Source organism: Amborella trichopoda, chromosome 1 (genome assembly GCF_054954075.1).
Source record: "Amborella trichopoda isolate Santa Cruz 75 chromosome 1, AtrichopodaSantaCruz75HAP2 v2.0, whole genome shotgun sequence".
Classification (NCBI taxonomy): domain Eukaryota; kingdom Viridiplantae; phylum Streptophyta; class Magnoliopsida; order Amborellales; family Amborellaceae; genus Amborella; species Amborella trichopoda.
Window position 1 is genome coordinate 23289218 of NC_142336.1, and position 144179 is coordinate 23433396.

At 35.1% G+C, this 144179-nt stretch overlaps 3 protein-coding genes and 2 long non-coding RNA genes across 26 annotated transcripts; 3 read left to right on the top strand and 2 right to left on the bottom strand.

The window, feature by feature from the left end:
* Positions 1-19891: 19891 nt before the first annotated feature.
* On the top strand, positions 19892-23368 carry LOC148783750 (uncharacterized). Its single transcript, XR_016045794.1, has 3 exons — positions 19892-20476; positions 20631-20725; positions 22932-23368. It is a non-coding gene; the product is annotated as an uncharacterized LOC148783750 (long non-coding RNA).
* Positions 23369-23905: 537 nt separating this feature from the next.
* LOC18432733 (S-type anion channel SLAH3) lies at positions 23906-25502 on the top strand (the record flags this gene model as incomplete). Its single annotated transcript, XM_088872035.1, has 3 exons — positions 23906-24537; positions 24738-24770; positions 24916-25502. Coding segments are annotated over 3 exons (1029 nt in total), but the record flags the coding sequence as incomplete, so codon positions are not given.
* A 2578-nt stretch (positions 25503-28080) lies between these two features.
* Positions 28081-30050, bottom strand: LOC148783751 (uncharacterized). 2 transcript variants are annotated; one of them, XR_016045795.1, is made up of 2 exons: positions 29726-30050; positions 28081-28763 (listed from the first exon to the last, which is right to left on the bottom strand). It is a non-coding gene; the product is annotated as an uncharacterized LOC148783751 (long non-coding RNA). The 2 variants fall into 2 exon arrangements; XR_016045796.1 differs by having other exon boundaries at positions 28081-29582.
* A 22352-nt stretch (positions 30051-52402) lies between these two features.
* LOC18432735 (uncharacterized) lies at positions 52403-62707 on the bottom strand. Of its 2 annotated transcripts, XM_011624518.3 has the most exons (3): positions 62268-62707; positions 53529-53963; positions 52403-52864 (listed from the first exon to the last, which is right to left on the bottom strand). In XM_011624518.3, the coding sequence occupies exons 1-3, from the start codon at positions 62672-62674 to the stop codon at positions 52825-52827; spliced, it is 882 nt and encodes a 293-aa protein (XP_011622820.3). In that variant the 5' UTR covers positions 62675-62707; the 3' UTR covers positions 52403-52824. The 2 variants fall into 2 exon arrangements, with proteins under 2 accessions (XP_011622820.3, XP_011622819.3); XM_011624517.3 differs by lacking the exon at positions 52403-52864 and having other exon boundaries at positions 53181-53963.
* A 31910-nt stretch (positions 62708-94617) lies between these two features.
* Positions 94618-113332, top strand: LOC18432736 (uncharacterized). Of its 20 annotated transcripts, XM_088853746.1 has the most exons (17): positions 94708-94827; positions 99987-100639; positions 101734-102130; positions 102248-102369; positions 102976-103118; positions 103345-103652; positions 105053-105111; positions 105270-105364; positions 105527-105629; positions 105785-105879; positions 105970-106032; positions 108578-108650; positions 108753-108861; positions 109664-109776; positions 110050-110108; positions 110255-110363; positions 112999-113332. In XM_088853746.1, the coding sequence occupies exons 3-17, from the start codon at positions 101740-101742 to the stop codon at positions 113131-113133; spliced, it is 1977 nt and encodes a 658-aa protein (XP_088709872.1). In that variant the 5' UTR covers positions 94708-94827; positions 99987-100639; positions 101734-101739; the 3' UTR covers positions 113134-113332. The 20 variants fall into 20 exon arrangements, 7 of the variants coding, with proteins under 7 accessions (XP_088709866.1, XP_088709874.1, XP_088709876.1 ...); XR_016045818.1 differs by lacking the exon at positions 99987-100639 and having other exon boundaries at positions 94618-94827; positions 109922-110108; XR_016045821.1 differs by lacking the exon at positions 99987-100639 and having other exon boundaries at positions 94618-94827; positions 108757-108861; positions 109922-110108.
* The last annotated feature ends 30847 nt before the right edge of the window (positions 113333-144179 follow it).

Consider the following 144179-nt stretch of genomic DNA (forward strand, 5'->3'; position numbering starts at 1 on the left):
ATGCACAACATCTCTTCTCTCTCTTTCTCCTTCTTCCTTCTCCCCTTATCTCTCTCACCCCTCGTCTCTCTTCTCTTCTCTCTTCTCTTTTCTGATTCTTTTCGTCTCTTATCCCTTTTGGATAGTTTAGCGAGCGAAGCTAACCTTCACCCTCTTTCTCATTCATTTTCTTCTTCTTCTTTCTAAAGAGCTAGGTGAAAGCCAAACTAGCCTTCGTTTCCCTTTTTTCCCTCTACAAAATATTTCCTTTCTCTATCTTTGAAGGATCTGGGTGAAAAACAATCCAGTCTTCGTCTCTCTTTTCTCTTTTTTTTCAAAAAAGTATTTTATCTCTAAAGGATCTGGGTGAAAAACAAACCAGCATTCGTCTCTCTTTTATCTCTCCTTTTTTTTTTTTTTTTCTTCTTTATTTCTGAAGAGCTAGGTGAAAGTCAAGCCAGCCTTCGTCCCTTTTCTCTCTCTATCCCCTTCTCTTTCTTTTTCTTCTCTTTAAAAAATCCCTTCCCTCTAAACTCCCTTCTTCTTCTCACCCCATTTTACCTCATTCTTCCACCTAGGAAATGATGTTGTAGGTCCCCTGTTAAGAAGACGCCAGAAGCTGTCCAAGCGGCACGGACCCAATGGCATCATTCCCTCATTTTCCCCTTGAATGTACACACTCATGTACATTCATTCAAAGACAAGGTGGGTCTTCTAACCCACTTGTCTGTATTCTAATGTGCGTGTGTGATTGCAGGAAAGAAGAAACAGGTCAAGAGAGGCGATTCCGAACCGGCCATAGGCTAGGGGGCATTCCACATGATCTAAGAGGGCGCCCACGCAAGCAACCCGAGTGTATCACAGACCAACCAGAGGTGAGTCTTGCCTCGCGACCCAAATTCCTCTCTCACTGGTTGGTATTCCTGCCCACATCTCTTTTACGCGGTTCCCGAGAGAGAGGTCTCATGTCCTTGGTCTATCTCAAATCCAGAGCCACACCACCAGGTCATCTCGACCCCAAGGGCGATATCGGGGCACCTTACCAGTGTGATCTAGCTGGAGTATATAATATTTTTTTCTCTTTTTCAATTCTTCTCTTTTCTTCACAGTCTAAATCACTTACAAGAAGTTTTTTTACAATATAATACCTTCAAATAAAATAAAATAAAATAAAACAATAGGATCTCAAGAACTTGAAGCCATTCAAGCCATACTTTTCAGTAACAAAAAAAAAGACACAACCTATGCTTGGGAATAAATGATATAATATATAAATATAGAAAAAACAAATAGAGGGTGTTCGAGATTACCTCAACTAGGATTCTTACACCCACACCGAGTTACCATCTTCCGATGGCGTGGGATCTAATGGTCAACCTTCAATCTCAACCGGGAAAGCAAGTTTGGACAAGCTACACCAATGGAACGTAAACCCCTTTGATCACAAACTCAAACCCTAGGTGAATTCTCTTAGCAACCTAGTTTGAGAAAGATGGATTCTCGTTTTCTTACACCCTAAAACCCTTAGTCATAAATTAATAATTGAGAGTTGGGAGAGAGAAGAACTCCATAGCCTAAACCCTTAGCCCAGTTTCACAATGTGGGAGAGAGAGATCCAAGAGGTGGAGAGAGTAGGGCATGCCCCTTTAGGCTTTCTTGAGAGAGAGATATTTCCAACATGAAAGAGAGAGACTTTCTAGAGTGGGGCGTGCCCCTTAGATGGATGCAAGAGAGAGAGAGATAGAAAGTTTTTGGTGTAGGGAATTATGGGCAAGGGGTCCTTATTTTATAGTGTAAAAATCAGATTTAGAGTTTCGTTAGGATTTCTATGGCTTGCCTCTTCTCGTGGATTGAATATGAACCATTGATCATGGGTGACTGGTGGGGTGAGAGATTTGAGCCCTCCAATCCATAAATTGGCCAACAACATGCTATGGAAGATGCTAGAACTTTTATTCCTCTTTCCTTTGACTATTATCTCATCAATATAAATGAAATAAAATACTATTAATCATAATGTTGTGCTTTATCAAAAAATGTATACAAGCCTTATTAAGCTTTCTAAAATATTCATTCAAATCATTTTCAAGATAAATCACCTTTCCAAATCTCATAATAACTTGGCCTCCAAGCCAAAGTTATTATTCTTATCAACTTCAACCCCTATAAATTAGGAAAGACTCCTAAAAGTGGGGTGTGCCACCTAAAGGTGGCTACGTAAGCCCCACCAAATGGTGAGCCAATGTCCACAATGGGCACCCAATTTAAATATTTTCTAAAAATTAATAAAATATTTTAGAATTAATTTGAATATTTTTAACATTAAAAAAAAATATCTCAATTTTTATAAATCCAAATTTTATAAATAAATATATAGAAAATTTCAAATAATAATTTTAAAATCATATTGTCATAAATTAAACACAATTAAATTCATTAGAAGGGATAAATATCCATATGGTCTAGGAATAAATATGTAGGGCACTTCACCTTTAACTGTGAACTACAGTCCGCACTTGCTTTATCAACCGACACAGTATTTTTCATAACTCACAATCCATGCAGGGGCTCATTAATAGGACACCAAAGTCTGGCCGATGAACCAAAATGTCGTAATCCCAGTTTTGTGGATTTCAGGTTCTCCCTTAAAGATGTGCCAAGGTCACCTAGACCTAATACGACCACAACTCCTATGGCGTATAGAGGTATCTTTCGCACATACATAAGCTTCACCCTAAAAGGTGGTTCTCTTTTTTTAAACGGTTATCATTATACATGTCGTGTGATGGTACATGAATGAGTCTTTGACCCGTCTTTGATGGGTACCATCACACACAAAGGTCACATAGTCCCTTGGCTCACTCATCCGGGCATACTCTGACCTCATCAAGGGATGATCTATTAAAACCCTTATCGGATAGTTTTCTATGCCTAGACAACATAGGTTTTTTCCATCCAGACTAACCTAGCACGTCAAGCACAGTCTAGTATCAGCAAACATTGTTTGCTTAGTATGGTCTATAAAGAACCACACTCCCACTAAATTCATGTTCCACTATATCATTTCATTTTACAAGAACCCATAAGGCCTTTAATGGTCACACTCACCCAACGTCTCCTATTTGGCCTTTGAAGGTTTTACATTCTTTCATCCCCATCTCTCTCTCCCAATTACAATCTGTCTCTCAAGTACTTTTCACTTATTCTCTTTCTCAAGCATTGTTCTCTTGTTCTTTCTCAATACATTAATCATGGCTTTCGTTATCAATCCTTTCACAAAATGACTTATAGAGACAACTCATTTTTCTCTTTGCTGCTCAGTTCTCATCCCAAAAGTAGTTGTCGTCTATCTTTCATATTGCATTACGAATCATGTACAAGTTGTCGCAAAAGATCATCATATATCATCATCGCATAGGGTCGTATGTTCATTGCCTCAAAGGAATTCTTCAAACAAGTTGCTCCCTGTAGTCATACAAATAATGCCACACATCCAGATTCCATGGGTGAACAACATTATAGTTTATTGTTCCAACTAACCTGTCAAATACTAGCAGGTACTCCCATATGAATATTTAATTTATCTGGATCTTTTATGATAGAGTACCTATTTATCTGAATATCCAAGCAACTAAAAAGAATCGTGGGACTGTAGCAGCTCCCACTCAATTATTGTACACACACACACACACACATACACACACACACACACAGATATATATATATATATATATATATATATATATATATATATATTCTCAACATTCTTATGCTTATAACATGAGGAAGCATAGCAAGTCACATACAATATGTAATTCAATGCTCGTTGGTTTCACAATATGAAAAACTTTCATGAACCACAAAGGTTCAACCACACTAGTCTTCTTGGCAATAAATCTATACATACCAAGTTATCTAATGAACACAACATGTGTCAAGGAAGCCTAGCAAGACGTCCTTCCTACAACATTCTATATGGTTCAAGGTCTTAGGTAATTGAGGATTCAAAATAGATTACATAACCAGTACTATGAAAACATGAGCGAAGGCATGTAGGTATTTAAAAACAATGCATGCATAAAAGACAGTTTCCTCCCAAGTTTATAAATGTCTTCAAGACTCATTGTTTTATCTCTTTAATAAATAAATAAATTATTAACTTGGTATATATATGCATTCACAAGCAATAGTTAGATAATAGCATAACGATTTAAAATGATTTTTCATAAAGACTTAATAGACTAAGTAAGACTATGGGTTTCTTAAAACCATATTCATAGACTTAGGTAATTTTCAAAACATCCAATTTAATATTAAAATACATGCTTAGTCTTCAAAAATCATTGTATCACATTCACCTACCAAGTCATGTTTACATATACAAAAAAAAAAATCCATATTACAATTTTATTCAAAATAAAGCATGACTAAAGAATGGATATCAAAGCCATGACAAAATACTTCATTTTTGCAATTACAGAGGCTTTATCAATAGATCATCATCACATTAATTGCATCATATGAGTGGACATTATTGGGAGGATGGTCACTAAAATCGAATTCTATCAAAACACTCCATTTGTGCTTACATATTTGAATGAGCCGCACTCATCTCTCGTATTTCTAACTTAGGCTCAAAGCCCTCGATCAAACCACATCTCCATGTGTATCACTACCTTAAGTAGTTCATATTCAAGCATAAGGAGGCAAAAAAATCTAGGGTATTCAAAACTGGCTCTTTCAAATTTGTTAGCACCTATCACCTAATGTCCATACACTCCATACATATTCATAAAACAAATAGCCAAAAACCAAAGAAGTATTAAAATATTTGATTCTCTCAATTCACAAAAGATTTCTTCCTTAAATCTTTTACGTTGAAAACTAGACTCAAACCCAAATCATAAAATCATGGTGTAAATCCCAAATAATATTTTTTCTTCAGAAAAATAAATAAGTGACAATCGCATCACAAAATAAATCATACTGCAGAATTCCATGAAGAACACCTATCAAGTAAATTCTATTTTCTCTCTATCCTCATTGAGTTTCTCTTTCAAACCAATTTTGTTTGAAAGTAGACACATAATGGTAACACATATGTATCCACATGGCTCATATCACTCTATTAATTAGGCTTCATAAATGTAGTTATTCATGTCTCAATGAAGAACATATCAAATTGCAGAAAATTCAGGATGACCTCTTTTCAATCCAAAATTTTTATTTTTCTATTTTTATAGATATTTATCTCTTCAATAAATTTCATTAGAAACTAGACCTAAGATGAAAGTTTAAAAACTAGGTGTGGGCCATAAAACATTACATTAAGAATAGAAATAAAATCATGACTTCTAAGTCATTAAAATAATTTTTCGTTGCAGAAAATATTACTTGCATACATTTCAATAAATTGACCATATCTTTCAAATTACAACGAATTTCTTGATGAAACTATTTTTTTTTTTAAAGTAAAGTCAATTTGAGGAGTTACAGTAAAATTTCAACTAAAATAAAGGTCATATGATTGGTGTACAAAACACAAAACTCAATAGACAGTTCCTAGATTTTGCAGAGTCAGAACTAACACCCTTTATTGATGAGTCCACAACTTTCAATCCTTAGGATCACCCTTTGAAATTTTGCAGGTAGATCCTACTTTCAAATACACACATTATCACTAAGTATGAAATAGAAAAATACATCATTATCTTCTTCATATCACTGCTCTAAAATAGCCTAGAATGCCCATTATGTAGAGTGCATTTTCGGTGTTTGAATATTCCAATAATTCTCAACCGGAGGTGTATTAGTTTACCACAAAGGTCATTAGTTTTCTTAAATCTCATTCTCAAGCTAGAGACAGACTTAAATAAAGAGAAAAAACTACTAATGGTATCTAGTGTCAATAGCTCTGATACCATTGAAAGGACAAGTGTGATCTAGCCGGAATATATAATATTTTTTTCTTTTTTCAATTATTTTCTTTTCTTCATGGTCTAGATCACTCACAAGAATTCGTTTTAAAAAGGAAGTTATTTATCCCCCTCTTTCCTTTGACCATGATCCCATCAACATAAATGAAATAAAATAATATTAATCATAATGTTGTGCTTTATCAAAAAATATGCACAAAATCTTATCATGCTTTTTAAAATATTCATTCAAATCTTTCTCAAGATAAATCACATTTCCAAATTTCATAATAACTTCGCCTCCAAGTCAAAGTTATTACTCTTATCAACTTCAACCCCTATAAAACAAGAAAGACTCCTAAAAGTGGCGTACCACCCAAAAGGGGGCTATGTGAGCCCCACCAACTGAGGGCATGGTGGGCCCACATGCACAATGGGCTCCCAATGCTTTTTAAATATTTTCTAAAAATTAATAAAATATTTTAAAATTAATTTGAATACTTAAAACATTAAAAAAACTCAATATCTCTACTTTGATAAATCCAAATTTTATAAATAAAATATCAATAGATCTAGAAAAATTCAAATAATAATTTTAAAATCATAATATCATCAAATAAACACAGTTAAATTCACTAGATAGGATAAGGATCGATATGGTCTAGGAATAAACATTTGGGATATTCCCCCTTCAACTGTGGACTACGATCCACACTTACTTGCTTTATCAACCGACCAAGTATTTCTTATGACCCACAGTCCATGCAGGGCCTCATTAGTGGTATGTCAAAGCCTGGCCGATGAGCCAATGGGTCGTAATCCCAGTTTTATGGATTTCAGGTTCTCTCCTAGAGACATGTCATGGTCACCTAGATCTGATGCGACCATACCTCCTATGACTCATAGGGGTATCTCTCACACATGCATAAGCTTCATCCTAAAAGGTAGTTTGCTTTCTCCAAAACAGCTGTCATTATGCACGTCGTGTGATGGTCTATGGATGGAGCTTTGGCCCCCGTCTCTGAAAGCCACCATCACACACAAAGGTCACATAGTCTATCAACTCACTCTTTCGGGCATACTCCAACATCATTAAGGATAGTTTTTTATGCTCAGGTAATATAGGTTTTTTCCAACCAGACTGACCTATCACGTCAAATACAATCTAATATCAGCGAACATTGTTTGCTTAGTATAGTTCACAAGAGACAACACTCCTACTGAGTTCATGTTCCACTATATCAATTCATTTTACAAACACTCATAAGGCCTTTAATGGCCACACTCACCAACGTTTCTAAAGGTGTTTGAGTTTCTCATAGATAAAATCCCCTTGTGATAATTAAATCACTCTTGCACTAATCCTTAGGATAAAATTAAGTCCTTAAGAGGCCCGATTGAGACTCGGGCATAAAGGGTTCGACCATGGCTTCTCTTATGTTTGCATACTCATTTACTATATTTATGTGTTATGCAAGTTGGTGTTGTCATTGGCTAATCATGACCATGTTTATTATGTGTATATGGTGCATGGAATATATCATGGCATTTGTTGAGGATGAACATTGAAGAAGAAGTCACAATGTAATTGTGAAAGAATGAGAATTTTTGTGTATATGTCATGTAATGTATATTAGAAACAAGCTTTTGTGTATTTGGATATTATATTGAATTTATTTGTATTTTGAAAAAAAGAACCTAGTGGAGTCGAATTTTAAATTATTCAAAATGTGTATAAGTCTAGCTTGTGAGTTAGAATCTATTCTTAATTGTCTTTTAAGAAAGTTTTGTCTACTTAAAACTTTTTATTTTAATACAACGAAAAATTTTAAGTCCTATCTTTAGTCCCTTGGTCTTATACCATCTACACATACTGGGGGTGCTACCACAACAGCCCAGCCCCTTCCCGATAGTCAAGATGTACAGCTGTGGTGGATGACAAATGGAGAAAAGCAATAATAGCCTTGCCTTAGTATCAGGGTTTCTATAGTTCAGTGAGAACCCATCCACAACTTTGTGTGGTCCCCCTCCCCATGACATCAAATTAATTGATTATAATTTATATAAAGTTGCAGACTCTTCTGAATCACTTTCATCAAGGATAGGACCCATCTATCTTGAACCCTTGAAGAAGCAGCCAAAAAAATTAAAAAAAATTATCCCCATCAAAATAGTGAATTTATCAACCCCTTGTATGTATGGCAAGCAAGGATCGCTTTAAAAAAGGAGTGGAAGCGGAATTGGATTGAATTAGGTTATGTTGGAGGAGGCCCTATCTGACTCTGAATCATCCTCTCCTTGCTTGGGTGGCAAAAACAGGTTTAATGCGCCCTCACAATTGAAATGGCCAATTAAATAACTTATCCATCTTCCTTCAACCCTCCTTAAGACCTTCAATTTCCTTGAAATGGAGCATCAGTGTGTTCGTATATATTAATTTGTAGAGCTTTCTTAAGAAATGGTTGTAAATTATAAATAAAATTAATAATTAATGTGCCTGGTGATGAACACTGTTGAGGCGGTGGGTATTTAATTAATTTAAATTTAAAGTGGGTAGGATATGAAGCTTCTTGGAATGAAATGATGTTAAACTGGCCAACATTGTCGCCATTTGAAGCCGCACATGCACGCTCTGTTTATCTCTCTCTCTTTGGCAAAATTTCTCATATTTTGGACGGTTGGGAAAAATCAATCGCCACGGGCCTACTACGTCCATTGCGTTGGGGATCGATTTTTTACATTAAACTGCATTATGTCCGTTGCATGGGGCAAAAATACTGTTTACTTCGCATATAGGTGTTGAAAAGTGAGTGTTTTTCATATAAAAGGGAAAATTGCAACAAAAAAAAACCCCAAAATCAACTTTTAACGCACTTTACCTCACCCAATCTTACCTAGCACATACGCCCATACAAAAGTCCATGTTTTTTAGACAAAAATACCATTCCCTTACCTAACAAATTATTTTCGTTAGAGAGGGCGGTCCGGTATTTTGAACAGGCGGTCGGGCATTTTGAACAGGCGGTCCGATGATTATTTTTGCTGGAATAGCTGGTCCGGTGTTTCATGGTGCCAATCCGGCATTTCATGGTAGCGATGTGGCGTTACATGTTGGCGGTCCGGCTATTATTTTTTACTGAAATGGGCGGTCCGACCTTTTGAAGTTGCGGTCCGGCATTTTGAAGAGGCAATCACGTGTTTTGATATGGCGATCCGGCAATTTGAAAGGCAATTTGGTATTTTGAAGTAGCGGTCCGGCGTTTTGAAGTGAGCAATCCGGCATCGTACAAATGCAGTCCGGCATTTTGAAGTGAGCAATCCGGCGTCGTACAAATGCAGTCCGGTGTTTCCTTTTATTGGGATCCGAAAATGATTTGTTATATGAAGGAACGGTATTTTTGTCAACAAAAAAAAAAAAAAAAATTAACTTTTTGTATAGGGGATATTTGATAGGAAACATAATTTTTTTTTTTTTGTGGGAAGTTTCTAGGAAAAATTGAGTGAGGTAAAATGCGTAAAGAGTCCATTTTGGGGGATTTTTTTACAATTTTTCCTATATAAAATCCGTCTTTGGTAATTTCTAAAATATAAATAAGATTTTGGTATATCGTAGGTACTCTAAAAGTGGGTAAAATTATCCCATTCATTAGACTCAAAGTTGAATTCGTACTTCAAATTGTCAAATTTCACATCACAATTGCAGGTAAATAGTGGAACAACATGCAGATGAAGTGCCACATTTTTATGCGATGGGTACATTACCGACCCTGACATAACATCGAGAGGTGGGGTCCAAAATAGTGCGTTCTAAGTAGTACATATACATTTTTCTTTGCTAATTTTAGTAGCTTCGAGATGTGGTATGTACAGGCTGGTACTTAACTGGTGGCTGGTCTCTTTGACTTGCCATTCATTTAAAAGATTGATTTTCTTCTTGTCATTGTTCTAATCCGTAATCATATTGGCGTTTTGTTTTTTTCGATTTTATTGCGTTATTAAGAGAGTACAACCATGATACGTTGCTCCAAAATATGGTTAAGTCAATCCAGTGTGAGCCCTGAGTTGTCCCGAGTTGGGCGTCTAATTAAGGATATTAAAAAGAATTTTAAATATATGTAGGACCCATGTGTGTAGAACTTCAAAGTATCACCATTAAATTTGACATAGATCTCTAAAAAAGTTATCGCATCGGTGTGGGATTTGACTTTTCTAAAGATCTGCGACAAATTTAATAATGATCCATTGCGGTCCTATACACATGGTTGTGGGAAGGTCTCATAATATCATTTCTCTTTTTTTTATATTTTCTAAAAGATTAGGAAGTACTTTAATTTTATATTTTTTTATCTTTTTTTAGATTATTTTGAAATGGAAAATGTTTCATACTTCTCCTACAACATAGAAGATATATATCCCTCCTTTCATCGAGCCATTCAATTTAGATCAAGTGAGTCATTGGTTGTTTGATCTAGATCCAACGCTTCATAGTATTTTATTTTGAATTTTTTTTACAAATTCTATGGAAAATTTTTTTGGTACGTAACATCTGCTCAATCTTCTCAATAGGACACACTTAAAAAAAAATATTAAAATAAATTTTCGATAAAATATAATAACGAAAATTCCCATTGAAACTTTCGGGGGTATTTTGGTCATTTACGAGTGCGAGTTTAAGAGAGTAGTGGATATCCAAAATTTGGTATCAAAAGGATGTGTAGAAAAAAATTAAAAATAAAATACTATAGAGGCATGACAGCATGATTGGGGGCTATCTCAACCGTCCATTCATAATGGACCGTTGGATAGGGGAATCATGCAAGTTTTATGCAGCAAAGGAAGTATAAAAAGCTTGCCCTTTGAAAATATTCTCTGTCGTAAGTTGATTTTTTAAATTTTATTTTCTTACTATTGTTTTAATATGGTCCATAAGGAACCACACTCCCACTAAGTTCATGTTCCACTATATCATTTCATTTTATAAGCACCCATACGGCCTTTAATGGTCACACTCACCCAACATCTCCTACTTAGCCTTTGAAGGCTTTACATTCACATCCCCATCTCTCTCTCCCAATTACAATCTGTCTCTCAAGTATTTTTCACTTATTCTCTCTCTCAAGCATTGTTCTCTTGTTCTTTCTCAATACATTAATCATGGCTTTCGTTATCAATCCTTTCACAAAATGACTTATAGAGATAATGTCTTTTTCTCTTTGCTGCTCAGATCTCATCCCAAAAGTGGTCGTCATCCATCTTTCATATTGCATTGCGAATCATGTATATGTTATCGCAAAAGATCATCATATATCATCATCGCTTGGGATAGTATGTTCATGGGCTCAAAGGAGTTCTTCAAACAAGTTGCTCCCTTCTGTAGTCATACAAATAATGCCACACATCCAGGTTCCATGAGTGAACAACATTATAGTCTGTTGTTCCAACTGGCCTGTCAAATACTAGCAGGTGCTCCCACAGGAATATTTAATTCATCTTGATCTTTTATGATAGAGTACTTATATATCATAATATCCAAGCAGCTAAAAAGAATCGTGAAACTGTAGCAGCTCCCACACACACACACACACACACACACACACACACACACACACACACACACACACACACACACACACACACATATATATATATATATATATATATATATATATATTCTCAATATTATTATGCTTATATCATGAGGAAGCATAGCAAGTCGTATACAATATGTAATTCAATGCTCGTTGGTTTCACACTATGCAAAACCTTCATGAACTACAAAAGTTCAACCACACTAGTCTTCTTGGCAAGAAATCTATACATACCAAGTTATCTAATCAACACAACATGTGTCAAGGAAGCCTAACAAGACGTCCTTCTTACAACATTCCCTATGGTTTAAGGTCTTAGGTAATTGAGGATTCAAAATAGATTACATAACCAGTACTATGAAAACATGAGCCAAGGCATGTGGGTATTTAAAAACAATGCATGTATAGAAGACAGTTTCCTCCCAAGTTTATAAATGTCTTCAAGACTCAATGTTTTATCACTTTAATAAATAAAAAAATTATTAACTTGGTATATATATGCATTCACAAGCAATAGTTCGATAATAGTATAACGGTTTAAAATGATTTTTCATAAAGACTTAGTAGACCTAGTAAGACTATGGGTTTTCTCAAAACCATATTCATAGACTTAAGTAATTTTCAAAACATACAATTTAATATTAAAATACATGCTTAGTCTTCAAAAATTATTTTATTACATTCACCTATCAAGTCATGTTTACATATACAAAAAAAAAATCCATATTACAATTTTATTCAAAATAAAGAATGGATATCAAAGCCTTGACAAAATACTTCATTTTGGCAATTACAGAGGCTTTATCAGTAGGTCATCATCACATGAAATGCATCATATTAGTGGACATTATTGGGAGGATGGTCACTAAAACCGAATTATATCAAAACACTCCATTTGTGTTTACATATTTGAATGAGCCACATTCATCTCTCGTATTTCATACTTAGGCTCAAAGCCCTCAATCAAACCACATCTTCATGTGTATCACTACCTTAAGTAGTTCATACTCAAGCACAAGGAGGCAAAAAAATATAGGGTATTCAAAACTGGGTCTTTCAAATTTGTTCGCACATATCACCTAATGTTCATACACTCCATACATATTCATAAAAGAAATAGCCAAAAACCAAAGAAGTATTAAAATGTTTGATTCTCTCAATTCACACAAGATTTATTCCTGATATCTTTTACTTTGAAAACTAGACTCAAACCCAAATCATAAAATCATGGTGTAAATCCCAAATAATATTTTTTCTTCAGAGAAATAAATAAGTGACAATCGCATTACAAAATAAATCATACTGTAGATTTCCATGAAGAACACCTATCAAGTAAAATTCTATTTTCTCTCTGCCCTCATTGAGTTTCCCTTTCAAACCAAGTTTGTTTCAAAGTAGACACATAATGGTAACACATATGTTTCCACATGGCTCATATCACTCTATTAAGTAAGCTTCATAAATGTAGCTATTCATGTCTCAATGAAGAACATATCAAATTGCAGAAAATTCAGGATGACCTCTTTTCAATCCAAAATTTTTATTCCTCTATTTTCATCGATATTTATCTCTCCAATAAATTTCATTAGAAACTAGATTTAAGATGAAAGTTTAAAAACCAAGTGTAGGCATAAAACATTATATTAAGAATAGAAATAAAATCATGACTTCTAAGTCATTAAAATAATTTTTCGTTGCAGAAAATATTACTTGCATACCTTTCAATAAATTGATCATATCTTTCAAATTACAACTAATTCATTGATGAAACTAATTTTATTTGAAAGCAAAGACAATTTGATGAGTTACAGTAAAATTTCAGCTAAAATAAAGATCATATGATTGGTGTACAAAATCACATAACTCAATAGACAGTTCCTAGATTTTGTAGGGTCAAAACTGATACCCTTTATTGATGAGTCCATAACTTTCAATCCTTAGGATCTTCCATTGAAATTTTGCAGGTAGATCCTACTTTCAAATACACACATTATCACTGAGTATGAAATAGAAAAATACATCATTATCTTCTTCATATCACTGTTCTAAAATAGCCTAGAATACCCATTATGTAGAGTGCATTTTCGGTGATTGAATATTCCAATATTTCTCAACCGGAGGTATATTAGTTTACCACAAAGGTCATTAGTTTTCTTATATCTCATTCTCAAGGTAGATATAGACTTAAATAAAGAGAAAAAACTACTAATGGTATTAAGTTTCAATAGCATTGAAAGGACACGTGTGATCTGCCGAAATATATAATATATTTTTTTCTTTTTCAATTATTTTCTTTTCTTCATGGTCTAGATCACTCACAAGAAGTCGTTTTACAATAGAATAACTCCAAATAAAATAAAATAAAATAATACAATAAGATCTCAAAAACTTGAAGCCACTCAAGCCATACTTGTCATTAACAAAAGAAAAGACACAACCTATGCTTGGGAATAAAATATATAATAAATAAATATGGAAAAAACAAAAAGAGTGTATTGAAGATTACCTCAACTAGACTTCTTATACCCCACACCGAGTCACCATCTTCTGATGGTGTGTGATCCAATGGTTAACCTTCAATATCAATCGGGAAAACAAGTTTGGATAAGCCACGCCAATGGAACGTGAACCCTTTTGATCACAAACTCAAACCTTAGGTGAAATCTCTTAGCAACCTAGTTTGAGAGGGATGGATTCTTTATTTGCTATACCCTAAAACCCTTAGCCATAAATCCATAGTTGAGAGATGGGAGAGAGAATAACTCTATAGCCTAAACCCTTAGCCCATTTTCACAATGTGGGAGAGAGAGATCCAAGAGGTGGAGAGAGTGCGGAATTACCCTTTACGCTTTCTTGAGAGAGAGATTTCCCAGATGAAAAGAGAATTTCTAAAGTGGGGCATGCCCCTTAGATGGATAAGAGAGAAAGAGAGAGATAGAAAGTTTTTGGTGTAGAGAATTATGGGGCAAGGGGTCCTTTTATAGTGCAAAAATAGGATTTTTGGGTGTTTTTAGGATTTCTATGGCTTGTCTATTCTTGTGGATTGAATATGAACCATTGATCATGGGTGACTTGAGAGATGAGATATTTGAGCCATCCATTCCATAGATGGGCTATCAACATGCTACGGAAGGTGCTAGAATACTTATCCCCCTCTTGCTATTGACCATTATCCCATCAATATAAATGAAATAAAATAATACTAATCATAATGTTGTGCTTTATCAAAAAATATGCACAAAATCTTATCATGCTTTCTAAAATATTCATTCAAATCTTTCTCAAGATAAATCACATTTCCAAATCTCATAATAACTTGGCCTCCAAGTCAAAGTTATTACTCTTATCAACTTCAACCCCTATAAAACAGGAAAGCCTCCTAAAAGTGGGGCGCACCACCCAAAAGGGGGCTATGTGAGCCCCACCAACTTAGGGCATGGTGGACCCACATGCACAATAGGCTCCCATTGCTTTTTAAATATTTTCTAAAAATTAATAAAATATTTTAATAATTAAAACATTAAAAAAAATCAATATCTCTGTTTTTATACATCCAAATTTTATAAATAAAATATCAATAGATCTATAAAAATTCAAATAATAATTTTAAAATCATAATATCATCAAATAAACAAAGTTAAATTCACTAGATAGGATAAGGATCGATATGGTCTAGGAATAAACATTTGGGATATTCCCCCTTCAACTGTGGACTACGATCCACACTTGCTTTATCAACTGACCAAGTGTTTCTTATGACCCACAGTCCATGCAGGGGCTCATTAGTGGTATGTCAAAGCCTGGCCGATGAGCCAATGGGTCGTAATCCCAGTTTTGTGGATTTCAGGTTCTCTCCTAGAGACATGTCATGGTCACCTAGATCTGATGCGACCATAACTCTTATGACTCATAGGGGTATCTCTCACACATGCATAAGCTTCATCCTAAAAGGTGGTTTGCTTTCTCCAAAACAGCTATCATTATGCACGTCGTGTGATGGTCTATGAATGGAGCTTTGGCCCCCGTCTCTGAAAGCCACCATCACACACAAAGGTCACATAGTCTATCAACTCACTCATTCGGGTATACTCCAACATCATTAAGGGATGACTTATTAGAACACTTATCAGAGAGTTTTTTATGCCCAGGTAATATAGGTTTTTTCCAACCAGACTGACCTATCACGTCAAATACAATCTAATATCAGCGAACATTGTTTGTGTAGTATAGTTCACAAGAGACAACACTCCTATTAAGTTCATGTTCCACTATATCAATTCATTTTACAAACACTCATAAGGCCTTTAATGGCCACACTCACCAACGTTTCTAAAGATGTTTGAGCTTCTCATAGATAAAATCCCCTTGTGATAATTAAATCACTCTTGCACTAATCCTTAGGATAAAATTAAGTCCTTAAGAGGCCCGATTAAGACCCGGGCATAAAGGGTTCGACCATGGCTTCTCCTATGTTTGCATACTCATTTACTATATTTATGTGTTATGCAAGTTGGTGTTGTCATTGGCTAATCCTGACCATGTTTATTATGTGTATATGGTCCATGGAATATATCATGGCATTTGTTGAGGATGAACATTGAAGAAGAAGTCACAATGTAATTGTGAAAGAATGAAAATTTTTGTGTATATGTCATGTAATGTGTATTAGAAACAAGCTTTTGTGTATTTAGATATTATATTGAATTTATTTGTATTTTAGGAAAAAGAACCTAGTGGAGTCGAATTTTAAATTATTCAAAATGTGTATAAGTCTAGCTTGTGAGTTAGAATCTATTCTTAATTGTCTTTTAAGAAAGTTTTGTCTACTTAAAACTTTTTATTTTAATACAACAAAAAATTTTAAAGTCCTATCTTTAGTCCCTTGGTCTTATACCATCTACACATATTGGGGGTGCTACCACAACAGCCCAGCCCCTTCCCGATAGTCAAGATGTACAGCTATGGTGGATGACAAATGGAGAAAAGCAATAATAGCCTTGCCTTAGTATCAGGGTTTCTATAGTTCAGTGAGAACCCATCCACAACTTTGTGTGGCCCCCCTCACCATGACATCAAATTAATTGATTATAATTTATATAAAGTTGCAGACTCTTCTGAATCACTTTCATCAAGGATAGGACCCATCTATCTTGAACCCTTGAAGAAGCAGCCAAAAAAATTAAAAAAAATTATCCCCATCAAAATAGTGAATTTATCAACCCCTTGTATGTATGGCAAGCAAGGATCGCTTTAAAAAAGGAGTGGAAGCGGAATTGGATTGAATTAGGTGATGTTGGAGGAGGCCCTATCTGACTCTGAATCATCCTCTCCTTGCTTGGGTGGCAAAAACAGGTTTAATGCGCCCACACAATTGAAATGGCCAATTAAATAACTTATCCATCTTCCTTCAACCCTCCTTAAGACCTTCAATTTCCTTGAAATGGAGCATCAGTGTGTTCGTATATATTAATTTGTAGAGCTTTCCTAAGAAATGGTTGTAAATTATAAATAAAATTAATAATTAATGTGCCTGGTGATGAACACTGTTGAGGAGGTGGGTATTTAATTAATTTAAATTTAAAGTGGGTAGGATATGAAGCTTCTTGGAATGAAATGATGTTAAACTGGCCAACATTGTCGCCATTTGAAGCCGCACATGCACGCTCTGTTTATCTCTCTCTCTTTGGCAAAATTTCTCATATTTTGGACGGTTGGGAAAAATCAATCGCCACGGGCCTACTACGTCCATTGCGTTGGGGATCGATTTTTTACATTAAACTGCATTATGTCCGTTGCATGGGGCAAAAATACTGTTTACTTCGCATATAGGTGTTGAAAAGTGAGTGTTTTTCGTATAAAAGGGAAAATTGCAACAAAAAAAAAAAAAAACCCCAAAATCAACTTTTAACGCACTTTACCTCACCCAATCTTACCTAGCAAATACGCCCATACAAAAGTCCATGTTTTTTAGACAAAAATACCATTCCCTTACCTAACAAATTATTTTCGTTAGAGAGGGCGGTTCGGCATTTTGAACAGGCAGTCCGATGATTATTTTTGCTGGAATAGCTGGTCCGGTGTTTCATGGTGCCAATCCGGCGTTTCATGGTAGCGATGTGGCGTTTCATGTTGGCGGTCCGGCTATTATTTTTTACTGGAATGGGCAGTCCGACGTTTTGAAGTTGCGGTCCGGCATTTTGAAGAGGCAATCACGTGTTTTGATATGGCGATCCAGCAATTTGAAAGGCAATTTGGTATTTTGAAGTAGCGGTCCGGCTTTTTGAAGTGAGCAATCCGGCATCATACAAATGCAGTCCGGCATTTTGAAGTGAGCAATCCGGCGTCGTACAAATGCAGTCCGGTGTTTCCTTTTATTGGGATCCGAAAATGATTTGTTATATGAAGGAATAGTATTTTTGTCAACAAAAAAAAAAAAAAATTTAACTTTTTGTATAGGGGATATTTGATAGGAAACATGATTTTTTTTTTTTTTTGTGGGAAGTTTCTAGGAAAAGTTGAGTGAGGTAAAATGCGTAAAGAATCCATTTTGGGGGATTTATTTGCAATTTTTCCTATATAAAATCCGTCTTTGGTAATTTCTAAATATAAATAAGATTTTGGTATATCGTAGGTACTCTAAAAGTGGGTAAAAATTATCCCAATCATTAGACTCAAAATTGAATTCGTATTTCAAATTGTCAAATTTCACATCACAATTGCAGGTAAATAGTGGAACAACATGCAGATGAAGTGCCACATTTTTTTGCGATGGGTACATAACCAACCCTGACATAACATCGAGAGGTGGGGTCCAAAATAGTGCGTTCTAAGTAGTACATATACATTTTTCTTTGCTAATTTTAGTAGCTTCGAGATGTGGTATGTACAGGCTGGTACTTAACTGGTGGCTGGTCTCTTTGACTTGCCTTTCATTTAAAAGATTGATTTTCTTCTTGTCATGGTTCTAATCCGTAATCATATTGGTGTTTTGTTTTTTTCGATTTTATTGCGTTTTTAAGAGAGTACAACAGCGATACGTTGCTCCAAAATATGGTTAAGTCAATCCAGTGTGAGCCCTGAGTTGTCCCGAGTTGGGCGTCTACTTTGGGATATTAAAAAGAATTTTAAAAAAGTAATAATTTTTTTAAAAAAATAAAAAGTTTATTTGGGACATGTTTTTGATATGAGTATTGATATTATGAGACCTTCTCACATCCATGTGTGTAGGATCTCAAATGATCACCATTAAATTTGACATAGATATCTAAAAAAGTTATCACATTGGTGTGGGATTTGATTCTTTTAGAGATCTGTGACAAATTTAATGATGATCCATTACGATCCTACACACATGAATGTGGGAAGGTCTCACAATATTATTTCCCTTTTTTTTATATTTTCTAAAAGATTAGGAAGTACTTTAATTTTATATTTTTTTATCTTTTTTTAGAGTATTTTGAAATGGGAAATGTTTCATACTTCTCCTCAAACATAGAAGACATATATCCCTCCCTTCATCGAGCCATTTAATTTAGATCAAGTGAGTCATTGGTTGTTTGATCTAGATCCAACACCTCGGAGTATTTTATTTTGAATTTTTTTTTACAAATTCTATGGAAAAATATTTTGGTACGTAACAAATGCTCAATTTTCTCAATAGGACGCACTTAAAAAAAAAATATTAAAATAAATTTTCGATAAAATATAATAACAAAAATGCCATTGAAGCTTTCGAGGGTATTTTGGTCATTTACGAGTGTGAGTTTAAGAGAAGAGTGGATATCCAAAATATGGTATCAAAAGGATGTGTAGAAAAAAATTAAAAATAAAATACTTTAATAGCATGATAGCATGAGTGGGGGCTATCTCAACCGTCCATTCAGAATGGACCGTTGGATAGGGGAAATATACAAGTTTTATGCAGCAAAGGAAGCATAAAAAGCTTGCCCTTTAAAAATATTCTCAATCGAAAGTTGATTTTTTAAATTTTATTTTTTTACTATTGTTTTAATATCATTTTAAAATGTTTTTTTTAGGCGAGTAAAAGACATTTACCTGACAAAATGTTTTTTTAGGTGAGTAAAAGACATTTATATGAAATAATGTTTTTATTTAATATTATTTTAAACGTACATTTCTTAATGTTTTAGAATTTTTTATATTTTTTATAAATTTGTAACCCTTTTTTTCTACAGTTCTAACACTAATTGACCGAATTACTCGGGCCTTGCCGGAGTAATCCTCTCGGGCCAAGACTCTTTACGTGGTCGGAGTCACACTATCTAACGGTGAGTCAATCAATTGATTGTTTGCCAACTCTTTGTGGCGTGAAAGAATGCAACCTATTCCATCGCGGTTAAATAATTTTTGTTTATATATTTTATTAGTTATTATATTATTATATTAAATTGTGTTTCATTTGTGAAGTAAGCACGAAGCATACGAGAGACGCGCGTTTCTCTGTTTTCTCTTCCCAAATATATTTAAATAAGTATTTTCAATACCCAGCAAATAGGACTGACTATTATTGATTTGGATCAAGCACCTTTTTGGTTTTTCTTTTTTGTTAAATTGCTTTCCTGTTTTTTCTTTTCATTTTTTTTTTGTTTCAAAGTTGATTAGATTTTTCAGGTTTAAAGTCAACTTCTTTTGTTTTTTCCCAATCCAGGAGAAAGCAATTCGGAAAATATTAATTACAGTAAATCTAAGCTGATTCAACTATATTTTCTCTTAGCGATATGCATTCCACTAGTTTCAGCCATGTTTTGGCAATTCATTTATGGAAATGAAAAGCATCTCTCTCTGCTGCCAATTTCCAATTGGATGACACATCATTTTCTGAAAGAGAGAGAGTTGTTTTTCCATTTAATGTTTGTCTAATCGTCCATGTAGCAATCAGCATCTCAAACACTCTGTGAATTTCATATTCCTTGATACTCTTGTGGGAACCGTGCTGTCAAGCTCACATATGAAGGATGCTTGTTTAATCATAAAGTAAACTTTCTTGAACTAATGTTTCTTATATTTTTGTATAAAATAAAACAACATTCATGCACCACACCAATGTATTTATTTTTTTATTTATTGAATTCTAATCTGTTCAATTTATATTTATGGTCTCTTTGCTCATGTTTATCACGCTACACAGGAATTCGACATAAGCATTGTCCTCTCATATCTCCATTATGAGCATTCTTTCTCAATACATTGTTAAGGAGAGGATAATTGTGGACTCTGATCAGAGTACGTGTGGCATATTTATTTTCTTTTGAATTTATTCGTCGTTTTGCTTCCTTTGTGAATGTTCCTAAGAACCACATTTTTCTTTTCCACTGTCTGTCCATCTTCATGCTGTTGATTTGTACTGAAATTCTTTGTAGTTATGGGCTTTCATAGAGCTATAAAGTAACTGAATGATTAATCGGTAAGATAGGTAAGGATTGTAGGACTATGAGTGAGTGCCACTTGTAAACTCATAGAGTTGTGAAAAAAAAAGAAAATGGAGATGGATATTGTTGAACTCCTTCCATGGTGCATGAATTGCTGCTTTTGGCTAAGATCACGTAGAGTTTCATATCAATGTGTGGCTGGTATGTCGATAATTCTATAGGTAGTTGGTTTTCCATTTTAGATGTACAGAATAGCAGATTTATGTTTGGCTGCAGGATAGGATAATGAGAAAAGGAAAAAGTTAGTTGACATCAACAAGGTGCTGGTTTTGGACCTTAGGTCCATTCTTACCATCTCTCACATTTTCTTCATGTTTCTCTGGTTTCATCAGACAGACTGCACAACTGGAGATTGGTGTCATATCATCCAGTTCATGAAAATGAACTTGGCCAACTCCTTAGTCTTCTGATTTGTCCCTCGTCATCACTTGACATATCTTAGCACTCCTCAACTCATAAACCTAAACTGACTTGCTTGCAAAGTTGAAGTATTAGAATGATAGATGTATTATCTTCTTTTTTAAAGAAATAAAAGGCTTGTAGCTTTAGCTGAAGCCAGGTGATGTTAGATAAGAAGGGTTTGGCCAACTTCTCAGAAGCAGCCGACCCCTTTGAATATCGAGTTCTTGATTTAACTAACTTTCAGAAATAATAATAATTTTCCGAGATGATAAAATCATCATCTATATAGAGATTTGTGGGAGAATAGAATATGCATCACTAAAACATATGATTGGAAACATGTAGTTTTTTTCCTTATTTTATTTTATTTTTTTTGCGCTAAATAGGTATAGAAAATGTTATGATTATCCTGAAGACAAAGGAGTGACAAGAGTGCAAGTTATGGACCTTTTGTAGAATAGAGATCCTACTCTTTTTGGATGTCAGAATGAACAAGAGAATGAAGAGATTGAATTCATGACATAGTAAAAGGAGGTTAAGTCTGATATAATATGACTTGTACGTAGCTACTCTCTTATAATGTACCAAGAGATGTCGCTAGAAAGATTAGGATGCAAGAGGAGGACAATACTAGCTAATACACAGGAAATATGTGACTTGACTGCACATTGGTATCACTTCTTGTTTTGGGAGATATTACACGCACAGCTCTTTGCCTTCGAGCTATTCAGAATACACAAAATGCTGCAAACAACAACTCAGCTACCATATATACCCAAAAATTAATAACTCAGTTACGAAATTATGTCATGCCAACAATATTATTTTAATCAAAGTAAGATGTGCTGATAGCTCCAGATGCGCATGAGCTTTGGCTAATTTTGTTTGTTATTGTCCACTCAGGAAGCTAGCATTAGGAATTTTAGAATAGGTGATAACTTTTGGAATTGTGAATAGCTTGTGGAAAGTGCCCTGTTAAGTGAATGTCTGTTGTCTTCACAAAAATTTTTCTAGACAGGCACCATGGTCATTTGTTGGGTTCACAACCTAGTCAAAATACATATTATCCTTTCTATTCTATTTTGTAATAAGTTAGGATAAGTTACACAATTTTGAAGCAATTTTGTTGATGGAAGAACTATTCAACCCATGTAGGTCATTCTCAACGTTCACAACATAGTCAAAACACATATTATCCTTTCTATTTTATTTCTTAAATTTTTTAGTTTAAGTTACACAATTTTGAAGCAATTCTGTTGATGGAAGACCTATTCACCCATATAAGAATATCGCACATGTTCAGTATTGCTTATAGTATGACTGTTATATTCGGTAGCATTATCTACTGATTAACAGACACTGTTATGTCCATCTTGTATTTTACCTAGAGTCTGTTAATTTGTTGATCATTTGATAATAATGGTCAGATATGTGGGGCTATCACATTATTTATGACATTCTTTCTTTTCTTCATGTTCTTATGTATGACTGTCGAGACTTGTTCTGGATGTGAAACAATTATCCCGCGATCATCACAATTATTTATTTTGGTCATCGTAGATGAAGTTTTTAAAATAAAGATTTTTTATACTGTTTAGGAGCCGTCATGCGGCCTGCTGGTTATGCCTGTTCAGGAACCCTGGAATCTGATGTGGAGCTACCTGCGCTCTTTAAAACAATTGCATCAGATTTAATAGCTGGCTTCGACAATGGAAATGCTGACTTTGACCATCCCTTCCAACCAAGAAGCACTGCTAGAGCCCATTCTTCAGCAGACCTTAATTTGGCAGAAGTAAGGCCAGTTTGGCATGAAATGATTCACACATATTGATTGTAAATTTAAATTCAACAGATCCGACATTCGTCGTCAAGAAACATGTTAATGGTGTCAGTCCAATCTGGGTATCATATTCATGTGTGTTGAATATGAGTTTGTGAAATGTTTTCTCCTGTTGTCCTTATTGCATAAGATTGGTCATGAAACTCTTGCTTTAAAAGGTCAAATTAAGTGACATGGCTGTGTTCACGTTGATACTATCCGCTTCCTAAAAACAATTAACAACTTGGTCAAGGAAAGGTTCTACTTAAGTCAGGCACAAGAAATTATTATGAACTATAAATAGATCTCAAATAAATAGATCTCAACATAAATTCCCTTAATAATAGGATAATGGTAGTGTGCATTTGTGTCTTGATGCTGTGGTGTGTGGATGTGCATGTGCAGATCTGTATCTGTGTAAGCATTTCCTCTGTAGAATACAGTATCAAAGCTGTAATCAGAATTATACAATATAAATCTGTTTTTCCTGAAGCATGGAAAATTTATCCGCAGAATCCCTTAAGGAGGGTTCAGTTTCATATGGTGTATACGTTAACATGAACTCGGTTTGTTGTAGTAACTATATGAGGCTCTGATGTCTTCAGCCTCTTTATTTTATTTATTATAATTTCCTTACATTGTTCATCTATTCCTGTTTCTAATTTGGATTGAAGGATTCAGCAGCAATAGGAAACAATTCTCATAGACCCACAATGTCCTCAATGAAACCATCAGATGCATTCATGACTTCACACCGATCTTCACATCAACCTTACTGTCAACCTAGTACTCTGGTGCATCTCTCTAGCAGTCACAGCTGTCATCTTCTCAGTCTACATCCTAAAACTTCTATTCTATATCGAAGCCGTTAGGAGAGAATACTACCACCCATTTCGAGTAAACTTCTTTTTTGCCCCATGGATAGCCTTGATGTTTCTAGCACTAGGCATGCCACCTTCTCTCTCTAGAAAACTGCATGGTTCAATTTGGTATGTTCTCATGGCACCCATCTTTATCCTTGAGCTTAAAATCTATGGGCAGTGGATGTCTGGGGGTCAACGTAGGCTTTCTAAGGTAGCAAACCCCTCAAACCACCTTTCAATTGTGGAAATTTTTGTGGGTGCTCCTTTGGGTGCCTCATTAGGACTGAAGGAGGGGCCAACCTTCTTCTTTGTTGTGGGGTTGGCGCACTATATAGTGCTCTTTGTGACTCTGTATCAGAGGCTACCAACCAATGAGACATTGCCCAAGGATCTTCATCCGGTGTTTTTTTTGTTTGTTGCTGCCCCTAGTGTTGCTTCTATGGCATGGGCCAAGATCCAGGGGGATTTCGACTATTTCTCGAAGATCATTTACTTCACTGCTCTCTTTCTCGATGGTTCACTGGTACTCTCTCTCTCTCTCTCTCTCTCTCTCTCTCTCTCTCTCTCTCCACCTTTATTTGTATGTGTGTGTGTGGCACACACGTAAGGTATTTTGATCCTCCTCTGTGCTTGTAACACAGCAGGCATTTTGCACCTGTGATACACAGGAAATTTTGCTCCATTTAGGATTACTCATAAGTTCATTTCATTGGTCAATTGCAAGCTGTTAGGCTGAATTTCTTTCGAGGATTCAGGTAATTTCAGAATGAGAAATCAATTGCATTTTCTCATAATTGATATTTTCTGGTTTTTCTACTCTCTATTTCTTCCTACATCATGCGCCACTATTATGATTATTTGCTGTGACCCCCCTGCTCACTCTTTGTTGTTGTTGGGCAGGTTCTCATTGGCATGGTGGGCTTATACATTTCCAATGACTGAAGCTGCTGTAGCTACCATCCGATACTCTGACAAAGTCCAACATCCCATAGCCCAATCCCTCTCCATCATTCTTTCTCTCGTTGCATCACTCATAGTTACTGCATTGCTCCTCACCACTCTCTTCCATGGCTTCATCCTTAGTGACCTTCTCCCTAATGACATTGCCATCGCCATCTTCCGTAACCGGTCAAAGCCACACAAGAAACACTCTCACAAAAAACATGAGGATACCAAGGCAAACGATTGCAGTAATACTGGAAGCAGTCCTGATAGCGTTAATAGGAAAGGCGACAACCATGGCTCTGCTATTCACATCTGCTAAAACTGAAACTTCGATTGAGGCTGAGGTTGTTTTGGTAGAGGGAAATAGAATGATTTTATTATACATGGTTTTGCAGAGGAAAGACATGAGATGGGAGTATATTTCAGTAAGACTGGTTGCTGTAATCTAGAGCCATGTCGACTGTTGAGATGCCTGAAGCTTCTTATGTAAGTGGTTGCGGCATTACTAGTGTACAAGATATCAGAGTTAGTGCAACGCTTAATGTGCTTGTTTTTACTCTCTATCTCTCTCTCACAGAGGCACATACACACAGTCACCCTGCTCTTTGTAACACATGCAAACACTCAACAGACGTCTATCTCAAACCTGTAAAGTCTTTTCTCTTTTTTTTTTCTTTTAAATGTGAAGAACTTTATTAATAATAAAAAAAAAAAGCATATAATAGTTGAATGAATCGATAGTTATAACCAAGTACTCTTATTATATTTAAATTTGGAGAAGTATAAGGAACTCTGTCATAACTGTTGGCTTGGACTTAGCGAGAAACATATTGGGTGAGGGAGGTTAGGGGGTCAGAATCCTTCAAGTTTATCAAAATTCCCAAACAAGCTGACTAAGACTTTCTTTTTTAATTTTTCCTGAAATGTGATGGAAGTTAACTTTCTAGTTGTAGTTTAAATAAGCTAGGAGTGCAGAGTTCACCCAACAATGCCTATGCATCTCTTTGCAAAAGTATGCTTCAGCTTTTGGACACTTCATTTCTCTCTCTCTCTCAATTTACAGAAGTCTCTTTAAGATTAGGTCCTTCAAGATAATTGTTCTTGTGTTTGTTCAATACCTGCTCTCTTTGGACTTTAGATTTTTGTAAGATTAGGTTGCTTTGACTTGATTACATCCATCCGTTTCAAAGAAGAATCCCCATTGTTCCATGAGTGTGCTCTCTCCAAAAAAAAAAAAAAAGAACAAACCAGAGGAAACTAGAAATCGCCCAAAACAATAACTTATTTGTGTTTTGGTTGAAATCAGGTCATTTGTTTGTGGCTTTTAATTCCCTTTTTTTGTGCAATTAACAGACCTTTTTTATTTTCTTTTTTCTCATTCAAATTAGGCTTTTGTGCTAAGATAGCTAATATTTTAAAAAAAAAATCCTTGGTGATATAAATTTGACCATATACAAAAACGAGGATGAGGAATTAGCTATTCTAGTTGTATAACCCTCAATGGGAAGAATATTTTACCATTTACTTTCTATTCATAATTAAGATAGGTTAATTTTTCTTTTTACTTTTTTCTTCTTTTTTTTCTTTTTTTTTAATTTTTTTTTTTTTTTCAATGGACTGGAAGGATGGGAATTCACTTGCAACGATTGTGCCTTTTTGATAACATTGAATGTAGGGTTTCTTATTGAGCTTCATAATTTGGATACAGAGGCCGAACGCTTATTCTCTCTCTCTCTTTTTGTCATTTGAGATGTACCGATCCGAAAGAAAATGCATGTATTATATGTTGTTTGCCGTGGATGGGTCTCTATCTCAATCTTTTATGTTTAATGTGTCTTTTTGGTATTTTGCAGCTTGACTCAATTAAGTTCAAATGGAACCACATTCTTAATTCAGTTAATGGGCGTTTTAGGGCCCTCTATTTTTGCATACGTGGAAAGCTAGCTTGGTCCATACCCTGTTTTTGGAAGTCTAATTACTATCCAATTTTCAAGCTTTGTATTTCCAATAGTTTAGAACTAGTTGTATAGTGGATGAATGAAATATACTAGCAATGAATTCTATTTTATTTAGGGGACCTATAAAGTGAGGAAATGTTATATTTTTTTTTTTGGTATGTATTTTTACTAATAGATACTCCATTTCAAAGAGAAGCTATTTGTTATGGATAACTCTTGCGCGAGACTTGTAATATATTTGGTAAGACTTGAATAACAAAAGGGAGATTTGGGTACTTGAAATTTGAGTTTTTTTAATTTTTTTCTTATTTGTCGAGCAGAAAACATGCACGTCCATTTACTAGTTGACCTTGCTTTGTGCTTTAAAAAGTATGTAGGAGTTTTTTTTCAAGAGGATTTTCTTTTAAGAGGTAGCCCATGCAAATCAATCAACCACCTTTCAAAGCTAATGGTCCTAGATGAGAGAGAGAGGTAATCCAATGTGCGAGATGAGCTAATGGTCCTAGATGAGAGAGAGTGGTAATCCAATGTGCTAGATGAAAGAGAGAGAATTATGCGGTTCTACTATGCACAAATGCTTCACCCAGTAATATCTTGGCATGTGGCCATGTGAGAATGGACTCATGCTGCAAAGCTAAAGTGTCGTACCCGTTCTAGTGTGTAAGCACTTTGTACAATCTCTTTTGTTCTGGTGTGTAAGCACTTTGTACAATTTCTTTTCTGTTTCAGATGGACAGGGAGTGGCCATTGTGAGATTGGGATCATGCCACAAAGCAAACGTGTCGTACCCGTTCTGGTGTGCAAGCACTTCATACAATCTCTTTTCGGTTTCAGATGGACAGGGGGTTGCCATTGTTAAGAGGTGCGATAAGTGTAGCAATCTGCAATTTTTTCGCATTCAAATGTATGCCAGCCTCCAAATGTGCCTTTCTCGGAACCTTAACAAAAGAACATCTTCATCTCCGGAATTAGATTAAGAGAATTTCACAATTTGGTACACACGGAGGTTCCTTTCTATGAGATCACAAACTCCTGCCCATTGTCCCCTTTGAGATTTGGAGCAATGATAAAGAATTGGCAAAAGATGTAATGAGATCTGCTCATCTTCAAGAAATGTCATCCTGATAATCCATATATACTATACACAGGGAAAGACAGGTGATCAAATTAACAGTCACGATCCATGTTCCATTTATCCATGACAACTTTATACACTTGCTAACTGAAACCCAAAACTCTCTCTCCACTCGATGTACAAGGGAGAACATCAAGCAAGCTAGAGACAGAAGAAGAATGTCTCATGCCAAAAGTACACCACAAACATAAAAAATACCAAAACTGTCTCATTCCAAAAGGATAAGAAGGTCTCATACCAAAAGTATACCACAACCACGGAAAATACCAAAACTGTCTCATACCAAAAGGATACTGCAAACAAACAAACAAAACAAAACAAAAAAAAGAAAGGATACTGCAAACAAAACAAAAAAAAGACCAACACTTCCCAAAATATTGCTCAAAAAAGAATCCCATTAATTAAATCTTTAAACTCCAGTGTACTCTAAAATATAGTTAAGAAAAAATAGCCCCATTAATAGACACAACAAACGGATATTTTTAGAGAGAGTCAGGCAGCTTGAATCTCCTCATGAACCCATGACTCCTCTCAACTCAAAGCCACGTGTCTTCCATTGTCCTCAGTCAATGTAAGACTTGGAACCTTCAAGCTGTTGTTTTGTATGCAAAGTGAATAGGCACACTTACACTGCTTAAAGCCGCACCTTTAATATCCATAGCGGTCATTACTAAAATGAATTGCACTTTGTATGGGTTATACATCCATACCTACACAATTTACAAGATGGCCAGAGAAGAAAACAATTTACTAAACATAACTCATTGCAAGGCACGTAGCAATGACATGGGAACTATGAGAATGGGATTGAGGCATCGGTGGTCGGGGCTAGATAACATGATGTCTTATGCTCCATTCTACTGTTAACATCCTAGGTGACTACAAATGCATCAATTTACCAGTGTGAAATAAAGTTACAAACAGCCAGCGATATTACACTTTGCAATAACATCACAAAAAAGCTATCAGTGGGTTTTCACTTTATAAGTTTAAAAACCTATCAGTGGGTTTTCACTTTGTAAGTTTAAAAAAAAAACCCTGAAACTCACTAATAAGTCACCGGTTAATCATTGATGTACAGGTATTGGGATTATTTAGCTTAAAAACTCCAAAACCAAAATCATTGGTTTGCATTTTTTATTTTTTATTTGTTAAAAATCCAACAGCCCAAATCATTATAGTAGGTTTAGGGGTTTCTTTAGGATCAAAAACCCAAATCATATATTTGCATGTTTGGGGGACTTTGTAGTTCTTGTATTTTCCGTTTTTTTTTATGTTTAGGTGGGAGAGAGCAAGCTCATGAAACAATGTAAACTCTTCTTTATTAAAATCGACGGTATGTGATCGGGCCAAACTAACCTAATCTTGCAAAAATATTAAATTTAATGAACAATCACAAGAATAATTATCTTGAAGGACCTATTCTTAGAAACAACTCTGTAAATTGAGAGAGAGAGAGAGAGAGAGGAAATTTGAGAGCCAACAAATTCGAGCGACTTACCTGAAGCCTCAAATTTACAAAACTAGAACTATACAAAGAAAAATAAAATAAAATAAAAAACTGAAGGCAGAAAGAAATCTCATATTTGGAGAGTGAAACAACTCTAAAAAGAATCTACAAAGTACCCATAAACTTCAGAGAAATAAACCCTAAATCAAATATTTTACTTACTTGACCTTGAGCATGAAGTTCCTAGGGCACGGAAAATCATTAAATGCGCAGCCCTTATTTAAGCCATTGGATACATGTGCCCTAACCTTGAGCTCTTGGTGGGGAGTTCTTCTCCTCTTAGGTCCAAAGAGAATGGGAGAGAGAGAGGGGAGGGGAAGAGAGAGGGAAGAGACGGGTGCAGAGCGAGGGAATTCTAGGGACATATTGCCCACATTGAAGATTTGAACTTCAAATTTCAAATGGTCCTTCTAAATTTCAAAAAGGAAAAAAAAAAAACAAATTTGAGTTTAACATCAGCCATTGGATTTTAATTGATCTGATGGCTTACATTAATCGAATACATCATTGCATCATATTATAGCGCAAGGTTGCATGAAATCACTCTTTTATATATATATATATCCATTGGATTTTAATTGATCTGATGGCTTTCATTAATCGAATACATCATTGCATCATATTATAGCGCAAGGTTGCATGAAATCACTCTTTTATATATATATATATATATATATATATATATATATATATATATATATATATATAAAAGTGAAAATGAACAGTGATTTCGTCTATATTCATCATCGTCCAAAGTTCATTGCACGGTCACGATTGTCTAGTAGTGTTTCAATTTTCATTTATTTTCTATAAATCAGAATGATCTGAAATTTGGAACGTGTGTACATCTTAATAAGGGGCGCCTAATAAAAACATGAAAAAAATATTTCGTAAAATATAAATATACCAAAATACCCCCGTAAATTTTCAGGGGCATTTAGTCAATTTATATTTTACGAATTAAAATACTACGCAAAGCCTATAGGCGAAAATGAACAGTAATTTCGCCTATACTCATCACCGTCCAAAGTTCATCGCACAGTCACAGTTGTCTAGTGGTGTTTCATTTTTCATTTTTTTTACAAATTGGAATGATCTAAAATTTGGAACGTGTATTCATCAAAAATAGGAAAATCTAATAAAAATATAAAAAAATAATTCACAAAATATAAATTGACCAAACTATATTACAGAGGCATTTTGGTCAATTTATATTTTGTAAAATATCTTTTTCATATTTTTATTAGGTGCGCCTCACTAAGATGTACACATGCTCTAGATTTCATAATATTCTGATTTATATAAAAAAATTAAAATTGAAACATTACTAGACAATCGTGATCATGCGATAAACTTTGGACGGTGATGAGCATAAGCAAAATTCACTATTTATTTTCGCCTATAGGTATTGGGAAGAATTTTTTCTTTTTTTTATATTTTTATTAGATTCTCCTATTTTTATGAATACACGCTCCAAATTTTAGATCATTCCGATTTGTAAGAAAAAAATGAAAATTTAAACACTACCGGACAACTGTGACCATACGATGAACTTTGGACGGTGATGAGCATAAGTTAAAGCACTATTTATTTTTGCCTACCTATTTTTTATGAACACACGCTCCAAATTTCAAATCATTCCGATTTGTAGAAAAAAAATAAAAATCGAAACACTGTCGGACAACTGTAACTATGCGATGAACTTTAGACGGTGATGAGCATAGGTGAAATCACTATTCATTTTCGCCTATAGGAGTTGCGTGATATTTTCCTATATATATATATATATATATATATATATATATATATATATATATATGGATAATCTAAACTTCACAACCCTTCAAATTACAAAGATTAAAGATAGAGAGAGTTGTGAATGATGGATTTTGTGAATGATGGATTTTTTAATTTTGTAATCTATTGTTTAAAAAAAGTTAGCTTTTATGATATCTTCATCATTAAGTAAAGGTAATTTTGTAAATATTACTACATGACAAGGGCACTCTACCATTGAAATTAAGCGTAAAATTAAAATTTTTATTAAAAGACAATGGCACTCTACTATTGAAATTACAGAAAACTAACTTCCAAAATGCCATTGTACTTTTGTAAAAATTTTAATTTTATCATTGCTTACTAGTTAAGTTACCTATTAAAATAATTTTTTAAATAAAAAGTAATCATCTTTTTTATATATACACCCATCACAACCCCTTCTAACTTTAACATTTGTATTTTCAATGGTTGTTAACTCTAAACAAACTCATATATATATATATATATATATATATATATATATATATATATATATATATATATATATATATATATATATATATGAGCTAGTGGGCTCACCCTAGCATCTTCAATATATATATATATATATATAGGTGCGGTTTGTATAGAGCCTAAGCTCTAAACAATCAAATTAGAGCCTCCCTTCAAATAGTGGCGAGAAATGTGGTGTCAATGATGGAAATCTTTGTGATAGCCTTAAAACATATTTTCATATTTATTTATAAAGTTTAAAGCCTCAAAAATAGTGTAGATGGATAGATCTATGAAAACTTGAAAATTGACGGACAAAAAATGCGTCATAAAATACACTATTTCCAAAACTTGAAACCCTTTTTGTTTTTTTCTCCTGTCCATATATCTTGATGTCAAGATGGTCAATTTGAAGATATTGGGGCATCAAAACAACCACTTCTAGTGAAATTTTTGAGGTAGGCTAATTTGATTATTTAGAGCCTCAGCTCTATATAAACTTTTCAATATATATATATATATATATATATATACAATTTGCTGATAAATTTCCTGATCAAATACTAGATAAAAAAGAACTTCAAAGGTTCTTAGGATGCTTAAATTATGTTAGTGATTTTTATCTATAAGATTTACAAAAGAAGTTGTGATCATAAGTGGTTTAGCTTCTGAGGTTTCTGGTGTATCTACCGGTGGATCAGGACTATATGTTGTGACAAGATGTTTGAATTCTATTTCATCTGTATCTGAATTTTGATGAGATAAATTTTGTAATTCTAAGAGTTTAATTCTATTTTTTAATTGATGAACATCTTTCTTAACTTCTTTAATTTCATGTTTAAGTTCTGAAATAGAAGGTTCTTTTTGTTTAGTAATATGTTGTTCACTAACTATTTTCATAATAGAGGCAAAGTTATTTTCATCAAGTGTTTTACTAATAGGAGCTGTTTTTGCTTTTGTTTTAGCTAGAGTAATAAATTTGGTGATCACAGATCTTGTTTCTTAAGGATTTGTAATTTTTTCGATGAGATCTAAGATCAAATTATCCTCTTGGGAAGCATATGAAGATTATGTGTGGGTATATGACAAGTGCAATTGGACTCTTCCATTTGATGAGATGATTTTGTTTCAGTTGAAGAATCTGAAGAATCAGATGACTCTGTCCATAATAGGTCATCATCTTAGATATTTCCTCTATGTGATTCAGTAGAATCTGAGGATGTGGTATCATAATTGATTATATTATATAATTTTGATTTGATTGAATCATCTAGGTGTAATGCTTTGATTTTCTTTTTTAACTTGCATTGGTGTTTGTAATGGCCAACTTTTCCACATTTATAACATACTGGTAGTTTCTTTTTATTTTTAGTATTTGGAGAAAACTTTTTTATAAATTTTTGTTTAGACTTTTTATATTTTTTATGTACTTTATTGGATCTATATTTGTCTTTTTTGTCTTTTTTCTTTTTCTTATATAACTTTTCAGGTTTATTTTTTCTATCTAAATGATAACCAAATTGCTCACAAAAATCACCAAGTTCTTTATGCTTGGTAATTTGTTGTTTATCAAGTTGTCTTTTGAGTTTAAGATCAGTACATAAAACTAATCCTTCAGCACATATTTCTGCTGATAGTTCTCCAAGTGTATATGCAGAGTATACTATAGCTCCATTATGTTTCTTTCTTAGTCTCTCTTTGAATTTTTCTGCAAATAAGTATGGTAGACCAGCAATAAATTTTTATTTCCAATAGTCTAACTGACAATCTTCTCGTATTAGTAATCTTGAGAAAAAAACATCTTTATACCATTTATAATGGGATAATGTAGGACAACGAAGGTTGGACAGCAGATCTTCAGATCTTGCTGCTAATAGGGCTGTACTTCCTACAAAATGTAATGTAATAGTATATATTAGGGTGTTTACTGCATCACTTTCAGTATAAATTATTTCTTGATTTTGTTCATTTCTAGCAGTCCATTGTCTTGTATTGGTGAGGATTCTATTTTTGGTTTCATCATCAACATAGAAATCCCACCAGCCTTTTAACCAGCCAGTGAATCCATTTACTATTGCTTTGGCAACCTCTTGGTCTAGATTGCCTGCCATTTTATTTACTGACGCAAACATTGTCATATGTCTCATGACATCTAATATTTTTAGTTCAGATAAACCATCTATTGTCCAGTTAACTATTGATCTTCCTGAATAGGAAACAGCTTGTTGTATGGCATCTTCTTCAAGTTGTACATCAACAGGTATAGGTCTCTTATAGTATGGTAAAGCTGTGATTGGTTTCCATATTTTACCGTATGCTATTCTATTTAAATCAATCGGTGAAGTATCCATATGACCATCGATGCGTTGTTTGAGGATACCCCCTAATCCCAATTCTGAGGCGTCACATTCAATTATTTTGAAAGCAGTAGGATGAGGAAGAGAAAGGCTGTAACAATCCTAAAATTTCAAAAAAAAAAAAAAAAAAAAAAAAAAAGAAGAAAAGATGCTTTTAAATAGGTGATGGTCTGTTTGAGTATGATGGTCCTTGGGGACCATCACTATTTTCAAAAACTTTTACGTGGTTTAAAACTTTTGCTGCTGCTTTTGTTTGCAGCCTTTGCAGTTGCTGCTTGCAGCTGGCAATGTCCTTTAGCGGACGTGGTCTTCGTATGTTGAAAACAGACGCTTAACGCGACACCTCAGGTATGAGGTAGAGCGTAATAAAATATTATAATAATACGATATAAGAATTTAAATAGGGGATGTGAGCACTCCCACCCTAAAAAATTTTGAGATCTCTCTCTCTCTCTGGTCCAAACACAGTGAACTCCTCTCTCGAACCTAATTTTTTATCGGAAGCTCCCTCTCAAACATTTGTGGGTAAGTGACATCGTCCTTCTGAAAAATAGTCTATTTTTAATAAATAGTGATATTTCCGTCTAGGATCTTTATTTCATCAGTTTTGTGTGTAAGTGACCTCATTGTCTCGAAAAATAATCCATTCTTTTTAAAAATAAAATGAAATAATTATTTATACTTATTATCATGAATTTTAGGCGTGATAAATTTTATGCGCATGTGACCTCATTATCTTGAAAAATAATATTTTTAATAAAAATTGTGATATTTTATCTATGTTAGAAATTTTGAATGCTGTAAATTAGAAAAATAAATTTATTTATTTTTCTTGTTTATTGTTAGAAATAAATGTGATATTTCTGCTTTTAGTAAAATTGTGATATTTCTTTCTACTGTTCTGAATATTTAGACATTGTAAAATTCATGTGCAAATGACTGCCTTATTATTTAAAAAAATTGACATTTTTGCAATTGATTTTAGTATTGTTGTGAAATGTTTATTTGTGGATTGATATCCCATAAATTGTGATAATTCCGTATTCTTGAATTTTTACAAGAGTTTTTCTATACATATTAAATTGGCAATTATGCTAGAATGCCTTTACAAACTGCTACCTTTCTAAATTTGAGCCCAAAATATTTGATTGGTTATTTTAGAAATGTTATTGAAAGTGACTGTTATTAATGGTTTCAGTGAAATTCATATTAATGATTTCAGTGATATATTGAGTACATGATATTGCTGTTTTCGGATGTTTAAAGAGATTTAGAAATAATTTAAGTATGCAAGTGGACTCATCCGGTTCGCCGGTGAGGTATAAGTGGACCTATCTGGGACGCCGGTAGGGATTAAGTGGACTCATCCGGTATGCCGGTGAGGTATAAGTGGACCTGCAGGGATTAAGTGGACCTATCTGGGATGCCGATAGGGATTAAGTGGACCCATCAGGACGCTGATGGGGTATATAGGTGACCTACTTGGGACGCCAGTAGGGTATTTTGTGAAATCCTTTGAATTATGTACTGCCGTTAAAAGTGTTATAAGCATTTCAATTACTTGGATTATACTTAATTATGCATTTATTGAAAGTGAAACTGTTGATACATTTCTGTTAATAGATCTCATTTTGGAAAATATTGATATCTTTCAATCATGATTATTTTTAGGATTATGATGATCACTTACTGAGTAGCCAAACTCATCAAACTATGGTAAACATTTTTCAGGATAACTGCGGATTCATTTTGAGTGCTAGTCAAGATCAACCTTGGAAGATACTGTTGTTGTGCTAGCTTTTTTTATTTACTTTGTAAGACCTCGCCACTGTAAATTTGTCCTATCAATAGATGTATATATGTTTTGTCTTTCGCATCTCAGGAATAACAGTATTGTAAATTCTTGGGGTGTGACAATTATGGTATCAAAGCAATAGGTTTAAGATCCTTAGGAAATTTAAAAAGAATGTACTTAAAATCACATTTATTGTGTGTACAGACCGGGATAAAGTCAAGATCCAGAATAGCTGAAGCCAATATGGAAGGAATTCACAAAGCCTTGGAAAATATGGTTGCTCTAATGCAACATCAGAAGGAAAACACCAAGGCAGTCAGTTACAGGAAATGGTGGGTGTAATATCGAACAATTTAAGAAATTAAACCCACCTTCTTTTAAGGGTGCTGTAAACCCACTGGAAGCCGAGGGATGGATTATGCAATTGGAAAAAATATTCGAGGTTATGGAATGTCCTGATGATAGGAAGGTGGCCTTGGCAGTTTTTATGTTAGAAGGTGAGGCACAACACTGGTGGCGAATGGCAAAAGAAGTATTGGTCAAAGAAAATAAAACCTTCACTTGGGAAGTATTTCTAGAGGCATTTAATGAAAAATATTTCCCATATTTTATTCGAGACCAAAAAGAAATGGAATTTCTAGAATTAATCCAAATAAATAGGACAGTAGCACAGTACGAGGCCAAGTTTACTGAATTGGCCAGGTTTGCACCACATATGATTAACAATGAGGCAAGAAAGGTGAAGAAATTTGAAAGGGGTCTCAGGCCAGCTATTAGAAGCAGAATATCAGTCTTTAAATTAAGAACTTATGCTGAAATAGTGGATCGTGCCCAAATTGTTGAAAAAGATTTTGAAGATTACCAAAAGACGGAAAATCAGAACAGTCATATTAGACCTACATCATCTAATCGACAACAGTTTGAAAGGCCAAACAAGAAGCCAAGGCCCTCGCCATTTCAAAACCCAATAGAACCATGTAGAAAATGTGGGAAAAATTATGGATCAAGCCCTTGTTATTGGAATACCGGAGCCTGTTTTAAGTGTGGAAAATTGGGACACCAGATTAAAGAATGTCCTAGCTTACAGACACAACAGCTTCCAAAGCAGGGAGAGATAGCTCCAAAGCCTCAGATGAAGGGAAGAGTATTTGCGATTACCGAGCAAGACGCTCATGCCTCAAAATCAGTGATCCAAGGTATTCTTACTATCTTCCAAAAAGTAGCTCATGTTTTGATTGATCCTGGATCTACTCATTCATTTGTGTCACAACACTTTGCATGCCACTTAAAAGTAGAACCAGAATAATTAGAATACATTCTAGAGGTAGCCACACCAATGGGAGATTCAATTAACATCAATATAATGTACAAATCATGTGTAATAAAGATAGAAGAAAATGAACTGTTGGTTGATATAATACTCCTGGAAATTCAAGATTTTGATGTAATCTTAGGCATGGATTGGCTTTCTGCATACCATGCAAGTATTGATTGTTATAAGAAAATTGTTACCTTTAGTATTCCGAATCAACCAGTATTTTACTTCAATGGTGTCAAAGAAGACTCCCCATCATATTTAATCTCTTGTATTCGAGCTAATCGCCTCCTTCAAAAAAGGTGTCAAGGCTTTCTTGCCTATATTAAAGAAGATAAGAAAGAAGAAATAAATTTGGATACCACTCTGGTTATCCGAGAATTTCCCGACGTTTTTTCTGAAGAATTGCTAGGATTACCGCCGGACAGGGAAATTGAATTCTCCATTGAATTAGTGCCAGGGGTAGCACCAATTTCTAAGGCACCTTACAGAATGGCTCCTGCAGAACTTAAAGAACTGAAACAACAATTGGAAGAATTATTAGATAAAGGTTTTATCAGGCTCAGTGTGTCACCTTGGGGTGCTTCAGTACTGTATGTCAAAAAGAGAGATGGGACTATGAGATTGTGTATTGATTATAGACAGTTGAACCAAGTGACAGTGAAAAATAAGTATCCATTACCTAGAATTGATGATTTATTTGATCAATTACAAGGATCACAAGTGTTTTCAAAAATTGATCTTAGATCTGGATACCATCAGCTTAAGATTAAAAGTGAAGATGTACTCAAGACAGCTTTCAGAACAAGGTATGGCCATTATGAATTTTTAGTCATGCCTTTTGGATTAACCAATGCACCAGCTGCATTTATGGATTTAATGAATCGGATCTTTAAGCCCTTTTTGGATAAATTTATTGTGGTATTCATTGATGATATTTTAATTTATTCTAAGAATCAGAAGGAACATGAGCAGCATGTAATGGTATTGCAAATATTAAGAGAAAAGAAATTGTATGTCAAACTTAGTAAATGTGAATTTTGGCTTGAACAAGTGAGATTTTTAGGACATGTCATATCAAAGGAAGGTCTATCAATTGATCCTTCAAAGGTTGAAGTCGTTGTTAATTGGAAACAACCAAGTAATGTGACTGAAGTTCGAAGCTTTTTGGGATTGGCAGGATATTACAGAAAATTTGTAGAAGGATTTTCTCGAATCGCAACCCCATTGACCCGATTGACATAGAAAAATGTCAAATTTGAGTGGACAAGTGAATGTGAGGAGAGTTTTCAAGAACTAAAAGTTCGATTAACTTCAGCACCTATTTTAACTATTCCTGAGGGGAGTGGGGGATTTGTGATTTATAGTGATGCTTCACATAAAGGTTTGGGCTGTGTATTAATGCAATATGGGAAAGTAGTGGCATATGCATCCAGACAGTTGAAAGAATATGAGAAAAAATATCCAATTCATGATTTGGAGCTAGCTGCAATAGTATTCGCTTTGAAAATATGGAGGCATTATCTATATGTTGAGCAATTCGTAATATACACGGATCATAAGAGTTTGAAATACCTTTTCTCTCAAAAGGATTTAAATATGCGGCAGATAAGATGGATGGATTTCTTAAAAGATTATGATTGTACAATCCATTATCATTCAGGAAAAGCTAACGTTGTGGCCGACGCTCTAAGTAGAAAATCTACGGGAGTCTTAGCTCATCTAATGATCAGAGAAATGCGATTGTTAGAGGAAATAGTGGATTGGCATCCAACTCCGTCCATTAATGGTGTGGTAAGTATGATTGCCAATATTAAGGCAGATCCCCAATTAATCCAACAGATTCGATTGGCACAAAAGAAAGACCCTCAGCTTATAACAATTATAGAAGATGTGAAGCAAGGAAAGAGAGATGAATTCTCTATATGTAGTGAGGATTTGCTAAGATTCAAAGGTCGGGTTTGTGTCCCGAATGATGAGAGTGTAAAGAAAGCCATCTTAGAAGAAGCACATCATTCTCATTATACAATACATCCCGGAAGTATTAAAATGTATCAGGACCTGAAGAAAACCTTCTGGTGGAATAATATGAAAAAAGAGGTAGCACTATTTGTGTCTAAATGCTTAACATGCCAGCAAGTGAAAGCTGAACATCAAAGGCCCGCTGGGTTGTTGCAGCCTTTACCGGTGCCAGAATGGAAGTGGGAGCACATCTCTATGGATTTTGTCTCTGGCTTGCCTAGAACAAATTCAGGACATGATAGCATTTGGGTCATTGTGGACCAGTTAACCAAAGCTGCCCACTTTCTACCGATTCGCACGACGTATACTTTGGATCGACTGGCTTAGTTGTACATTAAGGAAATAGTGCGGTTGCATGGAGTTCCTGTCAGTATTGTATCGGACAGGGATACTCGGTTTACTTCTAAATTTTGAGCTAGACTACAGTCAGCCATGGGGACGAGACTCACCTCTAGTACTGCCTTTCACCCCCAAACTGATGGACAATCGGAGAGGACCATCTAAACCTTGAAAGATATGCTGAGGGCCTGTGTTATTGACCTTACAGGAAGCTGGGATGACCATTTACCCCTGATTGAGTTTACTTATAATAATAGCTTCCAAGCCAGTATTCAGATGGCACCATATGAAGCCCTGTATGGAAAGAGATGCAGGTCACCCATATGTTGGGACGAGGTTGGTGAAAGAAAGCTTTTGGGGCCAGAAATTATCCAGATAACCACAGATAAAATAGCATTAATTCGTGAAAGGCTCAGGACAGCTCAGTGTCGGCAAAAGAGTTATGCCGATAATCGAAGGAGAAATCTTGAATTTGAGGAAGGTGATCGAGTTTTCTTAAAAATCTCACCAATAAAAGGCATTATGAGATTCGGCAAGAAAGGAAAGTTGAGCCCACGTTACATCGGACGATTTGAAATCCTGAAAAGAATCGGAGGTGTCGCTTATAGACTTGCCTTACCACCCGAATTGGCAAATGTCCATAATGTCTTTCATCCATCTTCACTACGAAAATATCAGCCCGACCCATCCCATATCTTAAAATATGAACCTTTACCGATCAGAAAGGACCTATCCTTCATTGAGCAGCCAATTTTGATACTGGATAAAAGGGTGCAAGTGTTGCGCAACAAGGAGATTCCTTTGGTCCGTGTATTATGGCAGTACCATTCAAGAGAAGAGTCGACTTGGGAACGAGAAGACGAAATCAGAGAAAAATACCCCTATCTTTTTCACTAATCAGGTACACAAATTTAGAGGACTAAATTTCTTTAAGGGGGGAAGAATGTAACAATCCTAAAATTTCAAAAAAAAAAAAAAAAAAAAAAGGAGAAAAGATGCTTTTAAATAGGTGATGGTCTGTTTGAGTATGATGGTCCTTGGGGACCATCACTATTTTCAAAAACTTTTACTTGGTTTAAAACTTTTGCTGCTGCTTTTGTTTGCAGCCTTTGCAGTTGTTGCTTGCAGCTGGCAACGTCCTTTAGCGGATGTGGTCTTCGTATGTTGAAAACAGACGCTTAACGCGACACCTCAGGTATGAGGTAGAGCGTAATAAAATATTATAATAATACGTTATAAGAATTTAAATAGGGGAGGTGAGCACTCCCACCCTAAAAAATTTTGAGATCTCTCTCTCTCTCTGATCGAAACACAGTGAACTCCTCTCTCGAACCGAATTTTTTATCGGAAGCTCCCTCTCAAACATTTGTGGGTAAGTGACATCGTCCTTCTGAAAAATATTCTATTTTTAATAAATAGTGATATTTCCGTCTAGGATCTTTATTTTATCAGTTTTGTGTGTAAGTGACCTCATTGTCTCGAAAAATAATCCATTCTTTTAAAAAATAAAATGAAATAATTATTTATACTTATTATCATGAATTTTAGGCGCGATAAATTTTATGCGCACGTGACCTCATTATCTTGATCTTTTTAATAAAAATTGTGATATTTTATCTATGTTAGAAATTTTGAATGCTGTAAATTAGAAAAATAAATTTATTTATTTTTCTTGTTTATTGTTAGAAATAAATGTGATATTTCTGCTTTTAGTAAAATTGTGATATTTCTTTATACTGTTCTGAATATTTAGACATTGTAAAATTCATGTGCAAATGACTGCCTTATTATTTAAAAAAATTGACATTTTTGCAATTGATTTTAGTATTGTTGTGAAATGTTTATTTGTGGATTGATATCCCATAAATTGTGATAATTCCGTATTCTTGAATTTTTACAAGAGTTTTTCTATACATATTAAATTGGCAATTATGCTAGAATGCCTTTACAAACTGCTACCTTTCTAAATTTGAGCCCAAAATATTTGATTGGTTATTTTAGAAATATTATTGAAAGTGACTGTTATTAATGGTTTCAGTGAAATTCATATTAATGATTTCAGTGATATATTGAGTACATGATATTGCTGTTTTCGGATGTTTAAAGAGATTTAGAAATAATTTAAGTATGCAAGTGGACTCATCCGGTTCGCCGGTGAGGTATAAGTGGACCTATCTGGGACGCTGGTAGGGATTAAGTGGACTCATCCGGTATGCCGGTGAGGTATAAGTGGACCTGCAGGGATTAAGTGGACCTATTTGGGACGCCGATAGGGATTAAGTGGACCCATCAAGACGCTGATGGGGTATATAGGTGACCTACTTGGGACGCCAGTGGGGTATTTTGTGAAATCCTTTGAATTATGTACTGCCGTTAAAAGTGTTATAAGCATTTCAATTACTCGGATTATACTTAATTATGCATTTATTGAAAGTGAAACTGTTGATACATTTCTGTTAATAGATCTCATTTTGGAAAATATTGATATCTTTCAATCATGATTATTTTTAGGATTATGATGATCACTTACTGAGTAGCCAAATTCATCAAACTATGGTAAACATTTTTCAGGATAACTGCGGATTCATTTTGAGTGCTAGTCAAGATCAACCTTGGAAGATACTGTTGTTGTGCTAGCTTTCTTTATTTACTTTGTAAGACCTCGCCACTGTAAATTTGTCCTATCAATAGATGTATATATGTTTTGTCTGTCGCATCTCCGGAATAACAGTATTGTAAATTCTTGGGGTGTGACAAAGGCATACTAGGGTTTTGACTTTTTGTTTGATTAGTTGAACTGCTTTAGTATGAATATCCGTCCAAGGTGGAGGATTCTTTTTTAATCTATTATGTAAAGGCTTAGCACCATATTGGTTCACTACATAGGCTGGATTCAACCATGCCTAGGAGTGAATCTGAGAACTTATTGTGTCTTGTATCTCTTAGGCATACAAGCACTGTGTTTAACCCTAGACGGGTTAAAGGTTTAATGGCTATTTGTATTAATCCAATGTGCAAATATTTATAATTATTTTCTTTATGTTTTTCAATAATTTTTCTTGATAATAGTTGAAAGTCTTCCTGGTTTTGAGTTACTGATAGACTTTCTTCTACTGTTTTTATAGCATAACCTAATTTGAATTTGAATGATCCTTTATGATAAATATCTTTTATTGGTACTTTAGGAATATTCCAATTTTGGATATGATGTTCAATATCATTGATGATGATCTCTTCTTTATTTTTAACTCTTAAGGTTTGAGATTGAGTTGCAATATTACCTTTAAGATTCCTAATTAAATTTGCCATCTGTAGGTTGCGGATAATGACAATCTGAACGATCAAGGGTCCATCGTGTTCCCCTAAGCGGCTCTTCCTGGCCTTGGCGGGTACTTTGCCTAGACATGTCCTTTCGTCTCTTGCCTTAACTCTCGGACCAACTTTCTTAGATGTAAATTTAAATAGGTTTCTACAGTAATATTGTAACTTTTAACTCTTAATAGTTCACTGTTTTTACTGTTTAGCTCTGATACCAAAACGCGTCGGGATCTACAGTAAAAACATTATATATTGTTTACAATAAGTATGTGAATATTAAGCTGTTATATTTTAGTATTTCTTGTAAAATTCTCTAAAAGTTTAAACATAATAGAATTATGCAAATAAAAGGTATAATTGATATATCTATGACTAACCACTGTGTGTGGTTGAGATTACCTATTTTGATACTAAACACTATTTTGAATTGCATAACATCACATTATATTCTTATATAAAAATTTGTATAGATACATCGAAAAGGAAAACAAAGTGTAAACTTACAGGTTACAAACAAACTATAACAAACTGTATACAAAATATTACAAACTGAAAATCAAACTAACTGTAAACAAATTGTAAAACAAACTTACTGTTTACATATGCAATAACTGGAAAAGAGTTTCCAATGTTGAGGGCAATAGGAAGGGGAGAGAACGAAGATTACAATCACACACGCTAGGAATATGAAAAGGAGGAAAATATAGAACCTGGAAATTAAGGTGAATTATGTGACCTGGTATTCATGAGCTATAAGGTCAAGATAGCTATTGCAGGAGATGGAGCAGGTAGAGGGCAGAAGAGTATCTTCTGAGAGAGAGAGCAATGAGAGAAATGTAGAGAAGAGAGAAGTGCAGAGAAGAGATGAGAGAAGTGCAGAGAGGAAGAGAGGAGAGGAGAGTGTCTGAGGAAGGGCTCCTGGGTGACCTGCCTCTTCTGAGGAATGAGAGGCTCTTATATAGAGGGAAAAAAGAGTGCCTTCGTCACGAAGGAAGGATGACAAGGCATAAAGCAAAAGAGATGTGACATAAAAAATATGTTGTCGGCGAAAGAAGACAAAATGGAAAAGGAAAAGTGAAAAAGCCTTTTGTCTTTGTCGGCACTTGTGGACAAAAAGGCATCCATGAATAGTATGCAACTTTGTCTTTTATATCGGTGCTACAATGGTGGTATCCTTGAATAGTTGTCATTTTGTCTTTTTATGTCGGTGGAGAGCATCTTTGCACAGTCTTGGTTTGTCGTATATTAGGGGAGAGTATCTTGACACAGTCGTGGTTTGTCGTATGTCGGAGGAGAGTATTTTGACATGGTGATATGAGTGAGTGGCAGCAATGAGTCATGGTTTTTGACTGAATTCGTCTGGATCATCTTCTTCTTTAGGGTCTGTTTCTTCTAGGGAAAAGTATCTATTGTTGTGAGTTGGTGATGATTGTACTGTCTCATCTGATGAGACCGGCTTTCTTCCTGCTTCTACAAAGATTTCCTTCATTTGTTGTTCCAAGGTTTCTTTGGAAGCATTAGGGTTTGATTGTAGCATATTTCTCAAATATGTGGGGAAGTCAAAGGAAGTATTGGCTGTATTATGTCCACTTGGACTGGGGTTATATATAGGTTTTGTGGAGGTATGTGTTTGGGAACTATGGTTGTGGGATCCATATTGAAGATGTCCCACCATTTTACTGAAATGGTTTTTCCCAAACGTAGGATATAAGTATGGTCGGCTGTATTATTAACAGAGATTGAGTATTCTCATTTCATAATCCACAGGAGTTGGTATAGTGCCACAAAGTATAGGTGATTGTCTGTATTATCATCACTATTATTGAATATAACGAATTGTTCCTGCACTTTTTGGAAAGCAGGAGGTAAAATTGCAGTAGTTGATCCCCAAACTAAAAACCAATTTTTAAACCAGTTGGGGAATCTTTCGAAAATGGGGAAACAAAACTGAATATACCAACTATGAGTGTTGTTTGGATTTTAGTAATAAAACATTTTATGCCATGCTTCTATGTACTCGGCATACTTGTAATATTTGTATGAAAAATCAGGATTATGTAATTTTTTGCCTTGAGCAGAATTGCAATCCCACTCATCATAAGAAAGCAATTTCTTGATCTGGATTTTTTAATATGCAATTACTCTAGTATTTTGTTGGTAGTAATGGACAATAGAGATGGATCCTGTTTCTATAAGAATGGCTTCATAATACTCACGAGTTTTGACTCCATTGGTTGGATTCAAATGGTTTATAAGGTATAATGGAGCAAGTTTGATAGGATCCATACTAGTATGATGGTCATTTATTGTAATATCCATAAGATAGGCTCGTTCAATGTATGCAAAGCGAGGAACATTAGGCCTTTGGTTTGATTTTGATTGAGCTGGAGTATAGGCCGGAGTGGATGTATTAGTATCTGGATAAGTTATTTGGTGAACAGGAGAGATAGAAAGTGAAAGGGTTGCCAAAGGCGGGTTCTCACCTTCAAATGGTATTATTGTCAAAGGGTGTTTCTCATTGCGAGAGGAATTGCTACGAGAGCCCATGAGAGTAGGTGGATTGGACAAAGTATTATTATTATTAGCTGCAAAGAGCTGTAGTGCTAGGTTGGGATTAAGGGGTATCCTCAAACAACGTATCGATGGTCATGAACAACTACTCAGGTATACCTCTAAAGCTTGGAATCTAACCCAACAAAACTATTCTATGGTCAAAAAAGAATTACTTGCAATTGTCCATTGCGTTACCAAATTTCAAAGTGATATTCTCAATCAACAGTTTCTTATTCGAACTGATTGCAAAGCCGCCAAAGATATTTTGTAAAAAGATGTTCAAAACCTTGTTGCCAAACAAATATTTGCTCGCTGGCAGGCTATACTTTCTGCCTTTGATTTTACTATTGAACACCTTCCCGGGTCTTCTAATTCTCTTCCTGATTTTTTAACCCGTGAATTTTTGCAGGGGGGGCAACACTGACGCCAACGACGATTCACCACTATCACTAGCACTACAGCTATCTTCTATCACTGGTTCCTCTTCTTGGAGCATCATAGTTTCATGCTCCGGTATTTTTGTTTTTTCCCTATCTAAAGATTCTGGGATAGTTGGTAAAGGTACAGGAATACTGGATACTGGTATAGGAATACTGAGTTTAGGAGAAGGGATTCCTTTGATATCTAATTGGGCTAATTTAGATATTAACTGGTCCATTAGTGTTTTATTATTTTCTCTGATATGGAATTTATTTTTATTTAATTCTGGATGAGGTTTAAACAAAACTGCTTTAGGGATAGAAGGAGTTATTCCCTTAGTTTGAGGAGTAACTAATCTTTCTATACGTTCTGCTTGTTTTCCTAAAGATTGCATATATAAATTGGTATAATTATTTTGTTCCACTATATGAGGTATTAGTTCTTGTTTTTTACCTATTTCTTTTGGTAGAACTTTATATGATGTTGCAATAATATCATATAGGGATTGTGGCGGTTCTCCTTTACTTAACGAGGTTATTGCACGTTTTAGTATTATACTTTTTTTAGGAGGGTGTGTACCAGCAGTAGTAGTACCATCCGTACTAATGTATGTTTTTTCTTCTATGGTTTGAAGAGTATTAAATTGAGGAATGTTTATTTTATATTGAGTACATATTTCTTGTAACTATATAAAAAATCCTTTTGTTTCTCTTTCTTTTTTCAGAAATTTATTATATTTTTTATAGAATAATACTATTAACCTGGGTTGGAAGGTTTTAAGATACCATTCCCTAATACCCTGATTTTCTGGAGCAAGATAATCTTGTTTGATATAATTAATATCTATTTTTCGCTTTTTTCTTTCTAATTTAGCAGCTACGTATGCTTCTAAATGTGCATCCTCATTATTTATATCATATTCATCATCATCAACTTCTACTTGTAATGTAAGTATTTGAAATTCAGCTATGTCAGGTTCAGAAGTATACGTGGGAATGATTGCATGATCAGCTGTTCTTTTGACTCCTTGTAATTGCAAGTCTGAAGATGTTGTAGGTATTGATGAAGAAGGAAGTATTATAACATCGGGAGTAGTATGATAAGATTTTCTAGCAGGTATTAATGGGGTTTTATTTCTTTTTCTATTAATATTATATCATCCTATACTATAGGCTGTTGAAATTTTATTTCAATATTTTCATCTTGATGTGCTATTATTTGGTTTGGAATATTATTCATAGGTACTTCTCTGGGCTGGTTTGCATTTTGTATGCCCATGATTGAGGTAGAATAATATCGGACCAAGTAATGGTTTTTGGTATAATCGTATTTGATTTTTCTATATTAGTTTGGAATAATATAGTTTGATCCTTCTTATCAACTTGCATAATATTATGACAGAGGGTATTCATTACTTTATAATAAATTCTGTATACTATTGCTAAATTATGAGAACCATGTGTCATGTTAAATCCATGAGTTTTCAAATTTATAGTTAATATATTTGGGTCTGTTAATGAAACAGAAAAATTTGGAAAGCAATTAAAATATATATATATATATATATATATATATATATATATATATATATATATATATATATATATATATATATATATATATATATATATAAGTCTTCTCAACGTCTGTAGGCGAAAATGAATAGTGATTTCTCCCACCCTCATAATCATCCAAAGTTCATCGTACGGTCACTATTGTCTGATAGTGTTTCATTTTCCAGTTTTTTTTCTACAAATCAGAATGATCTGAAATTTGGAACGTATGTACATCTTAGTGAGGCACACCTAATAAAAATATAAAAAAAATAATTCGTGAAAAAAATTGATCAAAATACCTCTGATGTTGTTTTGATGCCCAAATATCTTCAAATTTGAGCCTACCTCAAAAATTTCACTAGAAGATGTTGTTTTGATGCCCAAATATCTTCAAATTGATCATCTAGACATCAAGATGCACGGACATGAGAAAAAAATAAATTGCAAGTTTTGAAAATAGTGTATTTTGTAGCGCATTTTTGGACCGTCAATTTTCAAGATTTTTAAGTTTTCATAGATATGTCAATCTACACTATTTTTTAAGCTTTAAACTTTATAAATAACTATGAAACTATATTTTAAGGCTATCGCAAAGATTTTTCAATATTGAAACCACGTTTCTCGACACCATTTGAAGATATGCTCTAATTTGATTGCTTAAAGCCTAGGTTCTATACAAACAGCACCCATATATATATATATATATATATATATATATATATATATAAAGAGACTACAAAACACCTATGAGCAAAAATGAACAGTATTTTTGCCCATAGGCTCGGCGCTGTCTGATTTTTTCTGACAGCGTGGATTAAAGACCGCCACAAACATAGCTATGTCCGTAACAGGATTTTTCACGTAAAATCTAAGAAGACCGCCACGGCTCCCGTAGGCCGGTGGCGGTTTTTAGGCACAACTGACGGGGGCGAAACACTGTAGCAATTCGCCTATAGGTATCTTTAAGACTTTCCCATATATATAAATAAATAAATATATATATATATATATATATATATATATATATATATATATATGAGCAATGATTTCATGCAACCGTTATATGGTAATATGATGCATCAACCTTAAAAAATCATCTTATGGCCATTTGTTTGATCCAAATTTTGAAATATACACTCTTTTCATTCTAATGAACAATCATACAGAAAGAAAAATTTGAAAACACAACCTAGAAAGTATTTTTTTAGCCCAATTAACATAGGGCGTTCATTTTGGTGAGATACTTAAATCTAGGCCTTGGAAGGATTTTTTCATTTCCAATTTTTTTGGATGGCTTTATTATCATTAGATGAACAATGTTAAAAGATAAAATAATGATTTTGAGTTTATAAAGGCTAAGATCTTGAAATTCACAAAATGAATGGTCTAGATTCGTTTTTGGAAGGGGACTCATTTTAACCATATCTAAGGTTCAAATTGGGGGGGATTGATTATTGAGATGAAGAGTGTGTGGAAAATTTGAGGTCATACAAATACCACAAACATGGTTTTCTAGAAGTGTCGTTGCATTATACTATGATACAGCCGTTGCATTGAATCATTGTTCGATATATATATATATATATATATATATATATATATATATATATATATATATATATATATATATATATATATATATATATATATATATGGAAGTGGATTCAATACGCCCACTAGCTGGCTATCAATGGCCCAGATTGAATATGAGCCGATCTTACGGTCCTTTTCATGTTTGAATTTTAATTTTTTTCTAGAAATTCAAATCACTTGAAATTTTAGGTGTATGTTCTTCTCATCAAGGAGCACCTAATAAAAATATATATAAAAAAATTTGCAGAACAAAATTAACCAAAATCTCCCAAAAATTTTTAGGGGTATTTTGGTCAATTTTTTTATTGAAAATATTTTTCTATATTTTTCAAAAATTTACTTATTTTTTATGTACACACGCTCCAAGTTTCAGATCATTCTAATTTTTAGAAAAGAATTCAAATTCAAACGCTACCGGACATCCAGAATCGTCATATCGGCTCAAATTCAATCTGGGCTGTTGGCGTTTACTGATAACAGTACGCCATTGGGTTGACAGGATCTTTTCCCTCTATATATATATATATATATATATATTCAAATTTGAGCCTACCTCAAAAATTTCACTAGAAGATGTTGTTTTGATGCCCAAATATCTTCAAATTGATCATCTAGACATCAAGATGCATGGACATGAGAAAAAAATAAATTGCAAGTTTTGGAAATAGTGTATTTTGTAGCGCATTTTTGGACCGTCAATTTTCAAGATTTTTAAGTTTTCATAGATATGTCGATCTACACTATTTTTGAAGCTTTAAACTTTATAAATAAATATGAAACTATATTTTAAGGGTATCGCAAAGACTTTTCAATATTGAAACCACAGTTCTCGACACCATTTGAAGATATGCTCTAATTTGATTGCTTAGAGCATAGGTTCGATACAAATCGCACCCATATATATATATATATATATATATATATATATATATATATATATATATATATATATATATATATATATATATATATATAAGCGACTACAAAACACCTATGAGCAAAAGTGAACAATATTTTTTCTCATAGGCTCGGCACTGTCTGATTTTTTCTGACAACGTGGATTAAAGACCGCCACAAACATAGCTATGTCCGTAACAGGATTTTCCACGTAAAATTGACGCAAAAAATATAAGAGGACCGCCACGGCTCCCGTAGGCCGGTGGCGGTTTTTAGTCAAAACTGACGGGGGTGAAACACTGTAGCAATTCGCCTATAGGTATTTTTAAGACTTTCCCATATATATATATATATATATATATATATATATATATATATATATATATATATATATATATATATATAAGCAATGATTTCATGCAACCGTTATATAGTAATATGATGCAACAACCTTAAAAAACCATCTTATGGCCATTTGTTTGATCCAAATTTTGAAATATACACTCTTTTCTTCTAATGAACAATCATAAAGAAAGAAAAATTTGAAAACACAACCTAGAAAGTATTTTTTTAACCCAATTAACATAGGACGTTCATTTTGGTGAGATACTTAGATCTAGGCCTTGGAAGGATTTTTTCATTTCCAATTTTTTTGGATGGCTTTATTATCATTAGATGAACAATGTTAAAAAATAAAAATAATGATTTTGAGTTTATAAAGGCTAAGATCTTGAAATTCACAAAATGAATGGTCTAGATTCGTTTTTGAAGGGGACTCATTTTAACCATATCTAAGGTTCAAATTGGGGGGGATTGATTATTGAGATGAAGGGTGTGTGCAAAATTTGAGGTCATAGAAATACCACAAACATGGTTTTCTAGAAATGTCGTTGCATTATACTATGATACAACCATTGCATTGGATCATTGTTATACATATATATATATATATATATATATATATATGGGAGTGGATTCATATGTCCGCTAGTTGACTGCCAATTGCCCAGATTGAACCTGGGCTGATCTGACGGTCCTTTTCGTGTTTGAATTTTAATTTTTTTTAGAAATTCAAATCACTTGAAGTTTTTAGGTGTATGTTCTTCTCATCAAGGAGCACCTAATAAAAATATATAAAAAAAAATCTGCAGAATAAAATTTACCAAAATCTCCCAAAAATTTACAAAGGTACTTTGGTCAATTTTTCATGTAAAATATTTTTTTATATTTTTCAAAAATTTACCTATTTTTTATGTATATAAGCTTCAAATTTCAGATCATTCCAATTTTTAGAAAAAGAATTCAAATTCAAACGCTACCGGACATCCTAGATCGTCATATCGGCTCAAATTCAATCTGGACTGTTGGCGTTTACTGTAACAGTACGCCATTGGGCTGACAGGATCTTTTCCCTATATATATATATATATATATATATATATATGTGTGTGTGTGTGTGTGTGTGTGTGTGTGTGTGTGTGTGTGTGTGTGTGTGTGTGTGTGTGTGTGTGTGTGTGTGTGTGTGTGTGTGTGTGTGTGTGTGTGTGTGTGTGTGTGTGTGGATTTGTCTAGAGCTAACAACCTTTCAAAATACAAAGGTTAAAGTTAAAAAAAGTTGTGATGGGTGCATTTATCAAAAAGATATCACTCTTTGTTTAAAAAATTATTTTAATAGGTAACTTAACCATTAAGCAAAAAAAAAATTTGAAATTTTTACAAAAATACAATAGCATTTTAAAAATTTGTGTCCTAAAAATTTATTTGTAGAGTGTCATTGTCTTTTACTAAAATTTCAACTTTACCATTTATGAAGATGACAAAAATACCCTTTGTCTTGCAATAATATTTTCAAACTTCTCTTTACTTAATGATGAAGATACGAAAAAAAAAATAACTTTTTTTAAAATATATACTCTAAAATTAATAAATCCGTCCTTCATAAGTCTATATATCTTTAACCTTTGTAATTTGAAGGGTTGTAAAGTTTAGATTATCCCTATATATATATATATATATATTGCAACCAAAAATCTATTAGAAAATTCTCCAATTGATAATTGGATTGATCATTTGAACATTGAGATGTATGGATATAAAAAAAAGATGTTACGTCCTAAAAATAATATATCTTATAACACATTATCTCAAGCCATCCATTTTCAAGTTTAAATGTTTACTCGATCTTCACCACTTTCGGAGCTTTAAATTTCAAAATTGGGAGCCAAAATTGAGTTTTTGACTAATGTAAAAGCTTTTAGCACCAAAACTACATCTTTTGACAGGGTTTCAAAATGCATCTTATTTGATTGTTCAAGTTTTATGTAAACATCCTCCATTTCCGATGTTGGCTTAATATGCAGCTTTGGAGAAGACATCCTGGGCTCCTATATTATAAACAGGATCTGCAAAACCATGCAAGACATCTTGGTATCATGCAAAAAGAAATCGGGTTACAAGCATGGGAGAAGAAAAGGTAAGAGAATCTTATGTATCACAATGACATCAATCTAAATGTTGTTAACCCCATCATAAACAAGCTCTAGAGATGATAATATAGAAGTAAGCCTCACACAACACGCTGTGCAAAAAACTGAAGAGAGGCAGGTGTCACACAAATCCATGTTCCTTGAAACAATTCACATGATTCATTGGGCCCAATCTGCAAGGGGACAGCAACATTTCCACTGCAACGGCTGCTTGCGCATTTGCGAACGATCCCACCATGGTAGCTGTTAACATTACGATATGTCTTGCAGGCTCCTGTGCACTTAGGCCATGGCAGAAGTCACTTCACACCAGGCTGAACCATTTTTCTGTTAGCAGCTTTACTTTGTGTGACTTTGCATAGGCTTAGAATTGCTTTTCCTGCAACAGTAATTTAAAAAGCAAACTCACCCACGTAAATACAGCAAACGAATTCTGCACAATGGGCAACTATGATTTCCACCAACATGGGGAAGGGTGACTAATGATATATCCTTAGTCACACATCCATAGATGGGGGTTCATATCAGTCCAGCTCAGATTTCTCATCGATGAAACAAACATTTAAGAAGGAACTTTTGCTAATGCCAAATGAAAAACCATCCAATCAGGAAGCAATGCCCTTCATGGTATAATGAATATGGAAAATGGGTTCTGACAATGACATTGAGTTTTCGCCTAAGAGAGAATCCTCATGGACAGTTAAGCAGTACTAAATACACATAAGCAATCAAAGTCGATGCTCAGTTACTTTACAGTATTGTATACTTTTCTCCAAGTCCACAGGCAACCTCGCCTTGCTGCCCACATCCCAGACAGCATTTCACATTGATCAGGATGGTATCTCACTTTTAACTATATACATCTAGTATAAATTCCCATTTACAGAGATGCATATGCTCTATTGTGATGCCCCAAAGATTTTGACCAAAACTGTAAAAAAAACATATCAACCCACATAATGGGTGGTACAATGCCTTAAAAAAAGGACTCTCAAGCGACTGCACATATCCAACATAGGGTTATACAGAGAGCAAGATAATACCTCACCCAAGTGAACCACATAAAATATGACATGTACGTTGTAAATGAAACAGGTATTATCTCGAAATAAGTTGGTTTCGGGGTTGAAGGACAGCCAAGTGCCTGTATAAGCTCCTCCACACCCAAAACTCGAAACTTGGGAGGTGAATTAAGAGCAAAGTTGTCAACGCGATGCTCATAGATTTTTCCATCTTTGTCCAGTTTGTACTCTGATGTGCCATCAAACCTGCCTTGGCTCTCCCATGGTACCCTAGGGATGCCATGGACTGTCCATCTGATCATGATTGTGCTCTCAACAGGCTGCCAAACGGTGTGGAGATCAATCCACAATGCCTTGAAGAAGATCCTTCCATAGAAGCGCAAGGCCCTGAAGATGAGCTTATAGTTGTCAATACCTCCAAAGGTGTTCAGACGATCTTTGAAGACAATGTCATCCCTGCTCACACAAAGGGAGGCCATATTAAGATGCAAATCTTGAAGTGATGTGAAAGAAAATCAGTAATAGATGTGGAAAGGCAAAAAGTAATACTTAATTTACAAGACCTTCATAGTTCATTATAATATTTGCTCTTGCATTAGTCTGTCATTTATCTTGTTTCCTCTATTTTCATACGATGAATGGAAAAGGCTTGGTTTAAGTTGCAGGGGAGATCAAGGGCTAATGCTCCAAATTTCTGACTGTTTCAGAAGGACTTTTCTTTTCTTTGTTTCTAGTAAATTGAAATTTCAGTGGGACTTTTCAAAAGAAACTAATTGGATGACATTAATGCATGAAATGTTGAAATTGAAACAAACCTAGAAAAAATCATGATACAGAAAGATGACAATAGGCAACAACATTGGGAAATTTCAGTCAAAAACAAGTACTGGATGTCTATAGATAAAGAAAATATATGTAACTCTTTCTTCACGAAGAAACAAGGAATCTACAGCACAAATAAATTGTCATGCATGCAAGCAAGCAAGCAACTACAGCAATGTCTGGTAAATATTCAAGTTTCTTTTCTTTTCTTTTCTTTGTTTTTAATAATATGCTGCCTATGTATTGAGTAAGGATTTAGTACAAGATACAAAAAATGGGCTACCCTCAACATGGGAACGCTATACCAAACAATAGGCTACCCACAACATGGGTGCGCTATACAAAACCAACGAGATGGTGGCATTAGTCAAAAACTGCTATACAAATCATGGAGTACAAAAAACAGGAGATAAGAGCCATCTGCGGACAAAATCCTCAGTCATCCACCTGGGCAGCGCCTTCTTGAGTGAGTGCGTCGGTACTGTGGTTGGCCTCATGCAAGATATGCACCCAACAGACCTGTATTTGCCTGCAAATGTTGAAGATTTCATCAAAAACAGAAATGAGGCCCCAGGGAGGGGCGGATACACCCAAAGCCCAAGAGATGATATTGGAGGAATCTCCTTTCACAACTAGGGGTGTGGTCCAGGAAGGGTTAAAGTTTGTAAGGCCTTCAAGTTTCTTTTCAATTGTCCCCCCAGTGTTAAAAAACCAATATGGCTACTTAAAAAGATTATGCATATGTAAACCTCGCTTCCTCAGAGAAGCAAGTCATTTATTGAGCAACGGAATCACCGAACGCTAAGAAATCATGCATTTTCGGATTCATGTGACACGCAAAAAGTATCCTTGTTCAACAGAGATTCTACAGCCATTAGGATCCTTAAAAAGCTCTTCGTTGAATCTGAGAATAACCATGTATCTTCTTGACCAAGGTAGTAAAATACATGGAATCACCGGCCAATATTACAACAAGGTTCAGCTTTATTTCATATTCTCCATTGGAGCTGCCACAGCCATTTTGCCACAAGCTAAGATCATCATCATTCAAGAAGCTGACCCACATCAAGCTCCCCCAATTCATAGCTTCTAATAAATACAAACGGCCAAGCTGTTTCTTATGTTGCTGTACACAGGCAACTCTCCCCCGCTAATGTTGTGAAGTATCAATACTTTTTTTAGTGCATGAAGCATAATATCATATCATATGGAACCTTAACTTAGTAATGAAACAATTGGCTGCATTCAGCAATTATCATGGGCAGAACATAATTAATTGGCACACTTTAGTGGGGGTGGGAGCTACAAGATCCAACTAAATTATTTCTCCAAGTGATTAACCACTCTTCCCAATTTTGTAATTAGGACATCGTATTTTTTATAACGTTTTTGTCCAATCAGTGATTATACCATGATTAAGGCCATCAGGTCATATTTTCTCTAGATTCCCCAAGATAATAATAGACAGTTTTGTAGATTATCTCATAATCAAATGAGACTTACATATAAAAATTTGAAGTATAAAAAAAAAAAAAAACCTTTTCTAACCTGCTGTCAGAGCACAAGAAGATTGGATGAAACATTGAAAAAACATTTTCTTTGTGTACCATTTCTGAGCCGGACTAAATTGGATTCAATTTGGCTACAAAGAAGCCAAAAAACATTTATATTCTTTAAGGGATGGTGAAATCCTCTCCATATATAAATGAATCTGATGAACAAAAGAGTCTCCATCGTACTACATTTAGCCAAAAGTCCAACTAGATTACCATATGACAGGTCACAGAAGCAAAACCCTTCTGTTTTATTCAATGACCCTTTTTCAAATGACAATTTACGGGATACAAGACTAGCAGCATCATTCATTTACTCTATGGACATACGGTGTCCACATACAGTGTAATGATACATTTCGAGTATGATATGCCCTATTTATAGCGCATTCAAGTTTAACATCTTTGTTCTTCATGTACCATATCTAAATAACTTAAGCACAATAGATTTGTACACTTGACTTTTTATCTCTCCACCCCCCAACAGTAAGGGAGCTACAGAAATTTCAGTTCGCACAGAAATTTCAACAACCTCATATATCATAAAATGAAACACCCTTGAGGGGGGTATCTATAAGACAGACAGTTGGGACTCCCATTTGTATTTGTTAAGTAGATTTTTATGGGAGTTCCAAAGGCAACCCTGGTATGTACCAAAAATGATCAAGAAAAAGTCTTTCTAACTTATCTTTTCCCTTTGCAACGACATAACAATATTGAGGATGAGGCCTAGGCCCTCATAATTGGACCTACAGTGAAGGGGAAGAGAAATGTCCATGGCATTGAGTAGCTTATTTGATCAGGTTTTTTACCACATGAGAAGGATAACCATAGAAGTCCAACACATTTGCAGGGAACAAACAAAGTGGTGGACACATTAGCACAAAAAAGGATTCAGAAATCTTCCATTTCAGGAACTTGTTATGGTGGCAGATATGACTAGCATAAGATTGAGTCACTCATAGGTAATAGAGATGAGGATTTTCATACAGTTCTCATTTTCTGATTGAGTCTTGGATGTGCAGGCTCCATTTTATACATGAAAGCATGCATGCATATCTTATTTTTCTTTTATGGGTGCATATCTGGAGGGAGGCCGACCAGTAGGCTGACAATCTAGCTAAACAAAGAGCCAAGCAAACACCGCACTAAAATTGCCAGCCTGATAATCGCTTTCTTGGTTCTTTGGTTGTTTGTTTTTCTTTTATCTTCCTTTTATTGTATCTATTTGCTTTCAGTCATGTCTTATATTCTTTGTTTGGAATGTAGATTCTCCCCCCCTTTGTTTGGGTTTCCCGGCTTGCTCCCAGAGTTATTGTAAATACCATCCTTTTAATACAATGTTACAAGATTCAAAAAAAAAAAAAATACAGGCACACAAATTTTTTAATGAATGAAACAAAGTACATCTTGACAAAAAAAAAAAAATAAACATTTTGACATCTTATTATACTGAAATCAATGCCCATCTTGAATCGATGAGGGGAATTGAGGAGGAAATTCAAGCCCTTTAAGAAATGACACTTGGCACTGTAGCACTACCCAGAAGAAAAATGTAATTAGTTACAGATTGGTATAGAGCTGGGGTTTAAATCATGTCAATCAAGAAATAAAGAACGGCTTGTAACCAAGGGTATGTGCTGTTTACCATGACAGCCTTTTCTTTTTTGATCAACGCATACCATGAGAGTTCTCTTTCCCAAGTTCGCCCAGTGCCAAGACTATCTTAGCCAAAGCAACAAACAAGTGGCCCATGTACAATGTAGTCATCCATGGAGACTTGGAAGAAGTATACATGAAGGAAATCCTGGGGTTTGGCAGCTGACTTGAGAACTTTAATGATGAGATGACGCCTATTGGCAGTATTGTTAGATTCTCTTTGGAACCTTCTTCAGTTTGGTCAGAAAAATGAAGCAATTCGGTGCTTCGGTCAATTTGGGGGAAGACTTTGGACCTTTTTTTTTCAAAATTGAATATAAATAAAATGTATATTTATATATAAAATATATTAAAACAATAAAGAAAACAGAAATAAAAAATATCCAAAAAAAAAGAAAAGAAAAAAACGCATTCAATTTATTTTATAGCATGAGGATATAACTCATATGATGAAGAGGGGGCTTGAAAATCAATTTATTTTATTTTAATTAAAATTAAGGACAGTCATGGAATTTTACAAAGACAAGAGAGATTGGGGCAAGTTGGTAACTGTTGAAACGGAGGATAACCAGGGATGGTGCCAGGTGGGAGGTGAACCCTTGGCATCACACGAGCCTCGTAGTAGTTGGACTTGGGGGGGCTCTGTGCTCTCTCTCTCTCTCTCTCTCTCTCTCTCTCTCTCTCTTTCTCTCTCTCTCTCTCTCTCCTTGAAGAATTAGTTTTTCAGTTTTAGAATGAGGCCGCAATTTTGTTTTGGATGACGAAATATCATGCCGAAACTAACAAAATCACAAGTTTGCTATTTGCTTCACTTCAGTGGTTAGGGGAAACTCGAAGACTTCGGGTGCGTTGTCCGAAGCAGAGCGAATTTAACAACACTGCTTATCAGCCTCAAAAGGAGGAATAGTGGCTATTCCATAGTTGTCAAAAGGGAAGGCAGATTATCATGATACTAGTATATGTTTGTATATTGGACTTACAGGTGATGACCCACAGTCTGTAGTGGAATTGAAAACTCAAATCAGAAAGGCCTTCGCCCTAAAGAGCAGTTTCGACGGACCACTGAAAGGGTTTTGTAATGTTATTTTCCTCCACTTGTGCAGAGATACCAGTGCAAGTGGTTTGTGTCTGTCGCTTTTGGAACCCCACTTGTGGATAAATGAATCAAATAAAATGAAAACAAATATATGCTTTTTACTTATTCCATAATAGTTAAAAGAAGAACATCCCTAGAGGGGCTGTCCAAACTCGTCCTAAAAGAACAATGGAAATTGTGTTTTTCCTTGGCATAGAAGACAAATCTAGTAAAGGTACCCTCATCTCACATGGGAAGTATGCTCTTGATCTTTAAAAGGAGTGAAAAGTTACCACCAAACCCATTGAGTGGCCTACCTAGGCCAGCACATGACTTCAAATTTCACACTGGAAAGCCCACCTAGGATAATCAAAGATATCAAAAAAACCTAGTGAGATGGCTCACTTATCGAACCATCACTCACTTGAGCACCAAATACGGTGTGGTCAATCAGCTCAGGCACGTGCCACTACTCACATAAATCTTCTGCATCATATTCTGAGGCATCTCAAAGCCCATAATAGGTGAGGTTCTCTTATTGTCAAGTAGGAGAACTTGTTCCTTTGTGCTCTTTAATAGGAGACCATGTTATTTACCCAAGTGCTGCAATGCAGATTCTGTATGGGGGCCATGTGACAAGATCCACGATGTACTTTTCCAAGCTCCCTGGTGGGAATACATGGCAATGATGTATATGGCATGTAACTTGACATGCTGAAAGATATTATAGTGAGAACTAGGTCAACTGCCCAGTAGAGATACACTACAACACCGACCATCAATGCTTATTTTCTCAAACCGAGTCATCGGTAAGCGAACAAGCACATAAAAGAGAGTACCATAATGCTAAATAAAAGGTAATAACCAAGGCGATTGGTAATCCTCATGTAAAATTTAGAGGTCAGTCAGCTAGTATGCACGTTCACCAAGGACATAAATAGTACAAGGTTACAATATAATCAAGGTAAGTTAATTCTCAGATGTCAGTGCACCAACATGAAGGAGAACATTTCATGATTATACCTATGCTCAAAGAGTATTGGTTAGGGAGCCCTCGATATATAAGAAGTTCTATAGACCCGAGATTAGTAGATCAATATTTTAGCTCAGAGGCATTTATGCTCAAGTAAAGTGTAAGATGAGATTTAGTATATAACAACAAGCCTATTTTAGACACACAACTTGGTGAATCAGAATACAACATTATACATGATTCATTCCTTCATCCACATCTCTCTCACATGTAGACATCCAAATCAGCTTTTCATTTTTTCTAAAAGAAAATTTTGAACAAAAAAAGAATTGAGTGACACTGAAAGGTGTAAAGAGTGATATGACATATGACTCACAACCACATCAGGGAAATATCTTAAAGGTTTCCAAGGAGCATGTCTATTATGACATACTCAATAAGCAATGGGGCCTCATGCTTCAAAAAAAGAACCAAAGGTAATTGAGTCTAACAAAAACCATTCTTCTTGCAAACAACATCAGTTGAAGACCAACACCATCTACATCATCTAGGTTCTTTCACATTGTTTGTTAGTTGATCCACAACATCTAGCAAAGTACTCAATAAATCAATTTCTTTCATATTTTTTGGCTCACCCATCTCAAATATTCCTAATTCAACCAGACCACAAGGTCCCCTAGAAAGACTCAACAACTCTTGACATCCATCAACACCACACCAGGTCAAAGGAGAACCAGGTTGTATATTACATGGCATTAAAAGAATTTCTTGGATTTCGATCAAGTTGGGTTTGATAAAATTGGAGTAATGATGTTACTGCTGTGAGCATCAATATGAGATTTGAATCCAGTTTATTGGGCACAAAGTAGCCCCTTTGAACAGTTATCAACAGTTCATTATAGAGAAACAACCAGTGTATATCCTAACCCAAGACACTTGGAACGGTACCTCGGCAGTTCCGGATGACCCCAACTTGCATAACACAAGATCGACCTAGTACACAAGAGTCCGACTGAGGCTTGACCGAGTTATTACGGGATTTTGGTCCCAGTCTTACCACTCAGATTTAGGACTCTGCGAGTCACGTCAGACCCCCCAACTAGTTCCATGCCTCGCTTCGTGTTTTTAAGCATTAATAAAAATTAAAAATTTCATAGGTCAAAAACATAAACAACAATGAAGCACCAGCAAATTTCATAGGTCAAAAACATAAACAACAATCAAGCACAAGGACCATCGTAAGAACGATTTATGCAGAATCTAAGGAAGCAGTCACCATTTGCCTTTCTCAACAGAAAACAGTGTTTTAAAAAGCGGACCACCCAACGCCTAGGCGGTGCAAAAGGCCTAGGCACCTCACCTAGGTCTAGGCGGCCAAATTAGGCGGGTTGTCCCTAGGCGCCCACCTAGGCGCCAGGGAATCCACCTAGGCACCCACCTAGGCGCCAGGGAATCCACCTAGGCGGACCCAGCCCTGGGTGGCCGCATAGGGCTTGCGCCCCACCAAGCAGGGCCGGAAATGCCCCTCGTTGAAGACATTTTTTTTATTTTTTTGTAATGCTAAAGGGGTAAAACCGTGGTTTTTAGGTTCATTTGAAACCTAATCTCCATTAGAGCCTGTTTTAGAGAAAGAAAAATCCCAAAAAACTAGTCTTTGGTGATTTCCATAAGATCGAATGGTTTCTCAAAGTTACAAGAAATTGATCTAAACATCACCCTCTGATATTTAGATTTAGTGGACTATCACACTATGGACTCATGGAGTATGGAGGAATGTGTGGACTATACATTTGATGTGCCCTAAATCCATAACTCTTATGTGTTATAAAGTTATACTATAAAGACATTTTGTTTTTTCTACTGGGCCGCCCAGGTTTTGGGCACCCGCCTAGGCCCTGGGCGGCCTGGACCCCTGGGCCTCCTAGATGCCGCCTAGCATTTTTTGAAACACTAACATAAAAGAAGACTGAGAGATTTTACATTTGGTGGAATGGGCTCAAGTATGTAAACAGAAAAGCAAAGGTGGTTTGAGTATATGAAGATTAAGGGAGACAAATCAGGCCTTTGATTGGTAAATGGTGACAGATGTTAGGGGATAACACTAAACAATTATGGAAAAGGGTAGTCCAATACATGCATGGGTAGATGAGCATTGATTGGTTGGTGAGAAAAGCATGTGATACCTCCAGGATATCAGGAATTTGGAATACCTCTAGGATAAGAGGATTTTGGAAAGACGGCAATCAGGGAAGGCAGAGAATCATAAAAAATACAATATTGCAGCCTGGAAATCGTAGGAGAATCAAATTTTCGCATGATATGTGGTTATAACAAATGCCCATTGTCAAAAATTTCTCTATACTCATTAATTACAAAATCACAAGGAAACGTTTTCTAAAACATTCACAAATGGTCAACATAGCATTGATTTACTAAAAATCAACTGTCAATAGAAACAACAATGATAGGAAATTCAAGAAAAATGGAAACAAATCCACAGCATAGAAAACCAAAACTAAACAACAACCCGCAACCGCGATAATTGAAAAAAAAAATTAGTCTACAATTCTAGAACCAACCTTGAATATAATATCATCAAACAGTGTGTACTGAATGTAAACTGCAAAGAACTACGAAAGGGAAAAAGAAGAAGGCAACAACCATACAAGCAAACCAACCTGTAGATATTGAAACTGGGTTCCCTATAGAAAATCTCGGGCAGATCCTCTCTCAAAGTCCTAATGGCATAACCCAAGTTCACATAGTAATCCTGCTTGCTATTGTCACCTCCTTCCTTCTGCTTAGAAGAAGGTGGCTCATACTGTACAGAACTCAACAAATTCAGCTGAGAAACAAACACTTCACCCAAAATCCCCATTCCCAACTCCCTCTGTACAGCATCAACTCTCTCTCTCTCCATCAACTCCCAGGAGGAACCCAACCTCCGGCAATCAGGCCCCAAAGAAACCCTAATGTTCACCCCATTTCTGGACTTGCTCTCTCTCTTGCTCCTCCTGCAACTGCTGGTTTTAGGGCAAATTGCGAAGCTTGAGGCCATCTCTGGTGGAGAACAAAGAAGGGCCATTTGGAAATTATTGTTATGTCTATTCGGTGGTGTGGTCTGAAAATGGGGAGGCACAAACAAGAGAGGGAGGAGGAGGAGCGTCGTGAAATGAAATGAAATGAAATGCATCAATCAAATTTTCGTTCCTTCATTCGGCTTTGGAACCAATGAGAGAATATGCCCCTACCCCGTAAAATGCCCTTCCCCTCAATTATTATTTTTTATTTTTTATTTCAATAATTAATAATAATAATAATAATAATAATAATAATAATAATTATTATTATTATTATTATTATTATTATTATTATTATTATTATTATTATTATTATTATTATTATTATTATCCACTTGGTTTGATACCGCTTATGGGCCCTAACTTTGCTTTGTTGTGATTTGATAATGCCCCATCATCACCATCACCATCACCTATGGATTCCAAAATCCTTTACAAATCCCTTTGGATAATATCCACATCCACTTGTGCTGTCTCTTTCTTTATCTTGGGCGTGTGCCTCAATTTTGAAAAATTAAAATAAGGTGCATCAGTGAATCTTCATGAAAGATGTAGTTTTGGCGTTGGAGATTTGTGCAAAAAAAAATTCTTAATTATAAAATTTAAAACTCAAAGAAAAGGTATACATCAAGCACATCTACAAGCATTAGAAAATTTTGAAAATTACCGATCTAAATATTATGAAAAATATACACAAAGAGCATTTATTTTTTGTATATAAGGAGGTCAAAATCATTTTTGTCCATAAGATTTCAAATCGGGTGGTTATAAGAGTGTCATTGATTAACTCAAAGTAAAAAAAAAAACGTTTCTAGGACTTCGTCATACATCCTAATCCATCTATTGTGGTCATCTATTTTGGCATTTAATGACTAGAAATAATTGTGACTTCCTTATAATAAAGATAACTAGTCCCATGATATACAATACCAAATATCATTTTACAAGATGCACTATTTTTTACCATATAACTTTGGTCAAGATGAGCAATTAGAAGCCATAAAAATGGCAAAAACATTTTGTCAATGGGTTTTAAGGTGGTCTTACTATAAGGTTAATGCCTTACCCAGGATGCAACCTTTTTTGCGATTAAAATTGGGTTGCAACCATCTTCACCATCCATTTATTTACCTGTGCTTTTACAAATGTTATAACGTAAAGTACTCTCTAAATTTTTCCTCTTTTCATATCTAGGTTTCCCTAAGCTTGTCTCTCTAAACCCCTCCAGTCTTTCCTCTCCTTAGCCTTAAGGCACACTCTGTTAGACCTCTTTCTGTAAGCTTGTCATGTTTAGAGAGAGAGAGAGAGAGTGAGAGAGAGAGATCACTAAAAGGCAGATAGGAATTGTTTTGGGACGTGGCTTTTGTTTGTGATTGGAGTCTGGTGTCTTTTCTTACAGTCCTGCTACCAAAACTGCAAGAAAATAAGTTTGAAGCAGTTTATTTTCGTGCAAATTCCCTTTTTTTTTTATTCCTAAATTATGTATGGTTTTCAATTCCTACCACTAAACTAGCAAAAAAACAAAAAAGTCATGTCTGGTTAAGAGCCCTGATAAGAATGGTAGCATCAATGTAGGGAATTGTTGTTCGTGTTTTATTGTTCTATTTGTCTGCATTCTTTTTACCATTTTTTAGTCTTGGTTGAGCAAAGGAATATATGCCCATACATCGTCATATTAAGAGAGATATTTTTTTGACAATGAAAGGCAAATATGAGGTTTTGACTTTGGTTTTCTTTGTTTCTCTCTTATAATTGTGGAGAACGGCTCATTATTATTAATAAGAAATGGTTTGTTTTTTCCTTACAATATTAAGTGGTTTATCTTTTTAGTAGTATATATATATATATATATATGGGTATGGTTTCTATAAGGTTTAAACCTTAAACAATTTAATTAAGGCGCACCTCCAAATTTGATCGTAACATATATTTTTGGCATAAAAGATTCTTAGGATTATCTGAAAATCTATTTTCATATCTAATTATAAAATTTAAGCTCCAAAAGTACTTAAAATCAAGTAGATCTATAAACATATGAAAATATTGAAAGATAATGGTCTAGATAATGCGTTGCAAGATACACTATTTCGGGGATTCAAAAAATCTTCTTTTTTTCATATTCACACATCTCGTTGTCGAGATGATCAATTATAAGGTTTTTCAACATTAAAATAACATTTTCCTATGGATTTTGAGGTGCATATATATATACCACTAGACCCATAATCAATTTAGCAATCAAATATTTTGTGCAATTATACAGATCAAGCATATATCTATATAAATATTCTAAACCCTAAGTATATCAAAGCAAGTATTATAACAAATATAGAAAAAGGAGAGATGTCTAAAATTATCCATCTAGTAAAGGTAGTTCCTCATATTTTAATGCTAAATATAAATTTTAATTGCATTTCAAATTATACAGTAAATAACTATTTATTAACAAGAAAAGGTTACAGGACTTACTGATTACATATACAAAAACTAGCAAATAGTTTCCATTCTTCAGGGCAATAGCTTGGAAGAGAGGTGATATTACAGTCACACATCTAATATCACTCTATGTGGTTTATATCATACCACTGAAAAACTATAAACAGTAAAATTTTATAGAGATCAGAGAGTAGATATTACGCAGAGTTGAAATCGAAACAGTTACCCGAAAAGTATGAAGAACTGAAGGTGCACAGGTATACAGTCTTCTTAGAAACTTTTAAGAATAAAAAAGAGATACAAAAGGAAGAGAGAAAGAGCTTAGAGAAAAAGAGAGATGAAATTCCTAGACTTCCAAGACTTATTTTTCACAGGGAGGTTGTCTTCCTATTTATAATCGCCGGATCTGAAAATGCCTTCCATCATTTTGTAATGGTCATGTCTTCTTTTAACAAGTGGCTGCTTTTCTGATGCCAGCAGGGACAGGTGGACTGGTGATGGTTTTGCAAGTGGTTGCTTTTCTTGTGTCGGCAGGGACAGGTGGCCTCTGCTAGGGGACAGATGGTATCTTCAGAGGGACAGGTGGTTGTTCCTATTTTGTCGGTGGTATTTTACTTTTGGTAAGTGGGAGTATTGTTCATCTTTTTGGTGAGTGGGAGTACTGTTCATCAGAGAGACAGGTGGCTGTCAATATCTTGGAGATGGGGACTTATGAGAATCTTTTGGATTATCGCGCCTGATGATTATTGAGCCTCGGGCTTCTATTCGAGTCTTTGGGAGAATTCATCATCGTCCATTATGTAGTCTCCTTCTTCTTCTTCATTCTGAGAGGACATAGCTGCCTCGTCTGCTTCTCCTTCAAGAATTTGCAGTAGTTATCTTTTTAGCTCTTCCTTGGTTGCCTCAGGGTTTTGTTTTTTCATTTTATTAATATATTCTGAAAGACTATTTAGGTTTTCATATGGAGCTTGCCCTAGTATTTTCTTTAACCTTATACTTTCAGGTTCAAGGGCTTTATTTTCAAACACATCCCACTATTTTATAAAGATATTTTTTCCCAATCTTGGGATATATTCAAAATTATTTGTCAAATTTTCAGATATTTCGAATTTCTATTTCATAATCCATGGTACCTAATAGATAGCCATGAAGTTTAAACGATAGTCTATATTAGGATCTTTTTCATTAATTCTACAAACTTAGCCTCGGCTATTTGTAATTTTTCTGGGAGGATTTGGGAATCAGATCCCCAAATTAAGAACCAATTTCTGAACCAATTTGGAAATGGCTCAGTGACAGGCATTTTTCTTTGGATAAACCAAGTATGGGACTTATTAATATTTTGGAGTGCAAAGATTTTATGCCAGGCATCCGTGTATTCTAAGTATTTGTAGTACTTGTTATGAAAATCTGGAGCCTGTAGTTTTCTTCCTCTCAAAGGGTCTGAGCCCCAATCCTTATAAAACAATATTTTTCTTATTTACAGTTTTGAGTAGGCAATTATTTTAGTATTCCTCTAATAGAAGTGAACTAAAGTAATTGATCTTGTCTCAAGTAGAATGGCTTCATACCATTCTCTGGTTTTATTTCCATTGGACAGACTGAGGTTATTGAGTAAATAATGTTTGCAACTTTTTTTGGGTCGAGAGCCCAGTGTTCATCTTCTATAAAGGAGTCTATTAAAAAGATGGTTTCCTCAAATTGGGACTTTCCTGTTGAGGATACTTTATTTGGGATTGGTGACTGGGAAAGTACCGGATTTGGGTACAGACTTATTTGGCTAGAATATTCTGGGTAGATCGTCAAAGGTCTAGATGGTGAAGGAGGTGAAGAGGGTGGATAACTCATTATTGGAGAGCCAACAAATGGCGATGGAACAATTTCCATTTTGGCTTTTCCTTTATTTTGTATATTCATATTTAATATTGACTGCTGATTGGCGGCGTTGTCTTCCTCAAGAGTTTTGCCCCCCTGCAAAAACTCACGAGTGAGAAAGTCAGGAAGAGAGTTAGAGGGACCATTAAGGTTTTCAATAGTAAAATCGAAAGAGAAAAAAATCGCTTGCCAACGGGCAAAGATTTGTTTCGAAACGAGATTCTTTACATCTTTTTGCAGTATTTCTTTAGCTGCTTTAGAATCAATACGTATTAGGAATGTAGTATTTAAGATATCACTTTGAAATTTCGTAACACAATGTACGATGGATAACATTTCTTTTTTAACAGTAGAATAGTTTTGTTGTGTAGTATTCCATGCTTTTGAGGTATAACGTACTAGCTGTTTCGAGTTGCCAATTTTTTGTTTTAAGATACCTCCTAATCCGAGTTCAGAGGCATCGCATTCTATTACTTTAAAGGCATCTGGGTTGGATAGTCCTAGACAAGGTAATGTTTTAGCTTTACTCTTGAGTTTTTGTACTGCAAGAGTATGCTCATGGGTCCACTCAGGAGGATTTTTTTTTAATCTATCATATAAAGGTTTTGCTATAATTGCTAATTGTTCAAGGAAATCAGAAATATAGTTTAAGCATCCCAAAAATCTTTGAAGTTCTTTTTTATTTAAGATTATATCAGGGAATTTATTGGCAAAATTATATTGCCCTATCAATTGGAATGATAGTTCCTTGACATATATTATACCCTAAAAACCTAATCTTAGTTTGGCATAAATGAATTTTCTTAGCTGAAACAACCAAACTTGCATTTTTTACTACATTCAGGAAAGCATTAATGTGCTTGAAGTGTTGATGAAGATCATCTGAAAAGATCAAAACATCATCTATATATACAATCATAAATTTAATATAGGGATTAAACACATCATTCATTATTTTTTGAAATTCAAAAGGAGCATTTTTAAGCCCAAAGGGCATTACATTCCATTCGTATTAACCAAAGGGAACATTAAAAGCTATTTTATATCTATCCTTTTTATTTATTTGGATCTGCCAGTATCCGGATTTTAAGTTTAATTTTGAGAATATACAGGCATTAAGTAGTCTATCTAGTAGATCCTTTTTATTAGGTATTGGACATCTTATCCATTTTAGCACTTTATTTAGAGGTTTATAATTTATTACTAATCTAGATACTCCTTTTTTTTTCTTTGAGGCTTTTTCTACAAAAAAAGCCGCACAACTCCAAGGAGATGAGCTTTTCTTTATTAAATTTTTTTTTTGAAGTAATTCGTCTATTTCCTTTTTACATATTTCTAGTAATTTTGAGTTCATTTGTATTGGTCTTGCTTTTGTGGGAATTTTATTTTCTGTGAATCCTTCTTCGTATGGCAAATTTACCATATGTTTTTTCCTATTCCAAAATGCGTTATGTAATTCACTACAGACTTCTTTTTCTATTTGGGTTTTAATATTTTCGATTTTTTGTTTAACTTCGAGGAGTAACAACTCATCTTCAATTTGTTTATACTTTATCTCAGTTTTTAAATGGCATAAGAATTTTTCCTTATTATTAATAGTTTGCTTAACTTGATTTATTTCCTTTACCTTTGGTTTATCTATGAAATCAAATTTACTCTTGTGGCCATTTAAGTTTGCTTCTATTCCTGTATTATTTATTTTCAAAGGATAAAGTAAATTTAGGAATAGAGTTCCTAATATTACAGCTTGGCTTAACCCTTTGACCATAATAAAAGGTATTTCAAAGCAACTACCATTATTACATACAACTGCTTCTGATAGTTTATAATTTATTAGAAGTTTACTTCAGTCAGCTGTATTTAGTATTTGGGTAGTTTTATCGAAATATTTTGTTGGTACTAACCCATCATTTATGCAGTTTAAATCAGCTCCGGAGTCTATAAAAGCAAGATATTGAAAACTGTAATCATTTTTTACCACTATTCGTACTAAAGTATACCATTTTTGGGTAATAACTTTATCTATTATATTTAAATGATTTTCGCTGGATGATTCAGGTTTATCAATGAAGATCATTTTATTACTAGACTTACGTAAATCATTAAACTCTATTTCTTCATCAGAACCAGCTTCGAAAAATTCAGTAAGCATTTCTAGTATTCTGATTCTATTTTTTAATTGTTGGATTTCAGTTTTTACTTCATTAATTCCCTGTTTTAATTCTGCTATAGTTGGTCCTTTTAGTCTATTTTCTTTTTTGTTTATTCTTTTAAGTATTTCTGACAAACAATATTCATCTTGGGGTTCCACTAATTGAGGAGGTTTATTTTTTGCCTTAGCTACTTGTATGTTTTGAGTTATTGATGCTCTTTTTTCCTCTACGTTAGAGATTTTGTCTATGAAATCATGAATCAAATTTTCTTCTTTAGTAAGGGTATTACAGAAGCAAGCATTCATTTGTTCATCAGGGTCTGATTCTTGGTTTGCTTCTGAACTGCTCCATAGTAAGTTTTCATCTTCTATTTCACTTCCTAGTGACTCTGTATCAATGGCTGAGTAATCACTATCGGATTTGCTATTAATTTGGATGATGTCATATAATTGAGCTTTTACTTTTTCTTCAAGTTCTAAGGCATCTATTTTTCTTTTTACCCTACAAGTGTTTTTATAGTGACCAACTTTGCCACATTTATAACAAACTGGAAGTTTATTTTTCCCTTATTTAAATTTATGTTTAGGGACAAATTTCTACAGAATTTTGGTCCTTTGTTCTTTTTTAGAAGGTTTACTTGAAGATTTAGATTTTCTTTGTATTGTCTTTTTCTTGTAGTTTTTATTGGAGGAAGGAATTATATTATATCCAAACTGATCACAGAATCCCCCAGTTCTCTCTTTCATGTCATTCGTTGCTTTTCTAGCTGTCTTTTTAATTTAAGGTCTGTACATAGGGCTAATCATTCTGCACATATTTCTGCAGAAAGTTCTCCTAGTGTATCTTGAGAATCTAGGATTATTCCATTATTTTTAGTTTTTAACCTATTTTTAACCTTTTCTGCCAAAAGGTAAGGGAGACCAGCTATGAATTTTTCTTTCCAGTGATCCGCACTGGAGTCTTCCTTAATTAAGGGTATTGAGAAAAAGACATCTTTATACCATTTATAATGAGAGAGTGTAGGACATCTTAGATTGGAAAGCAAATCCTCAGATCTGGCATCTAGTAGGGCAGTGCTTCCTACGAAATGAAGGGTTATTGTATAAATGAATGTATTTACCGCATCGCTTTCACTATGCGGTATATCTTGATTATGCTCATTCTTGACAACCCACTGGCGAGTTGCACTTAATATTTGATTTTTAGTGGCTTCACTCATATGAAAGTCCCACCAGCCTCTTAACTAGCCAGTAAAGCCGCATATAATGGCTTTGGCAACATCTTGATCATGGCTGCCTGAGACTTTACATGTTGTAGCATACATGGTCATATGTCTCATTGTATTTAATATCTGATGGTTTGATATTCTATCAATATTCCAATTTACTATAGTTCTTCCTGAATATGACACTGTATGTGAAACTAGATCTTCCTCAAATTGTATATCTACGGGTGTAGGTCGAGTATGATACATTCTTGCAAGAGAAGTAGGTCTCCATTTTTTTCCATAATCTGCCCTATTGATTTCCAGATTTTCTTCCTGTTCGTCCTTAAAGGCTTGTTCTATATTTGATATTTCATCAGTATGTTTGGGTTCTTCCTATAAGACCATTGCTTCTGATTCTACCGTTATTCCTTTCCCCTTTGTTTCCCTTATATTTAACTGAGATAGTCGTTTTACTAATTCATCCATTAAATCTTTATTATCTTCTTTTAGAATGAATCATTCTTTATTTATTGTTGGGGGTGGTTTGAACATTACTGCCTTTTTCTTTTCCTCTAGTTTTCTTTAGGGCTGGCTGATAATATTTTCTATTCTGGTGGCCTGCTTTCCTAGAGTTTGAAGACACAAATTAATATAATTATTTTGTTCTACTATATGTGGAATTGTTTCTACCTTATGAGTATGTTCACTTGGTATTACTTTATAAGGAGATGCCTGGGTTTCTAATTTTCCGTTTGATATTCCTTTTATTTGGTGAGTTCGTTCTGGAGGGTGTATACTTTGGATCTCCTCTCCTTCGGGTGTATAAAAAGCTTGGTATTGGCTTTCAAGACTATTTACCTCAAAATTAGGTATATGATATCCCTTTTCATTGAGGGTTGCTTTAAGCCATTCGAAGAATCCAATATTTGGTTTATATTTTTTTAAGAACTTATTATATCATTTATGACAAGCATATATTAATTCTGTTGAAAAAGTTTTCAAATACCAATTTCTTATATTTTCATTTTGTTCTGACAAGTAGTCCTTTTTTATAAATTCTAAATCTACCTTTTGTTTGGTTTGTAAGGTCAAAACCTGGAAGTCTAAGTCTGAGTATGTAAACTCAGGTTTTGATGAACTAGCATCTGTAGCTTTGTATTCAGGTATGTGACTATTGTCTTTTGTTCTAGACAGCCCTCGTAATATAAAGTCATTTTTTATTGTTGAGGTAGAATGCCTTGCAGGGGCAGACACCTTTTTTTTGTGGCTTTATATTATTGTCATCTGAAATTTTTAATCGGGTTCTGCGATTATTATTGAATTATAATTCAATATCTCCGTCTGGGTATTCAATTATTTGTCTTGGAGTAGTATTTAAGGGAGTCCTATAGTGCTGATTTTCTTTATAAATGGACCAGTTTTCTGGTAAATTTTTTTGGGACCAGTCTATAGATTTGGGAATTACAATATTACATTTTTCCATGTTAGTCTTGAAAAATATTGTTTGTCCTTTTGTATCAATACTTAATACATTCGGGCTAAGTGTATTCATGACCTTGTAACAAATTCTATATATCAATGCTATATTCTGTGACCCTAGGTTCATGTCAAAACCTTGTGTTTTCAGGTTTAGTATAAGTACTTTGAGTAAATTTGGATCACTAAGAGAAATCGAAAAATTTGGAAAGCATTTAAAGTAGACTGGGCCGCTGCCTAAACTTGATTCAACTATTCCTAACGTTGACTCTGTGAATTTGTTATGTCGACTATCTCGCAGACATAATAATATCGAATTATTTAGTCCTAACCTTGTAAGAGCTTTAACCGCTACTTGTATTAGGCCTATATGTAGATATTTATAGCCTTTATTCTTATGGGACTGAATCATTTTATTGGATAGTAATTGAAATTTTTCTTGCTCGCTATTAATAGAGAGACTTTGCTCTAATGTTTTAATAGCGTATCCCATTTTGAACTCAAAGGTTCCTTTTTTATATATATTTGTTATAGGTATTTTTGGTATGTACCAATTTTGTATCTATTTTTCTATGTTTTCAATTACTATCTCTTCTAATTGGCAACTCAGAACGGCTAGTACGTTATACCTCAAAAGCATGGAATATTACATAACAAAAATATTCTACTGTTAAAAAAGATGTTATCCATCGTACATTGTGTTACTAACTTTTAAAGTGATATCTTAAATACCACATTTCTAATACATACTGATTCCAAAGCAGCTAAAGAAATACTGCAAAAAGATGTAAAGAATCTCGTTTCAAAACAAATTTTTCCTATTGGCAAGCAATTCTTTCCTCTTTCGATTTTACTATTGAACACCTTAATGGTCCCTCTAACTCTCTTCCTGACTTTCTTACTCGTGAGTTTTTGCAGGGGGGCAGAACTCTTGAGGAAGACAACGTCACCAATCAGCAGTCAATATTAAATATGAATATACAAAATAAAGAAAAAGCCAAAATGGAAATTGTTCCATCGTCATATGTTGGCTCTCCAATAATGAGTTATCTACCCTCTTCACCTTTGGTTCATCTATGAAATCAAATTTAATCTTGTGGCCATTTAAGTTTGTTTCTATTCATGTATTGTCTATTTTCAAAGGATAAAGTAAATTTAGGAATAGAGTTCCTAATATTACAGCTTGGCTTAACCCTTTGACCATAATAAAAAGTATTTCAAAGCAACTACCATTATTACATACAACTGCTTCTGATAGTTTATAATTTATTAGAAGTTTACTTCCGTCAGCTGTATTTAGTATTTGGGTAGTTTTATCGAAATATTTTGTTGGTACTAACCCATCATTTATGCAGTTTAAATCAGCTCTGGAGTCTATAAGAGCAAGAGATTGAAAACTGTAATCATTTTTTACCACTATTCGTACTAAAGTATAGCAATTTTGGGTAATAACTTTATCTATTATATTTAAATGATTTTCGCTGGATGATTCAGGTTTATCAATGGAGATCATTTTATTACTAGACTTAAGTAAATCATTAAACTCAATTTCTTCATCAGAACCCGCTTCAGAAAATTCAGTAGTCACTTCTAGTATTCTGATTCTATTTTTTAATTGTTGGATTTCAGTTTTTACTTCATTAATTCCCTGTTTTAATTCTGCTATAGTTGGTTCTTTTGGTATATTTTCTTTTTTGTTTATTCTTTTAAGTATTTCTGACAGACTATATTCATCTTGGGGTTTCACCAATTGAGGAGGTTTATTTTTGGCCTTGGCTACTTGTATGTATTGAGTTATAGCTTCTCTTTTTTCCTCTAGGTTAGAGATTTTGTCTGAAATCAAGAATCAAATTTTTTTCTTTAGTAAGGGCATAACAGAAGCAATCATTCATTTGTTCATCAAGGTCTGATTCTTGGTTTGCTTCTGAACTGCTCCATAGTAAGTTTTCATCTCCTATTTCACCTCCTAGTGACTCTGTATCAGTAGCTGAGTAATCACTATCGGATTTGCTATTAATTTGGATGATGTCATATAATTGAGCTTTTACTTTTTCTTCAAGTTCTAAGGCATCTATTTTTCTTTTTACCCTACAAGTACTTTTATACTGGCCAACTTTGCCACATTTATAACAAACTGGAAGTTATTTTTCCCTGATTTAAATTTATTTTTAGCGACAAATTTTTTAAGAAATGTGTTCCTTTGTTCTTTTTTGGAAGGTTTACTTGAAGATTTAGATTTTCTCTGTATGGTCTTTTTCTGGTAGTTTTTATTGGAGGAAGGAATTATATTATATCCAAACTGTTCACAGAAATCCCCCAGTTCTCTCTTTCCTGTCATTCATTGCTTTTCTAGCTGTCTTTTTAATTTCAGGTCTGTACATAGGGCTAATCCTTCTGCAGAAAGTTCTCCTAGTGTATATTGAGAATATGGGATTATTCTATTATTTTTATTTTTTAACCTATTTTTAACCTTTTCTTCGAAAAGGTAAGGGAGACCAGCTATGAATTCTTCTTTCTAGTGATCCGCACTGAAGTCTTCCTTAATTAAGAGTATTGAGAAAAAGACATCTTTATACCATTTATAATGAGAGAGTGTAGGATATCTTAGATTGGTAAGCAAATCCTCAGATCTGACATTTAGTAGGGTAGTGCTTCTTACGAAATGAAGGGTTATTGTATAAATGAATGTATTTACCGCATCGCTTTCACTATGCGGTATATCTTGATTATGCTCATTCTTGACAACCCACTGGCGAGTTGCACTTAATATTTGATTTTTAGTGGCTTTACTCATATGGAAGTCCCACCAGCCTGTAAAGCCGCATATAATGGCTTTGGCAACATCTTGATCATGGCTGCCTGAGACTTTACATGTTGTAGCATACATGGTCATATGTCTCATTGTATTTAATATCTGATGGTTTGATATTCTATCAATATTCCAATTTACTATAGTTCTTCCTGAATATGACACTGTATGTGAAATTAGATCTTCCTCAAATTGTATATCTACGGGTGTAGGTCGAGTATGATACATGCTTGCAAAAGAAGTAGGTCTCCATTTTTTTCCATAATCTATCTTATTGATTTCCAGATTTTCTTCATGTTCGTCCTTAAAGGCTTGTTCTATATTTGATATTTCATCAGTATGTTTGTGTTCTTCCTGTAAGACCATTGCTTCTGATTCTACCATTATTCATTTTCCCTTTGTTTCCCTTATATTTAACTGAGATAGTCGTTTACTAATTCATCCATTAAATCTTTATTATCTTCTTTTAGAATGAATCGTTCTTTATTTATTGTTGGGGGTGGTTTGAACATTATTGCCTTTTTCTTTTCCTCTAGTTTTCTTTGGGGCTGGCTAATAATATTTTTTATTCTGGTGGCCTGCTTTCCGAGAGTTTGAAGACACAAATTAGTATAATTATTTAGTTCTACTATATGTGGAATTGTTTCTACCTGATGAGTGTGTTCACTTGGTATTACTTTATAAGGAGATGCCTGGGTTTCTAATTTTCCGTTTGATATTCCTTTTATTTGGTGAGTTCGTTCTGGAGGGTGTATACTTTGGATCTCCTCTCCTTCGGGTGTATAAAAAAGCTTGGTATTGGCTATCAAGAGTATTTACCTCAAAATTAGGTATCTGATATCCCTTTTCGTTGAGGGTTGCTTTAAGCCATTCGAAGAATCCAATATTTTGTTTATATTTTTTTAAGAACTTATTATATCGTTTATGACAAGCATTTATTAGTTCTGTTGAAAAAGTTTTGTTTGGTTTGTAAGGTCAGAACCTGGAAGTCTATGTCTGAGTATGTAAACTTAGGTTTTGATGAACTAGCATCTGTAGCTGTGTATTCAGGTATGTGAATATTGTCTTTTGTTCTAGACAGCCCTTGTAATATAAAGTCATTTTCTATTGTTGAGGTAGAATGCCTTGCAGGGCCAGACACCTTTTTTTGTGGCTTTATATTATTGTCATCTAAAATTTTTAATCAAGTTCTGTGATTATTATTGAAATGTAATTCAATGTCTCCGTCTGGGTATTCATAACCTTGTAACAAATTCTATATATCAATGCTATATTATGTGACCTTGGGTTCATGTCAAAACCTTGTGTTTTCATGTTTAGTGTAAGTGCTTTGAGTAAATTTGGATCACTAAGAGAAACCGAAAAATTTGGAAAGCAATTAAAGTAGACTGGGCCGTTGCATAAACTTTATTCAACTATTCCTAACATTGAATCTGTGAATTTGTTGTGTCGACTATCTTGCTGACATAATAATATCGAATTATTTAGTCCTAACCTTGTAAGAGGCTTAACCGCGACTTGTATTAAGCCTATATGTAGATATTTATAATCTTTATTCTTATGGGACTGGATCATTTTATTGGATAGTAATTGAAAGTTTTCTTGCTCGCTATTAACAGAGAGACTTTGCTCTAATGTTTTAATAGCATATCCTGTTTTGAACTCAAAGGTTCCTTTTTTATATATATCTGTTATAGGTATTTTTGGTATGTTCCAATTTTGTATCTGTTTTTCTATGTTTTCAATTACTATCTTTTTCTTATTCTTTATTCTTAATGTACTGTTTGTTGGGGATAAAGTCTTATGGATAGGTTCCTAATTAAATTTTCCATTTAGAGTTATGGATGAGAATCCTAGACAACCTCTTACGTCACTACTACCTCAGCGGCTCCTCCTGGACTTAACGGTAAAAGACTGGGCGTCAAAAGTCTCAACTCTCGGACTAACTCTTTAATGGGAAAAATTTTATTAAGTCGCTAAGCCTTTAGGGTTTTATAACCAACTATTAGAGTTCATGGCTCTGATACCACTAGACCCAGAATCAATTTAGCAATCAGATATTTTGTGCAATCAGACAGATCAAGCAAATCAAGCATATATCTAAAGAAATATTCTAACAAACCCTAAGTATATCAAAGCAAGTATTATCACAAATACAGAAAAAGCATTTCAAATCATAGGAAAAGGTTACAGAACTTACTGATTACAGATATAGAAACTAGTAAATAGTTTCCATTCTTCAGAGCTATAGCTTGGAAGAGAGGTGATATTACAGTCACACATCTAATATCACTCTGTGTGGTTTATAACATACCACTGAAAAACTATAAACAGTAAAATTTTACAGAGATCAGAGAGTAGATATTACAGAGAGTTGAAATCGAAACAATTACCTGGAAAGGATGAAGAACTGAAGGTGAACAGGTATGCAGTCTTCTTAAAAACTTTTAAGAATAAAAAAGAGATACAAAAGACAGAAAGAGCTTAGAGAAAAGGAGAGATGAAATTCCTAGACTTTCAAGACTTGTTTTTCGCAGGGAGGTTGTCTTCCTATTTATAATCGTCGGATCTGAAAATGCCTTCCATCATTTTGTAATGGTCATGTCTTCTTTTAACAAGTGGCTGCTTTTCTGGTGCCAGTAGGGACAGGTGGACTGGTGATTGTTTTTGAAAGTGGCTGCTTTTCTTGCGTCGGCAGGGACAGGTGGCCTCTGCTAGGGGACAGATGGTATCTTCAGAGGGACAGGTGGCTCTTCCTATTTTGTCGGTGGTATTTTACTTTTGGTGAGTGAGAGTACTGTTCATCTTTTGGTAAGTGGGAGTATTGTTCATCGGAGAGACAGGTGGATGTCAATATCTTGGGGATGGGGACTTATGAGAATCTTTTGGATTATCGCGCCTGATGATTCTTGAGCCTCGGGCTTCTATTCGGGTCTCTGGGGGAATTCATCATCGTCCATTCTGTAGTCTCCTTCTTTTTCATTCTGAGAGGACATGGCTGCCTCGTCTGCTTCTCCTTCAAGAATTTGCGGTAGTTGTCTTTTTAGCTCTTCCTTGGTTGCCTCGGGGTTTTGTTTATTCATTTTATTAATAGATTTCGAAAGACTATTTAGGTTTTCATATGAAGCTTGCCCTGGTATTTTCTTCAACTTTATACTTTCAGGTTCAAGGGCTTTATTTTCAAACACATCCCACCATTTTATAAAGATCGTTTTTCCCAATCTTGGGATATATTCAAAATTATTTGTCAAATTTTCAGATATTTCGAATTTCTATTTCATAATCCATGGTACCTGATAGATAGCCATGAAGTATAAACGATAGTCTATATTAGGATCTTTTCCATTAAATTCTACAAACTTAGCCTGGGCTATTTGTAATTTTTCTGAGAGGATTTGGGAATCAGATCTCCAAATTAAGAACCAGTTTCTGAACCAATTTGGAAATGGCTCAGTGACAGGCATTTTTATTTGAATAAACCCAGTATGGGAGTTATTAATATTTTGGAGTGCAAAGACTTTATGCTTGGCATCTGTGTATTCTGAGTATTTGTAGTACTTGTTATGGAAATCTGGAGCCTGTAGTTTTCTTCCTCTCAAAGGGTTCGAGCCCCCATCTTTATAAAACAATATTTTTCTTATTTGCAATTTTGAGTAGGCAATTATTTTAATATTCCTCTGATTGAAGTGAACTAAAGTAATTGATCCTGTCTCAAGTAGAATGGCTTCATACCATTCTTCGATTTTATTTCCATTAGACGGATTGAGGCTAGAGCCCAGTGTTCATCTTCTATAAAGGAGTCTATTAAAAAGATGGTTTCCTCAAATTGGGACTTTCCTGTTGAGGATACTTTATTTGGGATTGGTGACTGGGAAAGTACCGGATTTGGGTACAGACTTATTTGGCTAGAATATTCTGGGTAGATCGTCAAAGGTCTAGATGGTGAAGGAGGTGAAGAGGGTGGATAACTCATTATTGGAGAGCCAACAAATGGCGATGGAACAATTTCCATTTTGGCTTTTTCTTTATTTTGTATATTCATATTTAATATTGACTGCTGATTGGCGGCGTTGTCTTCCTCAAGAGTTTTGCCCCCCTGCAAAAACTCACGAGTGAGAAAGTCAGGAAGAGAGTTAGAGGGACCATTAAGGTTTTCAATAGTAAAATCGAAAGAGAAAAAAATCGCTTGCCAACGGGCAAAGATTTGTTTCGAAACGAGATTCTTTACATCTTTTTGCAGTATTTCTTTAGCTGCTTTAGAATCAATACGTATTAGGAATGTAGTATTTAAGATATCACTTTGAAATTTCGTAACACAATGTACGATGGATAACATTTCTTTTTTAACAGTAGAATAGTTTTGTTGTGTAATATTCCATGCTTTTGAGGTATAACGTACTAGCTGTTCCGAGTTGCCAATTTTTTGTTTTATGATACTTCCTAATCCGAGTTCAGAGGCATCGCATTCTATTATTTTAAAGGCATCTGAGTTGGATAGTCCTAGACAAGGTAATGTTTTAGCTTTACTCTTGAGTTTTTGTATTGCAAGAGTATGCTCATGGGTCCACTTAGGAGGATTCTTTTTTAATCTATCATTTAAAGGTTTTGCTATAATTGCTAATTGTTCAAGGAAATCAGAAATATAGTTTAAGCATCCCAAAAATCATTGAAGTTCTGTTTTATTTAAGATTATATCAGGGAATTTATTAGCAAATTCTTATCCACATATATATATATATATATATATATATATATTTTATTTATTTATATATATGGCGGATGTTGGGGTTATCCCATGGGCTCATGGAACAGTGTAAGCCAATCTGACGGTCAGGACAGTATATTGGGAATATAATTTTTATATTTTTTTATATAAATCCAAATAGCTTGAAATTTAGAGCATAAAATCTTTTCATCAAGACATACCTAATAAAAATATCAAAAAAATAATTTACATAAAATAAATTTACCAAAATACCTCCGAAACTTTTCGGGGGTATTTTGGTTAATTTAATTTATACGAAACGATTCTTGAAGAATAGACACTCCAAATTTCAAGTAATTTAGATTTGTAGATAAAAATTAAAATTCAATTATAGAATACAATTGTGATCATTGGATCGGTCCATATTCAATCTGGGTCGTTGGGGTTACACTGTTCCATGAGCCTAGGGGCTGACATGAGATTTTTCCTAAAATTTTAAATTATTCAGATTCGTAGAAAAAATATTTAAGTTCAAATATGAAATCAAGTCGTGACTATTAGATCAGCCCATATTCAATGTGGGCCGTTGAGTTCATATGAGCTAGTGGGCTAATCTCAGCATTTATATATATATATATATATATATATATGGGAATCATTGTTGTACGCCCAGACGCCCATATGCAAATGGCCTAGATTGAATCTAGGCCATTATGTGGTTGATCTTACGCTCATATGTCTGATAGTATTTTAATTTTAATTTTTTTTCTACAAGTCCAAATCACTTGAAATTTCAGGCATGCGTTCTTCTCATTAAGGCATCCTAATTAAAATATAAAAACTAATTTACGAAAAACAATTGACTAAAATATCCTTTGAAACTTTCCAGGGGTATTTTGGTCAATTTATTTCATGTAAAATTGTTTTTTGATATTTTTCATAGATTTATCTATTTTTTAAGAAAACACATTTAAAATTTCAAGTAATTTGGATTTGAAAAAAAAAATTCAAACACTATATGTCATCCGTGATTGTCAGATCGGCCCAATTTGAGCCGTGGGCGTTTACTGTACGCACCTGGGCGCACAACATCTTTTTCCTATATATATATATATATATATATATATATATAGGAGCCCGAATTCAGTTGAAGAATTGAGAAGAAAAAAGGGGGACGATTGTTTAAATCTTTCAGAGCCCGACTTGTCATAGATTCAAGTCCGACCTCAGTTCTTCTGATACTTTTGGTATCAGAGCCCAATTTTATTCAGTGGTGAACTGAACCTATTTACACATTTAAATCTGATCAAAATCCCTACAAGTCGATGTGACCCAAAGATCACCATGAGCCAGGAAGGCCATAAGGTGCAGGGACTGTTTCCAGTTGACTCAGGGAAAAACCCCAGATTAAAATGGCAAATCTATTCAGAACATTGTCGAATAGAACCACCTCTACTAGTAATACTTTAAGGGTAAATAATAGGGAGGAAATTATTATAGATAATATAGAAAAACAATTACAAAACTGAAGTATTTTGAAGTTCCCCACTAATGATATATACAAGAAAAGAACTTTTGAGTTTTAAAGTAGTTTTTCAATAAAAACCATTGAAGAAACTCTTTCTGTTATAGAAAACTAAGATAGCTTCCAACTCTTTTCTACGAGAATGATTAAAGATCATATTAAAAATGGTTTTAACTATCTCCATATTGGTCTTGTACAAATAACTGTAAAACCATTAACCATAACAGGTTTAAATAATTTGGTTTTACTTTGTTTAAGACATAGTAGACATAGAAGGTTCAATGACTCTCTTCTAGGAATCGTTGAATCAAGTGTCTGCAATGGACCTATATACTTTTACTGTTTTTTAAATTTCTCTATGTCCTTATCTGATCCAAACTTATTAAAAGTTTTGACTCTTAACCTTAAAACCCAAAGTTTTGATATGGATCCTGGATCCCAAAATTTGGCCTTTGTTTATAGAATTTGCTATAAGGTTATGAATACTCTTTGTCTTAATACAAGACAAATGGATAAAAAAGGACAAACAATATTTTTTCAAACTAACATGGAAAAATCCAATTTGGTTATACCAAAATCCATATCTTGGAAACAGGTAAATTTACCTGAAAATCTATCTCTGCAATCTGAGACCCGTTTACCAACTCCTGAAAATACTGAGCTAGAACAAGTTGTTGAATACCCTAATGGACAGATAGAAATCCAATTTCCATCCTCCAGGAGAACATGGATGAGTATTTCAAATACTGTCTTTTCAAATATGGTTCCTAAAATTCCTTCTAGAATTCTTCCTAAAAGTTCAACTTCTTCTATACCTCAATCTAATTATGGAAAGCTCATAATGATAGAATTATTCTTGAAAGTTTAAAGAAAATCGAGAATCAGGTTCAACACCCAGTCTATACCATGAATACTCCCAGCGCTTCCCAAACTGAGCAAGAAGAACCTACTATGTCTGAATTCGGTTTTGAAATTCTGACAATCCAAACTCAAGATGACTTTACCATAGATAAAGAATGGATTAAAAAATATTTTCTCTCTGATAAAAATAAACAAATAAGAGAATAGTTCCTTCAAGAATTTAATGAAAGATTAAAATAAATTTTTCATATAAAAGTTAATAAATTCATGTTACAACATAAAACAAATGTAAAATTTTTCAAAAGGCTGAGGTATATACTTAAAAAAGAAAGAATAAAATACCCAGAATTCCAGGTAAATGCCCAGGTTAATACTGTCCAAAATACTTTTCAAACTTTTCATACAGTTAAAGGAGAAGCATTGAAGTTATCCATCCTCCTGAAACTAGCTTACAGTTGAAAGGAGAAAAGCAAAATATAAAAGTCTCACCTTTCAAAATTGGACCAAAAGATTCTGATAACTAGACGGCTAAAATTGAAGCCATACCCCACATAATAGAGCAAAATAACTATACAAATCTTTTCCTATAAACAATAAGAAAACAAACTAATAGGATAGAGAATGTCCTAAATACAATAAAACCTCAACACCAAGATAAGAAAGAAGAAAAAGAAAAGGGGGCAGTTTTATTCAAACCACTTCCTAGTATTGCGACAGGAACATTCAACCTACAGGGAATCAAAAAGAAAGAGGATAATAAAGAATTAGTATATGAATTGGTAAAACGACTTAAAAAACTAGATATAAAAAGAAAATCTAGTGATGTACAAGTCCTCCAAGAAGATAAAAGTTTTTCAAATCAAGAAATATCTAAGATAGAAAACGCATTTAAATCAGAAAGCTTAGAAATCAATAAAATAGATTATGGGAGAAAAACTAGGCCAGTTGCCAGTTGCACCAACCAGAATGTACTACCTCGACCGACCCCTGTAGATCTTCAAATAGAGGAAGGCCTAATTGCCAATTCAGTTTCCTATTCAGGAAGGTCCATAGTAAATTGAAATATAGATGAGATGTCTAAAAATCAAATTCTTGATCTTATGAAACATATGATCATGTGTGCCACCGCATGTAAAGCAAGTAGGAATCAAGACCACGAAATTGCTAAAGCCATTATATGTGGATTTATCGGATGGCTTAGAGGATGGTGGGATTTCCACATGGATAAGGAAGCCAAAGATCAATTTTTGAATGCTATTAAACAATATAATATAAAAATTGAGGTCGGACCAGGACAGGTCCTAGAAAATTTAGTGACTGAGGGAGATGCAGTAAACACCCTAATATATACCATTACACTTCATTTTGTGGGGAGTACGGCCCTTTTATCTGCTAGATCGGAAGATCTACTTTCAAACTTATGTTGTCCAACTCTTTCACATTTTAAATGGTATAAAGATGTATTTTACTCCAGACTGTTATCCAGAGAGGATAATAAAGCTGATCATTGGAAGGAAAAATTCATTGCTGGACTTCCTAATCTTTTTGCTGAAAAGGTTAAGGTAAGATTAAAAAATAAACACAAAGGAATTATTCCTTATTCCTTATATACCCTTGGAGAACTCTCAACAAAAATATGTGCTGAAGGTCTTGCATTATGCATAGACATGGAATTGAAGAAACAATTAGAAAAGCAAAGAATGACGGGGAGAAAGGAATTAAGAGACTTTTGTGAGCAATTTGGGTTCAATACTTTACCAACTTCCAAGCCTACTCACAAACAAAAATAAAAAGACTCTAGAAAATCTAGGTCTAATTATAAGAAAGAAAAGAAAAATATTTTTTCCCAAAAAATTCTTACATGATCACTCTTTTAAACAAAAGGGGAAAAGAAAAATACTAGTTTGTTACAACTGTAGAAATGTAGGACATTATAAAAATAAATGTAAAGTAAAAAAGAAAATAAATTCTCTTGAAATAGACCTTGAGAGCAAAAAACAATTATTCGACATTTTATTAATTAAAAGGGATGAGTTTGATGAATCTTCAAGTCTAAAGATTTGCTTATCGGAGAAATAAATGGTGAAGATTTAATTTTTTCGAGTTCAGACTCTGAAATAGGTTCTGAAGAAAAAATTAATATAGATTGTCATTGTGATTTCTTAAATACACTTACAAAAGAAGAGAATCTAATCATCAACTTAATTGATAAAATAAGTGATCCCGAGGCTAAAAGAGAAGCCTTAATGTATTATATCAATATGACCAAAAAACCCTCTAATTCTTCTAAACCTGCTCTTGTCCCTATTAGAGAAAATTATAATTTTACGGAAATCCTAAAAAGTGTTCAAAATAAAACTCAAGTCCACAAAGAACCTACAATTCCGGATCTAAAAAATAAAATAAATGAAATTCGAAATGAACTTATAATTCTAAAAACCAGAGTACAGATGCTAGAAATAGCAACCACTAAAGAAGAAAGTGGTAATGAAAATCCTGAAGAAGAATTTAATAATCTAATACATGATTATAATCACAATCTTTTACCACCCGAAATTGAGGATACACTCCCAAGAGTGATAGATGATCCGTAAACTTCAAATAACTGTAATATGCTGAGAAAGTTACATGATTATAATTATATAAAGCTCCTTGATAAAGTGATAACCCAAAGATGGTTTACCATCGTTAAAATAGTGGTGCAAAAAGAATACACTTTTTAGACCACTGCTCTTATAGATTCAGGAGCAGATCTAAATTGCATAAATGAAGGTTTAGTTCCAACCAAATATTTTAGCAAAATAACACAGGTGTTAAATACTGTTGATGATAGTCAAATGATAATAAATTACAAACTATCTGATGCAGTAGTATGCAACAATGGTGCATGTTTCAAATTTTATTTTATAATGGTCAAAGGTTTAAGCCAACCTGTTATTCTTGGAACTCATTTCTTAAACATTCTTTACCCCACCAAAATTGATAATACTGGGATAAAAGCTGATATTGAAGGACATAAAGTAAAATTTGACTTCATTGTCAAACCTAAAGTCCACGAAATAAATAACATTAAAAACAAAATCTCTACTAAAGAGAAATTCCTGTTCTATCTAAAAGAAGAAGTAAAACATAAAATTATTAATGAAAAATTAACTTTACCTCAAACACAAGGTAAAATCGATAATTTTAAAAAGATGTTAGAAAGAGAAGTGTGTGCTTACATTCCAAATACATTTTAGAATAGAAAGCAACATATCGTAGAACTTCCTTATGAACCTGGCTTTAATGAACAAAAAATTCCTATTAAAGCCGGACCTATACAAATGAACAGTAGGCTCCTGGAGTTTTGTAAAACTGAGATACAAGAACTTCTCGATAAGAACCTTATTAGGAAAAGTTCTTCACCTTGGAGCTGTGCAGCCTTTTATATGGAAAAAGCTTCAGAAATTGAAAGAGGAGCACCTCGACTTGTCATTTGAATTATAAGCCTTTAAATAAAACACTGAGGTGGATCAGTTATCCTATTCCAAATAAAAAGGATATTTTAGACAAACTTGTCAATGCCTGTATTTTCTCAAATTTGATTTAAAATCAGGGTATTTGCAAATCCTAATAAGAAAGAAGGATAGGTATAAAACAACATTTAATGTTCCTTGAGGACATTATGAATGGAATGTCATGTCTTTCGAGTTAAAGAATGCCCTTTCAGAATTTCAAAATATTATTAACGATATTTTCAACCCTTATACCAGATTTATTATTGTTTACATTGACGATGTCCTTATTTCTTCTGAAAATACTGACCAGCATTGGAAACATCTGAATATCTTTTATAAAGCTATAAAAAGTGCAGGTTTAGTTGTTTCGACCAAGAAAATAAACATTTTTCAAACTAAAATAAGGTTTCTTGAACACAATATCTTTCAAGGAAGAATAATCCCTATTGACAGGGCAGTCTAATTTGCTTTCAAATTTCCTGATATCATCAAAGATAAAAAAGAATTACAAAGATAAAAAAGAATTACAAAGATTTCTAAGATGTCTGACTTACATCTCAAATTTTTATAAAGATTTGGCTCTAGATGCTAAACCTTTATTCCAAAGGTTAAAAAAGAACCATCCAGATTGGACTCATGAACACACCATGGCAGTTAAAAATTATAACTTAAAGCTAAACAATTACTATGTTTAGCCCTTTCTGATCCTACAACTTTCAAAATAATTGAGCCAGATGCCTCTGAACTTGGGTTAGGAGGAATTCCTAAACAAAAAATCCAAGATGATGAGCAACTTATACGTTTTACATCTAAATCTTGGAACCCAGCTCAACATAAATATTCAACTGTTAAAAAAGAAGTTTTAGCAATAATCCATTGCGTAACAAAATTCCAAAGTGATTTGCTTATAAAATATTTCTTATCTAAACTGATTGCAAATCTGCCAAGGACATTTTAGAAAAAGATGTAAAAAATCTAGTCGAAAAACAAATTTGTGCCAGATGGCAGGGAATTCTTTCTTCTTTTGATTTCGATGGTGAACATATTCAATGAAAAGATAACCATCTTCCTGACTTCTTGACTCGATAATTTTTACAAGGAGGGAAGGAGAAGCCAACATCAACCAATGAACATAGTCCTTAGCCTAGGAAAAACCCTGACTTCAAATAGTTCCAGCTCAGGAAAATACCTGGCTTCAAATAGTTCCAGCTCAGGAAAATACCTGGCTTCAAATAGTTCCAGCTCAGGAAAATACCTGGCTCCAAATAATTCCAGCTCAGGAAAAACCCTGGCTTCCTCATATACTCTAAATGCTTTAATAAGAAAGCAAGCTCAAGAGATTGACATATCTCCCCAACAATCCCCTTTGAGCACCAAAATAGAACTCTATTTCTCTAAACAACATATATGCCGCTGATCATAATAGAAAATGAGCATAGGGAAAAAGACCCTATTGAAATAGAAGCTCTATACTTATGCCACCATCTACATCCAAATATGAAAAATAAATGTAAAGAATAGTATGAAACAATATTAATGGAAACCGGGTCGGTGTCAATAGTACACCATTATAGAAACAATGACTCCGAAATAACATATTTGAAATTTCAGATACATAAAATCATTTCTTATAGAGACTGGGGCCTCAACCCTTTAAAACCAAGGGTATTGAATACCAAAGGATTTAAAATCAAATCTTATCATTATTTCGAATATATTAAGTCATGAGATAAAGTATTTGCCTACCATAATACTAAACATACACACAGTTGATACATACAGTTTAAAAGAACTGATACAGCAGAATTCCCAAATTGGTTTAAAAGTTGGTTTCTATTATGGGGATCATTAAGCTAGATACTACCAGAGAAATTGCAAGTATCACAGAGAAAATTCTCTGAATATAATAAGAATAGTCTAAAAAGAGACTACCACATTTATTTTATGGCCTTATATCAGGTTCCATGGATTTTAGAATGGTCCTACCAAATTTATAAAGATAATTTAGATCAGTGGGATTATATTCTAGAACTACAACGACACATTTCAATTAAATGGTGGGATGCCTACAAAAATGATTCTCTGGAACCAGAGAAAATTTTTATGAAAACCATTCCAATTTTTGGGCCACAATCTGATTTAGGATTCTCTGAATACATTTCACTAATGCAACAAAAGAATCCAACTCTTTCAAAATCTAGGATTAGAAAAACGCTACTCTTTGCCCTTGAAGAAGATGAAGGTAAAACACCCACTTTATCAAAAAAAGATATAGGAGAATGTGACCCTCCAAACGAAGACGACTGTGCAAGAATATTTTCCCCAATAAATTGAAGAAAAGATCAGGGACGGTACGACTCCAGACTATTAAGGACACGTGTCCTCAGAAAAGTTCTACAATAAAAACTATTACCGACAAAACATTGTAGAAGAATCCTTTAACTTTTTCTCTTTTCTTGATGTAAAGCGCATCTTTTACTTTTACTTTTACTTTGTCGGTGCAAATTTTATCTTTACTTTGTCGGTGCGGATTTAAAGCCGTTTGAAGTCCGCCCTCCCTCTTCTAGAAAAGGCAGCCCAGACCAAAGGAGCAGACACCTTCGGATAGAAACGTTGCAGAGCTTCCTGCAATAGTCTTCTTAAGAGTCTTAGGTTGAGTGCTTTGTAAGAGTATTATGTGTGCTGTGTGCTTTATAAGAACGTGCATCTGTGTACATCTTCTTGTTATCTATTCTCACGACTACTATCCATGTAAGTGCCTTACCATGTCCCTTTGTTTCTATATATGAATTATATGTTTTTTGTCTATTACTCTATTTTATTATTGTCTCCCATCTTTGTGTCACCTTCGGCTACTTTTGGTATCAGAGCCCGATTTTATTCAGTGGTGAACTGAACCTGTTTGCACATTTAAATCTGGTCAAAGTCCCTACAAGTTGGTGTGACCCAAAGACCACCATGAGCCAGGAAGGCCATAAGGTGCATGGACTGTTTCCAGTTGACTCAGGGAAAAACCCCAGATTAAAATGGCAAATATATTCATAACATTGTCGAATAGAACCACCTCTACTAGTAATACTAAGGGTAAATAATAGGGAGGAAATTATTATAGATAATTTAGAATAAACATATATATATATATATATAGGGTGCGGTTTGTATAGAACCTAGGCTCTAAAGAATCACATTAGAGCTTGCCTTCAAATAGTGTCGAGAAATGTGGTTTCAATATTGGAAATCTTTGTAATAGCCTTAAAATATATTTTCATATTCATTTATAAAGTTTAAAGCTTCAAAAATAGTATAGATCGACAGATCTATGAAAATCTTGAAAATTGATGATCCAAAAATATGTTACAAAATACACTATTTTCAAAACTAAAAATCCATTTTTTTCCCATGTCCAAGCATCTTGATGTCGAGATGATCGATTTGACGATACTTGGACATCAAAACAATCTCTTCTAGGGAAATTTTTTAGGTAGGCTCAAATTTGATTGTTTAGAGCCTCAGCTCTATATAAACTTTACCCACACACACACACACACACACACACACACACACACACACACACACACATATATATATATATATATATATATATATATATATATATATATACATATATCACAGTATAATGCAACAGTGTTGACACAATCCTATCCACTAGATCAAACTAAATCCACCAGCTAACATTGGTACTTGAATATCTATTGAATAGTATTTTAAATTTTAAATTCAAATTCCTTCCCTATTTCCCTCTGTTCAATAAGTCAAACCAAGCTATCACGCTCTTCAACATCTAAATCCCTAAACTCTCGCCGTCTTCAACATCTAAACTCTCTCTCTAACCATGAGGCTCTCTCTCACCACTCGTGAATGACATCATGCTGATGTCATATCCATGTGGGGACCTATTTGTCATTAATTCTTTTGTTGATATTATGTTATAACATGATTATCTTGTTATTTAAAGGGTTATATATTGTTATGACTTAAGTTTGATTTAAGTCACATGTTTTTTTTAGCTCATATGGGTCATTTTTGTCATGTGCAAAGTCATGAGATTTTGAGAATTAATTTAATTCATATTATTATCTACATATGATTTTGAAGCATGTGAGTTATCTTATATCTTAAAATCCTATTGGTGGTGTCTTAAGATATTTTATTCACATATGTAGATGTCCCATATTACTTTTATGTTCATGTGCTTGTATTTTATTGACTCTCACAAATTATTCAAAAACCATGGGTATAAGTGTAAACATGAATTTGGACTTAAAGAAAAATAAAACATGGAGTTAAGGGCTTCAAGGTAAAATGACTATAAACCTAGGTTTTGAGGAGTAAAGGGTATCATAAACTTATCCATTGATCTTGGTGATAAGATATGGATGAGTGGCTTAGATAAAAACCTCTCATGTGCTATTGATCTAAGGCATCAAGGATCAAGATTAAATCTATCTTTATGATCTAAGTATAAAAGTAACTTATGGGATCAATTATTATCAGAACTTGAGTATTCACTTCAAAGAGAGAGAGAGAGCATTTGACAAAAATGTGGTCACCCATGAGACTATCTTCTTCATTGAGCTTTCATTTGAAACCTTTCTATGGAGTAGTCCATCATTTATGTGATCAAGCCCATACTATTGTTTCATTAAGGTAATGATTTTTCTTCTCATATTTTTAATTCCTACCTCATTTCCATTATCAAAGCTTGAATAGATTTCTTCACTTTTGGTCATGAAAACTTGATATTTGAATAATCTCAAAGCAATAGTGTAGTCTATACATATAGTATATGCAGACTAGCCTGTTTACTCCATGATCTTGAGTAGTTTCAACTTGATTTCTTGATCTTATTTTTCTGAAATTTTTTTATTAAGAATATGCAACTGATGAGATGTTTATTTCATCATATTTGAGCATAAGAAATAGTCCATTTAGTTTCTTTTTTAATGTTGAAAAATTCGTGTGGTCCCTTATAGACCACTTGGTGTAGTTTCATCATAACTTCTTTATTTTGTGTAGTATCTCTCTCAAATTTTGAAGGGCTATTTTCATACATGTCTCTCTCATGATTTGATCCTCATTAAATGAAATAAATATGATCATTTGCTTCCCATTGGATTGATCTTATTGATTTATTATTATCACTTGTGCCTTAGACAATGGAACAAAATTAAGTCCTCAAAAAGCCCTTTCGTGGCCCGGGCATAAGGGGTTTGAACCATGGTTTCTCCATGTATGTTTGCATGTTAATTTGATGTATTTACAGTTATTAAATGGATTCATGATTGATTAAATTGAGTATGTTATATGAATATTGAGATTGTTTTTTTTTTTTTATCTTGCGGTATGAGCTTTAATGCTATGCATTATTGTTTATGCAAATTGCAGTCTTATTGAATTATTATGATCAAGTGTATGATGTATATGAGATATTATGAGGATGAAGAATGTAGATGAAATTATCATATAATTTTGATATAATAAAGAATTGCGAGTGCAAGTCATGCAATATGTTGTAGAGGTGTACAATGTGAATATTTGGATATTGTATTCAGTTTAATTATGCTTTTTAGTAAGGGATTTGTAAGCGACCTATTAGGGCTGAATTTTATCATTCAAATGTGTATAAACCATGTTTGTAGGTTGTAATATATGTATTATGGTTTTGTATTGAGATATTCATGCATTTAAGCCCTTGAGTTTTTATACAATGGAATTTTTTTAAAAAGATTGCATTTCTAACCTATTGGTCTTATACCACCAACATTATGAATATGAAATAAAAAAAGATTTTGAATCCCAGAAGTAGTACATCTTACAACACATTATCTAGACGGTTCAATTTCAACATTTTCATATGTTTATAGATCTACTTGATTTTAACCATTTTTAAAGTTTAAAATTTATAATTAGATAGAAAAATAGATTTTGAGATAATCCTAAAAATATTTTGCATCAAAATTATATGTTATGACAAATTTTGAAGGCGTGCCTTAATTAGATTGTTTAAGGTTACAATGGAAACCACACCCTTTATATAATAATATACCTATGAAATCATAATATTAATAAGAATTATAAGAAATACACATTATATAATATGAACTTAATATGACATTAATATATTAAGATAACATAAGATGGTACCATAATATTCTATAACAATACTTTTATAGTATGATAGTATTATATTATAATAAATGTTATTATAAAAGAAGAATATTATGATGTTGATGATAATAATAACATCGCAATAACATTATAATAATGTTACATGGTATTATTACAATATAATATTCTATTTTTATGTTATAATCCCATAGTATAATGAAATATCAATAATATTAATGATGTTGATAATATTTTATAATAAATATTTAAAATATAAAAATAATAAAGATTCACAATAATAGTTAACAATAGTGATAAATATATATCAATAATATTAATGATGCTGATGATATTTTATAATAAATATTTAAAATATAAAAATAATGAATATTCACAATAATATTATTAACAACAACAATAATGATAAATATTAAATATCAAATCTGAAAATTTAACAAAATTATCCAATCGAAAAAATTTGGGTGTGCAACTGATAGGCTATAAGATAAGAGAGTAGACAATTAAAAGGGGTGGCATGCAATCATCCATTTATTCTCATCAATTATCTTTCTAAAATTTTAATAAAAATTTCAATATATTTTATAAACTAATAAAAAGAGCACTCTATTGAAAATTTTAAAATTTAAAAAATATATACAATTTCTTTTTAAAATCATGATGCCAACATATTATATTTTTTATTTTTAAAAATAAAAAAATTTAATATGAAAATCGATAATTATAGGACATATAATGTGAAAACCAAATAAAAAAAAAGTGAACTTTCCACATGTTCAATGATGTCAAATAGGGACGCAAAATTGTGGAAAAACAAAAAAAGTTGGCCACCCAAGGGGTGATCGTGTAACTTTAGGCAAAATATGGATGAAACTATATTAGGAAGTTACGATATGTATGTAATTTTGTCTTTTTTTATGCTTGGTAATTCAAGAATTGTATGATCTTAATTTAATATTTGGTCGTCGATTTCGTGTTGTTTTTATACATATGTAAATACAAATAAAAACTTTGAATTTTACCTTTAAGTAACTCTTTCACTCATGATATTTTTTTATTTTTTGTAAAGAAAATGACTATTATGCTCTCTTAACTTGCTACCACAAAAATGATGCTTTTGGCATTTGATTTCTTTGGATTAGTGATTTTTTATATAAATTAGTTAAAATATGATAAAATATTATTTATGAAACTCTTGGGTTTCTCAAATAACCTTGGAAACATTAAAGGAAACAAGAAAGAAAAAATAACTAAGAAGCAAGAAAAAATAAATAAGAAACAAGAAAAAATAGATAAATAAAAGATAACTCTTGGGTTCTAATATTTGGGCCACCATTGAAGAGAGAGAGAGAATAATTATGCAAAAAAAAAAAAAAAAAGAACTCATGGGTTCTATTCTTGGGAAAGGTTTCTATTCTTTACATGCAACATAGAAGATATATGCTTCCCTTACCGTCCAACAGTCCAATGTTGATCAAGAGAGCCACTCACAATTTGATCTTAGATCTGACGTCTCAAAATATTTTATTTTTAATTTTTTTATACAAATTGTATGAATATAAAATTTGGTACATGCCATCTTCTCATTGGGGCACACCTATAAAAATATTAAAAATATTTTTTCGATAAAATATAATAACTAAAATACCCCTTGAATCTTTTAGGGGTATTTTGGTCATTTTATTTTATTAGAAATATTTGTTTTATATTTTTCACTAATGCACATTTAATAGAGGAATGAACATACAAAATTTAGTGTTAAAATAATTTGTAGAAAAAAATATTAAAAATAAAATAGTGTAGAGACGTGACAATGTGATTGGGGTAATCTTAGCCCTCTATTTAGAATGGACGGTTGGATAAGGGGAAGTATATAAATTTTATGTTGTAGGGGAATCATAGAAAGGTTACGCTCTAATATTTAGGGTCACCACGGGAAAGAGAGAGAGAGAGAAAGAGAGACAATAATCACGCAAAAATTGAAAAAAATTACATGTGGAATATGTGATAGATGTGAGAAAAGGAGGGAAAATTCAAGAGAACAACTCAAAATCAAAAAAATTATCTAAAGTTGCAAAATTTTGGATAAAAAAGAGAGACAAATAGATAGAAGTAAGAGAAGGAGGGACAAAGAGAGAAGAATATGTGATCTTTTCTAGGTAGAGAGACGGAGATAATGTAGGTAGAAAGAACATTAGGGGAAATCAAGAAAACAACTCGAAAACATAAACAATATCTAAAGTTACAAAATTGTGCTAAAACCTTATCAAATACCTCGCAATTGTTCAAGCTTACGTGCACATTTATAAAATAAATTTATACTTCATGTATCTTAACTACGTATCAATCTTTCTTCTTCATGAGACTCTTAACTTAGTTATATTTTTTATTTTCTTTCCTTCTTATTTTTTTTGGGCACGTTTTTTTCTTCTTATTTTATACATACCAATATTTATTTTTCACTCCATGGAATGTGCATTATTAAATAATAAATCTTTTATTTACAATAATATGTATAATGTTTTTATTTCATGCAATATGAATCAATGTCATTTAATTTCATTTTAGAGTGCTTTAAAACACGAGCAATACACTTGCGACCACTAGTTATCAATAAGTTCTCTAAATTATCTATTTTTTAAAATTTTAAAATATTTATAAATCTGCTTAATTCTCATTACGAAATAAGTTTTCAGGCACACTAGAACTACATCTTGGCAAAATTTCGTGGTAGATATCAAGTGGCAAGTGCGCCGAGTTCGTTTTATATTTTGCTAACTTCACACTATGCCAAATGTAAGAGACTTGTTAATAAAGTATATACATGCGCTCAAACTTTGAGGTATTCTCCATTCTATGCTTTAATGCAAACCCTAGATTTAATGGAAAAAGATGGGATTAGTCCACTTGCTTATAGGAATATATGTGTTTAATGGTTCATATTAAATTTGAATCGATTTGACGATCACGAATGTTCGATAATGTTTAAATTTTATTTTATTTTTTTTACAAATTCAAATCATTTGAAATTTTAGATGTGTGTTTTTTTCATCAAGATAGACTTAATAAAAATATAAAATAAATTATCTATAAAAAAAATAACCAAAATATCTTTAAAGTTTTTTAAAAGTATTTTAGTTAATTTATTTAATGTATAATAATTTTTTAATATTTTTTAAAATTTTTTTATTTTTAATTTATAAAAAATAAATTAAAATTCGATTACTATTTCATATCCTTAAACCTCAAATCGGCCCGATTCAATCGGGTACGTTGGTGTAATATGTTACGGCGCTAATCCCATCTATTCCCAGATTTAATTAAGTTATCTTACAGTTCGAAAATTTGAAATGGGCTTTTGAAATAGCCCTTTCTCTTGGATTATCGACTGGAATAGACAATTTGCTCTTGATTGATCTCTGGCTCGGTGCTTAGAATCCAACTGTGATCATTTGAAGCTTTGATTGGTGTGTGTTATATCTGTTTTTCTTTCTGTTCATGAAATATATTACTGAGTGTTGATTCCCATGTGGGAATAGGGATCTCGCGTTAAATTATTTATGAGAACTTATTAATGATTTGCCTGCATCGACATCGTGTTGTGGCTATTGAATTCTAGATTTATATTTTTTGTCTTTTAGTTCCATGCGAAGCTATAGATCACTCGATTCTACTTTTTTCTTTTTCTTTATGGGAAACATTTTCTTTTTCTTTATGGGAAACATCATTTCCACAAACTAATGGGGTTTCTTGTAATTTGAAGTTTTATCTGGAAAGTACATTACTTTTGTTTCAAGTATGTCCTGGATGATTCTCTCAAATGCTTCTTTATTATTGTTTGCATTTTGGTTTGTTAGGGTGAGCTGTAGCTGTGGGTGAGGGGCATAATTAAGACAGGTTCATTGTTTATTATTTAAGAAATTTTTTAACTCTGTTACTGTCTTGAGATTGTGAATGTGCTGCGAAACAAATCTCAAGCAAAACTTGACTGGCTGGAAATTAAAATAACTACAGGTATAAGAACCAAGAAACCATATCTAAACAAATAAAAACATAATTAATTTAAAAATGATGCTTCTGTGAAATTCAAGTTTTTGTACAGCTAGAAAATAAATCTTGTAAAACCAAGAATTTTTAAGTTTTTGTATGATTAGATTTCTTTTTACATGAATTCTAGAATGTCTTTTTAATTTTTTTCTAATTCATAACAATCCATTTGAATCCTTATTGTTTTTCTTTAAAATACTGCTCTTGTTTTGAATTAGTTCTATCGGCTCTCACCCTTGATTCATAACACAAGAAAACGTTAACGTTAATCTTATCTATTCACTATGTCCAAATGGTGTTGTCTGATACTTGGTTCTCGAGAACAATTTATTCAATTTTTTTTCTTCAAGTTGTAGCCATCCTCTTTAATATATTCTTGCAAGGAGTTCATGAGAATCTACAAAAGTGGATTAAATAGGTTTCTGGACACCTGTAGTAGAGAATGATGTCCTCACTTCACAAGATTGATTGGACGAGGATAAGGCTCTTTATACAATCTTCAATAGAAGGGACACCCTTCTAATCATTGTCCAAGTCTGTTGATCTTGTCTGAGAAATCATTGTCTAGAGAGCACGTCAATGCAACTGTTTTAAAAAATTTCCCCTTTGGAAATGAGGCTCCTAGCTAGCTTTTGAAACATAAAGGACATTAGGAGGGTAGCAGCGTGATGGACACTGACTCTACATGACATATTTCTATCATGGAACTATTTTAGTGAAAAATTTGGTAGTAGCTTGGGACAGTTGCACATTAAAAATATGGAAAGAGCCGAAGGTCTTATGATGGAAAGCTTCTCAGACAAGGATTCATAGCTTAGAAAAGTGAGAAGGTGGTATGCCTGTGAATCCAGTAGATATCAAGGCTTTTTTAAGTGAATCTGCATTTCAGATGAGAAGGTGCCTTTGGGGTTGAGATGAAGAAGATGCGGTGAAACAATCAAGCTTACTCTTGCTAGCTATGGAGGTGCAGTTAGATGCACACTGCAACTAAAATGTTGGGTCTCATAGCCTTCTTCCAGTCTGTGGTTTCTTCTTGCGTTGATTGATTGTGTGATCAAAAGCCTTATAATTGTTACATTTCCGGGACAAAACCTTACAATAGTTGCATGTGACATGCTTTTCAAGACCAATAAAAAAGAGAGACTTCTTAAACTTGGTGGCTGTGTGTCCGAACTCTCTATATGAATGATCTTGGAGGCTCATAGAATAGATTCGCCCATTACAGAGATTATACAAAATCATAAGAACCCAAATAACAAGAGGGTCCCAAAAGTCCATAGGTAGATTGACAAAAAGTCTAATGAGACCCCAAAAATTGAGTTCTCAAGCACCTGCGGAACTTGACAATGCGCCATCTTTTGCCAATTGGTCCGCCAGGACGTTTGATTCCCCCAAGATATGCCTCCATAAGACGGCTGTATCCTTGCAAGAGTGCATAATCTCATCATAAATCGAAGCGAGGTACCACGGGGAAGGAGTTAAGCCTGGGGCCCAAAAAATAATGTTTTGGGCTTCTCCTTCAACTATCAGTAGTTGATCCCACAAGGGGTTGGTCATCTTGACTTCTTGAGACTAGTGAGGAGCGCCATGGACTCTGCTAGCTGGGAGTCCGCATCGCCAATAAATTTGGAGAAGGAAGCCAGGATCTCATCGTGATGGTCTCGGAAGACCCCACCCAGTCTTGCCAGCCCGGGGTGTCCAAGGGTATCTCGGAGATGGCAATCCAATTGAAGGATTGCACTTTGAGTGGAGCTCTAGTCGACCACACCTTAGAAACCACAGATGTCGGAGAGAGGGGAAAGGTGGGTGACTGCATAAACCTTTTGAAGAAAGAGGTCACCAAAAAAGAACCTGATGGGGATGGGGTCCACACTAGGCGGTCAGTTCTAGAGAGTGCTAGGAATGTCGAATGAAGCAAAGAGGACAAGGCCAGGAAGTCCAAGGTTTCAGCGTCTGTTAGGGGGCGTCTGAAAGACTGACTCTAGACCCTAAGATTGTCGGAGATGGGCATCTCGTCGGCAATGGAGGATGACTTATTAGTGGCTAACGAGAAGAGAGAGGGGAACAGGTCCTAGAGCAGGGTGTGGCCCATCCAAAGATCAGACCAGAACTGAATATGTTGTCCTCCCCTTGGGTGGAAGTGGATGTTTTGCTAGAATAGTGCAGGAGAAGACAAGAACTTCCATGCCCCGAACGCTTTGCTTGGGGGTTCTCCCCTTCAGCTGCCAAGTGTTGGATGGGACTCTGTATTTACTGTGATGACTTGGGCCTAGAGGTGATTGTTTTGAGTTGCAAGGTGCCACAACCATTTGCCAAGCAAGGCCGTGTTCTGTTTCCTAAGAAGTAGGATACCAAGTCTGCCAAGGTGCTTGGGTTGGCATACTTTTCCCACGACATGAGGTGGTATATTTTGGATTCGGTGTCACCAGTCCACAAGAAGTTTCTCATTAACTGTTATAGATGGTTAGCAGCAGCTGCTAGCAAGTGGAAGAGGGACATGATATACACTGGGATATTGACCAGGGTCGCCTTAATGGGAGTGGATCTACCAACGAAGGACATGAACCTTCCTTTTCACCCTGCAAGACGACGATCAACCTTGTCTATTATGTGGGACCATTGCCTCTTTTTAAATTTTCCTAAGCCCAGCGGCATGCCTAGGTAGCTAATAGGAAGGTCTTCCACTTTGCAATCCCAGTCAGGGATGAGGCTTCTAGTCTCAACTGAGGTGAGAGCTACTCCAATCATCAAGGATTTCTCCATGTTAACTTTGCAACCTGTGGAAAACTCAAAGCATTTAAGGAAAAGGTGCAAGGTCTCAATTTCCCGCAGAGTAGCATCTATGAAGATGAGAGTGTCATCGGCGTACTATAGATGGGAGACTATAGGGCCCCTAGGGCTGCTTTTGAAGCTGGAGAGGCAACCTGATTGATACATATGGGAGATTGACTAACTGAAAACCTCTACTGAAATAGTGAATAAGAAAGGGGAAAGGGGGTCTCCTTCCTGGAGACCTCTAGACGAAGGGAAATAGCCTTTCGGGGTTCCATTAATGAGCATTAAGAAAAAGGGGAGGGGTAATAGCCTCTCATCCACTTTCTGCATCTCTCCCCAAACCCCATTCGAGCCATTGTTTCGTTCAGTATCGACCAATAAACGTGGTCATACGCCTTTTCCCAAGATTGTTTCCCAATCAATCTTGAAGATTAGACTCGGTTGTTTGGCTAGGTGCCTAGAGTGTAGACACTCATGCGCCACATAACCCCATCCAAAAGCTTCCTATCTTTGATGAAAGCACAATGGGAGAGAGAAATAACGAAGGGAAGGACTTCTTTGAGCCTTGAGGGAAGCACTTTGGATAAAATCTTGTAGGTAGAATTAACTAAACTGATCGGTGGGAAGTCCTTCAATTCTTCTGCACCTTCAATTTAATAGTACACTATACTGTACTGTATTGCTAGGGATTGGATCCCCTAGAACTCAGGATCTTGGCTCCTAACAGGAACTATTGATTCCAGAGTTTAAAATTTGTGAAGGAGCGAGAGTCCCATGTTGGAGCAATGAGCGAGATTTCGGAGAGCAATCGATCCCTTGGTTGAAAGATCCTGGTAACTATAATCTAGACTGAAATAGTTTGTATGCATTGCAACTTGAGGAGGCATAGCAGCAGCAGGGGGTGAAACCTGAAAACATAATGGTGGTTTCATGATGCGAGAGCACAAGAAAGTTAATGGAACTCATCAGATAAGGAAGGAGAAGGTCCAATTGGATGAAAGGCAGGTTATGGTGTACAAACTTCTTAAGAATGATAAGACAAAGAAAATGATTTTGGGGTACTGATCGAGGGGAAGAGCCAAAGCTATGTGATGAACGACATGGAGAGGTAGTTCAAGACTTCAAGTCCCTTTCCAAAGAGTTCATGGAATTTCACAGTAAATATAGTTTGTGTATGTGATACATGAATTTTGGCCTGAATGTGTATGGTTTGTATGTCATCCCAAAGCTTGCAATCTTCCATAGGAATGTAGAATAAATTGCTATCTCTAGAACCAATAATAAATTGCTTTATCTAGAACCAATTCCTACCTCTTCCTTCACATCTATACTCTACATAGTCTCTGATACCATGTTGGTGTTTAAAATTTAATACAAATGTAGAGAAAGATGAGGAAGGATAACATTTACCAATCAAAATAGGAGGGGGTATTCACCTCGAAAAGAAAAAATAGGAGGGGTTTGGGTGGGGATAAGGAAGGGAAGAGAAATGTAGCTCCAAAGTTGTAGAGAATTACTTCTTTATTGTCAAATTATGGCTTATGGAATTCTTTATGTTTCACATTAATAGCTATGACCAATACAATCCTTGAATAATAACAAAATGCATGAAAGAAAAAGAATTAAACTAGGACTCCAAAATTAATATTGTAATGATGCAACTTAAGGTAACTCTTGAGAGGGCACTGTTGCCCTTGTTGGTGTCGATGAGGTTCATGCAAATACCCAAGCTGATTAGTTCAATGAGAAACTGGCTCTTCTGTATTGCACATTCTCAAAGGATGTTCTTGTCGACTTTTTTCAGATGGGGTGGTGCTCCAATATTTACCAGAACAACAAGCAAATTTGGGAAGTGAATTGCAAACTAAAGTGTGAGAAACATAACAGGAATGGCAAAATGAAGGAACATTATGGAGTCCTTAAAAAATGCATTGAGAAGCATATCCGAATCATTTAGGAAGAATCCCCAGAGCATATGGGAAATGATTTTCTTCTTTTTTTTTTAGGTGGGGGTCTCGAAACATATACGTAAGCGTTTATGAAGTATATGAAAAATGAATGGACAGTAGACAAAAATGTTCAGGAAGACATTTAGGAAATGCAAATGAAGCCTTAGAGAACTTAGGGGTGGCTCCAATAGGCAACAAGATGATTAAAAATAGACTTAGGTGGCTGGCATGTATAGCGTATACCGAATGCAATACCGGTTAGGAGGTGTGATTTGGTTTAAGTGGAAGGCTCTAAAAGGGCAAGGGGAATGCCTAAAAAGACATTGATGGAAGTAGCCATCAAAGATATGGGGACTTATGGTCTCACTGAGGGTATGACCCTTGATAGGTCAGAATGACAAAACAAGATTCATGTAGCCAACCCCGAATAGTTGGGATAAGGCTTTAATGATGCTGATGATGATGAAGATATGAAGCCTTAGAGAGCATACTGTCTCTCTCTTAGTTTGTGAGTACTCTCTCATTGTTTCCCTCCTTTCTCTAAAGTTAGTATCGTGTGCCATATCTCTTTCATGTTTTACATATGATTCAGAAATTTTTTTGTGCACATTTATTCATGTTACAAATGCTTCACAAATGTTTCACAAGTTCCGCTCATGTTTCGCTCACACGTCTCAATACAAGAGTAGTTCACTCAATTTGGTGAGTGTTTCACACATCCAAACATGTTTCACATGCATTTCATACAGATTTTCCCATGTTCTCAAACCGTGAACTAGTTTTTACATCTGCAATTCATTTGCTTGGAAACACATTTCTCACCATCAGAGTTTTTTGTGGAGACAATGGGTGCTCTAGTATTTTTTTTTTTTTCTTCTTTTTTTTTCCCGTCTCTTTGTTGGTCTGGGGTGGAATTTGGACCTTGGACCTTGAACCTTGAACTTTGTTTTGTCGCCCCAAATACTGTAATCACCAAGCCAAATGCCGGAATCCCATTGAGTGGTTCAACTTAATTTTGTTAGCGTTTCACAATCACTCAATTTTTGGAGCACTTTACTGACAACTATGGTTGTTCCATTTCCTTCATTGGTTAGTACTGGAACTCAAACCTTAGGCATGTTGTGGCCCACAATGACTCAATCATGAATCCCCAAATGCCATTGTTACCAAAGTTAAGTAGTGGTGTTTTGGAATTTGGGTGGACACTGGTTTTGTTCTGTCTTTGTTTACTGATACACCTTTTTTTAACCACCGAACATGAAAAACCATATCATAAAAAATTGTAATGCTTCTAAGAAACTATGAGACAGTTTTTTCTTGTCTTGTGATTTCTTCTATTAACAAGTAACGACGAATGTGTTTAAGAATTGACTAGACATAAGATGATCATGACATGAGGAAATTTTGCTTGAGACTGGAAGCATATCATAGGGAAATCCTGGACTACTCCACCTTATGACATTATCATGGTTCTCATACTTTAGGTGTGCCTATTGGATATGCATGTGGATATGAGTGCTGAACATCGATAAGCAAGGTTTCTGGCTTATAAGCTATTGTTTCTATCATGGTTTTACACGTACTGTTTTTTTGTGCTTCCAGATTAGCATGGACAACATGCAATATGCCGAAGAGCTTGTCAGGGAGTTTCTTGTTTTTAGAGGTTTCACAAATTCTTTACATGCTTTTGAGACAGAGCTGACCACGGATATTGCTAAAGGGTTTCAAGTCGATAAGATATTGGATTTGGTCTTTTCAGTATATATACCAAAATATGAGGCAGAAAATTTGGTTGGTTTGATGAGCTTCCTCAGGCAATGTTTGTCAACACCTTCTGAGACGTTATTTATTTCCACTTTGTCGAAGTTGGAGGTATCAATTTTACGCTATTACATCGTCCATTTATTACAGTCCGGAAGACAAGACAAAATTTTCGAATTCTTCAGACGATATGCAAGTGTTTTGTTGCAAAGAAATGAGGATTGGACCCCATGGTTTGGTGTGCTTCTTTTCTTTTCTTTCTTTCTTTTTAATTTTTTTAGTAAATGGTTGTTATGGTTTGGTGTTGGTCTCGCTTTGCATCAGATGAGCTAATGATTCTAAATATGCCATGCAGCTATCCCATATTTGAACAACCCAAGTTTAGAACCCCAGTTTCGTGTTTATTTCTCAAAGGAGTGGTACGATGCCTTGCTTCTGTCCTTCAGAAATTTCTTAAGTGAGGTCTTCAATGGTACTCATATCCTTCATTATGATATGTCATGGAAGCATTGTCTTTTGTGTTTGGATGGTAGGTCTAGTTTATGTCTGTGTTCATGGGAGTGAGTATCATAAAAAATGTTATGGAAAGGAAATTCTGTTCCTAGCTTGCTTTTTTTGGCTTCTTGTTCTCTTGTCATTATTGTGTTTCTGATAATTCGGTAGATTGTCTGATGAAGTTTTCTCCATGTGAAATGGTATTTGCATCCTTTTTCATTTATTGGTATCTTTGTATACCTCAAACTGACGAGGCAAGACTTTTCTATATAGTATATGTAAATAATTTATTTTCTTTTTAGGTGTGCTTTCTGAGTGGGTTGATAGGAGCCAAGATTTTAAACCTCTTACTTGTCTCGAGACTCGGTCTTGTCCCAAGATGGATCATATCGAGTCAACTTGGCTGAGCCTCAACAATACTTGGCCGGGTCTCCATTCTTGATTTTTGGAATTTGCCAAATATCATGGCTTATCCTTAACAATTCATATTTCCTTGACTTGTTGAACTTACTCTGATTGGAGAAATCATTTCCATCTACTTTCTTTGCAACAATGATTTTATTAGAGTGCATCTCCTTAACCAGTTCACGTCTTCCTACCTTATTGAAAGTTGCCTCTGAAAAGAATGATGTCAAGCGACTCAAGAAAGACATAAAGCAACTGAACCATAAGCTATCACAACTTGAGGAATTGTTGGGCAAGAAAGAGGCTGAACTATGCCGCCTCAAGAGGTATGTGTGTTTTTTATTGGGAGTATTGTCTATGGTATTTGGTTTTGACTAATATATAATCAAAGATAACACGAATAAAAGAAAAAAAACGCTTTCGTGTTTAGCCATAAACACTGATATATTCAGTTGTGTATGTGCAAACAATGAATGTATTAGGAACGAGAAGCATCTTGTACTCATGCAGCCTGCTTTTCTCATGGAATTTCACTATTTCTTTGCCAAGCAGTTCTGATATAGCAGCAATATCAGAAACCATGCTACAAATCGACAGTTGTGTTGAAGACCGTTCAATAGGAACTTCTTCGAAGGGAGTGGTTGAGGAGAACAATTTTCAAGCAAGTGATATCGGCCAGACTTCTGCTGCTGTTTCCTCCTCTAGTTCAAGTGAAATGGAAGGAAAAATGCATCCCGTTCATGGCTATACATCACATTTGCAACTATTTGAGCCAGACGATTATACAAATTTTCGAAAACAATTCACTCCTACAGATGGGGGGCAAAATGATACCCCTACTTATAGAAATAGTGATTCAGGTTGTTATTTGACCTATACGGCTGACTTGTGCATTGAAGGAGAATACACATCTTTGCTAGTTGCATGTAGAAATGGGGATGTGCTTTCTTCTTTCATTTGTTCTTTCCATTTGCCACTCTGGTTAGATGTGAAAATAATTTGCATGCTCTAGACCGTTTTTTGGAAAAATTTCTCTTGATGCTTGATTTTGCTAATCAAAACTTAATCCCAGTTCAATTATTTTTGATAGACGCTACGATGACTTGAATGTCATAATATACTAAACACCCATAGTGTCATGGTCTATTGCAGTAAAAAATCATTTTCTGTGGTTGCATTCCATTGACAGGGTAAGATGGGCATGTGTTTGTGTGCTTTTCCCAGATAAATTGTGTCCAAATTGCAAGTTTTGTACCAAATTACAATTTGGCTGAATACAATTGAGCTTAAGCATGTTTGTTTGTCAATTTGGCCCAAATTCTATTGCATTTGAGTCCAAATTACAATTTGGGGCACTAATTGCAATCTAGCAAAACCACTTGTAATGATTTTATGAAAAAAATGTACTTTTAAAAAGATGCAACTCCTCTCTCTCCCACCAACATCGCCATTGCCTAGTCACTACTACCACTGTCACTCGCTCACCATTATCGCATCACTGCCACCACCAGGACCAGTACTTCACAACCCACTCCACCACCAGCATCGCCATTGCGTAGCGACCACTACCACCGTCACCCGCTCCACCACCATCACATCTCTGCCACCACCACCACTGTAGCACCAACACCATAACTGCACTGCTGCCACCACCACTCCAACCACCATTCCTCCATCACCATCACCATAACCATCACCATCACCACTACTATCGCACCACCACCATCACCCTCCCCACCACCACTTTCGTACCGCAAAATACAAATTTGCAGTTTAGATTAGAATAGTCAAATGCCTCTAGACAGCACATGACAATGAACCAAATTGCAAAATTACACAATTTGAGAAAAAAGAACAGAAACATGATTTGATGAAATTCAACAATCAAATGGTGCCTATGTATGTCCAAATAATTTCTTAAAATCAATATCATAATGCTATAATAATTTTTCATCTATGCTGTATTGTCTTATTCTTTTTTTTTTTTAATATTCAAGTTTCTAATATAGTCTGGTTCTAGTTGTGGATTGTAAATACATTTGTAAATGTAGCATCATTTTGGACTTCAGTGACATGATGTCGTACTTGCAACACTGCTAATTGGTTGACGCCTTTAGAGCTTCCCAATAGTTTTGAATGGATGTATAACATTTATTTTCAGGAAGGAAAATGGATACATGTTTGTATGCCTAATCCTTAGAAGTTAGAAATCACATTTTTGGGATCACTGGGCTAAGTAACCCTGGATGTCATGTAACAGATCACACTGGCAATGAACAAAAAGAAGAAGATTTTCCAGAAGTAAGGGTTGGTTTTCAGGTGAACTGCTTCTGCTGTCTCTAGTTATCTTATATAATTGGATTTAAAGGGCAGTATTCTACCATCTAAATACGGATTAGATAAATTTCAATTGGTAAGTGTTCTCTCCATTCACTGGTTGTATCGAAGATCTAATTTATTTCTAAAAGCAAAAACAGGAAACCTTCTCAGGACATACAAGTCCAATTACTAAGTGCCGCTTCTCAGCTTCTGGAACAAATATTGCTAGTGCTTCTGTGGATGGCACCGTAAGGTACTTACCAGTACAAGTTACACAAACTTCTAGTTTGTTCAATTGATGGAGCAAAACTTACTCCTTTTGTTTTCAATTAATGGGAAGAAACTTCAATCCTGATATGTCATACATCCAATTAATACAAATTCATTTGCTTACATCTTGATTTTTCTTATAAAGGATCTGGACATATGATTCATCAACCCCTACGTCTAGAAATGCGACTATATATTGTGGGGCCAAGATAATGTCACTTGAATGGGAATTTAGATCGGACCGCTTGGTATGTCTACATGGGCTCATTGTTGATGATTATGATATTGATGAGTTTGATTGGAATTTATGCCTAACCTGTTCTGTAAGTGAAGTAGTGAATGTGTTACTTTTAGATCGTATGATTCAGTTGGACAAATTTTTCATTATTCTTCTTGACAATAGCTGCTCATAGGCACAGCTGATGGTGGTATTAAGGCATGGAACGTGGATGCAAAACGAGTTGTTTGTGACCTGACCACTAGTGCAGAATTTCCCAGGTCTTCAGTTGTTGCTCTTGCTTCTAATCAATTCTCTGTTTTGGATTGGCTGAATAGCCAATCTCCTCATGGTTTTTCTCATGCTTGCAGTGTCTTGGACTTGAAGTGCAGCCCAATGGAACCAATCTTTGTCTCTTCTGCTGCATCAAGAGGGTATGCTTTTAGAGTTGTTTTGACTTTCGCTGTACATTAGGCTTAATATCCCCTCTTCAATCCACGGAAAAATTTATTATATAAATGTGGCTTGTACATCCGTACCTACATGAAGGGTTTGTCATCACTTGATTAGGGCAAGACAATACTAATATTACAAAGCGAATAACACTTGTGAGTTCATTATTAACAATTTTTTTAAAAATAACAAACAAATTAATTAAGATCATATTGGTCGGTCACTGTGTGTGTGTAAGTGTGTGTGCACGTGCGTGCGTGTGTTCGTGCATGTGTGTGTGATTTAAAGCAATAAAAAAATAACCAAATAAAAGGTGTAACAAATCAGGAGCGTGCGTGCATGCGTACGTGCATGTGTGTGTGTATGTGTGTGTGATTGATTGATTGATTTAAAGCAATAGAAATATAACCAAATAAAAGATGTAACGAATCAGGAGCTTACCACATGATTTGAAATAGGAATAATTCTTCCGCATGAACAGTGGATATATTTGATTTATGCATTCTTGGAAGAATTGAATGCCCTTCGTGGTTTTCTGGTGTTTCCTTCCTGGATTACAAGTATATGCATGTTCTATGATTCCTAAGTACTGTTTTTTTTAAATGTGTAGTGCATAAAGGAAATAAGAGTCTCACTTAATTCCATTGAAACCCACACACACGCACACATGTTATAAAGACCGGAGCAGACAGGTCAGTCCACCCAGTTGTGCAAGGAACTGGGCCTAGTATCGGTTGTGAGTTGGGGGGTATAGGTGTTACAAGGTACTAACATTAAAGTTTCTGACCATCACAACAGAAAATCCAACAGGGCATCTACTTTAGAAGTGGGAAACCTACGAGGTGATGGAGCTATAATCTCAACCCTTAATCAGCCATCATGATCTAAGGGCTGGAATTATACCCTTAACCCCAGTAGTACTCCTCCATCAATCTTCCAATTTCCATGAAGTCCAATTCTAGAAACACTAGAATTAGATTTCCATATAACTAAATCTTTCAAAATATTCAAATAATTTCCAAGATTATGTCCTGACTAAGTAGGATTCTAATCACCTCGACTGGACTTGACAAAAATTAAATAAACTCTTAGAAATCAATGTTGGAATTAGATTCCATCTAGTTGTTCTATTTGGTGTACATATCTTCTAGATCAAGACATGCCCCCCATGCCGCCCTTTCCAGCCTAGGGATGTGTGCCATGTGATCTCCATGGCTAGTGGGGTCCACATGGCTCTCTTGTCATTGGTGTGGTCCACAAAACAGGGCTCACTTTTCTGTCCCACACGATCTCCAAAAACCCTTCAAATTGGCTCATAAGAATGCAGAAGTTTAATTCCAAAAACCCCGACTTCAAAAGAAAATTTCATTTCTAAAACCCTTGTTCAATTTATCAAAATCATTAAACACAATTGAGATGATTAAAATAGAAAATTTAAAACTATTTTGTTCTCAAAAACCCCTAAAAATCCTTGAAAGATTCCTTTGGAAGATTGAGCATGCCTTGGAAGAAAAATTCCTCGTCCACTAAGCACTTCAAAATAACACTCATAAACCATGCCTACCCTCGTTCTATTTAAAACTATTCTGTTCTCAAAAACCCCTAAAAATCCTTGAAAGATTCTTTTGGAAGATTGTGCATGCCACGGAAGAAAAATTCCTTGTCCACTAAGCACTTCAAAATAAAACTCATAAACCATACCTACCCTCAAGCTAACTTAATGGACCATGAACCACAAGTTATCTCACACATGGGGCTCATGATTTGGGCCATCAAATCCTGCGTAGAAGTAGATATGTTATCAGCATATCTAGGATTGCAAGAGCTCCCCTCAAGGACAATTCATATCCAACCAAATTCCAGCAGTGGTTTTCGCCTACTAGTCTCAGGTATCTATACCAGTAGTGAGGGGGCTCTCTTTAGCACATACATATGCCGATAAAAAATCCAAGACCTTGACCACTATCAGGTCAATGCTGAAGTCATGCATGCGTGCTATGTTGAGATTAAGGCCCTTGTCCTTACCAGGCCCATTTTTTACACAGAGGCCTGTACATGCTTTGGCTGGTAAACCTTAACTACCACTAAACTCAATTGGCCTCCACAGGGTTACATATGAAACTCACTCTGGCAAATGCATTTTGGGAATCAAAACCCACATCAGTCCTGTAGTGCAGATCCAACTCTATCAGCCATGGCCTTAGACCACACCAAGACAATAGTCCTAGAGCACACTAAGACACTCTTCCAGCCTGCTTTAACTCACATAGAGTCTATTGAGCTAAGCCCACTCCAAGAGACCCGCTGAATGTGACATGTCATGTACTGCTCTAAATCACATAGAGCCCAATATTCCTGTAAATACCAGGAATATTGGAAAAGCATGAGTGCTTTTATAAAAATACCAAGAAGTACTGATAGTTGAAAATGACAGTGGTTGAAACAGCCTTACAGTTAAACTACTGCACCTATTGTAGCCTGATTACTGTTTCAAGATGTGCCCTAATGATGGACTTTTGCTTGCAGAAACACTCGATCTCTTGACAGCTTGGGGTTCGCTTCATTGACTGTATGGAATATGAGGACATGGAAACCCATGGTAAGTTTTCCATAAATGACTAGGCTTGTTTGATGTAAGAACCATGTTGGAATATTAGCTTGACGATGCCTGGACTTGGTTTTATCTTGTGTTTTCTTGAAGACAGTCCTTCCTCTTGGTAAAGATCCCCCAGCAGTTACTTCTATCTGCTTTAACCACAATGGGAAGATTCTCGCAGCCTCTGCAACAGATGGAATGATTCACATGTTTGGTATCCTTGTATAACTAGCTTTCTTTACTGACTTCATGGCATTCTATCCTATCATTGTAGGAAGTAGCTATCAGTAAGGCAACATGATTATGTACAAGCTTTCTTAATTGGAAAACGTTATATAAGGATGCTACCTTAAAATGTAGAACTACGGATGCCCCTCACAAATCCATTGGAAAAGGTAGTTTTAATGTTGAAAAAAACCTTTGATTGATCATCTCGACATCGAGATGTATGACTATGAAAAATAAAAAGATTTTAAGTCTCAGAAATAGTGCATTTACAACATATTATTTACACCGTCCATTTTCAAGATTTTCATATGTTTATAGATCTACTTGATTTTAACCATTTTTTAAATTTAAAATTTTATAGTTAGATATAAAAATAGATTTTCAGATAATCCTAAAAACATTTTAAATCAAAATTACATACCATGATAAAATTTGAAGGTGCACCTTACCTCTACACCTACGGATGCGTCCGTATGCAAACTGCACCTGCACCCTTCTTAATTTTCCTGATCTATGTTCCTGTCGTAGCATACCAATCCCTACTCAAACTTCAATATATTTTGTATGAGTCTTGATGAAAAGCATTATGAGCTAAAAAAAAATGGTTGAAATTAAGGAAGCCACTCTTTAGATATTGGGGTTGCACATAGAGTGTAGCATGGATTTCCAAATACTTCTGCAATATATATATATATATATATATATCTCCGACCCAAATAGTTTGGGAAAAGTCTCTGAGGATAATGATTTTTTTTGTTGGGGGGGAAAATATCCTTAATTAGTGGAAGACATGTCTGCTGGTTTGCAAATCACAGGGTGGCCTGCACATGATTCAGCTGTAAGCTCTGTTAAATTTGGACCTGACGAGGCAAGCATATTCAGTTTAGGATCTGATGGAAAGGCAAGTATCTCCTTTTGTTATAATTGAATATGATTGCTTATATCGTTGCCATTTATCTTGGACAATCCAGTGATTCCTATCATTTGCTGCCAAGACTGGAATGCTTTGGTAATTTTTTTCATGGTTATGTGTTATTGAAACGCAGAGTACAACTTCTAGCAGCATTAACGGCTACTCTTTCTCTTCTGTCTGTTCTTTGGAACACTTTATGCTTTTTGGGCCTGTTAGTTCCAGATGTTGATTTTCCACTATTTTGAGACACCACTGTTGCAGATATTTGAATGGAGCTTGCAGAACCAAGGTCAGGTTCTCTGGTCAAGGGACTGCAGCAGGTAACTTCCACAGCTCTCTGGACTTGATTAGGGGCTTTCCCTTGTTCAAGAATACTTCTAAATGCTATTGGTCATGTTAACTAATGAGCCATTTCATGATTTTTATAATTTAATTATGACAAATTTCGAAAACCATTCTTTTGTAGGTTCTGCGACTTTAAAAATTCAGTCATTCCTCAACATGAGATGGGATTAGATTTTACTGGCAGGAGATTGTTGGTGACGTCTGAGTCTACGAGATCACCTATATATCAGGTGGGCAATGACCCTTGAGCCTTTCATTTCGTCTTTTACTTTATGGTTTGGATTTTTTCCAGTTTGCATGGACAAGAATATAGCGACAGGTCGAGATATTTCCAGATATCTCCAGCTCCTGAAAACTCTAAGTTTTGAACATATCTGCAGTTTTTTCAATGCTCAAACTACTTTCCAGATTTCATCTTTTGTGGAATAGCACAATAAAGCAATCAAACATTGAATATCAGCTCTATTGAGCATTTTATTCTAAATTGTTCACGGAAGGAAGGATTAACACTCATATCACAATGGTTGTGAAGGAAATATGCAAGATTTTTTTGGGGCAAATTATTTTGAATTTTGGAGATGCAGTTGATCTGGACTTTTAACTTTATATCTGATCTTGTCATGGCGCAGATTGCTACATTTGCTAACATCTGTGGCATTTGCTTCATTTATGTGGAACCTTGTATGTCTGGAAGGTTGAGTGGTTGAAGTCTGTTCCTCATACAAGCCAAGCTTGCCTATTAAATGGAAAGGGACAAAATGGTGTATCACTTTGGGTGAATCTGACTTCAGAAAATGATATGTTGAACTCCTAGGTTTTTTTTTTTAATCCATAGTCTACTTTTATTCTAGAAAAATTACATATAATTGATAATAAATAAAAGGGATTGTATATTAAAGGAGCATTCGCCTTTAGCGCATGGAGGTCACAGTCACTAGCCATTGGACGTGAAATCTAACTTATTGAAGTTTGTCATAATATTCGAGAAATTTTATTTGGAACTTTGTGCTCTGTCACTGTTACATCTCTAACCACTAGATTTCAAAGAGTCAATAATGGTCCTGACCTCCTTGTATCAAGAGCAAATAAGACTTGTATACATTTTCCTAAATAAGACTTGTGTATGAGAAAGTGTACACAAAATATGAGAGTAGTTGGGAAAGTAATGGCATAATTTGAAAGTTAACCTTGCATTCTAATCACTACCATCTGTTGGGATAGTTGGGATGGTGGTAAACTAATCCAGGATTTGAAGAAGGAAGGCTCTAGGTTGTGGACATGAATGGGAAGTCTATGAATGCATTCACCAAGCGAAGGAACTGAAGCAAAGCCAGCAGGAGCATGCAAACCAGCATTAAGAGATGGTGAATCTAACATTCTTATTAGGCACATATGGTAGCATTTTGAATCTGTTGTGTGACAAGTACAAACTTGGTGATTTGAAGGACCCTACCATTTTTACTACACATTTCAGATGCTAAGCAAGAAATGTACACCATTTTAAGCAATCGAATTTGCTTTGTTTTCTTGTGGGCAGTGTTATGTTGATACTCAGCAGGTCTGTTGCTTTTGACATCTCAAGGAACTTCTTGACTTCAGATAAGGGAAAAAGATTTGTTCGAGTGAGAGAACTGTCAACAGTGGCTTCTCACCCAAAACACATATAGGAAACTATTATAATCTGAGAATTTTCGTTGATATTCAGCAGGTCTGTTGCTTTTGACATCCCAAGGAACTTCTTGACTTCAGATAAGGGAAAAAGATTTGTTCTAGTGAGAGAACTATCAACAGTGGTCTCTCACCCAAAACACATGTAGAAATCTGAGGATTTTCGAATCATATTTGTGCAACCCTAAGATCAATTTAGAAAGATGCTCTGTAGCTTAAAAAGGACTCCGAATCAAATCCCTCAAAGATCGACTCTGGTTGTCCATTGAGCAATGGTCAAGTCTAAGGTTTCAAGGGATGATTTTTTTTTTTTGTTCAATGAGGTGAACTAAGATTGGTGAAAACATTTGTTCTAACAACTTTTTTTGGATGGGAGACCATGCAGGTTGGCATTTGAGTCAAATCTAGTGATGCCATTTGGATAATTCTAGAAGTTAATTTAGTGAGACTTTTAAATAAATATTGCGACATAAGATGCATTGCTCCATGAATAGGCCCCTTCTTACGTCCTACTCTCCAAAATTGTCCTGTGAAGGGAACGGATGCAGCAAGCCACAATATTTCATACTGATATTGCTTTCCTCAAAACTAACCATGGCTCAACATTCTTCACATTATTCTCGATATGAAAACAAAATCTTCCTACCATTACATCTAAGTTTAAGTCTTTTTCACCCTGGCTTGTGGTACTTTGAAAATCAGGTGGCTTTTACATAAAAACCGGTCCATAAATACTATCCATCTGTACTATGCAACAATAATGGGCAATACTATGGCATTTTCATGCTGCTTGGGACTCGGACAATCAAGGAAACTGCAACCATCCTAGTGTCTCCTCTAGGACTTCATTCTATGTTATTTTAATACATTTTAATTGTTTCCTTATACTGCATGATGGTTCAAGCTTCCACTACTTTTAGTCCGCGGTCTGTTCAAGCCGCAAACCTCATAATCATTGAGATTCTCCTCTACTCACTTCTTGAAATCAACAAAAACTTGTGGTTGTGAATTCTCTCCACTTGACTTTGATCTGAATCACTTGCATGCAAAGTTTTTCTGTATTCAAAACATTTTTGTATTCTGATATTGTAATTTCAATAGTTATTGTACTTTTCTTATTGTTAGATCTTTATGTTTATTTGATTAAAACAAAGGTAAGAATTTTTGTTCATCTAACGGTGAATATTCTTGACTCAGGTGCAGGGAAGAATGTCAGGGATGAGAACCCTTGCCCACAGTGCTTCTATAACCACAATTGATTGGCACCCAACGATGCCCATTTTCTTGACAGGATCGGTTGATCACTCTGTTCATGTCACCTCGATTTCTTGATGGTATACATTATGTAGTCCTTTTATCTTTTTGTTTTTATTTGAGTGTCAAAGTTTCAAATGTATAGAATTTCATTTGATTTCAGATTTAATCAGGCCTTGAGTGTTGATGAGCATCGTACTGGTGGATTTATTGTGGATAATTCCTTCCCTAACCCCAGAAAATAGAATTTTGGAATCGTTCGGACTTAAAAATAAAATGTTCTATTATTTTGTAAAGAGAAATGATCCTATAGGACCCTCCCCCACCCATGTGTGTAGGACTCCAAAGGATCACCATTAAATTTGGTACGGATCTATAGAAAAGTCAAGTCCCACACCCATGTGATAAGTTTTCTAGAGATCCATACCAATTTTAATGGTGATCCTTTGGGGTCCTACATACATAAATGAAGGAAGGTCTTATAGGATCATTACTCTTTTATAAATTACCCCATGTAGCCTTATGGCCATGGCCTGTTATAGTCATTTTCCTTTTTCCATTTTATTGGCACTTAAAAGTGTTCTAGAAATAAATCTTGGAATTCACCTTTGGGTAACATTGGTTGGGAAATAATCACTTTTAAATTATAGAAAATATACAATAATTCCATTTACTTTTAGTACAGAGGTCGTAGTTCTTTGGATGTGAGATAGGGGTGGGCTTTTGACTGGCTCAAAGTCCAACCTATGTTTTTTCAAGCTGTGGCATACTCCAAGCTGTCAATTTTTATATGCGATGGTTAGGAATGATTTTGACCTCTTTTTGCTAGAAATAAATGGTTATATAAAGCCTTAAAATACGTGGGGATTAAAAGTACCATATAAAATGAAAACACTACGGTAGAAAGAATGCCATAAAATTTTTTTTATCTATTACTTATTACAGTATTTTAATTACTGTAATACTACTTTAAGTTATTACAGTATTTTAATTACCATAAAATTTAATATGAATTATGGTAAAACGAGTACTGTGAAGGTCATTTTCGTAAAAAAAAAACCTAAAAATGAAAAAAAAAAGGTGTAAATGAAGTTTTTGAAAGTTGAGGTTTTTTTTTAATTAAATTAAAATATAAGTATATTTGCGATAATTACCTATTTTTATTTGAAATATTTAGTTTTGTTTTTTATTAGGTGTAAAACTATAAAGATGCTTGGACGTGCTTGGATGCCCCACTTTTCATGTGAATTGAATTTATAAATAAAAAACCAAATTAAATTGTAGACCCCCCCGGTCAAACTCATATTGAAATCGCCTGTTGACAGGGATGCCTGTCTGCCTTTCAAAGCATCCATCTGGTACAAACGGTTACGTACCTTCAGTCACTGTTTGTCCATGGCTTGGTGTGTGTCTGTGCTACTCTCCAAGGTACTTCCCAAGTGTATCATGGAACAGTGGCCTTGAAGTTAACCAAAAGTCATTGGGTTGCAGAAAAGTTTTGCCTATTCCCACAAGAATGGTTAGGCTTTGATTTACCATGCATCAATTAATGGACTTCTTATTTCTATCTAATATGAACAAGGCATGAATCTGAATTTTGATCCCTTCTCTTGCATTATCCGTACTATATCCATGCATTTCCAAATAAAAAGGATGTACAATTGTAGGGAAATGTATCAAAATACACCTCGGTTTTTAACTATTAAGCATTTTAATTCGAACTCAAATTAATAAGTGGGGAAATGTATCAAAATACACCTCGGTTTTTAACTATTCAGCATTTTATCCTTTTTGTACTATTCGAACTCAAATTAATAAGTGCTTTGATGGGTGTTTTGAAATTAAAGCAAAATACATGGGTAAAAAGTTAAAATGATTAATATCGTAAGTATATTTTGACAAATTTCTCATAATTATATCATACCGGATACAAGTTGGGATACAAGTTGGGAGGTTTAAAAAAGGGGAGGACTTTAAACTTTTCTTTAACCCATCTCAAGCCTGGGTAAGTGTTAGGTGGGCATATAAAATTTTGTTAAAAATTTCCATAAATATTGAACTATATTATAAGTAAGTGTTAGGTGGGCATATAAAATTTTGCTAAAACTTTCCATAAATATTGAACTATATTATCTGCTTATAACGATGATGATAATAGGATACAATTGGGATAGAGAACGACCAAACAGCGCTATCCTAATTCATTTCGCAAGTAAAGCAAGGAAAATACGTAGACTATCATTACGGTAAAATTAATAGAAAAATCCCTTTTTATTTTCAAATTTAAAAAATTGTCCCATATATTTTATGTTTTATACTTAAGTCCTATTTTCTTGTAGTGAATTTAATATTTTATTTTCATTCTCAAGATATTTATGAAAAATCGTAAAAAATAATAGTTGAATTCCATTGCAGCAATATTTTTAGGTTAAGCTCACCAAGAACATTACACAAATTCCTGGAAATCTCTAAGCCTACACAAAACAGATACCCCTTAATAGTTGCATGCTATTAAACTCATTTTTCAGAAAAAAACACCCCAAAAACATTCAATAAACAGTAAAAAAAATTACACTTCTCAAAACTTCCGGCAATAACTCAAATCAATCTTCACAAGTTGATTGATCTGTCAATAACTCAAATCAATCTTCACAAATCAATCTTCACAAGTTGATTGATCCATATTGATTGATTTTACAGGTTCATTCAACAAATATTCATTGTCGTTTGCAGAAATTAATGACTTGCATCTTGCGCTCTGCATCTATGAGAACGAAATAGGTGGAGAGAGCGTCATGGTTAGGGAGAGAAAGTAACTGATTGAGGGCGAGAATACTTATCTGATCAATTTAAGAAGCTTTGTGAGAATAAGGGAATATTAAAACAAGAGACGATGTCATACACTTCGCAACAAAATGGTGTTGCAAAAAATAGGAATCGTACTCTGTAGAACATGTTGAGGTCTATGATGGCCCACGCCAACCTCCCAATATCATTTTGGGAAGATGCACTCCTGACTGCGATATATGTCTTAAACAGAGTACCATCAAAATATCTTCCCAATACCCCTTATGAGTTATAGACAGGTAGAAAGCTAGATCTTTCTCATTTACATCCTCGGGGGTCAGCTGCACATGTTCACATCCCTTCTCTTTTGATAGGGAAACTAGACAGGCGGTCTCTCGAATGCATTTTTATAAGATATTCTGAGAACTCGAAGGAATATGGGTTATTTCAAAAACATTATGGTGGTGGGATGAAAGAAATAGAATCTCGTGATGTAGATTTTATAGAGACAAAATTCCCTAACAAGAAGTGGTCTCATATGTCTGAAGAGCTTTATGAAGAACCTGAATCTCATACAGACGTTGAGATAGTTCCTTCACTTAAGGGTAATAGTAGGAGTCTTCCCATAATTATCGATGATAGTGGGAGTAAGCCACTGATTGAGAATGAGCATATGACCCATATTGAGTCATCGACCAAGCTAGAGACATCTATTAAGAGTGGATCACAGGTTGAACGTTGAAGAAGTCAACATGAGAAAGTTTCTCGTAGGCACTTCAAAGTAGAGGGTCTCATGTGCATTTCACTTTATTGATGAGCCTAGCTCATTCCATTAGGCCTTGAATTCTCCTACTGTGGACTAGTGGATGTCTGCTATGAAAGATGAGCTTAGTTCTATAGAGTAGAATCAGGCCTGGGAACTTGTGGATCTGCCGCCTAATAGAAGATCAATTGAAAACAAGTGGGTCTTGGAAATCAAGAGGAAGACAGATGGAACTATAGATAAGTATAAAGCTCATTTAGTGGCGAAAGGGTTCACCCAAGTTTAGGGAGTAGACTACGATGAGACATTCTATCCAGTGGTGAGAATGACCTCGATTCGCCTAATCCTAACAATCGTCACACATATGGACTTGAAACTCTTCTAAATAGATGTAAAGACTGCTTTTCTAAATGGTGACTTGATGGAAGAGATCTATATAGAGCAACCTAAAGGTTTTGAACGCAAAGTATGCAAGCTCAAGAAGTCCATATATGGTCTCAAACAGTCATCAAGACAATGATATATCAAATTCCATAGGGCTATAATGACTTATGGTTTTGAAAGGCTTCAAGAAGACCATTGTGTATACATTAAGAAATATAAGAAAAGCATCCAGATATTGTCTTTGTATGTTGACAATATTCTATTAGCTGAGAATGACCTGGAGCAACTTGTTGCCACGAAGGAATAGTTGTCCTCTAAATTTGAGATAGACATGAGTGAGGCGAGTTACATACTCGGTGTTAAGATACATCGAAATCGCTCTCAAAGGTTTCTTACTACGTCACAAGAAACATATATCCAAAGGATGCTTGAGCAATTTCGTATGAAAGACTCGAAACCCATAGATACTCCAGTTGAGAAAGGGCCTACTATAAGTCTTGACATGTGTCCACAGACAGAAGCTGAGAGAAACAAAGTGTCTCACCATATGCAAGTGCAGTTGGTAGTTTGATGTACGCGATGCTCTGCACGCATCCAAATATTGCCTATGAAGTGGGTTTCGTTAGCCGATACCAGAGTAATCTAGGACAAGGTCAATGGCAAGCAATGACGAGGATTTTTTCGATGCCTTCGAAGAACCTCGAGTCAAATGCTATGTTCCCAAAGAACCGATTTGCGGTTACAGGAATATAGTGACACTGATTGGGCAGCAGACCTAGATAAGCGTAAATCGACTTCGGGTTATGTTTTCTTGCTAGGAGGCAGTGCAGTCTCATGGTGTGGCAAGAAGTAGTCATGTGTCGCATTAAATTTAGATTAATTTGGGCCAAAAGTAAATGAAATCTGTAGACTTATAACACTAGTCGGAGTCTTCCATTAGGCTAACCCGAATGACGTTCTACCGGTGTCTCAAGCCGACCCAATGGACCTATGTTTCACAATCTGTAGCAGTGATACATAATTGGTCACATCAAAGTTGCTGAACCACAGCTTCCCGTCATCGGGGGTTCAATGGATTACTGGTGCATTATTGTGGGACATCTTCTTACTTAAATACAGGGGTCCTCTCAAAGCACATGTGTACTAGCTCTTCTAAGACGGATAATACTATAGAATAGTGACTTTTTCATACGACTGTGGGTGCACATGCCATGGAACGGTCTCGTGTTAGGATACTTCCTCATGTCCCATGAGGCGACCATTCCATACAGGGTGAATACCCTTTTAAATACTCAGATTCTCGATTGGATTATCCAAGCCCTGGCTTATCACAGTAACTATGAGACATTCTAATCAATATATTCCTGTATGGGAAGTGACCCTCACACCTCATCGAGAATTCATACTCTCAAAGCGTATACTCTCAATGTCTCAAATACTCGGGGTATATGAATCTGGACCCCAGTGCGGCAAGCACCCAGATTCAATCATTCTCTAACTCCCACTGCGTGTAAGACTATTAGCTCTAAGGCCCTGAAAGGCTACATAGCCAATACATACATTTTGATGTTGAGACGATCAATTAGAGGGTTTTTCGACATTAAAACAATCCGTAGTTCTACATTTTAAAGTTGCAACCTTATATAAACTTTTTCCTTATATAAATCACAAATCATTATAAATATTATTAGTAGTCCTTTAGAATAAATAAAGGGTGTGGTTTCTATAAAGTTGTAACCTTAAACAATTCAATTAAGGTGTACCTCCAAATTTTATCATTACATGTAATTTTATTGTAAATTTTTTTTAAGATTTCTTAAAATCTATTTTCATATCTAATTAGAAAATTTTAAATTTCAAAAATAGTTAAAATCAAAGAGATCTATAGATATATGAAATTATTTAAAATGATCAGTCTAGATAATGTGTTATAAGATACACTATTTTTGAGACTCAAAAATTTTATTTTTTTATATATTCATACATCTCGATGTCAAGATGATTAAAAAGAGGGTTTTATAGGATAAGCAAAAACGTATCTCCCAATCATGTACCTTTGGCATTTAAGGATCACTGAATACGACTCAACAAGTAGCATCTTCATGAATCAAAATTTGGGGCTGAAAATATTGTCTAATATGGTCCTTTAGGAATATATTGTGTTTTTAATCCAAGATGAAATTAAAAATTTTAATAGTATTTAGTAAATCTAAAATTTAGGGATATGTGATTATATGAATAGTTAAAAAAAAAAATTGATTTAAAAATTCAAAATAGAGCTTTTAATTGATAGATCATACACATGAGGGTACACAATCAAATAATATTTTATATATTTTAACCCGTGAGATAGAGATAAATCGTGTGATATTCACACCTAATCACAACTCCATTTTAGTATATTTATTGATGGACACGTGGCAAACCTTGATGCTCTATATTTTCCATCCCAACCAAACTCCAAACTTAAAATGAATTTCTTGCTTGACACCTAGTCACTAACCTGCTCATGTTTTATATATAGAAAATAAGCAACATTATTTTAAAGGATGTGGTTAGCACTTGGCAATAATATATTTTTTAAATATAATTTGGTCTTAATTTTTTAGAGAATATATAATTTTTAACATGAAGATCATGAATATGTAAAAATAAATAAATATTAAAATTAAAAATAATAATTATATTAAGAAAACATTTGGATCATTAGTTATAATTATTGTTAGATGGACCACCTATTTGCATCCATATTTAAAATGGATGCTTTATAACTCCGGATCACATATTGTACAAATGCGGTCCAACCTGTATAAAACAATAGTTCATTTTTAATACTTAGAAATTCTTTTTACTTCTTATCCATACATCTCTAGGTCTGGATGAAAGGTTTTCCATCTTGAGGATTTTGGAGTCGCACCTAACTTCAAGGGAAATTATCAGAAATACACATTAATTTGTTGCTTAATTGGAAAAAAAAACCTTCAACTTTCATAAACCTCCTCAACATGCTTTTATAGTAGTCGTATTATCGTAATAACTACCGCATTAACGTACTTTAAGTACTGTAATGATCACGCTAATTATTATGTTACTTTAAGTACCGTAATGACTAGGCTAAGCATTATGGTAGTTTAAAGATCGTAATGCTCAAATGTGGCAAATGAGGAAGAAAGAGACATTATGAGCATTACAGTCTTTTAAGTACCGTAGTGCTTAGCCTGGTCATTACAGTTTTTAAAGTACCATAATGCAGTAGTCATTACGATAATACGAGGTGAAAGCTATTTTAATAAAAACAGGCCAAAATTGAGGAAAAATAGTGTGGACGATAAAAATTGAGTTTTTTTTTCAATTAGACGAAAATTAAGGTATATTTATGATAATTTCCCTACTTCTTTAAAGTATAATGGTAACACCTTATAAAAAAAAAATTATCGTATGTATTATACTAGGGATTTTTTTGTTCATGTCCATTTTTCGAGTTTTTTTTTAAAAATGCTCTTTTTATTGTGAAATTCATGCTTATGTTTTTATTCTTTCTATTTGTTCCTGAAATTAGGACATAGAGTTTCTTTTGGTCATAAAAACTTGTACTTTTCTTTTTGAATGACTCAGGTCGAATCCCAACTTCTGACCCTTGCATTATTTTTATTAAAAAAAAAGAACCAAAGTTGTGATTATTCTTAATATTATTTGGCCATTTATTGCGCAATTGCTCACAAATTTACCAAATATTACGCCTAGATCCCCACCCCAGCGAACTTTTTTTTTCTTTTATCCTAGTTTTCTACCTATGTGAAACATTTCCAATATTGGACCGGTGAGAACATCCTTTATTTATTTACCTTTTTTTTATTTTGCTTCTTAGCAGTGTGATGTCTTCAATACATGTATTCCCTACCGATTTACTTAAAAAAGAAATGTCTTTTAACATCAGACCACTACTTGGAGTAAGGTCCGATGTCCACCTTTAGTCTTAGTTCAGGTTGAGGTCCGATGTTAAAGACATCAGACCCCCATAAAGCATACCATAGGCAAAAACAAAGGGGTCCGATACATTAGGCATCGGACTTTTGTATTATGCTTCACAACACTTAAAATTTATTTGAGCCCACTAAAGGGGTCCATGTGGTACGATATTTATAACATTGGACTGCTTATTACACATCCAAAAATGGTTGGCCAAGTGGTCTGATGTCTTGAACATCATACCGGATACCGCAACCTGGGTTCCAACTAAAGCGGTCTGATGTCTTTGAACTCGGATTGATATCTCAAGTTAAATAAACAAAAAGGAAAAAAAGAAAGAAAGATTTTGTCATTAGTCTGATGTTGGAAATGTTGGATTGTGGAAAAAAAAAAAAAAAGGGCTAGGAGGACTTGACTGTAACATTGGGCAAATTTAATAGCGTTACGTAATAAACACGGCAAAATAGTGGTCCATCCGTAAATCTCCCTATTGTTTTTAAGGGTGCAGTTGGCATACGGATGCATCAGTAGCTGTAGAGGTAAGGTGCACCTTCAAAATTTATCATGATATATAAATTTGATGTAAAATGTTCCTAGGATTATCTCAAAATCTATTTTTATGTCTAATTATAAAATTTTAAATTTAAAAAATGGTTAAAATCAAGTAGATCTATAAACATATGAAAATCTTGAAAATGGACGTTGTAGATAATATGTTGTAAAATGCACTATTTCTAAGACTTAAAATCTTTTTATTTTTCATGGTCATACATCTAGATGTCGAGATGATCAATCAAAGGGTTTTTCAACATTAAAACTATCTTTTCCGATGAATTTTTGAGGTGCATCCGTAGTTCTACATTATAAGGTTGCATCCTTATATAAACTTTTTCTTTTTTTAATGACCAAACTTTCGACCAGTTTTTTATACAAGTTTTTTGAAAAAAAAACAAGTCAAAACATAAATTTCCATTAAATTTGGGGTTTTTTTTTGTGTGTGTGTGAATGACGGGGTTTGAACTTTCATGTTTTGATCAGATTATATGATAAAAATATAGGTTACATGGAGTTCCAACCTAAAACCTGAGGTAAAAAATTTCTGCCAAAACTCGAGAATTCTGACCCATGGGTAGTTTGAGAAAATCAGAAGTAGATATGAGTATGGAATTCAAAATATTAGGAACAATTTGAGTACCACAACGAAAAGGATATTTATAAAGCCCTCCGGCATGCAATATATACAAGGCACAATGCACACCTCCCAACCCCCAAAAGATGCAGTTTCTCTGAAACCCTTGGATGGCCCAGAAATCTATTGTTATCCTTAATTATGAAATTTAAAACTCAACCTCTAAGGAAAAAGTTTATATGAGGATGCAACCTTATAATGTAGAACAACGGATGCACCTAAAAAATCCTTCGAAAAAGATAGTTTTAATGTTGAAAAACCCTTGGATTGATCATATCGACATCGAGATGTATGACCACGAAAATAAAAAGATTTGAAGTCTCAGAAATAGTGCATTTGACAACATATTATCTACACCGTCAATTTTCAAGATTTTCATATGTTTATAGATCTACTTGATTTTGACCATTTTTGAAATTTAAAATTTTATAATTAGTTTTAAAATAGATTTTGAGATAATCATAAGAACATTTTACATCAAAATTATATACCATGATAAATTTGAAGGTGCACCTTACCTCTACAGCTACGGATGCATCCATATGCCAACTGCACCCGGCCCAAAAATGTATTGTTACCCTTAATTATGAAATTTAAAACTCAAAAATTGGTACAGAGAATATTAAATTCTACAAAAGGATCTAGCATTTGGACTATTACATACACCAACGGATGCCCATTACGCCAAATACATGGTGATTTTATTCACCAAACCATTGATCCTTTGCATTCTACGGTCACGTCTGAGTCATTCTCTCAATGGGATATATATATAGCCGGCCCATTTGAACCAGAATATGAATAAGCTAGGGTTCAGTTTTTTATTTTTCTGTTGGGGTGATTCAAAGGGAATTTTCTAAATCGTTAGTAGTTTTTTAAGCTGTTAGGTGAGAATAGAAATCTAGACCATGGGAGACAAGTACGGTCAATTTTTCCATTTAAGTGCAAGTAATTACACATACAATCTAAATGGACTTGTAAAAGCCTCAACAAGAGTTTGTATGAAGCATTGAGAGTTATTTTATTGGAAAGGCGAAAGAATTGGAATAAAAAGCTACCAGAAGTACTCCGGACATATCATACTATTGTCCATACTTCAATGAATGCCACCACATGCTCCCTGGTGTAGGTACCTTGACCTTGGTCCTAGCATTTAAGCGACCCATTATGGGTCCATGGGAAAATCATATTGAAGACCTTGAAATTTTGATACCTCAAATAAACCGTCCCAATCACTTTCATTTCAAGTGGTATTGTATTTTGTCCTAAAATTTATTAGAGTCCTTCTAGTTCAAACCTATGATTTTATTCCGTCCTCCTTCCAAAATTTGCTCATTTATACATGCTAACTCCATGCAAGTCTAAATATCTCATTATTATGGATTTTTTCTCTCCAAAATCCCTTCCTTTTCATCCTGACTCCCTCCCAATCTCCCCATCTCTCTATAGACCTCGCTGGCAAATCTCCTTACCTTCCAAGGGTTATTAATCCATGGTTTTGCTTCTAAACAAGCATTCCTTTTCTACCTCCTTTTCTTTTTTGCAGGACTACTTTGCTTTAAGTGGTACCTAGGGACCACAAAATGCTTACCCTTCGTTTTGGAGTTTCTTTTTCCTTTTCTTTTATGCCGGCGACAAGGGGCGTCATCTTGGTCTCTCCTTAATTAATTCACTTGATCTTTGACTCATGCTTGTGATGTGTGGATGCCACATCCCTCATCATGGCCATTTTCCTCATAAATAAGGGTTTTGAAGAAGTTTTTCGAACCAAGCAAAAACCAACGGCCTTTTTACTCTCTCTCGATCTAAGTTCATCGTGCCTTTGCATTGGACATGCAATGCGCTGCTAATATCACTTTCCCATTTTAAATTTTGTTCATGGGTGCAGTTTGCGTAAAGTTGCAACTTTAAACAATCCAATTACGTCGTACCTCTAAATTTATTATAAATGTAATCTTGATATTAAAAAATTTTAGGTTGGTTCGAGAATCTATTTCCATCTTTAATCACAAAATGCTGAACTCTAAAAATGGTTCAAATCAAGCAGATTTATAAACACATGAAAATCTTGAAAATGGACGGTCCAGATAATGTGTTGTAAGATATACTATTTTGCAGACTCGAAATCTTTTTTTCTTTTCATATTCATACATCTCGATGTTGAGATGATCAAGTAGAGGGTTTTCCAACATCCAAACAAGCGATGGATTTTTCCCGTATATAAACTTTTTCCTTTGTTTATATTAGCTGCTAATTATTCTTAAACTTGTTCCCCACGAGAATGGCCTTCAGAATTTTGGCCAACATCCTTTCTTATTATTTTCACATGGTGGCGTCATGGGACCAAGTTGGACATTTGAACCAGCATGCAAAACTTCTATATATATTCTTTTAGGTGGGGGAGGGAAAATTTATCAAAATAAAAATTTTGAATGTCTAATTCACCTTGTGATCAATTTAGGCTTTAAATGTAAAATGCAAAATATATGATCATTCTTTAAATTTGAAAATAAAAAAATGATTCTTCTTTAATTCTCGTTTTGTATATTTTATCATTTCCAAACCAATAAAAGTTTGTAATTGTATGCTATGTGATAGTTTATCTGTATTGCGAGGTACTTCTAGCCATTATATGTCAATTTGGTTCATTTAGGGTGTGACATAAAGTTCAAGAAATTTTTTTTTCAAACTCTGAATCTAGTCAAAGACATACAATTTGGTGAACAAGAATGATTGTGATTGTACTAAGACTTTTTTAATCTTTATCTAAAGGAAAAAGTTTATATAATGTTAGAACCTTAAAATGTAGAATTATAAATGCACCTAAAAATCCATCGGAAAAGGTTGTTTTAATGTTGGAAAACCCTCTTATTGATCATCTCGACATCGAGATGTATGAATATAGAAAAAAAAAAAAAAAGGATTTTGAATCCTATAAATAATGCATCTTGCAACACATTATCCATACCGTCAATTTTTAAGATTTTTATATGTTTATAGATTTATTTGATTTTAATCATTTTTGGAGTTTAAAAATTCATAATTAGATAGAAAAACAGAATTTCAGATAATCCTAAGAATTTTTTACACCGAAATTACATGTTATGAAAAAATTTGGAGGTGTGCCTTAATTGGATTGTTTTAAAGTTGCAGCCTTATAAAACCTCACCCTTATCTAAAATCTATGTAATAGATGTAAGAGAAGAAATGGAACAATAAATCTCAAATTTATGAAAATAAAAGTTTTGAATATCTAATTCACCTTGCGATCAATTTAGGGCTTAAGTGTAAAATCCATAATATATGATTATTCTTTAAATTTGAAAATAAGAAAATGAAACTTTTTTAATTTCCCTTTTATCATTTTCATACCGATAAAATTTTATAATTGTATGCTGTGAAATCGTTTGTTTTTATTACAACGTACTTCTAGCCATTAGATGTCAAATTGAATGGTTTAGAGAGTCACACAAAGTTCAAGAAATTTTTTTTTTAACGGACAAGAGTAATTGTGATTGTAGTAAGAGATTTTTTAATCTTTATCTAAAATCCATGTAATAAATGTAAAAGAAAAAATGGAATAATAAATCCCAAAATTGGTGGATAAATTCTTTTGGACCATACAAAGAGGCCTATTAAAAAAATTTGGAAAAACCCCATAAAATTCTTTTTCTTGAACTCATTGAGCAAAGGCCTTCTCTTTCACAAGTTGCTGGATCAAGGTCTTCAAGAACTCATAATTCATTTTTATTATCCTTAAATTTTTTTTTTTGTTGAAAATGAAGAAATCTCAAATTGTGTAGGTCAAAAGGAGTCCACATAATTCCCCAAGCAAAAAATATTCTTTTCTCTTTCCTAGAGCGCGAGTTCCACATAATTCCCCATGCTAAAAATATTCTTTTTCTCTTTCCTAGAGGGGCGAGCTCCTATTTAAAATGTTTTCTCTACTCTTAAATATATAAATGTTTATCTCTATTATTTTTCTTAGAGGGGCACAATAAACTTGTTCTTTCACACAAAATATTTTTTCTCATTCTTTTGAAATATTGGGATCCGCTTTAAAATGTCCTATTCTTATTTTAAATAAAATTTACTATTTAATATGGGATCGTCTACAGAGAGACCATGTATATTTTGTGCATAGAAGTCACAATATAATAATATTCCCAAAACATTGGATGGTTTATATTCAATCTTGAGACATTATTTTTTGATGTGCTTAGAAGGGTGCAATTTTTTTTATTAATGTTAATCTATATGTTACAGACGTTATCTCCTCGAAATTTGAGGTCCTAAAATTAATACTAGGTGGGGTTTTACTCAGAGGAGTAAATAGACAGTGTACTCCCGAGACATTAGAATATTTTTGGCTTGTGTTGTGGATTAATTTTCTTGATGTTATTGATATTTTTAAAAGATAATGTGATACTTCCTTAATTTTTAGATTTTTAAATTATATATTTTTAACCTATATCCTCATACGAAAGAGCTATTTTTAGTAAATTCTTAAATTTCTCATAATTACCTTATTTTTCCTTTTTTGTAAAAAAATTAATGAATTTGATGCTACATTTTCAATTTTGTAATTATAAAATTTTTTTTATAGGAAAAATAATTTTCATGAGTTTAAAAAGCGAAAAGCTGAAACATTGTATATAATATGATTGGTTGTGCCTTTGCCATGGATATGTTGTGCACCAGTAACTCTTAATATTTCCACGCAGTGGCCTCACAAGACCAAATTGGACATTTGGTCTGCCATGCAAACCTCAAATCTTTTTCTTTTTTTTGAAGGGTGGGGGGTGTAGGAAAATTTTTATTTAAATAGAATTTTTGACTTATCTCTAATTCACCTTGTGATCAATTTGGAGAAAAAGAAAAAAAAAACAAAAAACTAATTTTTGAGCTCATAAACCCCATAATTGATTATACGTTAGATGGAGGGTCCAAAGTCAATATCACCCATGTAACTCGTTTAAACAATTTCTAAAATCCATATCATTTTAAAACAAAAAAATCAAATGGATAAAAATGATTTCATCTTTGAGGTCAAACAAACCATCTATGGTGGTTTTGCAGTGGGCGCAATGTGTAAATTAGTCCCCTCGGGACCACTAAATCTTTTCCCCCATTTGATTAAACAACTTCATCAAGTTCTTGCATTTGATATTACTACGGTTCTTCCGGATAATATTTTTCCAAGACGAATGTGATCCTCAAAATGTTCTGTGATAACTAAGAACAATAATTTGATCCGAGCTATGGACAAGGAGAAAAAACTTTTTTCTTCCCATTTTTGTTTGTAAATGAAGGAAAAAGTTTATATAAGGTTGCAACTTTAAAATGTAGACCTCAAAAATTCATCGGAAAATGTTATTTTAATGTTGAAAAGCCCTGTGATTGATCATCTCGACATCAAGATGTTTGACTATGAAAAATAAAAAGATTTTGAGTCTCAAAAATAGTGCATCTTACAACATATTATCTACGCCGTCCATTTTCAAGATTTTCATGTATTTATAGATCTACCTGATTTTAACTATTTTTGAAATTTAAAATTTTATAACTAGATATAATAATAGATTTTGAAATAATCCAAAAAACATTTTACATCAAAATCATATATTATGATAAAATTTGAAGGTGCACCTTAGTTGGATTGTTTAAAGTTGCAACTTCACGAAAACCACACCCGTAAATGAAATTGGTCCCCACACACGCTATTCTTATTGACAAAAAGATGAAAATAATCTATGTATTTTAACCCAAATCATGAAAGAAGCACCTAGACAAAATCGAAGAAGAAAAACTGTGGCAAAATCAGGTGGACTCAATTTTATATAATCACAAATTGAATATACATCTACACAGTTGGGATGCTGTTTTTTGTAGTGACGTGAAGTCTTCATCTCTTACAACAATAAATAACGATGAGAAGAATAGAATTTATGATATCTTCGTGTTGTTTAGTTTGAGCGCAAACTATGTCGGCACATTGGACATGACTGATTGTGTTCGTAGCTTATGCAATTTTCATGATATTGATGTAGTAGACAAGGCATTTCTCTCTCATTGTCGACAGCATTGCTCAGCTCGGACATGCACACAACACATACATCTTCTTTTGTCTATGTCGCTCCCACTAGCTTTAAGGACTCCACCAAAGAAGCCCTTGGTCGAAGACACTCCTCTAACATGTTTCAAACTTGAGACACATGCCTCTCCAAAAATCCAGTTCCAAGTCACCGGCTTCGAAATTTACAGTCAACAGTGAAGCTCAATTCTTCTTGGGGTCCATTGGAATTAGCATGAAGCGCCTCGGCTGCACCAAACATGTAGGATGCTTAATATTACCTATGTTGGGCAGTGCAGGGTCTACTTCGTTGAGTTTTTGGCACATCAAGGAGATGGCATCTTCCATGGTTCGCATGTTGTGGGCAGTGGAAAGGATGGAACATCTTGTACGCTTTATTGTTAATGATATTTGAGATGGAATCGAGGCTTTAGGGCCATCTGTCCCTGAATTCGTCTCTGTCGTGATTCTTTCTCTGATGACGAGGTCCATACATTGAATGTTTTCATAGGGTGGGTTGCAGGTCAGAGTGAGTGATAGGCTTGGAAGCGGCCACGACAGATGAGTGGCAGTTCAGAAGTGTCTTGAAAGAAGAAGACATGGCTGCTGCAATGGACAAGAGAGAGAAACAAGGAGAGATGGGATTGATAAGATAGAAGAAATAGGGAAAGACAAGGATTATCTTAAACTTGAAAAGGCAGAATGTAATAAGAGGAGGGGGAGCACCTGCTTTGTATGTTTCCTTTCTTTCTTTCTTTCTGATTTCGTTTTCTTCATACATTTTTTTTTTTTTTTGACAAAATTCAAAATTTATTCATACTAGCTACAAATTACATCAATAAATCTACATTATCAATGATCTCCATCGAATCCAAAACTACTCCCCTCTTGGCCAAAGAATTAGCCAAGAAATTGCCTCCCTATACACAAGTTCTAGGGATAAAGCCAACAAAGACATCAAATCGAAAATTTGCAAGCCGATCAATTTAAGTTGCCAGGGGAAACGTTGTTCTTTCTTGCACCATTTTATAACATTCAACGAATCCCCTTCAATAATTAACCCACTTCCAAAGTTCCTGGTGGTCACCAGGAGTTTCAAACCATTCAAGACTCCAAATAATTCAGCCTGGTTATCTATAGTAATACCACACAGTCAAGCATATGTAAGTAATACATTCCCTTGCCAGTCACGGACCACTCCACCAAAACTAGCTGGGCTTGGATTCCCCAGAGAGGTACTGTCAAAATTCAACTCTAGGATACCTTGATCTGGTGGCTTCCATCTCGTACATGGTATATTTCTAGGCTCATCCAATTGAAATAGATTCGATAGATTAATCATAACATCAGTTTTAGAAATACCCCTTCCTTCTTTAGAAACTTACAACCAAGACCAAATAGTTAATTTGATGTTGCTTATCACCCTTTCAAAGCTACATACCACCCTTTCAAAGGTACGCCGATTCCTCTCCAACCACACTTCCCACAAGATAACTCCCCGTAGGACTTTCTATATATATCCTCCAATTTTTGGTAGAGGCACTTCCAGTTGAACAATCAGATCCAAGACATATTGTGGTAACATTAAATTTATCTTCATCAGCCGAAATCACTACCATCAAATTTTGGATATGAACGAACAATGTATAAATAAGTGTGCCCCCGTCTCGTCATCCTCCTTGCACATTAAGCATGCATTCGTGATAATCTTCCCTTTCTTAATGAGGTTATCAACATTAAGAATTTTATCCTGAGCTCCTAGCCATAGGAAAACTTGCACTTTATGAGGAATAAACCACCTCCAAATCTTCGATATCTTAGGAGGATTCCATCGCACTCCATCGTAAAAAAGAAGTTTGTAAACAAATTTGACAGAAAACTGCCCATCATTATCTATTTCCCATACTAGTTCATCCTCATGATGCTGCCTGATAACTACTTGATAAAGGTCCTGTAACATGTTGATAAACGGCTGATAAAGATAGCTATGAATTCTGTCATAAAGGAATGTGATATTCCAACTAACTTTATCACCTATCACTTCCACTAAATCTGCAACCGTAGCTTGGGGAATACTGACTCTTTCATATAAAAGAGGATAGGCATATTTTAAGGGCATATCTCCCAACCACTTATGATGTCAGAAAGGTGTCGATGCTCCCGACCCAGGCAACCACCTAACATTGCGATCAACTACTTGTTTGAAGGCATAAATATCTCTCCATAGAGAAAAAGTACTTTCCCTTCCAGTTCCCTTGTTGATCCACATACCAAAACTATCCACGCCATATTTAGACACAAGCACTTTACACCAGAGCTGATATTTAAAGTGAATGCTTCGTCACCACCATTTGCGCAAAAGTGCAGCATTCATAAGTAGCAAACGTCTCAATCCTAGACCCCTTCACCCTTTGGTGTGCACACCTTATCCCACCTAACGAGGTGATACTTCTTATCTTATCTAAAAGAGCCCCATAAAAAGTTGCACATCATGAATTCAATGTACCTTGCCACTGCCCTTGGCAAAAGCAACAGAGACATTTGATATGTTGGAAGATTTGCTAAGCAAGATAGCAACATAGTAACCCATCCCCCCAGGGAGAGATACTTAGGCTTCCATAGATCGAGTTCAAATTGAATTCGTTGTATAACATTATCCCAGGCAGCAACGGGGAAATTCCCTTTTAAAATAGGTAAGCCCAAATATTTAAAAGGAAACACGTCCACCCTACACTCAATAATCACCATTAGATCTTGAACCATTTCATCATCTCAATTCACCCCAATCATTACTATTTTTCCAAAATTAGCCTTCAATCTCATGAGTACCTCACAACAAATTAGGAAAAATTTAATATTATTGACTTGGTATCACAAAACAACAAAGTGCCATCAACATATTGAAGATGGGAGATCCGCATATTATTTTGAGCAATCTTAAAGCCTGTAAAATACCACTTATCCACAATATTGCATATCATCTTACTTAAGCATTCCGTATACAGTAGGGGTACCGATCAGAAGTTTCACTCACCTCACTCTCTCTTGCAAAACATGACCCAACAATGGTAAGAAAGAGAAACCGTATTAAGTGAAAACTCTCTCTTTTGTGAGGGATTTGGTATGTGTTCTTCTTCTTTTTGTGCGTACAATGACGATACGTATATATAGAATTTGCCCCAAACATGGGTGGATGATCTAAAGTAACCCTAATTGCTGAAAATTAAGATTAAAATGATTTAAAAAAAAAAATAGAAAATAGGGTGCAAAATGAAAGGTTTGCCCCTTCTTAACAATTCGTGGAATTTCAGAATAGTCCCTGTGTTGTCCTAGAACGTGCATAATTTTTCATGAATGATCCGGGGTCGTTTCGATGCTTGATTGATCGAAAGATGATTATTTTCTTGTAGGGCTGGCCATGACGATCAATTTGATACTAACTTCGAGCTACGGATCATGTTTTTAGTGCACGATCATGTGACTTTAAATTTTCATGGATCTTGAAACTTCGGATCGATAGTGTGTTAGTTCCTTGATGTTTTTTGGTGATTTCTTCGCTAGATCACACAGAGCATGCCATTATATCACGGGGTACCAACACAGCTCGATTCTGTGCCCGAACAAAGATTTTGCAACTTTGGAATTTTGGCCGGAATCTGAAATTCCAGCTATGGAATTTGCAGTCGCCTCGTCATCTTAGTGTGCAGAATTTGACCTTCATCATGTACGTGGTTTGGGTCAGAGATGGCTCGAGAACTTACGCATGCGATGTAATTAATCTCAAGTTGATCGGGCTCACGAGCGGCGTGATTTGGCCGCTCGAGGCAGGCACGTTGCTGAATTTCTTGCACTTCTCTCAAGCTTTTCTTCGCACGCTGGTATCAGCAACTTCTCTCAAGCTTTTCTTCGCACGCTGGTATCACCATGGGGCGTGCCACATATTGAATCGCTCGTTTTGATACGACGAATATGCTCACCAAATTTGAGCATGGTCCGACTTGAGACGAGTGAGATATGAGTGTTGAAAATCACTACTCGTGACTGTCCCTTCAATGGTGTAGAGTTGCAGGGTGGCCACAAGAGAATAGTGTGCTGCTCCTCCTTTTTCCCTCTTTTGCTTATAACGTTTTCCTGGAGTGTCCATTCGAGCTGAAATTTGATCCCTGGGGGTTTTCGATCGTGTCGGATCCAATGGTGATGGTCCATTCTGTTGGAACTGTTTCTCAGTTTGCACTGCCTTAGACGTGTCAGAATGCGACGAAACTTGGCAGAAGACTTTTGAGTGTCTTCATGAAGATCTTGGCTTGTTCTGGGGCTATTTTGAGATTGTCAAAATTTCCACTGGTTGCTAGGCTTTTATTGAGCGGGGTCCCATGATGAAGAAAAATATCTTCCAACAGCATGCCCCACCGAATGTTGTGCTTCGAGAGAATCGAGAAGTGAAATCATTCTAGAATTTTGAGGGATCTTGTTGAAATCCTCACCCTCAAGGGACTATTTATAATTCTGAAGCGTGAGGCGTTTGTAGAGACCTCCTCGTACAAAATCAAGCCTAAGGGATCTCGTCGAAGTCCTCACCCTCAAGGGACTATTTGTGATTCTGAAGCATGAGGCCTTTGTAGGGACCTCCTCGGACAGAATTAGGCTTGCATGGAGGCCAAGTGCTAAGAACCTTTTGGTCGGTATTGTTCGTTGCTACACCAGGTTTGCTCTTAATGCTCAAGGTATCTCTGTAGGTCTCGTCTAGCGGGGTCCAGTCGGGGGCTTCTGACCTATCCCGAAAGTCTGGTCCCATGTAGGCTAGAGGATTTGGCGAGGAATACCTTGAAGCCTGTGACAAGTTAGATCATGGCTTCGTTAGGTTCTTGCCTTCGTGATGGTCCTTAGCATTTCGGAGGGATCTTTTGGTCATCGTCCTCACCCTCGAGGACTCTTGTTGTTGTTGGGAGATCTTATGCGGCTCCCACTCCCTAGAGGGCCATGTTGTTGATGTTTGACATTTGAGGATTTTAGGTAGACCTCATTAGGATTGTAATTGTTTAGAAATTGAGTGTCGGCTGAGGTGTCGATCATGCGTCAACCTGTGTCGTCGGTCCAAGCGCCCTTTTGGGGGTTTTCGCCAACTTTTGTTATTTCTGGGCTCTTTTACACATGACCTTGTGGTCATATCCACCCTTTTCATCCGTTTTTGCCCACGATGCACTCTTGGGATTTTCACTGTGCCTGGGTTTTGTTTTCTACATAACTCTTTTACTCATGGATTCGTGACCTTGCCCGTCGATCATTTTTACTCATGGAGTTCCCTTGTACAGGTGTACACCGTGCGCATTTTTTTCATGTGAAGGCATGTTTAGGGTCGTGCCTTCGAGACCTATGCGAAGCCTTTTAACGTCATGTGGCCAGGACGTGCACTATAGTTTAGGGTCATGCAGTTGGACCATAGTAATGATGAGTGAGTATGATCATGGTTTTGACTCACTTTGAGGAGATGACATGAGGTTGCTTGTGAAGAGTTGATGATGAATGGATGGTGGGTGAGTAATTGTGACCCACTAGTTGACGATGAGTATGGGTGGCGAGATAGCTCACCGTTTTGTGAGCATGGGTAAGACTCATTGGGGAATGGTGAAAGATGGTAATGATGAATGGACTCACTAGAGAGGTTATGCAGTTTAAGGTCATGTAGCATGAACCATGGTTATGTAGTTTAAAGTCATGCAACTAGGACCGAAACTGTGTAGTTTTAAAGTCATGCAGTTAGGACTAGAGTCGTGCAGTTTAAGGTCATGTGACACAGACCATGGCTGTGCAGTTTAAGGTCATGCAATGGGACCATTATGTGGGTCGCCATGCGAATGAAGCTCCATGGGGGATAGGTCTGTGAATAATAATCTGACTCCCTAGGGATAAAATAGTTAAGACTATTCATAAGCGGAGAGCTTTAGATGAAGATGGTGGCCCTACGAAAAGTAGCAAGTGGAAGCGAATCTTCACCGGGGATTAAGGGGGTCAGTGTGACTCCAGGGCATAACGATGGGGCTTCATGTAACTCCACTGGAGACGACAGTCCAGAGTACAAGCATAACCCTGCTGGGGGTTGGGAAGACAAGCATGTACCTAACTCCCTGAGGATAGAGGGTTGCAAGAAGATGTGACTCTCATTGGGATGTTGGCACGAAACAGACTCATTAGGGACTAATGGGGTGAGTATGACCTTTTGCAGACATCTAACTCCACCGGAGATATTGATGGGATACTCCCTAGGAAGAGGTGGTCCATCTCTCGGTTAAAGTTATGCGTGTGGGCCATTTGTCACGCCATGCATTACAGTTTTAGGATCTCGTAGCTCGGACCATTGTTATGCAATTTTAAAGTCATGCGACGAGGACTTAGCAGTTTAAGGTCGTGCAACTAGACCTCCGCTACAGTTTAAGGTCATATAGTTTGGACCATGGCGGTGCAGTTTAAGGTCATGCAGCACGGACCGCCGCTACAGTTTAGGGTCATGTAGTTTGGACCGTGTAGTTTTAGGTTCGTGCTAGTTTTAGGTTCGTGCATCTGGACCATCGCTATAGTTTAGGGTCATATAGTTTGGACCATGGCGCTTAGCTTTTTAACGTCATACGTCCAGGACATGCACTATGGTTTAGGGTCACACAACTAGACCATGGTCGTGTAGTTTAGAGTTATGTGACAAGGACTGAGCAGTTTAAGGGGCTGCAACTAGATCCTCGCTACAGTTTAAGGTCATGTAGTTTGGACCCCGGTCGTACAGTTTTGAGTCGTGTGACGAGGACTAAGCAGTTTAAGGTCATGCGACTAGACCTTCGCTATAGTTTAAAGTCATATAGTTTGGACCACGTTCGTACAGTTTTGAGTCGTGTGACGAGAACTAAGCAGTTTAAGGTCGTGCGACTAGACCTTAGCTACAGTTTAAGGTCATATAGTTTGGACCATGGTGCTGAAGTTTAAGGTCATGAAGCATGAACCATTGTTATAGTTTAACATCATATAGTTTGGACGATGCAGTTTTCGGGTCGTGCATCTGGACCATCGCTACAGTTTAGGGTCATATAGTTTGGACCATGGTGCTAGGCCTTTTAATATCATGCAGCCAGGACGTGCACAACTGGACCATAGTCGTGCAGTTTAGAGTCATGTGATGAGGACTGAGTAGTTTATGGTCGTGCAACTAGACCCTTGCTATAGTTTAAGGTCATGTAGTTTGGATGCTGGTTGTACAATTTTGAGTCGTGTGACGAGGACTAAGTAGTTTAAGGTCGTGCGACTAGACCTTCGCTATAGTTTAAGGTCATATAGTTTGGACCACAATTGTACAGTTTTGAGTCGTGCGACGATAACTAAGCAGTTTAAGGTCATGCAACTAGACCTTCGCTACAGTTTAAGGTCATATAGGTTGGACCATGGCGGTGCAGTTTAAGGTCAACCAGCACGGACCGTCGTGTGGTGAAGGAATGCGACTCCATGGGGAACAGAGCCATCACCGAAGACTGGACTCCTTGAGGAGTGAGACTGTGGCGTAGGCAATGAACCTCTTGAGGCGGTAGGACAATGGTCTAGATGGGAGTGTTGTAGTATGATCATGACACTAAGTGTTGGGTGGTGCACACGGCAATAGGCCTAGATGATTCGCACACGGTGATAGCCACCTGTTGAGGCGGACCATTGTTATATCTTGGACAAAGGGCTTGCCGATAACATCTAGGGGAAGGCACGGGGTGATGGCTCTTGACGAAGGCACGCAGCGATGGCCCTTGATGAAGGCGCATGACGATGGCCCTTTTCAAGTCTCGGGCTTGACCCACCCTGGCTTGGTCTTTTTCCATCTGAAGAGGAGGACTGTAATGTCTTTTCGAATTTGTCAAGGGCAGTTTGTGGTACTGTTGAGTATAAAAGGGGGAAAAACCCCTCTTTACTGTTTTACCGAAGGGTAAAACAGTTGAAGAGTTTTCTTAGAGGGAGACAGAGAGCCTGAGCTTCCGGGGAGAGATTTCCCAGCTAGAACTTCCCGACCGAGATATGCAGCAGAGAGGGAGCTTTTGACGAGCTTTAGTAGGTTATGGGCCTTCGTGAGGTGCTTGCGAACATCTTTGGATAGTGTTGAGGCTCTCCGAGCAAGGAACATGGTTTCTCGGGGCCTTAGCCAGTTTGCAGAGGTGCCCTGCCGGAGTTTGAGTTCTCCTTTGGACGTTCCTTGGTTGAAGGGAGGTTGCAGAGAGTTCAGAGGACTCTGTCGGTCCTCTAGTTATTAGAGGAGAAGAAGGAGGAACAACAGTGGGCTCGTCGGGAACTTAGTCGAATTTTGGTGAGCTTGTGGGGAATTGTTGAAGTACAGAAGCAAAGAGAAGGGAAACCCGTGGGGTCACATGGAAGCTTTATGGGGATTCCAACAGTTTTTCGCCAACTCTGGTAGCGAGTAGAAGGTGGGAAAGGGCTTTCAGGAGTGAATTCATGACGAAGAGGGTAAACGCCGGTGGGAACCCGAAGGGTTGTGGGACCGTAATGGTCGAAGATACGAAGGGTCGAGGGACGGCTGACAGTTACCATGGGGAGATAGCTGGGGAAACCAAAGAAACACGAGGGTTAATGCCCCTTGAGAATTGGGGACGGTGGGAACCAAGGTACAAGGAGGGCATGTGCATCATTAAGTCGCATGCAGAGCCACCTTCACGTGTCCCTAGGCCACGGTCAGCGATAGCCAGTTTTAGGAGTGTGCTGCTCACGACAAAGGGCTCACGCGGCGTTAGCTTGCCCGTGGTGATGGTAGAACACGGCATTGTGTTGCACATGGTGATGGTTGTGCAAGATGTTGAGTCGTGCGTAGTGATGATCATGGACAACGATGTCTCGTAGGGGTCAAGAGTGATGACAAACAAGAAGGCTGTGCCGCTGCGATTTGTTGGAAGCCAATTCCTTCACCGTAACCATGGAGTCCATGTTGTTTCGTCGTGGTTTGGTTCCTTGGAAGCTAGCCATGCCTCGTCAGATGAATGGAAGCTGACTTGGAAATGGTTGACTTCTTCTTTTAGCCTGTAACCATCCTCTGTGGTGGCACTGAAGCTAACTTCTCCAAGTGGTTTTGCTTCTTCTTCCTTGAGGAGTCCATTTCTTTGGTGGGGTTGCTTCTTTTTCATGAGGAGAGCGTTTCTTTGTAGCCTGTAACCGTCCTCTTATCCTTAAATGCAAGAGCCTGGTAACTTCCCTAGTAATGGGTCTTTTGATTGTAACTTGTAACCCTTTTTAGTGCAATGAAAGAAATGAACTTCTTTTGAACTGGCTTAATGTTCTTCTTTTTCATTTCCTTCTTTTCTTACTGCGCACACTGCATTTTGGGGATACATCAAGGATAGTACTTCTTCAGGTATCGTCCGTTGATAAGGGGCATTGCCTCCCCTCCATCTGAGTTTGCCAGTACATAGGCTCTGTTTGGTGTGACCTTTTTTACTATGAATGGACCTTCCCACTTGGGCTCGAATTTTCCTTTGCGGTGCCCATGCATGTCAATCGGCTTCTTGACTGCTAAGACTAGATCCCCACGAGCAAATGAGTGAATCTTGACAGACTTGTCCAAGGCTCTCTTCATTCTTCCTCGGTTGAGCTCGAGGTTCTGCTGGGCCTCTAGTCTCTTTCATCAAGGGCATCCAACTCTTGATAACGAAGTTGATCCTCTCATCTTCAGTCAGTCCCTGATGTATAGCGACATGGAGTGAGGGTATTTGAACCTCGAGGGGTAAGACCTCTTCACCTCCACAATCGTGGGCTAAAACTTGCACTTAGAATGTTCTACTTCAGCCATCAACATAAATAAAATTGGAAGGTACTTGGTGCAATCCAGACCAGCCCTTCCCCAACAACTAGATTGGGATAAGACGCCCACCAAGGGCACCCACTAGTTGGCCCCAAAGCCAAAATGAAATTCTTACAACACTGGGATCAGGTCCACCAAAGACCCTTGGCTGTTACAAATAAAAGTAATTAGATTGGGACAAGATACCCACCAAGGGAACCCACTAGTTGGTCCATTAAGAGATGCTGTTGAGATGGAATGGTAAGCCCTTCTACAAGGCACCATATCAGCACACTCTCCTAGAAAACGAATTCTAGTAGCATTCGAAAGGAAGCCCTTAAGAAAGGCCCCCAGTCGCTAAAGGTCCACTTCGGTCATCCCTCAGGGAAGAAGCTTAGCATCATCTCCCCCTCAAGGATCGTGTTGACTCTGATGATCAAGAAGAAAAAGACTATTGAGAGGCAATAAAAATGTCCTAGTAAAGATTCGAAAGATGAACTTTGACATCAATTTTGTTCTGAATGCTACACTTCTCACTTCTCTTGAAGAGCATCATTCGGTGGGGCAAGTTGTTATATGTCATTTTTTACATACTTGTATTTCTGAGTCGCATAAGGAGAGAGTCAGTGACAACATGCTCCTGCTGGTACTCAAGACACCGCTAGACCATAGGAACATTGCAAAATATGCCTAAAAGTGGGCAACCTTGAAAAGAATACTGGAATGGCCTAAAAAAGAATGAAAAGAGTAGTTTGAAATGCTTGAAGGGCGCTCACAAAGTTTCGTTACATTCCGATAAGATTTGATATGATCAAGACAAAACTCAATTATCAAATCCAGCTCTTGTTGTGCTGAAAAGAGACCTTATAACTACAACTCTATTTTTTGGGCTTAAAAAAAAATACCAGACCACCTCCATCAGATCTAGAGAGTCAAAAAACCCTCAAGGACCAAATTTTGGCTCAATCAGATCTTCCATAACCATTCTAGGACCAAATTACCACAAACGGGTAGGTTTCATACTGTTGCGGTATGGCCTCAGTGAACCAATTGTCATATCTGGAACTGTGTTTTCACTCCTTGGGATGATTTTTAAGTGCTCATAGCTCATTTGGAATTGGAACAAGCTCAAAATTGGTCATGAGCTAGACCTCGATGACCTAGTCATTTTGACATGTGGCACGCATCAAAGCGTGGTCCAAGACAAGAGAACTTCTAGAAAGAACGTGGGCCCAAAAGCATGAAAATCAGAATTTTTGAAAGAGGACGTCTCGTACTTTGAGTGGATCTAACCTGAGATCTGAGTATCTGATCGATGCAAATATAGGTCCGTTACGACCAGATCAAGAAGATGTACAGTTTGGTATGAAATTTGCATTCAACTGAAGGTCAGATAACACGAATTTCAAGGTTGAAGATAACAAGAATTTCTTGATCGCTCAAATCCCATTTTTGGGCGACTTCCCAGATTTGAAATGTACTCAAATGAAGATCAAATAAGAAAAAAATTAGTGCAAAATGTTCATGACAATGTCATCTTCAAATCAAGATAAAAAAAAGGATTTGGAACACCATGGATCGCACTACATTGGTGATCAAAAGCTATGGACTTGGTTAGATTTTCACCCTTCGGGAAAAGTTCATTTCAAGGCGATCAAAGGATATCAAAATGTTCAGAATCGATCAAGCATCAATTCTACGTCAAAAGATCATCTCAACTATTGCCATAAGAGTTCGAAAAAGCTCCTGAAGTCTTAGCAATAGTGAGCAGGGATGATTTCGTCATTGGCCCCATATATTTAAGGGGTATTTTGGTCATTTTTTAAAAAAAATGGGATTTTATTTTAATTTATTTAATGTGTATAATTTAGCTTAGTTTCGAGCTTTCCACATATGTTTGAGGGTTTCTCTACATAAAGAAGCTTAGGTCAATTGTAAAAGGGCTAGATTATTGGTTAATGAAATTGAGGCATTAGATTGCGTGTACTCGACTTTGCTTCTAATTCTTGGATCCAGTGGAGAGGAGAGAAAAAACTTTTAGAGAGAGAAATTACCTTGGTCCAAGCAACCTAGCCTACCCCGTGGTCCATGCGCACCAACCGTGACTTGCAGCAAACCTGCAGTCCCGTCTTTCTCTCTGTGCTCTTTCCTTCTCTTATCGCATGATAAGTTTTGGAGCTGCAGCACCTGCGACCCCATCTCTCTTTCTGTGCCTCTCTCTCTTCCACCTCGCGTAGTAACTCGAAACTGCAGCAGACCTGTTGTAACAATCCAAAAAAAAAAAAAAAAAAAGGGGAGAAAAGATGCTTTTAAATAGGTGATGGTCTGTTTGAATATGATGGTCCTTGGGGACCATCACTATTTTCAAAAACTTTTACTTCGTTTAACTTTTGCTTGCCTATTTTGCTTGCCTGCTTTTGCCTCCTGCTGCTTGCAGCTGGCAACGTCCTTTAGCGGACGTGGTTTTCGTACGATAAAAGTCTGCTTTTAACGCGACACCTCAGGTATGAGGTAGAGCGTAAGAAAACAATATAATAATACGTTATAAGAATTTAAATAGGGGATGTGAGCACTCCCACCCTAAAACAAAATTTTGAGATCTCTCTCTCTGGTCGAAACACAGTGAACTTCTCTCTCGAACCGAATTTTTTATCGGAAGCTCCCTCTCAAATAATTGTGGGTAAGTGACATCGTCTTCTTGAAAAATAGTCTGTTTTCAATAAATAGTGATATTTCCATCCAGGATCTTTATTTTATAAGTTTTGTGTGTAAGTGACATCGTCTTCTTGAAAAATAGCCTGTTTTCAATAAATAGTGATATTTCCGTCTAGGATCTTTATTTTATAAGTTTTGTGTGTAAGTGACACCGTCTTTCTGAAAAATAGTCTATTTTTAATAAATAGTGATATTTCTGTTTAGGATCTTTATTTTATCAGTTTTATGTGTAAGTGACCTCATTGTCTTGAAAAATAATCCATTCTTTTTAAAAATAAAATGAAATAATTATTTCTGCTTATTATCATGAATTTTAGGCGCGATAAATTTTATGCGCACGTGACCTCATTATCTTGAAAATTTATGCGCACGTGACCTCATTATCTTGAAAAATAATCTTTTTAATAAAAATTGTGATATTTTATCTATGTTAGAAATTTTGAATGCTGTAAATTAGAAAAATAAATTTATTTATTTTTCTTGTCTATTGTTAGAAATAAATGTGATATTTCTATTTTTAGTAAAATTGTGATATTTCTTTCTACTGTTTTGATCATTTAGACATTGTAAAATTCATGTGCAAATGACTGCCTTATTATTTAAAAATTGACATTTTTGCAATTGATTATAGTATTGTTGTGAAATGTTTATTTGTGAATTGATATTCCATAAATTGTGATAATTCCGTATTCTTGAATTTTTATAAGAGTTTTTCTATACATATTAAATTGGCAATTATGCTAGAATGCCTTTACAAATTGCTACCTTTCTAAATTTGAGCCCAAAATATTTGATTGGTTATTTTTGAAATGTTATAGAGAGTGACTGTTATTAATGGTTTAAGTGAAATTCATATTAATGGTTTCAGTGATATGTTGAGTACATGATATTGCTGCTTTCGAATGTTTAAAGAGATTTAGAAATAATTTAAGTATGCAAGTGGACTCATCCGGTTCGTCGGTGAGGTATAAGTGGACCTATCTGGGACGCCGGTAGGGTTTAAGTGGACTCATCCGGTACGCCGGTGAGGTATAAGTGGACCTGCAGGGATTAAGTGGACCTATCTGGGATGCCGATAGGGATTAAGTGGACCCATCAGGACGCTGATGGGGTATATAGGTGACCTACTTGGGACGCCAGTAGGGTATTTTGTGAAATCCTTTGAATTATGTACTGCCGTTAAAAGTGTTATAAGCATTTCAATTACTCGGATTAGACTTAATTATGCAATTATTGAAAGTGAAATTGTTGATGCATTTCTATTAATAGATCTCATTTTGGAAAATATTGATATCTTTCAATCATGATTATTTTTAAGATTATGATGATCACTTACTGAGTAGCCAAACTCATCAAACTATGGTAAACATTTTTTCAGGATAACTACGGATTCATTTTGAGTGCTAGTCAAGATCAACCTTGGAAGATACTGTTGTTGTGCTAGCTTTCTTTATTTACTTTGTAAGACCTCGCCACTGTAAATTTGTCCTATCAATAGATGTATATATGTTTTATCCGTCACATTTCAGGAATAATAGTATTGTAAATTCTTGGGGTGTGACAATTATGGTATCAGAGCAATAGGTTTAAGATCCTTAGGAAATTTAAAAAGAATGTACTTAAAATCACATTTATTGTGTGTACAGACCGGGATAAAGTCAAGATCCAAAATGGCTGAAGCCAATATGGAAGGAATTCACAAAGCCTTGGAAAATATGGTTGCTCTAATGCAACATCAGATGGAAAACAACAATCCACCCAGGCAGTCAGTTACGGGAAATGGTGGGAGTAATATCGAACAATTTAAGAAATTAAACCCACCTTCTTTTAAGGGTGCTGTAAACCCACTGGAAGCCGAGGGATGGATTATGCAATTGGAAAAAATATTCGAGGTTATAGAATGTCCTAATGATAGGAAGGTGGCCTTGGCAGTTTTTATATTAGAAGGTGAGGCACAACACTGGTGGCGAATGGCAAAAGGAGTATTGGTCAAAGAAAATAAAACCTTGACTTGGGAAGTATTTCCAGAGGCATTTAATGAAAAGTATTTCCTAGATTTTATTCGAGACCAAAAAGAAATGGAATTTCTAGAATTAATCCAAGGAAATAGGACAGTAGCACAGTACGAGGCCAAGTTTACTGAATTGGCCAGGTTTGCACCACATATGATTAACAATGAGGCAAGAAAGGTGAAGAATGTCGAAAGGGGTCTCAGGCCAGCTATTAGAAGCAGAATATCAGTCTTGTAATTAAGAACTTATGCTGAAATAGTGGATCGTGCCCAAATTGTCGAAAAAGATTTTGAAGATTACCAAAAGACGAAAAATCAGAACAGTCATGTTAGACCTACATCATCTAATCGACAACAGTTTGAAAGGCCAAACAAGAAGCCAAGGCCCTCGCCATTTCAAAGCCCAATAGAAACATGTAGAAAATGTGGAAAAAATCATGGATCAAGCCCTTGTTATTGGAATACCGGAGCCTGTTTTAAATGTGAAAAATTGGGACACCAGATTAAACAATGTCCTAGCTTACAGACACAACAGCTTCCAAAGCTGGGAGAGATAGCTCCAAAGCCTCAGATGAAGGGAAGAGTATTTGCGATTACCGAGCAAGACGCTCAGGCCTCAAAATCAGTGATCCAAGGTACTCTTACTATCTTCCAAAAAGTAGCTCATGTTTTGATTGATCCTGGATCTACTCATTCATTTGTGTCACAACACTTTGCATGCCACTTAAAGGTAGAACCAGAACAATTAGAATACATTCTAGAGGTAGCCACACCGATGAGAGATTCAATTAACACCAATATAGTGTACAAATCATGTGTAATAAAGATAGAAGAAAAGAAACTGTTGGTTGATTTAATACTCCTTGAAATTCAAGATTTTGATGTAATCTTAGGCATGGATTGGCTTTCTGCATACCATGCAAGTATTGATTGTTATAAGAAAATTGTTACCTTTAGTATTCTGAATCAACCAGTATTTTACTTCAATGGTGTCAAAGAAGACTTCCCATCATATTTAATCTGTTGTATTTGAGCTAATCGCCTCTTTCGAAAAGGGTGTCAAGGCTTTCTTGCCTATATCAAAGAAGATAGGAAGGAAGAAATAAATTTGGATACCACTCCGGTTATTTAAGAATTTCCCGACGTTTTTCCTGAAGAATTGCCAGGATTACCGCCTGACAGGGAAATTGAATTCTCCATTGAATTATTGCCAGGGGTAGCACCAATTTCTAAGGCACCTTACAGAATGGCTCCTGCAGAACTTAAAGAACTGAAACAACAATTGGAAGAATTATTAGATAAAGGTTTTATCAGGCCCAGTGTGTCACCTTGGGGTGCTCCAGTACTGTTTGTCAAAAAGAGAGATGGGACTATAAGATTGTGTATTGATTATAGATAGTTGAACCAAGTGACAGTGAAAAATAA

Excerpts from the sequence above, each read along its gene's own strand:
- LOC18432735 (XM_011624517.3), bottom strand. The coding sequence starts at position 62,674 with ATGGCCCTTCTTTGTTCTCCACCAGAGATGGCCTCAAGCTTCGCAATT. Across the intron at positions 53,964-62,267 it reads CCCAGTTTCAATATCTACAG|GGATGACATTGTCTTCAAAG; the intron begins GTTGGTTTGCTT and ends TTGTGTGAGCAG.
- LOC18432736 (XM_088853740.1), top strand. The coding sequence starts at position 101,740 with ATGGACAACATGCAATATGCCGAAGAGCTTGTCAGGGAGTTTCTTGTT. Across the intron at positions 105,365-105,526 it reads TCTGTGGATGGCACCGTAAG|GATCTGGACATATGATTCAT; the intron begins GTACTTACCAGT and ends TTTCTTATAAAG. Across the intron at positions 108,651-108,752 it reads TGAGGACATGGAAACCCATG|ACAGTCCTTCCTCTTGGTAA; the intron begins GTAAGTTTTCCA and ends GTTTTCTTGAAG.